Source organism: Xiphophorus hellerii, chromosome 16 (genome assembly GCF_003331165.1).
Source record: "Xiphophorus hellerii strain 12219 chromosome 16, Xiphophorus_hellerii-4.1, whole genome shotgun sequence".
Lineage (NCBI taxonomy): Eukaryota > Metazoa > Chordata > Actinopteri > Cyprinodontiformes > Poeciliidae > Xiphophorus > Xiphophorus hellerii.
In genome coordinates, this window is record NC_045687.1 from 9,186,809 (window position 1) to 9,328,946 (window position 142,138).

A 142,138-nucleotide genomic window follows, 5' to 3' on the forward strand; every position below is an offset into this window, starting at 1 on the left:
CAACCCCTCTCACTGGAAACTTGACTTTGGCACTTTCACTTATTGTTGAATCAAACGAGAAGTGAAATACCGTGTTCGATGGTTACTGTAATTTAACTAAATCTTGTGCTTTTTGTTTTTTTAGTTCCATTCGCAATCAAATTGTGTAAAACCAGCATGCAAAAACTCTCATAGAATGCTCACCTCTGTTATTTTTTCTATAATTAATAAAAGTGTGACCATACCACGACCCCGCCAACAGATGGAGCTATTCACCACGATTGGAAAATGACTGGTCTCATCAGTAATAGGTAGAAATAATTAGTTTGCAAAATTCTCCCTGGGCTACACAAGTCATTTTCCAAGAAAAAGAAAAAAAAAGTTTATATACAGTGTCGTTATGCATAGTGACAAGAAATCCTACAGGGGAGCTCAATAATGCATGAGTGATATAAAAAAACAAATACATGTAAAGGGATGCAGGAGGCATGTCAGAGCTTGTGCATTTACAGGCTTTCTCTCTGTCCTGTTTGAGAAAATACGGAAAGACATTGTCAGTGATTCTTCCCTTTAATAGAGGACTTGTCAGTTTATGGTAATGGAAGGTCTCAATCTTCCCTGGCAATCACTCCAAACCCCCATGTGTCCTCTGAGGAATATCCTGTAGCTACTCACAGTGTTGAAGCCCAAACCTTCCACCCCCTCACTCCTGCACCTCGCAGTCGCCCTATTCAGCACCCTGGAGAGCTGCTGCAGGTACTCAGCTGTCCTTTGTGACTTGGCTGATGAATGGCGGGAATTGTGTAGGGGAGATGTGAAAAATGATGAGAGGGTATATAGTTGGGGAGAAGAAGAAAAGATAACCTTGCATGACAGAGGCTTGGCTCGAGCTGAGCAAGGACAGGCGTCTCTGGGATATATGTTTATGAGTGGAATAGCACTAAGAGCTGCATCAGGGCTAACAGTCTGGACCGCAGATGCCGCTGATGAAAATAAATGAAGCTCATACTCTCAATCTCCTCCCAGCATAGGCACGCTTCCATCACAATACCAAAACTCATCTTTCTTCATCTTCTTCTCACATTCAGCCAATCTATAATCTACAGCACAAATTTTATGCATGATTTATACAATATAAGAATACTATATGTAGAGCACATACAATGCATACCAGAAAATCACAGTCAACACTAATGTTTTCATAATGAATTCACTTAAACGACATGCTGTGTTTTTGAATGAGACTGAAGCATCATTGCCGTGCTGAAAACAAGGGCGAGCTAACGCCTGCTTCTCTCTCTGTCCACACCTTCCTCGCTTGCTTTCTTGCCTCTGTTCATCGAAGGCTTTCAAATCCTAGATCGGCACTATTGTTCGAGTGCCCAGCCCCCACGGCAGTGAGAGCCCCACCACCTCCACCACCATCACCATCACTGCTGTGTAGCCGAAGAACAAAAGAGTGAGTGTCAGACACCACCCACTAGATCTCTTTCACACCAGAGCCCCCACCTCAGTTCCAGATGGGGTTGCCTTTTTTTCAGGGCTTCTCTCAACCCCAAGAGTCTTCCAAAATGGAGCCCCCCTCCTCCCCCTCGGAGTCCACGTCTCAGCTGCCCGTCATCCACCTGCTCCTCCGCCACGCGCCCGTGGCCAGGGCACGTCCCCTCGCTATTCTGTCCCACCAGGGAGTCCTGTTAAAATCCATTGACCATTTTTTTTCATTATTACCAAGAAGATGTAAAATTTAACAGGCAAACTTACGCTTTGTTGGTACAGTTGTACATAAAAAATATAATACATTGTTGTTGTTTTTTTTCAGTTTGAAATTATCATATTAAAATGTTCCTATTTTAGGTCAGCTGGGATCACCAATATTATTTATATTTCACAAATTGCTTCAAAATAAAGAATACATATTTTTAGTATTTGGCATATTTACCTTTTGAACCATGCGAGGTGTCAGATGTTTTAGGTATTCTTCCACAGGCTTTTGACAATTTGCTTTCACCTTAGCCAGTTCCTCCTTAAAGAAAAGGTATAACTGTCTCACATATGCACATCTTTCTATAGAACTCCTCTCAGAGCATTGTGATAGCCACTCCAAAACAATGATTTTGTTGTTCTTAAGCCACTTTATAATTTAGCTGTATGTTTTGCACCATTGTACATGTGGAAGTCACATTTGTGTCCAAGTTTTAACTTTCTGGAGGATGTCTGTGTGATGTCGCTTCAATATTTCCACATAGTTTGCCTTCCTAATGATGCCATGTAATTTATGAAGTGCACCAGTCCCTCCTGCAGCAAAACAACCACATACTACGAGTGTGACCATGGTCCTTGTGGTCAAACACTCAATTTTTATTTCCTCAGGCCATAGGATCACAATGTAAGTCTTTAGCCCTGAATGCATGCATCTAAATGTTAATATAGCATTTAATATTGCTTTTGAAGTAATGGCATCTTCCTCACTGAGTGGCCCTATTCACATTGGCTCAATGTGAATAGGGCTATATTCAATATTCACACCAAAACAAACTCTTATGATGTCAAGATTCTTGTTGTGTCACTCTCAAACCTGGGAGAGCAAATCAAAATGATTTTGGTAAGCCTCACACTTTTAACGGAACAGTTAGAAAAAAAAAGGATATGTGCATTTTATGCCGTTCACGTAAAGATCTGCCTTCAACTGTAGAAAAGAAAATCTATTAAAAGAATAAATTGCGAACGCAAAATAATGCTCACACTAATCTCCATTCCAAATTAGTGTCCTACAACACTGGGAAGGCAGATGCTCATTTGTTTAATTTTCTAAAAGCATCAACATGCGTCTTTTTTAGGAGAATATTTGCTCCAACCTCCACCCAGTGTCTTGACCTTTCCCCTCCAGGGACGGGGAGCGTGCCTAAGCAACAGGGCACATCTGCTACAAGACAGCTGTTAAGCCTCCTAATGATGATCCAACAGTCGGGGTTGGAATGAGACTTTAAAGTAATCGTTGCTGAATCACTCACCCTACTTTCCTTGAAATACACCAGAAGACAAGCCAGCCCTCTTGGTAGAAGCCAAACAGTTCATTTGGCTAATGTAGTTCTTTGTGTATTCACAAATAAACTAGAGTGAATCAGTAGAATGAACGTTGATTAGTATGAGCAGCCACAGTTTCTCCTCTGTCTCCATTACATCCATGGATATAAGATATGCTGTCACACACTGATCAAGATTTATGGTAATGGATCCTCCAGCTCTAGACGATACGTTGCACAAAATGCAGTGTTACTTGTACAATCACATTTGTTAAAATGTGCATGTACAGACGTTTACTTACACAGGCCTAATCTATTCTTAATTTGAAGTTTTCAGCATATATTTGTGTGCATTTTAATCACACTCTATCTCAAAATTGCACACAAAGGCTCAAATATATACTGTCTTTCTAACCTCGCAGCTATTTGGCTAAATGTCTTTAAGAGAGTTGGAATGAAACTTGTTGCTTGGAGCAGGTTCCAGGTCCAAGTTCCAAAATGTGACAATTTTTCTAAGCAGAAGTGACTTATTTTGCTTGATTAACTCCATGACATTGATCTGGCTTTTATTGATAATGTGTAAACATTTAATAGGGCTGAGGTCAGGGCTTTGAGGATGCCTAATGCAAGCCCTCAAAACTGATATTAATATCTTTTATAATCCATCATCCTGTTGGAACACCAAAAGGTCTCCGAGTTTCAACCATTTGACCAAAACTGTAACCCTCAGATGAAAGAAAATTGGTTAGGATCTTCAGGAACAACCTACAGACTCATGCGTAAAACACTCCCACACTGGAAAATGTTGGAGGACAAATGTGAATTTCCATCCTGAAGTGATGACAAAAAGTCAACAACTTTTATTATTTAGCACCTTGAAATTTGCGTCTTCCCACAAGAACAAGCAAAAAACTTTTAATAGCAAAGACTTTACGGTCAGAGAAGACAAAGATTAAGCTTTTTGGCCACAGTGACTCGATGATGGTTTATTTGGTGTTTTGAAATACTGAATGAAACACAGTAAAGATAGCCAGATTGTTTTTTGTTGTGTGAATGAACTTAAAAAGATAGGCTCTTATTACTTAAACAATTTATTTTCTGAAAACAAAATACATTGTCTTGTATCTTGAACAAATAGTTTTGACCTCAATACACAAACTTGTGTAAAGATACTAACTTGAAGTTTTATTGTTGATGTTGATTTCACAGATTCAGTTATGTTAAATTTACTTCACCACTGATTTGTTTTTCTCAATGTAAGGCACACAAAGCTAGAGCACTGTACCAACTGTGAAGCATCACACTGAAGGACTGATTCAGGTTTAGTGGTTCTGGTCTTTGAATATAGTCCCAAAGTGGAATACTAAAGACAACCTCCAAATTCTATAATTAGATGGGTTAAAACTTGGACACAACTGGATATTCCAATGGGGACAATGACCCAAAACACAAATCAAAACTAGTTTTGGAATATATACAACAGACTAACATCAAACTCCAAGAAAGACACTGACTCCAAAACTATTCAAAATGTGGCAACTGTTTAAAAATCAGGTAGGTCCATGCCAGGAAACCAAAACATTTAAATGAACCATTTCTGTGAAGAAAAGTGGTCAAACATCCAGTAGGAATTCTGCCTGGAACTGCCTGTTGATGGTTACAAAAGTATGTCATTTTGAGTGAGTGTGTGTATTTGAGGCCATATGCATATTTTAAGCCTGCGGGGATAAGACAACATTTTTATTAAATTCAAACTCAGGGACTTAATTTTTGCTTTAAAAAACATTGAATGATATTTTGTGTCTTTAGTCCATCCTGGACAAAGATTGATTCAAATACATCAATAATAGCCCAAGATTATTATACATACAGCTTACCAGCACTTCATATGCACATAACGAGTTTCTGCGTTCTTTGCCATATTGAGACTTTTTTTGATCTACAGGAAACAAATTAACCCCCTACAGCACATTACCTAGACCCCCACAATCCTGTCAAACCATCATCCTCTGATCCCTGAGGGTTTGAGCACCCAAATCAATTGAAAGAAAGAAGAAGAAGAAAAAAAAAAAGAGTGCACTGTGGTCCTCCTGCTACATCTGCCAGGGAGGAGAAGAAGGAGGGGCCTCACTTATGGGCCGTACAGGGGAACAATATCACTCCATCTGTCACAAACCGTTTCATCTCTGATGGAGTGAAATATAGCTTCCAGAGATATATTCTTCCATATCATCTATGTGTATTAGCTTACCAGTGCCCAAGTCTTTACCAATTCCCCGAAGCGTACACACAGAAGCTTTTTGTATCATATTACCTTCCTCCCACCAGCCAGCACTCTCCATCCAGCTCACAAATTACGCTTTTAAGCCAAGCAGCATGTTAAAAGAAATTGTTCCACTTTACACAGTGAGGCAGTTAATGAAAATGGAACTAAGGGGATGTGCAGGCAAACAAAAAACATTTTACATGTAAAAACTTCCAAAATGAAAGTACTAAAGCGGAAACCTGAAAGCGCAATAAATGCTAATGACGCCTGTGGAGAAAATATAAGGGGGAGGAGGGAGAAAAATGAGAAAGATGCAGTCTGGTAATAACCAAAATGCTCTTTCATATTCAAATGCTATAGCTGCTGTTCTTTGGAGGATGGGTGTGGCTGACTGATTCTTCTTGCCTCCTCAGCTGTCGCGGCTTTGTGACGTCTGTGATCCCATTTGCTCAATCAGGCCATGCTTTCGGGGAAAGTCCACATCGCTGCTTAATAACCACAAACTAAATAGCTCAGTAATCTAGAAAGCAGTCAGAAATCACAAAATGATCAGGCTGTTTACTTCAAGAAATCAATAAAAAAAAAAGAAAATCAGATTCCCAGGAGCGATGATGCCTCTTTCTCTCTCTCTCTCTCCCAGCAGCAGGTAAAGCTGCAATCTCAGTCATTCATATTTAATTCTCCTAGAGTTTCCGGGAAGACTAATGTGCTATTGATTTCAGGCCTCCTATTACTGGAGAGGGGAGGAGGGTGGAAAAGGCCATGACGGTAGAGAGCTGGACCACAGGGACTAAAAGCAAGAGAGTGAAAAGGGAGAGGAGGAAGGGTGAGTGAAGCAGGGAAGAAAATGGAAACAAACAGCTACAGCAGCGAGCTCTTCTATGAAACACTAAAATATTCCACACAGCAAGCCTGCATTATCTCTCTAACAATCTGCTTCACACTGTCAAATAAATACATAAACTTCCACATGAAAGAACAAGAAGGAAAATTGAGGCTGAGGCACAAAATGTGCCCCGTCTTATTTACTTTTCATTAAATCGAGGCAGTTACTCAGTGACTGGGGCCAAACCCAACAAAGCAAGATTACCTGTGCCTCCTTTGACTGCTTTTGTGTCCACATGTTTTGATAGAAAAGGAAGAGAGTAAAATAAGGAAAAGGGAAAAACAAAGAGAATGTCAAAGAGCCAAAGTGTGTTTAAGGTCTCTCCCTTGACACCAACTCAGACAGGACAAGATGAAAGATTAATAAGCATGGCTTTATATTTAAAAGGTTTACAATAAAAGGTGTTTTCAATGAAGGAGGTTTGCTCTGTTTAATCAAAACCCAGAACAACAAGATCATGTATACAGAAATGAACGAGAATGCCACCAAAGAAGAGGAAACAAATGACAAGATTGCCGATTTGTTTGCACGTCTTTTTGTTCAACATTGAATACATGCAAACAAAAACACCTAGCTTACGCGGAGAATTATCCAGCAGAATATCATACATAAATAAAAAAAAAATGACAAGAGCGTCTACTTCAGAGATTTCCTCCCACCAGCCTGTCTACTCTAATAATAGCCCAGAGACAATGAATCCAGACAGACAGAGGGAGAGAAGGAGACATAGAGACAGAGGAAAAAGTGCGAGTGAACCCATGAGGGAGATCACCAGAATATTGCCAAGTAAAACATAAAAGGGTTGAAATAGGCCAGATGCCACTGTCAACAAATTTCCCTTTAAGAAAAAAAAAACAAACAAAATAGGCTAATTTATTTTTGGATTCCTTCCTTGTTCGCTGCTGCTGCCACACAATAAAAACTCAGAGATGCCTTGAGCCAGGCCTGGTCGAGAGAGACCCTTGAATTAACCAGACCAGAGGCTGAATCATCTTTCCCATCCCCCAGATCCACTGTCACAGTGTCACTCGCTCACTCTGCTCGTCTCTCTCCCTCTCCCTTCTTCCCATGCGCGGACAAAGCCTCCACCTTACCGCAGGGCAATGGCAACAGGCAGTCATTTTGATGAAATAATAATGAGGAACAGGGAAGGAATTCTGATATTTTAGAGCTTTAGCAGGAATTTCTTTCCTACACATACTGAATATTGAGTTTCACCAAGTGGTATTTTAAAAAATATATATAGAATTTAATGACATAAATGTTTTCTCCTCTTTGTTTTATTTACAGTACATTTGAGATTGTCTGACAAACATCAATGTATATATTCTTTTTGTTTACATTTTATGTGACAGACCAACACAAACTACAGCATAATTGCTATGTGGAAGGAAAATCTAAAAAACAGTGGCACACATTTGTATTTGGATCCCCTGAGCCAATACTTTGTGGAAGAACTTTTTACTCCAAGCCTTTTGTTGTATGTCTCTGTGAGGTTTTACACATGCACAAAGCCTGCATGTTTGCTCATTCTCGGTCAAATTAGGTGGAGAGCATCTGTGAGCATCAGCTTTCAGGAGCTGCCATAGATTCTGAATTGGATCTAAGTCTGGACTTTGACTTAAATCAAAGTTCAGATGCTTTGATCTTAACCATTAGATTCTAACTCTGGTGATGATATAAGTGTCACTATCCTGAAGAAGCTGAATCTCGGTGTCAGTCTATAGGTCACTTCTGAAGAACCATTATGTTATTTTTATGTTTAGGTAAAGTGCACCCTTTGTTTTCCACAACATGTAACATTTTGATTAAAGAGACTTGATCAAATGTAGACGGACAATATTTACAAATTCACAGACTCTTAAAATCAGTTCATTGCGCTGGATTTCTTTTAAGGGGTATCAGAGTAAAGGGGGCTGAATGCAAATGCATGCTACTGTATTCAGATGTTTATTTCTGAAAAAGAAAATTACCTATCTACTGTTTTCCTTCCATGACAAAATTATGTCTTACTATGTGTTGGTTGATTACATATAATCCCAATGAAATATTTTTGAGATTAAAGGATTTTTGAGTTTATTCATTTTAAAATACTCTACTAATGTGCATTCCACAATATGCTAAAAGAAAAGGGCCACTTCTTCAAGATTCCTGACCACCATTACTAGAGAAACCCTCAACTACAAGAAGATAATCAGTAGACTAACACACAAAAAAAGCTTTTAAGCAAAACTAATGCTTGATCCATGATTCAGTGACATACAATAGACGCTTTAAATGCACTCTTACCCACATGGAGGATTCAGCTGCCATGCTACAAACAGGGGCTTTAATGAGAGGCCACAATTAAGCCCATTTATTCACATTAAGTGTGAACTGTAAGTGGAACTGCAGTCAGTTGACAGACCTGGTTGCTTTTGTGTGACAAGAGCCGCTTTCATTCAGCTCACAAAAAGGGAAAAAACACAAGCACCTAATGAGTGAATCTCTCCATCTCCTCACCGACAGCCAAGGATGCTGACAAGAACCACACACACGCACACAAGGGCACATACGTGTGTGCTTCCACACATGGACAACACACTTGTCCTCCCTCGCTAGCAAACTGACTCAAGGGCTCCAACGCATCCAAGGCTGAGTTGAGTCACTGCTTGTCAGAGAACGGTGGGGGCGGGGTTAAGACAGACTGACAGTGGGGCTCCATCTCTATCCTCTTATTAACGCTTAACGAGTGCTTTCCTCATGCAATATTCATCTTCACTAATATCATCCAAGCTCTGAGCCAAGCTTGCTACTTATGTAAGGCAATTATGTAAAATATCAGACAGAGCCTATGTTCAGAAGCTTGCTGGAAAAGAGCTGCAGGACAGTAAAATAAATGGACAGGCAGGAAAACCTTTGGAGGCCTGGACTGCGAGTTACTTGATTTCTCGCTCTTTATACACCAATATGGATCCTGGGATCAATTGAGGGCAAGTGGCCAGCATCAATAATGCAAACAATTTTCTTTTTACATTATTCTTCAAACCGAGAGACATCTGAGGATTCCTCAAGGTCACCTAAGAAGAGGAGAGGAAAGGGAAGACCTCAGCAGCCCTGTTCACGCCATCAAAATTGATAGATTGTACAAAATCAGTTCTGCAACGACAAAAAAGGGAAGATATCTCTCACTTCCTTACAGGAATGGAAGCTCTAAATGCACGCACAAATAAACAAACCTGCAGTAATTTATGCACACTTGCACCTCGCAACCCCCCGGGTCAAGGCCCTGTGGGGGTCTGCGCAAAAAATAGGTCATTTGTCACACATGATGTCCCGGGGCAGGGGATACATTATAGATGAGTCCAAACAGCATGTCTCAGCGAGCACTTACCATACAGTCAGGCACATGGGAGGGAACAGCAGGAGGTGTGCAGAGAGGAAAAAAGAGAGAGACAGAGAGAGAGAAGGGGCTGGGAACTCCTCTATGAGGGGACACTTTGAGAGTAATGCAAGTAGGGAAGCAAAAAAATAAATAAAATAAAATCACTGCTAATGTCTTTCTGTTAGAAAAGAGCCTTAGGATAACGGATCATTTGGCTTAACTGGATAAAAGCTAGAAATGTAGCCCTTTTCTCAACCTTTTTTGCTGTGTGGACAGTAATTAATTCAGGGGGTCTAATTCGGTATTCCCATGTCTGCACCTGACCCAGTGGCTAACCATCTGCGTTGCACGGGGAGAGGCCCAGAAATCGTCCACTCCTTGTTGTAGTAACGTAGTAAGGATGCAGCGCTTTGTCTCTGGCCACCACTCAAACCCAATTATTGCATATTTCTGCCTCTTTCTCCACCACTGCTGTCTGTGTAGTTATCAGCTAAGAATGAGCACTTGTGAATTGCTTTTATCTTGCCTGTTTGGGTGGAGATGTTTGCTGTCGTGTCATAAAGGCCCAAATGAAGACTGATACATAAAGGAAGGAGCTGTGCCAATGCAGGACTAAGTGCGAAATGTGCTGAAGGAGAAAGAAAGAAGAAAGTCCACTGCCTTTTGCTGCACCCATCTGTTCTGAAAGTGCAGGTGGAGTCCTATTCACTGCGCTCTGCATGTGTGTGTAGAGAGAGAGGGGGGGTGCTTGGGAGGGAGGGAAGGAAGGGCAGCGAGAAGGAGGGAGTGGAGAGATGGAAGAGGGGAGAGAGGGGGAGGACTCTTGGTGATCTCTCCTGAAGGGGATAATGGGAGAGGAGCGCATTGCAATGGCTGCCATGTAGTACCCTCCCTGCACAATTAGCCAATCAGCAGCGCGCTCTGCAAGCCAGGAGGACGCATAAAAGAAGAACATTGCAGCAGAGGCACAGAAGGAGACTGCGAGAGGAGCAAGGAATTACACATACACACATACACACACATAAAAAGCAGCAAAACCAGAACACCCTCCCCTGGACACACCCTGCTGAGGATCACTGTTTCTCTTTTTTTCCTGAACCATCGCCCACGCCACACGGAGAGAAGCTTTCTCCATCATCATCCTCCAGAAGAAAACTCCCTTTTTTTCCCTCATTTTCATCCTGTAGAGGACACCAACAATTTCGCAGAGCTGAGATCCTTTGGCGAAGACTGTATTTTTTTCCTTTTTTTCTTTTTTTTTCTTTTACTTTTTGCTCCTAATTGTACATAAAGGCCATATAATAATATAAAGGCCCAAGAGCGCAGAGAGAGAGAGACTTCCGCTTCAAGACCTGTGAAAAGAAGGACCTAGATTTCTTTCATTGTACGTCAAGAATGGTTACTGTACGTATGCCTCTATTTTTCTTATTTTAGAGAAAGGGGGGCGGGGGGGATGTTGCATCATTGGATCTTTTTGTGTAGTATTTGTTTTGGATGCGCACATGTGATGCAGCCATTGATAAATCAATTCAACACGAATTCTCTCGTTTATTTTCCACAACTCGGTCTCGTTTTCAGCAGCGCTCGCCGCTTGTGTCCACATGCCGACACACAGAGGAGCTTTGGGGTTGTCGTTTCTGTCCAGTTCACCATGCCGTATCATTCTGATGAGATTAACGATCGATACGGGCATTTAGCAGTCTCACGCTGTGTGATGCGCCACACCGGCCGCGCTCCAGCCTACAGACAGCCTCGGCGTTGGAGGAAAACATTATCCTGCCATTTTAGATAGCTCTGGCTTTTTTAAAAATTTTATTTCTTTTACAGTGTATGCTCACATCCCAAGCGTCGCATCTCCATTATGCGTTTACTTAACTGTCAAGAGTGAGCTTTGCATTCGACATTGTGCGTGATAGTAGTGATGGAGACGGAGGGGAAACGCAAGGATGCTCCGAGTTCAGAGGAGGAGGGGGGCGGGGGGCTTTCTTTGCCTGGTGCTGCACAAGGATGCTGGAGACGGGTTTGTGAGACAAAACATGATGCCTCGGAGGCTGAGGGCCCATCCAACAAGGCGAAGGAGGGAGGGGAAAAGGGTCGAGTCACTCTGAGATAGAGGGGGGTGGGGTTGAGGAGAAGAAGATTACGCATCCGTTGGTTCGCTTTGAATCAGACAAAGTCCAAAATTCCTCAGGGTTCTCGTAGCGATGCAACCGAGTAAATGGGCTGGAAACCTCCGAGGCTCTGACGGCACCACTAAGGCCGCGCCCGGACAACACCATTTTTTTCTTTTTTTAAATATATATATATATATATACATGTATATATATATAAATATAAAGCGCATTTCTCCAAGAACTATAGCGCTGCACACACAACAAGATGGCCATGTCTGTGCTGCGCTTATCGGATGAAAGGAGATGCGCTGATAAATTAGCCTGGCTGTGTGCGCCGACTGGCTGGATTGGGCGTGTCTCTGTTGTACCGGAGCATCAAACGAAGGCCTTGAAGCCTTAAACGACCTTTTCCGCTTTGCCTCTTGACATGATCCGGGGCTGAATGCACGAGGCTTATGTATGCAGACCGTTGAAGATTAAAACCATTTACATAGAATTAGAACAACGAATAATAATAAAGAGTAAATTTAGTCGGAGCACTGACAAAAAAAAAAACGTGTGTAAAAAAAAAGGATCAAAATAATTGAATAGCATGAGTCATATTTTACTTGTATAAAAAGCCTAGACAGTTTATTAGATGACTAATTTTAGTACACAAAATAAATAATTCACAACATAAAGGACGCACGCGTAAGACCCGGAACACACACACACACTCATAAACGAGTATTCTTACTCGATAAATTGTCTTTATATTAAACAATTTTTATATTTTCTCTTTGTTTGAGCCCCGTTGTTACTTCCAGTCCTATTTTATATATATATAGTGGCAGCATCTCTCCTCCACATGGTCCGCAGCCCCCCGTGCGTGTACCGCAGTGCCAAGCAAATAAAAGCGTTGAGTCAGACAACCTTTCCAAAGCACTTACACAATTCAAGGACAAGGACAGGCGAGGCCATCACTGTAAAGCGTTTCTTTGATCTTATAAGGTAAAAACTTCTCGCCCCATTCACTGGGCCTACATGGAGTAAAATACTGAAGATGTGAATCCTTTTAAATAATTTTTGATTTTTATTTATTTCTTTTTTTATTCGGTTTTATAGGTGAGAGCAAATAATGCAGAGTGAAAATATCAAAAAAGCGATAAATGCTATTATATAAGCAGAAATCTCCTTCTTCTAGGTCGGCATGTATTTACATATAAAAATGAATGACCTTTGTTCGTGTATTTCTTTTAAGCGTTTTAAATCCTTTGATAAACAGCATTTATTTTACCATAGCGAATCTATTTTTATTCATTATATTAATGAATTGTAAAAGAAGAGAACTATTTTTATTGTAGCACAATTAAATATAAGACTCTCAAATAAAAAAAATACAAACATTATATACAATATAGACTAAACATGCTTTTCCCATTGAGGATATTTGACATTTCTTTGGGTTTTTGACTTGGAGATGGCAACTGTAACGATCATTGTTCCCGGAGAGTCCTGCAGCCTCTGGCCTTGACACAAAGCGCCACTGTTTACATTAATATTCATAGTGCTGCCATAGCCCTCTGCGAGAGGGAGAAGAGGAGGAACGGGTGGCTCTTTTGTTTGGTCGTTTCAATACGTTTATTCAGCAAATAGGCGCTCTGGTTTATGAATGCCAGCAGAGCTCACCAGTCCTTTGATTTAAAGCAGGCGATGCACCGCAGAAACAGAGAAATCAGTCGATCCTTTACATTGTTTGAATAGGTTTGAAATATTCTTTTTACGGATCGGTGCTTAGAGATTTGAAATGAATAAAAAAAAATAAATTAAAAAATACATGAACAAAGTCGATTTTCTTTTGGTCGTTTCACGGCCATCTGTGTCTTCAAAAGAGCCTGTCCGAAAGCCACTCCCTTTTCAGCACGCTGGATAGCGCCCCGCATGATCCAAGGACTTGTGAGACAGATTTGTGTCCTGCAGCCTTTGACGCTGTCTGCTGCCATCTTATCAAAGCGGTCCATAACACCCAGGGATCTTTGCGATCTTTGAGAAATCTTTTATTTTGTCATCTGACTCTGTGGAGTCTCTGTTCGTGGCTGACAAGAGCTGTGACTCCGGTCGTCCTGTTGTGTTACATCTGCCACCATGATCCCTTAAGCTGCAGAGAATGTGGCTAATGCCCTTTGTTTGGGATAATCCTGTAATCTGTGTTATTTAGAAGGCTCATTTACACTTTACACTAGGATTCGGTTTTAGATTATGTCTTGCACACCTAAAATAATTTGTATACAAAGAAGAAGAGACTGCTGCTTAGGTTATGTTTTGATGAAACAAAATGGTTGGTCTAAATTATTTCCTAATGCTATATTATACACGTATTTTCTACTTCAGTCAGTTATTATATATGTTGACCTTAAGATAGCTAATGCTACAAGAAAATGTACATCTAGTTCCTGTGGAAATAAACACTAAAATCACATCATTTCATTGTAACACCCAATTTAAACTGCAACATGCAAACTTTGCGAGACACATGCTATTTCTCTGTATTATACATCCCCAAGTGTTCCAATGTATTTGGAGCAGAAATTATTTGAATGCATCAGAGGACAGAGATCACAAGACATACATTTACATTAAGTCTTGCAATGCTTCTTTGTTTTGTAATTTAATTGTGCACAGTGTAGGTGGTGTGTGTTTGGCCAAGGGAGGCAGGGCCTCTTGTTTGCGTGCATATCTGGGTTCATGTGTTTGGTGGTGGAGGCTGAGCTCTTGTTGCGTGCCAGTCTGGGACCGTGTGTGGGCGAAGCTGATGCACTCCATTAAATATTAAGGGAGGTCTCACAGAACCCCTAAAATAGAAATAAAAACAACAGGCAGCGGGGGTCCCAACGTGATGATAACAGCTGTGGTGTGCTGGAGACTTAAAATCAGGAATTATTTATCACGTTTTGTCCTTATCAGAGAGAAATAAAAAGTGAGCAGCAATGTATCTAAGAAATTGTTGGTGATCTTGTTTATTTTCTTGTTCAATATGTCAGAATTTATGATTGCACTACATGCCTACTAACATTAATTTAGCAATTCATGCTTTTATTTGCCTTTAAAGCAGGTTACTCCAAAGCTTTTGTTAGAATTATATACCATCTGCAATTAAAGCATAAATCTTTTAAATTTATTCTTGTGTTCATGCTATAGCCGTTGTTATTAAATGCTACTTTTAATTTATCTATTTATTTTGCTGCTTGTGTGTCTGACAGGCACCGTGGATTTATGAATTATATAACCTCACACTGTTTGCTGGAAATGCTTACTCTGCCTCTCTGAGGTTTTCCAGTTGGAGAGTCAAATTTGCCCTGAAAATGTCTTTTCCCCCCTCTTTGTTTTATACAGCTTTTGCTATTACTTGGGCAAATTTTTGCTTATTCTACTTCTGCTACCCCACAAAGTAATGCACTACTACTAGCATGAAAACAACAAAACAGTGTGTTTCCTTATAAATAATTAACAGGAGCCATATAATTTTAGGTATCTTTTTAGCTTCATCTCAAAATCTTTACATGACAGGCTGTTGTTCTATTTGCTGTTCAACCTTTGTACATGAAGGTGCATTTGATGTATTTTAGTTTTTACAATGTCTAAACTGTCACCATGCTGCTCTTTGTTTCTACAAAGACACACATTATCAGCATATGTACAACATACATCTAACCTGTGTGTCTGCTGCTAACAAGCTCAGACAAACAAACAGTTAAGTAAGGAAGTCTGTCAGCCGTTAGAAACACGGTCGTCTTTGAGGGGCTGTAACCAGGGCAACCTGTATCAAGGTGAGTCTCAAAACAAGGCAGATGGATGCTGAGATGAGGTAAAAATTTGTTTATTAGAAAAACCCATCAAACTTAACAAAAAACAAAACAGGAATTTGTTAAATTTTAGTACTTTATAAATTCCATACAGAGGGTGTGGAAACAGAAACAATAAAAGTAACAAAATGACAATCTAGAATAGAATATCAAGATAACTTTAATGAAGTCAATGAGGCACTCATAAGTCGTGAGTAATATGGTCTGTAAAAAATACATTTAAATTACATCTGCAGTATTTCTCCATCAAATTGGTCTTTCTTAGAATAACATTAGGGAATAATTTGTGGAAGTTGATAATTAACTCCTTTTATTGTTTGGTAGAATATTTTAATTCCCCATGAGATTCAGCGAGGGCTTATTTATCCCCTTTACCATAAACAAACAATAACAAATTAACAAGCTGCAACAAGTCAAATACAGAGTTTGAGGTAACTGTTTACAAAACAACCCAACAAGCATTAATATTTACTCAGATTGCATAATTGCGAGGAAGAATGGTACAAAAATGCAATAAAAAAAGTAAAAAATATCTTTGGGTGACGTAACAGGTGTGCTAACAAAGTCATAAAAATACTCCGTGATCAATAACTTTTTTAAAATAAAAAAATTAGGCAACTAAAAACTAACAATTAATTGTATCAAAATCTAGACTTCCATGTAGGCATGAGTGTAGACCTACACTAGTGTTTAAATTTAAAAAATCAAACAACAACACAAATAGTTTTAAATCAGCAGTAAACACAAATACATAAAAAAAATATGAAAATAGCTGGTGAGCTTTAAGCTGTAATAGAAAAATCTCTTCAACATTTTGCATTTTTATTCTCTAATTTTTCCCTTTTTTAATTTTTTTGTAAAAGTCTGCTTTTTTCCTGAATAATAATAAAGTACAGTTCAATTCAGTGTTATTAAACTCGGTATGAATAAACACACACACACACACACACACGCCTACACCACGCGCAAACATTTGCTGTGACTGTCTATGATATAATATACTATAATATTGATCTGGTCTCAAAGAGCTTGGTGCCGAGGGGGAGGAACTGGAGCAGGAAGTCTGTCTTTGTCGCCATTTTCTGGTATTCTGCATGGCTCTAATTAGGTGCATCAAAGCAACACAAAATACTCCACTATACACCATCTCTATGCTCACTTAAAAACTGGGAAATTAAAGGCCACAGAGTCCAAAGACAAAAACTGTTTAAAAAAAAGAAAGTATTTTAGCTAACCATGATATGCATTATTTATTGGAGCGCTAAATCCCTCCGACAGTTCCCTTGGTTTTGTGCCAGTCTGGTAGCCACCATTCTGACCATCCGTCCCTGTGTAATGATGTAATGATGTTTGACCCTGGAAGAGTAGGGGGGGGGGATGGGAGGAGTAAGGAAAAGGGACTGTGACATCTGCAGGACCAGAGGCAGGGAGAAGGAGAGCTGGAAAGATGGAGCAGAAGGGGGAAGGGAGGATGATAAATCAGACCTTGTCCACCTCCATTTTAGCAACGCTGATTCTTGACCTGCACTTGTGATGCTTAGAGAGTGAGCCGCCTCTGTGTGCTGTGCTATGCACAGCCTCTATTAGCATATGTATCACTGTAAGTTAAATAATGGATTCGAAGCATGTTTAAAGGTTTACTTTTGTCGAATCTCTTTGTGAATAATGAATCTAATTGCACCCTCTTCCTCAGCAGATAATCAGCACCATGGAAACGCAGGTGTCCAACGGTCCAAGCGGAACCAGTCTGCCCAACGGCCCAGTCATCAGCACAAATGGCTCCACAGATGACAGCAAAACCAACTTGATCGTCAACTATCTGCCTCAGAACATGACCCAGGAAGAATTCAAAAGTTTGTTTGGTAGCATTGGAGAGATCGAATCCTGCAAGCTAGTCAGAGATAAGATAACAGGTACAAAATTGACATGAGCTGAAAAAGTCACTCCATCTGGTTTTGAAAAAGCTCAACATTCCCTGTCATTCTGTCTTTTCCTGCAGGTCAGAGTTTGGGATATGGTTTTGTAAACTATGTGGATCCAAATGACGCAGACAAGGCTATCAACACACTAAATGGTCTCAAATTGCAGACTAAAACAATCAAGGTGGGCAAAACTCTATGCTTTGGGAAAAGAATCACTTCAAATTCATTTTGGATTCTTGACAACATTCCAGACAAAAAAAAGGAAGGAAGTGGAGATTTTGTCAAGGGGGTTGGTGAAAGAGGTGGCAACGGATGTCAAAGCAGGAGGGGAGCAAATACAGGGGCTCAAAAGGGGGTTGAGGAGGCAGAAGGGAGTGGTAGCATGAACAAAAGAAGAATGAGAAAGGGTGAAAGGAGAGGGAGAGAGTGGAGGTCAGAAATTAAGGGGCGGACAACATGCGGAGGGTTTTTGTGATGGAAATGCAATTAGGCAGTCTGACTGTGGCACACATGGGTCAGTGCAGGTTAGCCCATCTGTCTTCAATCTAGGCTAATTAGGGGGCTTCTTTGTCCCAAAATCAGATGACGGACAGAGAGGTGGTGGGGAGTAGGGGGGGGATCAAATTATTAATCTCTAATTTCATCCAATCTCAAACTTGATCGAAGTGGCCCAAAGGCTGAGGCAAACTGCAGGATCTACATCAGTGGAGAGCAGATGCTCTGACTCAACAATGAACTTTAGATCAAGTCATAGATAAACATACAGTAAGGAAATATCTAAGCAAAAAGCCAGTTATCTTCACAGTGACCATAACAATAATTTTTAAGAAGGAAAATGTCCACTCTTAGATATAAAACACAGTAGCTGGTGTCAGTATTCCAATCTTCTCCCGATTTTACAGAAAGCTTCAAAGAAAAGATCAAGGTGTGGGGGAAAGTGGGTGGAGGGGGGGAAATGATGGAGGGGTCGAGAGCAGAATGCCAATGACGGGATTAGAGGCCATATGGGCTTGAGGCACCATCTGTACTGTGGGAGCGTCAGCGAGAGGGTTAATTGTAGGGCAGCCTCTGCTCCCTGAACAGAGCAGCTCCCCCCGCGCCTCGTCCAGAACACCCTAATCACCACACAGCACAACCCTCCTGCTCGCACAGTCCCTCTGTGGACACAATAGATGCTGGTCCATTGTGCTGATTTATGAAATCAAAGCACCTGTATTCATCTGAAAGATAGCATATTGACCAATTAATAGAATAGTTTTAATAGTAAAACATGAGTGCAAAATGACTGTATGATTTTCATAGACGTCTGTAGATGTATTTAGAGAATAGTATATTTATAAGTTGGAAGAACTCTTTCCAGCCTTAAGGTGCATTCTCACTGTTTGCTCGGTTGGAGCGTTTCGCCCCCCCCCCCCTGGAGAATAGCAACAAAGAAAGGAGGCAGGACAGAGGGAGAACGGCTCAGCCTATCTCCAACAACACTCACACTGTCTCTCCATCACACACAAACACACCACTCCTAACAAAGCACTGGAGTGGACTATCTGTCACTCAACTGTTCATGTTTCCATAAACAGAATTTTAAAAAAAAGAGACAACAAGAAGTCAGCCTCTTACACAATCACTTAGATATTATTTTTTCATATCAGAAAACAGGCCACTGAAATAAGACTGAGAAGAACAGCCATGTGGGATACGAACAGATGCATCAAAAATGACGCTGTACTAATTAACTCACTGGAGAATTTGGGAAACTATATTGACTGAAGCCGATGTTTTTCAGTGCAAAGCAAAGAAGTCCCATGTGATTGTTAAGCAATGATTGGATTCAGCTGCAGTAATGGTTACGCAGCTGTTAAATAGTGTGTCTGTGATGAATCTGAAAGTCATGTTTTAAGGTAAATAAAGACACAACTTGGTCTGTAGAGAAGAGCAAGAATACGCGGGATTCTTACTTCAAACTACCATTTACATTGTAATTTAAAGGTTATTTACATTACTTAACATGAATATTCGCACTCCTTGAACTTTGTAATATTATTAAAACAAACTGCAACAAATGTTTGAGGTCTTCTATGGGATGGCCAACACTAAGTTCAGCATTTTTGTGAAAGTGAAAGGATTGTTGGGCATAACGGTATGTGTAACAACATTTTCTGTTTGTAAGATAAGAGTAAAACTGAACTTTTTGGCCAACAAGTGCAATGTTAGTTGTAGAGGAAAACTAACTCTCTAAACAATGAAGCATAGTGGTGGGAGCATGATGCTGTTGGGATGATGCTGTGGGTTAGATGGACAAAGGTTCACTTACCTTCAGGAGCAGCCAGAACTACAATTGACGGATTTACATCAAATCATATTCACGTGTTAAAATTGTTCCGTCAAAGTTCAAACCTAAATTTATTTACATAATCCATTTGGTCTACTGTAAATAAAATAATTTTGTGAGTAATATGTATTTTTTTCCTTCCACTTCACATTGTTTCAGTACCTTGTGTTCGGCCTGTTGGTCTAAATTCCAATTAAATAAATCAAACTGTCTGTAAAAGTATTTAAGATGTGTGAATACTTTTACAAGGAACTGTATCTGTGATTCAACAGATCATTCAATCTGTTTTAGGTATCATATGCCAGGCCAAGTTCAGCCTCCATCCGTGATGCCAACCTTTATGTGAGCGGACTCCCCAAAACCATGAGCCAGAAAGACATGGAGCAGCTGTTCTCCCAGTATGGTCGCATCATCACGTCCCGCATCCTTGTGGACCAAGTTACAGGTAAGGCCTTTTAATAAAACTGATCACCTCAAGCCAAGCAGACACACCAACACCAAGGTAGTCACGCCAATCCTCTGTATTTTGCTTTCGGAGCAGGCATATCACGGGGAGTGGGCTTCATCCGGTTTGACAAGCGAAATGAAGCAGAGGAGGCCATCAAAGGACTGAACGGGCAGAAGCCTTTGGGTGCCGCTGAGCCAATCACAGTCAAGTTTGCCAACAACCCAAGCCAGAAAACAGGCCAGGCCTTACTGACTCAGCTGTACCAAACTGCTGCCCGTCGCTACACGGGACCCCTGCACCACCAGACTCAACGTTTCAGGTATTGAACCGTCACCAACCCCGCCCTGAACTCCACCCCACCCCAAAATAAGTACCTCATTTATCGTTCTATTGTTGCTTTAAAAAAAAAATTTCATTTCAACAGCAAGTTTTTGAGCTCAATTAAAAGTGAGTCATTGTAAAGTTGAAAGAGATGGAAGATCTTTACAGTTTCTTTATTTTTATGCATCACCTGTACCACAAAATGGCTAAGAGATGAAGCTGGAGGTTGTAATCGTCAGTGAAAATATGCAAAAATTAAGACATGTAAACTGTTTAAAGAAAACAAAATCCTTTTGATTATAAAAGCTATAATTAATTTTCTCCTTTAGGTAACTATTTCTTATTTGGAAACATGGTATTTTTCCCTCTTCTTTCTCCCTCTCCTCCTCCTCACACCTTTTCTCTGACTTTCTTTTAAACTGCAGTGTGATCCCTTCACTTGGAAAGGGACCAGATCCAAATAGCAGCTCAAACACAATGTAAGAAACTAGATTTTTCCAAGTACAAATAGAATCAAGTTAAATACATTATGGTTTGCATACTGCTTATAAGTCATAGACCTTGCAAAAAAAAATCAAAACTATCGGGTAAGGTTGTATTTATGTGGATAATTGTGCTAAATGACAAAAAGCAAAAAGAATCGCTCAAAATAAAAGCATTGTGGGATCTTTCCTTCTTTTGTCACTAGAAGCAAATTTGCCTATGTTTATACATTAAAGCTAATAAAAGATATTGTAACTTATAAATAATAATAAATACCAGCAGGACTATATGTCACATCATAGATTTGTTGCTGGATGATATGAGACTGCGTTGAAGTGAAGGATGCCCTCTGCAGGCCAGCTGATGAAGACGCAACACATTAACCATAAAAAGCCCACCACTCCCATTCCTTGTAGATCTCATAACTAACCTCTGCATCCCCTTCACTCTCCCTCTTGCGTTGCAGACTCGACAATTTACTAAACGCCAGCTACGGAGTCAAGAGGTAAATGCCAAAAGGTGTCCTTTCAAAAGCATTCATGCCAAAATAAAACCTTCAAACAAAGTGCCCGGAATACCACATGCTGCTTTAATCTCAAAAGAAGTTTTATATGGCCATAATTCTTAATGCCCACAGCCCATTTATCCATTCTACCGAATAAGCACTATCTGTAGCTTTCTAACAGCGGGGTATTCTGGCATGGCTTTGTTTAACCTTTTCGTTCCTTTTGTTTATTTGAATCAATATGAATAATTTCTATGTATTTATTTCTGAACTAACATTGTTGGTTTCAGTTGCTTTAATGTCCCCTTTTTTTCACCAGCATGGACATACCAGATTCCGTTTGCGTCTCTTCTGTTTGCTCCAGTTTTTTGTATGATTTGATTCCAGTTTGCTTTTCATCCCTCTCTAGGTTTCTGTGTTTTGTTCAATGCTGTGATTTCAGTTGAACATCGTGATCCATGTGTTTTAATTCTTCCAGAGGCTCTGGTCAGCAGAGGAAAAAATAAATGCACATTGTGTGGGTGTCTTGTCTCAGGGCACGCAGTGTCATTATGTATAAAAGCAGGCAGTTTGGAGCCACTGTGGTGCCCACACATATTTATCCACTTACTGTACAGCAGAGAGAGGATGGAGATGGGAATCCTCAAATGTGACAGATACCTAGCTATTAGAAGATAATGTAAAGCAATGAATGCTATGTGGAACTTCAGAATGACACCCATGGTAGTTCTCCTCCTCTCTTTCCCAGATTCTCCCCCATCACCATTGACAGCATGACCAGTCTGGCCGGTGTCAACCTAACCGGTCCCACCGGAGCCGGCTGGTGCATCTTCGTCTACAACCTGTCGCCCGAGGCAGACGAGAGCGTCCTGTGGCAGCTCTTTGGGCCTTTCGGCGCTGTTACCAATGTCAAAGTCATCCGTGACTTCACCACCAACAAATGCAAGGGCTTCGGCTTCGTCACGATGACCAACTACGACGAAGCCGCCATGGCTATCGCCAGTCTAAATGGCTACCGCCTGGGCGATCGCGTGCTGCAGGTTTCCTTCAAAACCAGCAAGCAGCACAAGGCCTGAAGCAGACGCTGCCGGTGTCAGCTGGTTGAACCTGTAGGGGGTCCTACCTGAGCCTCCCTGCGTCATCACTCTACATGGGCCTGGACTGAGTCTCTCTGTCTTTCTCTCTCTGACATGCTCGCACACAAACTCATAAACACATACATACACACACACACACACACACGTGCAGAGGCACAGAACACATGCACACACACACCATACAGACATTCTCAAGCGTAGATAAGTCAGAGTTTCAAACAAACACACTAGTGGAGTTCTTTCTTTTCTCTTTACACAACTTGCTAGTCTTTCCCTGTATTTGCCTGGATTGAATTAGAAAGGGGTGCGTAGCTGGTGGGGGCTTTCTGAAAGGGAGGGGGGCAAGGGGGAAGAGCTTTCTATTTAGGAGACAGTCTAACGAATGTGACAGAGAATGTGTACTGAGTGCTTTGATTGAATTCAGGCAAATAATGACAACTGATGAACAAAATTATCAAAAAAAAAAAAAAATGTGCAATTTACCTAAACTCTTACCCCACCATCTCTCCCATTATCCTGCTGGAGGGGATGTAGTCACTTTTTTTACACTTGGGCATTTTGAATCAGTGATTTTTTTAGATCAAAGAAAATGAAACTAAAAACAGTGTTCTCTTATATACGTCTATTAAAATATTACTATATATTCAATATTTAAGGTGGTTATAATAGCCGAGTATGTAAGCATTTTCTAGAAACTTTGACTACTGTTTCCTGACCTGCGTTAGGTGGTGCCTCGCTTTAAGGCATTTTTCTCTTATATATCAGAGCTTGTCAGCTCAGACCCAACATGATTTAGCTCAACGGTCAATGAAAAGAGCAGTTCAAAGGCCATCACTTCTATCCACACAGACTCACGAGAAATATCACAATAGAACAGTTAACGTATCACAAAAAACACAGTTCAGTAATAGGAAGATTTACACATATTTAGTCCTCTGAAGCTGTTTTTTTTTCTTTCTTTTTTTCACTTGATCTCATCCACGCGATGGATTGAATTCAGGCAGACCGTCTGTGAACTTAGAGCAGAGCAGCAGCGCTCCCATGGTGACGACGTTCATTAGTAATTCTCTGCTGGGCGAGAGAGTGATGAGTGTGAGGGGAAAAACTGTTTCATCATCACACAGCTGCGACAAAAATACTGGTGTTTTTACACTTTGGCTGACTTGCAAAAGAAGCTTTATTGCATCAAAAGTTGTTTTATTTCTGCAATGCCTTTCTATCAGCCCTTTGCCGTCAGAAGAAAATTGCAAAAACAGTCACTGACAGGCAGGTTTATTTCAATACAGCTGAATGTTTCTGCTTTTAAACGGCATAGTTGGAAGAAAAACTTGAACATGTTTGAAATAGTACATCTGTAATAATAAAGGCAGGCCCGCAAAGAAGCAAAAATGTGAAATTCACTAGTATTAGTCCTCAGTTCCTTAAAGATAAATGCTACTTTTCTGTAGATTAAACTGGATCTATAATGTCCAATATTGTGTAGATTTTACTGCTGATAACTGATTGCAGTCATATCTGAACATATATCCATTAAGCAGAAAGATTACTCTCTATTTTACCTTTTTAGTCTGGAAAAAGCTGTACGTTTTTCTTTAAGGCCATTGTTTTCTTCAAAAATCTTCCTGGTAACTTTGAACGTTCAAACATGGCAAAACATCAACCTTCCAAATAAGTGTCATAGTTACCTTTTTGATCACAAAGAAAGCATTTAACAAGTTTCTCACGATCAGTTTGGTGCAACAACAAAAATAGCTGGTGATTAAAATATCCCCAACCCAGAAGCATAGGGATTATTTATGGCACCCTTGATGAAACAATAAGGCCCAACCCGTCTAGTGGAAGTGTCTGCTGCAGCCCAGATTTTTGATGTACCATGTGGAGAGCGAGTGTCTTTTAATATCAAGACACAGGCGCATGATGATACGTTAAATAAGGTCAGCTATCCAAGTCATTTTTGTTTTTCTAAGTGACGCTGTGTTAGCCAAAGAGGACAGTCTCTTTGAAAAGGATTACATTAGAGATAATCTATTTTTATACATACAAAGGAACAAGACCTTGTGCTGAATTTTTACAGATTCTTAAGCTTGGAAAAAATTGGGACATTGCGTGGCTTCGTTTGAAACCCTCTGATCTTCACAGACAAAGAGGGAAGAAGCAGCGTGGTGTATGGGTGGGGATTTGGGGAAGGGGCGAAGGACAGCATATCTCACACAAACTTAACCGCGTCTGGAGAAAAACAAACCCGGCAAATGCGAATCGAACCCAAACGAAGACACATTTCGACAGCCAGGGTATAACCTGACAGACACATCTGTATTTTAGAGTGTTCAGAAGCACTCAGCATCTCTAGTCTTGAAATTTTGTACAGTGTTGCTTCAAAAATGGAAGTTCTTTGACCTGAAAATCCCAGACAGAGCTGCAGTGAGACTGGCTCTCTGCCCAGCTGTAAAACCGAAGAAGCTGCTTGCAGATTGATAATAAAAAAGATTCAAAAAGTGCTGGTGATTCACACTGAAAATCCTTACGATGAGATAGATTTGAGTTTTGCCAAAGAATTGCTTTGCAAGTCAGTACTAAGAAGGACAAACTAACTATAATATCCCCTTCATAATTGCTGTAAAAATCTATGTTATTTGTTGAGCAAGGACCCTCGACAATTTGAGTTAGAATTACTTTTGAGCATATATTGTAAGTTGCGCATATCGATTTCCATTTCTGAATTTAAAAAAAAACACCATACCAAATGCTAAAATCAACTACATTTGCACACCTATCATGCAGTATAAAAAAGGCATATATATATAAAAAAGGGATGACTCAACTCACCATGTGACCGAGGCAAAAAAACAAAATACATCCACATATTTCCCCTGACATTCAAATCACCCGTTGCATCTTTATCTTTTAATATATTGCCAATACTTTTTGCTGACATTTTTTTTGATCTGACTCATACTGTTTCTCCCCCGCAAATGCTGATTGCTGTCGTCCACAGCTAATCACAGAAAGGTCTAATCTAGCTCATTTGGTTCTTGCAAGTGATAGCACAGCCAGTTTGAGCATGTGGTGAGTCCAGCGACAGACATTATAGCAAGAAAACAGGCCACATTGAACTGCAGCCATGAAAAAGTCCAAATATGACCTCCCACACCCGGTCCGTATGGAGACCTACACCTGATGTACGGCAGAGAGCCGAGGACCATGGCAGGAAACAGTACTACACTGCTTGAGCAACAACAATAATCATTTTAAAAAGACAAAAAAACTTTCCTATGGAACAGTAAGTGCAATGTGCTTTGTTTTTATATTGACTGAGAACAAATGATATATATTTTTTAAAAAAGAAAAAGAAACGTCACACTGAAAAGGTTTGAGGAATAGCAAAAGGAGCGACTGTTCAGGCGAAAGCGATTAAATCGAACAGACTCGTTACCAAATCAGAAAAAAAATGAGAGAATGAGAGCTCTCATCTCCAAATTGTTACACGATCACTTCCTCAGTCCCTATTTTGTGCTCTGTCCACGCAAGCTCAAACTGCATATTTGGCTGACTTTAGTAGAGCTTTTTTCAATGACTTGGAAAGGAATATCATCTAACAGAACATCAGTTTTAGCCCACGTCAATTTCAAATATCATTTTCCTGTGATTTCTTGATTTCATTTACATATCAGGACTCACTTGTTAACTTAGTGTATTTGTGTTGTTGATGTTGCCATAGAGAACACACATGGGTCGAAGATTACGTTTTGGTTGCATCGATTGGGTACAGTTTGTTATTTTTCTTCCATTTTATTAGTTGCAGTTTTTACAGTGTATGCAGATTTTAGACTTAGTTAGATTTCTTTTGTTTCAATCAAACTGTGTTCAATTGTGTTTGTAAAGTCTGTGGTAGCTTTTGTTGCAACATAAAAATAATTTAAACTGAAAAAATTCAAAATAGCGCCAACAAACTTGTATTATTTGGGCGACTTTAAGCTTGTAGTTTTAACTTATTGTTAACTTAAAAACTATTTATTATGATTATTATTATTGCCTCGTATAAAGTATGTTTTGTGTATATTTATGGTTTATTTCATTATATTTGCAAGTTTAAAAGATTTTAAGTTTGCCAAAATTGTGGTTACACCATTTTGTTTCTTAAAAAGGGGGACAAATAGAAAAACAGCTTTAGAAGTACAATTTGGAAACGTTCTCCATAGTCAAAGAATGCACTGCTATATTTAACTAATTGAAGTGTATAAACATACATGCTGTGTGCTAGATGTTATGCCTTTACTGCCTGTGTTCTGTTTGTCTTGTTAAATGAAAATCTTTTAATTATTTAACCTAATCACAGTCTTGTTTTTTCCAACCACTGAGCCCCTGAGAGATGAAGGCGCCCCCCTTTTGTGAGGCTTCGGCTCTCTTCAGGGGGAGAGATTTGTTTGATTTTCTCAAAAGATGCTTTCCTGTTTCGCTGATGGGCTGAATTTATCAAAAATCTATTAAAGCCTCTGAATCTGTCAAATAAACGTATCACTGAGGCCATTTTTTATCAATTTGTGCTATTCAGAGTCACAAACTTAGTCAAGAACTCTGGGGAAAATATCACAGAGCTCCAACAAGCTACAGGAAGGTTTTCTTTGGAGGGTCTAGAGTTGCAAAGGAATGAGTGGTCCTTCTGTTTCTCAACTGTATTTTGTGTCTATTTATTTAGAAGAGGGGACGCAGTAACTTAGTGATGTTTTTCTTACCTTTTCCTGGAATGGTAGAACAAATCAAAAACGATCAAATAGTTCTGTTGACACCAACGTCAGCAGAAACAAAAAATAAAAAATAAAAAAACTACAAAAAAAAAAAACCTACAAAATCTCATACTTCCAAACATGACCAAATGAACAATGTCAAATTTAAACAAAGATAAAAAATAAACCTTTCAGTTTAGACTAGGATATTTATTACTGGGATTTCAGCTGAAGACGCTTGAAGACTTTTTCATGGAATTGTTTAATTATTTGTACTTTACATGCCAGAAAAAAAAAATAAAATGAAAGTTACAAATAAAAGTGTTGCAGGGGTTTTTCTTTTCCATTGTCAGAACAAAAGCAAGAACTTCATTACACCAGCCTGTACTAAGAACACCAATAGGAAGATTATTATTTTTATATGCTTACAGAACTGAATGAACAAACTATTGATAAAATAAATTATGTGGATTTGAATCAGTGTTTTTCAGCACAATTCACTTCTAACTTTTAAAGAGGTTAAAAGAAACATGTTTCATTGAAAATTTTTCTTGATGTTCTTAATGTGCCAAACATATGCTGTGAAAGAGCAATTGTCTGCTTAGAGACTCCAGATTTTTTTTTATCTCACTAAGCTTTTTCAGACAAACACATATTAATATCAAACAAAGAGGACTTGAGTAAAGGCAGAATGCAGTTTTCTAATAATTTTATTCATCAAAAGGGGGGGAAAAAAACTACCCAAACCAACCTGGCTCCATGTAAAGACATGATTCTCCACCTGCTAAATAGGGAGTGTTAACTTTCATGTTGAGCCATTTCAACATCATGGTTTTCAAATGGCCGGTTGTGCCAGAATTTATTAATAAAACCCATTAACAAGCTGTTAAAACATTAATAAATAGCTGTCTCTCCAGTCAATAAGTACTTCTTAAAATGAAATATTAAACGTCTTTTCACATTTATGAAATTTAGACACTACTTTTATTTGACTGATACAATATTATTTAAGGACACAAACTTCTTTTTTTTTTATGGTTTTCTTTATGTGATCACATTAAAAGCCGCATGGCAAGCCGGATTTGGCCCAAAGCCTTGAGTATGACAAGTGCTAAATCATGAATCTATCCACAGCTGTACCCAGGCCCTGTCTGACAACATGAAGTAGGCTAATCAATTCTCAAAATGCAACACATCATGGCTAGATCAAAAGTACCGTAACTTAAAACCAAATAAAATTAAGATATTGACGTCTATCAGTCTAGAAAAGGTTTCAAAGCCATTTCTCAAGTTAAAGCCAATATCCATGAATGAAGACAGAATGAGAGCACAACACCTTATCCAGGAGATCACAGAAGAATAAACAACATACGTCTCAAAGGGGGTGTTATATAAAACGTTATTCCTTCAGCAGAAACATGCTTGGAGAGTTGCTTTGACTCTTTCATGCATGTTTGAGAAATTCTCACAAATCCAGCCAACTTTCCACTTCAGAAACAATCCTTCCCCCTCGCTTTCCCCACTCAGCACCTCCAGACTAGCAGCAGCAGCAATCAGTAAAACACCTGATGGTACTTTGTGTCTATTGATCTTATCATACAAACTACTTCTCAGTCCAAAGACATAGACGTAATGGAAAAGCCTTTTTGTTTTAACGAGCTGAAGGTGGCGAGGAGAAAAAAGCTTCTTAAAGAGACAGAGATGTTAAATATCTTTTAAAAGTTATGTTTGTCATATACAGTATTTTTATAACTGAAAGTAACATAATTACTTGATTGTGGTATAAATTGGCACAATATGCCTGGAAAATAAATAAGTTTTGTGTATATCAACATGTGACATGTTCATTTTAAATAGTAAATTCATGAAGTTAGTAAAATAATACCGCCTCTTTAATGATTCAACAGGCTGTGCAAAAACTGCATCTCAAATGAAAAAAAAAAAAAAAAACAGTACTGATCTTGATAAGGCTATTTAGATTCTGTGCAAACTATAGCTTAATTATGTAAATTAGAACTTAAATTAATATCTGGATTTCATTTCTGATTAATCAGATTCAGTTAATGACAGATGTAAACTCAAGACAAGGCTTTAATGAAAGGTGTAGAAGCTGATAATTAAGGATGTACTGTACATAAATCTGCTAACCACATTACTAACAATAATTTGTTTTTAAGATGAATTATACAGCACAGGTGTCACTTTCGGAGGTGGAAGACGTTTATTGGTCTCATTTTTTCCAATCACAGAAACCTGGCACTCTTGCACAATAATTCACATTATCACATATTCTTTATAAACCTACAAAATAACAGCAGGTGTACATGAACTTTATACCTGTATTTTGAACTTATTAGCAGGCAAATTAATCAAATGTAGGTAAAGTTTATGGAAATCATACAACAGAAGAGATTTATTGGTTGAGAGAATTACAACCAGGGGGAGATGTGGTTAAAACAACTTTATTTGATAAAAGTGGAATGACAATACATCTGACTTAAAAAACTAATGTGAGCACACCTTGCAGGAGTGGAAGATAAGATGTGTTGATCACAATAATTTCACTTCTCCTTGGAATTTCCGTAACTATTACAAAGAACGCAGACAGAGGCGGAACAGCAAGCAGACTGGAAACATTTCTGCTGCAATGACTGTGGTCCCTTCACAGTGTTCTGCAAGACAGAAGACAACAACTTTTGGCAAAAGTAGTGACTTTGTTAGGTACAACTTCATCCTTTGGTATTTGACTTTGAAGAACAAAGTTTAAATGAATGTATCTTTGAAATTAAGCAAACCAAATAAAAAATAAATTCAGATACAAGAAAAAAAATATGTGGCTATCGTGCAACCTTACAGTGTATTACTTTATCAGATCAAAGTACATATACTTCTCTTGATATATAATATTAAAACTAAAGATAATTGTTGCCAGTAAAGAACACAGAAACCATTGTATCACAACTGATAATATTTCTTTGGGCTTTAATGTAATCCCTCGCCATATATAAAATTGGTAGCTTCTTATGCTCTAAGATCCACTAGTTTAAATAATCTAGGACTTAAAAATGTGACCACTACAACAACTTGCATGATTATATGTAGCAATCAATAAGGCATCCACAACCACTGGAAATATAAAATACTTACAGCTAATGAGCTTCTAGAGCTCCTCATGGTCAGGATGTCCTGAATCAGAGCTTGTGGGGTCCTGGCAGATAGCAGGGCTGGTGAACTCCATGAGATATTCACAGCGACTCGGCTCTGATGTGGATGTCACAATCGTTTCCTTTCCACATGTTAACTTAACCTAATATTGTACAAAGGCTGTTACTTTTAGTTTTGATTATTGAAAAAAAAAACACAGAGATTGTCAAATGCTGCCTCAGACTTACAGTGGTGGATCTGTTGGGGCCTTGCCAACACCCGGTTCCATGTTCGTACTTCATCACAGAGTAGATGTTATCCTCAGGACCTGCCCATTTACCCCATGTTCTGTGTGAAAGAAACAGAACATATTGGATAAAACAAGTAAATCAACTTTAACAACAAACATGCAAACCACAAATTTCCATCCTCACCCTAAATTAGTCTCTGATCCACCAAATTTGGGTTTCTGTGACACTCTGTTAAAGGGACAAAGTCTGTAGACATACCTGTGAGAAAAAGATATGTAGTCATTCAGAGATTAATCCATTACATTTGGAAAACATTTTAAAAAGAGTAAGTATGCACTTACTCGCCAGTGGTCAGTTCATAACACTGGCTGTAGAGGTAAGCAAACTCAGAACTGGGTCCAAAGTCAAAAGAGATTTCCTTCTCAAGGTTCCTGTAAACAAACCAACTCCAGGTTTTAGTTTGCAACCCCCAACACATTACACATTACATTACAAAAGCCCCAGTAATGGGTGGGTGAACAGGAATTTTGATGAGAAAAATTAACAATATTGGCTAAGAAGGCCTTTTTATATTTAAACATACCTGATCTGATCTTCCACCTCCCGCAGAGCTTTCTCTGCCTCATTGAACTCATCCCTGGCTTTCTGAGCGGCTGAAATTAAAACAGACGATTACACTGAATTTAGCAACACATAAAAAGTTAAATTAATCAGATGTGAGAGACCACCGATGCATGTAAAAGTTTCCAAACATCAATTCTCCAGGACTTTTGAGATCCAAGTTTTAAGGTCTTGAAGACCAAGCATAAATCCTAATTAGGAAAGTTTTACCACAACAAATCACTAGTCACTGCAGGACTGCTGGGTTGCAAACACGTACCATCAATGAGAGTCTGTGTTTCTTGCTCATAGGGTGGCATAGCGCCCTCTTCATCATCGTCCTTTTTGTCATCAGTTCGCGACGTTGGAGGGGCCTGAAACCAAACCAAATTGAAGTGATGAATTACCCAAACCTGAGATTTGCCAAGTTTAAGTTTCACTGAGAATCAAAAAGTTTACCTTATAGTCTCCTTCATCCATATCTTCATCATCTTCATCCATATCTTCATCATCTTCTTCCTCCGGGATGTCCTCATCAGGGTAGTTTTCAGAGTCATTGTCAGAGGATGTATCTCGGATTTCCTCTTGTGCAGTTTCCCCTGGTGGAGGGACGTCTGCAGTGGACTGATCCCAACAGATAAACATTTAGCTGCAGCAGCAATGTTTTATGAATCTCTATTAACAACCACGATTTTGAATTTTCTCACCTCAGAAACATATTTTTCTTTAATGTTATTCCAGACAGTCTCAAATGCTACTGTGTCCACTTTGTCCACTCCACCTAACAAACCCTATAAAGTTATAAAAAACAATACATATTCACCAGCTCTTGTAATACTTGAGTTTAAGTTTGGTGTAGCAATACTGTTCTAGAAGAAATAGCCAGAGTTGTACCTGAGCTTCTGCTTCTGTGAATGATGCATCAGAATCTGGATCAAGCTCAGAATGGGACTGAAGTTCAGCCACTGACACGCTAAAAAAAGAAAAAGGAACATTAATTTACAAAAAAAATAATTCAACAATCTGCCAAGACCTACAGGTATGACATTTAATCATTTTATTAAAACCTGGATATCATATCCAAAAGGGTGGGTTGGTTAAAAAATTATGCATGTAATAAAGAGAAATATTACAAAACAAGTTAAAGCAACACTAAATACGAGCATATAGTTTGGGTACTTTTCCAAATTTATATGGATGTAATCTTCGTCTCCAAATAATGTTTTCATTTCTTACAACTGCTGAACATTTTGCAGCGTAAGAGATACTCACAAGCTATCGTCATCATCATCCAGTTCAAGAAACACGTCGGCCATCCTAGCCTTGTCTTTCTCCATACGAATGACAGCTTTTTGTTCTGAAATAAAAGCCAAATTTACATTTGTCTCATCTGTGATTCTGTTTGCCACAATCTAGATGTTGTGAGGAAGAACAGATTGAACATTGAAAGAGAAGCAGAGGTTTCAAAGGGGTTACATGCTTTACAGACACCAGGTGGCGTTAATCTTAATTTACCTTCCCAAGCCTTCAGATGGCGCTCTTTAGCTTCTTTCTCTGGTTGCTCTGCAGTCTCCTTAACTGTTCTCAGTGCTTCAACCTTTGCTTCCAGATCTTTCTTGCTGTTCTGGACATCTCCAAGTTTACTCTGTTGGACCAAAATGAAATGGCAAATTCAGCCCAAATAAAATCTGAATCAAGGATTGTACTTTACAGCTTCAAATATTCACTTTACCTAAAAAATTACATTTTAAGAAAACATTTCTCAACTAGGCCTGGGTTCATTACTGTAAGAGCAGAACTTGTAAAAACAAAACAAACAAAAAAAAGAAAACAAGATTAGGAATGAAAGCTACACTTTCCCAAACTCCATATTAATCCTGTATTCTATTGTTTGCACAAATGTTGCATGGATTACATAAAACCAATCCATAAAATTATTTAACAGAATATACAATATTAATCCTGCACAGACTAAATTCAGAGCTTGTTTTTCTCTCCAAACCTTCTTGTCCTCTAGACCCTGTTTGGCCTCCTGGATAAGCTGTTTTTTAAACATAAAGCCTTCTTTTGCGATTTCTGCTATCTTCTCCAGTTCTTCCTTCTCTTTGCGACCCAATTCCCTGAAAAACACACATGTAATGTCAAACATAACACCAAGACATTTTCATTTGTCAATTCTAAGTAACGTCTTGTAACCATAGAATATACACACCTGCAGGTGTTTTGACAGTCAATACCACTGTTGTACTCATCGGTAGTGTCACAGCAATCTAAAGGGAAAATGCAAGTGTTAAGAAGCTATTAAATATTTTTCTAAAGGTGTATTTGAAACTGGACAAAATGCATACCACATATTCCATCATTGACGCGGGAGGAAGGGATGAAGGCTGGTCTAAAACCCGCATTAGTGCAGTGAAAGTTGCCATTGGGGCAAGCAGCAGTACCTGGGAGGGATAAACACCTTGAGTCAAAATCATTGTACTTTAAAATCACAACTGGATAATTCTCCAGGAAGGAGGATTTACACACCTGGCTCATCAGAACCATCCACACAGTCACAGTAGTCGTCATTTACTCTGTCAAAGGGAATAGTACGGGATCCATCCAGACATGTAAAAGGTTTGTCTTCTTCATAAAACTGGCGTTCTGTTGTTCATTGAAACACACAGCAAAGAGCTCAAACCTCCCCCAAATCAAAATGATCTGATTGAATTACTGTTTAATTCATCATAGTTCAGGTTAAGAATGCTTACTTGACAGGGGGACACCGCGGGGACGTTGAACCTCCGCAGACATGGCTCCGCCGAACAGAACCAGCAGCACGAAGTGACCGAACATTACCATGGTCAACCTCTGTATTAATGACCCAACAGTGCCTATAGAAACACACATACACACAATTTGCATAATAGTAAAATTTGCAGCTTTAACTCCTGAGGAGTAAAACCATGTATTGGCAGAAGCTAGAGGTTCGTAGCTGCTAGCTTGATAGCATTGATAAAACAATGCTAACTAGCAAATTGTGCTAATGGCTTTGATAAACGGCGAACAATAAATAGCAAATTCAAAATAAAATCTGAGGAGTGACCATTATATAAACTTAAATACCTGAAGTGTGAACAAGGTAGCAAAATAGAAAGGAAGAAAATGTATTTTTATCGGTGCCAATGCCTAATCATTATCTGGAATAACCTACTTCCGCATAGAGGTACCCACCCTTCTTTTCCTCCCTTCTGTCGTTTTGCAATGTCATTGGACAAGAAATTCTCTTCTTTTGTGATTTGGTGTAGAGAAGGAAATCCGTGACACGTGAAGACGACATTGTTCAACTTTTGATTGGCGGACAGCAAGAGGACGACATTTCATTGTAGCGAAGATTCTGAACTCTGTCAGCAATGGGTCGCAGTTATAGACATATAGACATATTTTTGCAATGCAAAAATATGTCTATGCATTGCACGTGATCATTGTCATGTCATTACCACTGGAGTATACCTTCCAGTTTCCTGTTGTGATTGGCGGAGAGCTGGAGAAACGTCACACTTGTCTTGAGGCGAAGCTGTGCAGCCATCTCATGCCAGCTTAGCTTTTTTTTTTTTTACTGTTCTTAACACATTTACATGGAAGGTTAAAGCTGAGAAGCCAAATATATCAATTTTAAATGTAAACTTTAAAGCAATTTTAAATATAGGCTACATTTTCTGAATGGTTTTGAGTTTAAGTTTCCTCTGAACTTATTTATAGATTTAGTTTTATGCTTTCATGTACATTCTTGTTTTTTATTTAATTTTAGTTATTTAATTTATGTTCTATTAAGGGGTATATTTAATTACTCACAATGTCTCACAAATGTTATATTACTAAGGGGTATATTTCTATTTGCTAATATTTAAAACTGGATGGGAATAGTTTCTCAACAAATAAGCAATTTTGCCCTGGGGAAGTATATTCTAATCTATTCCTTTAAATTTTCCTTCTCCTAGAAATAAACAATTGTACTTGTTCTGCCAATAGATGTAGATCATCTCTAGGAACTAATGATTTGCAATGAACGAGTTTCTGTCCTTGTATTTAGTTAAACTTTTATATGAACATCGAAAGCAGTCAGTCTGAAAGATGATGTATATCTAAAAGCATATTCCATTGTGAAATGCAACACAATGTTGTGATCATATTCATATTTTTAAGGCCTACAAAAAATAGCTCCTAGAAATAAGTACGGTAGTTTTGTATTTGGTTCAACAGAACTCTGTTATGTTATTTTTTATAATATTAAAGCAGTTTCGAAACCAACTTTCTAACACCTTGACATCGACCTGTTACTGGTACTTCTTGATACCGGTAACAGGCCCATCATGCGTAACTATGTAAAGGAGTTAAAGATTACATTAATTAACTTCAAAGGAGAATGTGGGTACTATATTTGTTTCAATATAAAAATCTTGCTTTATTTGTATTTTAACACACTTTACAGTACCGAACAGTAAAATTAAAAGAAAAATATACTGATATACTATTGTACTATTTTATATATATAGATGTCGCTTATTAAATGCATTTATTCACAAAAATGACACCTTGGTTCTGTCAGGAGGAAAAAACTTTCATAAAAATAATATAATAAAAAATAACTTGGACACATTTTACACATTACAGCAAGTTCATTTACAAATATTACAATCATTTCATGTTTTTTTTCCCTATCTCCCTTTAAACAAGCTCTGTTACTAATGACAAACACGTGAATTAAAGCCCAGAGAATTTCTCTCAAAGGGAGTCAGTCTGTGATAACATTACCTGACAGGAACACCAATGGGAACCAGATAAATAGGCCACCATGGGACGGACATTTAGGCTATCAGGCTAGATAGTGCTTAAAGTTACTAAGAAACAAAGGGAGTGTAAGTGCTCGAAATGACCAAGTCAAATAAGGACACATGTTGTGACTTTCAGTAAAAAAAACACAATAATAATAATAACAATAATAATAATAATAATAATAATAATCTCATAGACTCTTTTAAGGGGACGTCTAATTTATTTTACAGTGCATCTCAACCGCTGGATATTGTGGGTTTGGGATTTTTGCCCAGATGGATACACAGACTGCATACTACCTGAACCCGACTTGTTTTACCTTGAAACCTGATGAAATAAAGTGCTGGCACAAATTTATTTGATTTTAACAATAAGTGTGCACTATTAAAAGTTATGACAAAATGTTACCCACATGTGAGGAAATATAGTATTTGAGAATGACAAGGTGACGAGGTGACTTGTGGTGTCTCAGTGGTTATTTGTCAATCATTATAATTCGGATAAAATTTTATTTTACAATACATTATTACATTATATACAAGAGTGGTAATGATTATAGCTATATATCATCAGCATGTGATTCATTTTCCAGACCATCCACCTGAATGATATAAAAATAAACTGTACACAAGCTGTTAAAAGAAAACACTTTCCCATGTTTTCTTTTCATCATTTAAAAAGAATGGCAGCAATCAATCAATTGAATAATTTCCTTAATAAGAAACAATTGCTACAGTATCGTGTTTGTATGGCAATTAAATATTACTGTTTTTATAGCTTATGACAGAACAAGAAGCCACAAAAACAAAGGAATATGTTTAAAGTAAAAGGCCAGTGCATATGGGATATATATATTTTTTATATTTAAGTAACTGTGATAGTAATCCTGAATTCCCATTTTCACCACATGAAAAGCCTGCATGGTAGCCTCACAGCTCAACCAAATACACAGGCTTCTGTTGCACCAATCTGTGGCAACTTCACATGAGCTCAGTTACTGACCTGCAGAAACTCGCCCTTACCTTTAACTTAATGTTCGATTTACCCTGTGAGAAAGCAAATGCTCAAACAACCTGGCACAGTTTGGCTGTTCTGATCAGATCCTGGACACTTGATGCGAAGATGCCAATGAGCGGACGACAACATGAGCGACGACATCTTTTAACATCTTGCGGTATTTTACTGTTACTGACTCACTCATAATTTCGTAATCTCATCTCTAATGTCTCCAGGAAGCTATAGGATGCAATCTTATTTTTTTGTTTGTTTTTTTAAAAAACAGCACATTCTTTTAGTTGATCCGAGCACAGCCATGACAAAAATAACTGGCAGCAGTGATTCCCACTTCCCCTCCAAAATGCAAAATACATTGTTTCACACCAGCACAGAAATAAGTATACAGATGTCATATAAATATACTAGGATATCTGAATTATGTCTTTAAATCTACATACTTATAGGTATGTATCCTGCATCTGACATTAAGGCAAAAACCATCAAACATAGAAAGGATGATTCGGGACTGCCAGACCTTTTCCCTGACATTCTGCCTCCCTGATTTCCTTCAATTCAACTCGTCCACTGAAGCTTGTCTTCCTTAACTTTGGTGAGAATCGCTATGTATGAGGAGACTAAAAATACAAAAGAATGAAGACAGCAAATGAACTTCTGTTCTGCTGATGAAACTTTCTCTCCCTTTATAACATATTCAGCAAAATTTCAAATATAAAATAGGCAAAAACGTATATGCTTCAAAGCATCACATGGCTTATTCTCTGAAAGTTTAGAAAATAATAATAATAAAATCAGTCTAATAGGAAATAAATATATAAGCTGGAAAGAGTCCAGTGGTGGTAGTGGTGGTGTTAGTGATTGCGCTGCATCTAAAGTTCTGAGTTGTCATAACACCAGAAGAGCAACTAAAGGAAGACTTACAGCTGAAAACAAGTCACCACAGAAACTTGTACGTGTGAGTTACACACCACAATACCATGAACAGTAAAGAGAGATCTTGAACAAGAGACAATCAAAAATGATTCCAAAAATCAGACTCTCCTGTTCCACAATGCATTGCTTCACCACAGCCTCAGTCAGGAAGCTGATGTTTCACAAAGGCACAGAGCCATCTTACACCAGTAGCACTCTCCTTGTAAAGGGAAAAAGGATACGGGGCTTCTCGGGCCCCTTCAACGCAGCATCTTCCTTTTCTTCGCTTCCACGTTACGCTCTTTTCTTTCTCCAACTCTGCGGACGTATTTTTTTTTAAGCTTTATTTCCGACAGAAATGGAAAAAAAAGTCACTGAAGCTTCTCTGAAGAGAGTAGTTTCTATTGAGATTCTAAAAGACATGAATTACTAATACTGACTTGACACGACTTAATAAACCAATAAGGAATGGCTTTTTCCAAAGAGATTCATCACTGATCAATGTCCCTTGTGTAAATGCACACATACAAACATACAGTCAAGTGTATGTAGGTGCCTGTGTAAGTCTATGTGTCTTTTTAAAAATCAATAGGTGTACGTATGAAATGCAATGATACTGCATGGCTTGCTGCATGCATGTATGCACATTGCATTGTTGTACTCTACACGACTTACTTTCAATTGTGTTTTTTGTGGATATTTTTGTGTGATTTCATGTGTGTTTATTTATGCGCATTCTAGTCACCAGAGTGCTACACTGTCTTCCATTGCCCATCAATAATGGCCTTCTAGATTCCCATTAGTCTTAAGTTCCTAGTGAAATTAGTCCTAGAACTTGTTATCACTCCAAATCTACAGTTGCTGTGTAATTAGCTTCTCTTTGAGCGATTTTGAATGTATTCCCTTTTTGAAAAATATACTTAAAGGTCTGTATTGTCATTGCAGTCATATTTGTTCTTTGTTTGGCCATTTAAAGAATCAACAACATAATGTGTGCAAGATAGGAGGGAGATACAGGAGCAGACCTCATGTATCTTCAGCTTGAGAAGAAGAATCTTCCTCTTCTTCTACAGGACTTGTGTCATAAAGTCTTTCCTTTTGTGGCTCCTCACCTAACCGAGGTTTCAGCTCTTCCTCTCCTTCCTCTTCCTCCATTGCCACTTCATCCTCTTCCTCTATTATGTCCTCATTCTTCTCCTCTGACATCAGATCTTCCTTGTCCTCATTGTCATCATCCTTGTCTATGTCACTGCAGTCTTCTGCCACATGGTTTGGTGTGGTTTTGTCGTCCTCGTGTCCCTGCTCATTCTGAGAGCTCTCTTCCAGGGTGAGCTCAAACTGAAATTTGTCAATGCATTTGTTTAGCTCCTTTTCCTGACACACAGGAGGTGGCGATGGGCTTTGCGGGATAGTGCTCTGGTACCAGTCCCTGTTGTCCTCTAGGGTGTCCAAGATCTCCTGGGCGTCGGGATGCACAAGGTCTCCCCACGTCTCCCATAGTGGATGAACAATGTAGTCAATGAAGCCCACCTACATCCAGAAGAAAAGAAAAAAAAACAGTATAACACTGACTCGACTCAAGCAAGCGCAACCTTACTCCCGGCATTAAAAATGTAGGCGGGCGACTGCTGCGATCAGAGCTAATAGATCAGCCTCTGCTCTGTGGTTATCATCCCACCTGCAGCATTAACAGCAATCCAGCTGTTCGCCATCCATACAACTGTGTTCTACTGTTAGTTATTTACCTGACTTTTTTCCACAGATGCGGTGTGTTTGTCGCACATGGGACTGATCTCCATGCCTCGCTCCCTTTCCTTGTCTCCCTGCCTGAAGAACTCCTCCATGATTCTCTCAGTCCATTGCCGATACACATGCAGAGGCTTTGTGGGATTGCTCAGGTCTGCACAGTGCACCATGTTCCTCAGTACCTGTGTGAAAGTCACACACACATCACTCACTCTTATACAGTACTGGATAAAAGCATTTGCAGATTTGCTTCTGTTACGACTGGAGTAAATACAAAATACAGTTTGCAAATGATGATTTCAGTTAGAGAACAAAGTTTCTATTTCCATTTAAACAAGTGTAATTTTGAAGCATTCAACGGATTTTACTCAAAGGTTAATGGGATCAAAATGCTTCTTAAGTAACGATGAAAAACATTTTTCAAATATTTAGCTTTTTCCCACCATTAATCTCACAAGTCATCACAATTAGATCTTTGAAAACATATCTGGTTATTTTTTATTTTTTAATAAAAAATAACAAAAAAACAGTTCCTCCATTGATCAATTAGCTTCACCCAGACACCCAACCGTCCCCTCCTGTCCTTAGGGTGGGTTGTTCACCCTGATCAGGTTACCAGGACACAGTACAGTACCAAGACACACGTGACAACCACCCACATACTCATTCTTAAGAGCAACTTAGAGATCCCAGTTAAGCTAACTATCTTGCAGAAAGACCCAAGAGATACACAGGTGTAACAACAGAAAATGTTTTCAAATTTTGAATCCTTTCTGCAATTTAAATGATTTGGAATAACAGGGCAAAATTTTTAAAAAGACAGTTGACATATTCCAATCATCTTTTGTACTTTTAGAAAAATTGGGAAATTAGTCTTTCATTCCACACAACTCACAATATTAGTTTTGGTTCTTATTTTTGATTACACTTGACCAAAAATAATAATACTTAATCAATAAGAAAGATCCGTTGTTAAAAAATGACTTCTGTGTGATTTTATATTTTATGATTACAATTATTTTGTGTGGCAGCTGCTCACTTCCACACAATTTTCAAAAGATTATTTTCTCTGACAATGGCAAGATGAACCAATGCACTTGATCCTTTACAGCAATACTGAAAGCCAGATGCATAAAACACACATTAGCATAAAAAAGTACCTGTATTCTGTCGGTGTAGTGGTCGAGCATCAGAACTCCAGAACTCGTCACTTTCTTGGTTTCCACCATCGTCTTGAGGTCTGCCAGCAAACTCATGTGTTTGGACATGTCTGTAGCCAAAACCTGGTAACAAACAGTATATATTATGGAAGTGTGTGGAAAAAATCCTAAAGAATAATATGACAAGTGAGAAAAGTTTTCTTTGTGATAGTTTATCAGATACCTACCATATCAATCACAAGTTTCCTCAGGCTCTGTCTTTGCCTTTTGGTGAGGTTCTGGAAGATGTCACAGTTCTCCTCATGGAGCAGCTTAAACCCCACAGCCAGGTGGTGGTTCTCCAAAACAGACTCATCGTTATACATCAGGGCTAGTTCTGAGTCTGAGGATGCAACAAATATAGTGAATGAACGTGTTGGTTCAACAATAAAAGACACCCCTGTTTCAAAAATGATATAAATACTATTATTTATTCTAGAATCCTAAGAATTAAGGTATTGTTAATATTAATAACACAGCTTCCAATAAGTGAAATAACAACAAAGCCACAGTAAGTGCAGGGCTTTGGTTGCTGTTGTTTATGGTTTAATAGTAATAACATCGCATGTAAAATAAATTATGAATGTTAAATATAATTTTTATTTTACATACTTGATCTATATTTCGCATACTTGCTCTCATTCTGACTCACTTGTGTTTATGAGGAATTGGTTGGACACTCCTGGATGGTCTACATCATGAATGGCGGCAGCAAATAAAGCTGCTAATATCTCCAGGTCTGTGAATACGGCCTGTCAGGGAGAAATAACAAGAGGAACAACGGTCACGTCAGTCAAGTGGTATGTTTATGTTTGGTAGGGTTGATGTTCTAACTGTGATCCTCACATCTAGAGCTGGTGTGGATAGCAGTACATGGGTGGACTGGGTGACATCAGCAGCATGAAGGCTGTTGTGGTAGGCGACATTGGCGTGATAGTGGTCCTCCAGGGTCATCACGTAAGTGACAAAAGTATCCACAGGGATCCTAAAAGTTTTTAACAGATCTCTTTCCTACAGCAGAGGGAGACAATGAGGGGCATATTTACAGTATAAATCCCAAAATGGGAAAAGATAACAAAGTTAAGTTTTAGTCTCATCTGTCCAGATAAGCTCCCTCCATATGTTTACTGGGTCTCCAATACGGCTTGTGGCAAACTGCAAGCATGACTTCTCTTGGTATTTAGGTCCACTAGGTGATTTTTTAACTCAACAAGACATTTTTCCCATGTTATAGGTGAAAAGGTCTGCCAATAGTGCAATTACTTTTTCATTAATATCAATTTAAGTTATTTGAAAGTTAGTTAAGATTTATTTTAACTGTATTAAAATAGCTGCACTAGAAACTAGACAAAAAATACTTGGTAAGATTTTGTGACTTTGCACTGTATTGTCATGGTGCATTAGTGTGCTAACATTTGCTAATATTCTGCTGCTGATACTGAAATTCAATAAGGAATATTCTATTCTATTCTATTCTATTCTATTCTATTCTATTCTAGTTAATCACATATAAAGACAATGAAGTGCAATGTGAAATCTGGAAATGTTCAAATGACATGAATACTTTATCAAGGCAGTGTTGGTTCCCAAGTCAGAAAAAAAAAGAGTTTCTCATATAACAGTTTATTTATTTATGTCGCCTACAGTCACTTGGCAGCTAAGCCAACAGTAAGTGTAAGTAAAATAAAGCCACAAAACAAACAAAAGTACGCTCAGTTTAATAAAAAAATATATATTAATTTTGGTGACTAATTCATTGTTTAGGTTTGTTTGTCATTTTCTTCTCACCTGGAAGATGGCAAACATGATGCAGCTTAGGGGTCGATTATTGGAGAACTCTGCCACACGAAAGATATTAAGGCCCCACTTGTTCAAGTCGTCCAGTTCCTGAGGGTGCAACAGACAGCTTTAACAATCATACAGACATCAATTCTGTGTTAATAAATAGCAAAAATACTATGTGTTTAATGGAATAAATGGTAACTGCTGGATAGCATGGTATTTTTGGTAAATATGATGAGAGATTTGTTTGCTTAGAAACTGATTTCTGCTTTTGTGCTATCTCCAGCAGGCCTGATTTCTTGTGTTGCGCGTCAGTTCTTTTACCCTGGCTAAAGCTTCCTCGTGCTCTGTCTTCACGCCAAACCGAGGCAAGGTGGAGTTGGAAAGGCTGGAACTGTGCGTGAGCTTCTTCACACCGCTGATGTGACACATGGGCTTTTCTCTTTCCCTCAGAGTGGGAGATGGGATTTCCACTTCATTTTGTTTATCTGAAAATAAATCACAAGACAAAGTTTTACCGGACAACCCAAGCTTTGTTAAATTTAATAACAAGCAGATGTTGTGTTTGTTGTACCTAAAAAGGTGGTGGAGATGTATTCTGACACTTGGTTCCCTGAGCGACTCATCTCTGACAAATGGGACAGCTCCCTGTTCAACATCCTCTTGAACTGAGGGGAGAATGAGTTTATAGATTTAGTATAAGCACGAGTTTCTGGTGATGAAGATTGCTGGACACTTTAACACTGTGTTCAAGATTGAATCTGCAGAAATACGCCCGAAAAATGCACCAATACAAATAAAATTATCACACTAATGTATTATGAGGCGAGAAAATCCATTATGAATCATCCGTCCTCCTTTCTCTCAGTTGAGAACAGGCTGTTCAACACACCAGCTTGAGTGATGTGTTGCAGTTATGAGACATTTTTATACATATTGTTCTCTGTGCATCTGCAGTGTCAGACACAGTCTGCAGGTCCCAGACACAAATGTGAGCACACACAGAGAAGCAAATGCTCTTCTTGAATGTTCTTCCCAATTTTATGTAATGCTTTATTTCTGGACACAAACACTTCGCCCAACAAGAGGTGTAATGGTCCCAGATCAAACGAGTCTTGAGAGGGCATGATGTGATTCGGACAGACCCCAGTCTGCGTCCTACTGACTGATCTTTCACACATAACAATCTCCATGGCAACCAGAGCAGTTGCCTTAGCAACTGCCTCCTCACAGTCAGTCCTTCAGCTTGATGTGAGAGCGGTGGCTGTTTGGGTGACAATCCGAGGGAGTCTGCAGGTGTCTCTGACCTTTACCAAGGTCAACGTTCTCTCCTCTTCGTCTCCTTCTATCCAGATCTCCCTGCTGTCTATTTGCATTCCTACCTACCTTCTAAGAAAACTAAAGCTCTGTTCTTGCTCTCCAACCTTTAAATGTTTCCTCTGTCTCAAGTTCATCTTTGCCTTGTTGGCATTTTGAAAACATGTTTCATGTTTCCAAGCTTTCTTTTTTCTTCACACTTTCTCACATGTTCTATACAGTCTGCAGCTCATCACAAGCAAATAGCTTGCATAACAGAAAGCCTCAGTTGCCTGGAAAGCTGTAGCCCAGTGGCACACTTAGGCAACAGGCTCAGGCCAAGCCTCCCCACCCACCACCTACCCTTTCAGTCTCCCTGTTCTTTCGTTCCCTAATGCTGTAATGCTGAGTCACCACTGCCAGTCGACACTTCTACAGTGCCAGTCCAAGTGCCAGGACAAATAACACTTCCTCTGACACTGACTAATGAGGCAAACATGCAAATAGTGTTCAGATATAACTGTGGCCACACACACATGCGCACCTGCATATGTGAAGGGTTACCCTCTCTTACAGTCACAACATGTGCACAATGGGACTCTGAACTGAGACCGGTTAACCGTAGTTCAAATAAAACACAAAGTAGTAAAAGGGAATCCTTTTAAGCTAATTCACTGACACAGTAAAGGCCAAAGAGACTCTGTGAGTAGCACTAGGACAGGATACTACACCAGATCAAAATCTGACATGATCAAAGTGAATAATTTGTTACATTTGTTTGAAAAAAAACTTCAGATAAGAAATGTGATCGTTTTTGAGAAAAAAGCTCTTTCACATTTGTGTTGACAGCAACCTCACACAACCAGGAAGGAGTGAGATGGATGCAAGATATGTCGAATAGAATTTGCAAATTTGTGATAAAGCTGAAATAATTATATATCATAATGTACAAGCTTAATTTTTAAATTATTTCTTCTCTTAGTAGACAGAGCCTTACATGTGGTGTAGAGGTACAAAGACAAACTGGATTATGTTTTTACACCAGTTGTGCAGAAACAATGAAAAAGATCTTCCATCTCATCCTCTGTGAATTCAAGTATGTATTATGTACAAGAACATACAAATATATAAGGTTTTTACAGTGTCACTACCAGGCCTTTAAAAGTTCCCCAAATGAATGGCATGTTAAGAAACCCATGTTTGTTGTTTTACTTTCTTGTTACATAAAACTGCAAGTTGCACTGTTGAGTCAAGCAAACATGCTAGAATAAAGTTAGTTAAGTACATAACAGTAGAGCATAAAGTGCCCACAGCCTCCACCCAACACTGAAACTCCCAGACTTTGTTTACACTCTGGCTCGTTTAGCATTACCCTACCTGGTCCCACCAACCGATGAGCCAGGGCCTAGAGCAGGTCTCGCAGAACAGGTCCACCAATGGCGTCCTGCGTTCAGCCGTTGTCCCACTTCCCTCCCTCACACCTCCATCAGCTGCACCAAGATCCAGCTCTGCCCCTGACCTCCCCTGCAGAGGACTGTAGCTGGAGGAACGAGGCAGCCTGTAGCCCCCTGGTACAGGTGAGGGGCACTGAGATGGTGCCGGGTCGATGGCCTCTACCACACCCATGTTGAGAGAACCAGGGGGTTTGGGCCTATGGCACAGGTATGAGGTGTGGTAGTGAATTGGGCCAGGGGCACTGCGGGTGCCCCAGTGGCATGAGGGCGTTGTCAGGGTCCGTGGGGAGAGGCCACAGCCAGTCAAACCGGGACACTCCAGAGTGGCGTCTACCCCAAGATGGGGAATGGGGAAGGGGTGGAGGGTAGGGGCAGCCTGTGCAGATTTTCCTTGTCTACATCCAGTTCTCCAAAGCAGGGTACCCAGTCAGTCCTGAGTCAGGCTCCAGGCTCAGTGTGCTCCAGAGATGAGGATCCCCCAGATGGGCAGACCAGGAGCCCCCCCTGGATCTGACTGCAGTGGAGACTACATCTTATCCCATTTTCTGAGCAGGCTGACCCAAATCTATAGTCACCGCAGGATAAAAGGTAGATGAGTGCTGAATGAGTAAGGACGGAGCGAAAGAGAGGGGAATGCGAGACCTTCTGAAGGACACAGAGAGGAGTTGATGGAGAAGATGTGTTTATTTGAGAAGGATGTAAACAAAAAGCAACACCACAAGAGCTGATCCTCTCGACAAACAGTAATGAAAAGAGTTAGATGGCAGAGACAAGGAAAACAGGGAGAGTGATGTTTGTGGTCTCGAATAACGGAGGTGAAGGGAACTTGGATGGCAACTGAAGCATCGGGAAGGAGAGGGATGCAGATGATGGCAAGAGGAAAACAAGAACACAGTGAATGAGACAGAGACAGAGACAGACTGGAAGAAACAGAGAGGGACGCGAGCAGGCAGGCCTCTAAGCATACGATCCCGTGGAAGAATCCCACCAAAACAGTGGTCTGGAAAAACAGTCTCCTTTTCCTTGCGTCGCCTGCCCCTCCCAAACGGTACAGATCCAAAGGCCCAGCCCAGTACTACCGGTGCAACAGCCCGTCTGAGTCGCCTCTCTCCAAACCTCAACTGCACACTGCTTGTGCACGGGCAATCAGCTCGCCTCCCGATAGCAGCGCAACCCAGTCCAATGCTCCAAGTCAGTCCATGCCTCAGCTGCCCCAAAATGCCAGAGGTCTAATCCTGCTGCTTTAGCTTGCCATTCGTCCTCCTGTGCTCTCTGCCTCTTTCGCCATTTCCCTGGATGCTGTAGACAGCACTCGCAAGCTAATCAGGCAGTGGCTGCAGGCGCGTGCATGCGTGTATGCGTGTGTGTGTGTTTCTGCAGCTGCCTCCCTGTTGGAGGGTGAGTGCGCATGTGCGACACGACAGCATGTACGTCTGTCAAATATGTGTGTGAGCGAGGGTGTTAGTAAGAGTGAGAGACAGAGAGCCAACGTTCATGTATGCACCTTCATGTTGGCATGGCGTTAAGGATTTGTGCTGCTCCTTTCTGCAGAATCACTAAAATGTTTTCACAAAGACTGTGTCCCCAGAGGCATTGTACATTGTACATCCGCGGGCAAATCATATAAGTTACGCCCATCTGTTCTTTTTCTTTTTCAGCTCTTTCATTGCAAGCCGGATTGAAGGTGGCGAATAAAACCTTTTATTTATTAATGATGACACAGAAGATGAGGACAATTTCTGGGATAAAACCGTTTCTGACACTGTCTCTTTAAGATAGAGCACTGTTAAGGGAGAATTACCTCTCTGTCATTGGTTCTTGCCTAAACCACATGTCTTGTGGTCAGAGCGGGAAGCCAATGAGTAAAAGGGAAGGGCAGACCCTGCTGCCGTTAGATAGCAACCAAGGTTACAGCGGAGACATCAGCATCAGGACCACTCTTCCCCCTCCTTCTCATGTCCTCCTCACCCACAGACCGTCACATCATTTCTCTCTCTCGCTCCCTCTATGTCCCTGTGCCCCTGCAAATACAACTGCATGCATCCTTTAGAAGCTGCTCTAAATTCTCACATTCATGTGAGCGTACAAATTGAAAAGGCAACACTCTGACATCTGGTGCAACATATTTGCATGTCTTGCTTTTAAACAACAAATGTGTAATATCACAAACCATAAATAACATGTATTATTTATTGATAAGTCATTGCAGGACTGCAAATAAACTCAGGGAGGATTGTGGTTCTCTTGGATCTACATGTTGTTTCATTCTTGCATGATTTCTTTTAACAGTGAAGAACATTTTTCCTAAGCAGTGTTTCATAATTATGTGCCAAGTTTACGTATACTTTGTTACCTATCAGACATATCCCAGGTATGTCAGATAGGATATTCTTAAGGTGGTGCTTATGTGTGCCCCCCTTTGACACAAATGGGTAACACCTCATTTGGACCATATATAAAAATGTCACTAGCTATTACATCTTACTAAGCAATTGTTGGTGGGTATGTTTGTGTGTCAATACCTTGTTTGAAGCCATCTCACTGACTGAGCGGTGGGTCTGAATGGTCTCCAGCTGGTCCAGACACCAGTCCAGCTCCTCCAGGGTCTCCCGAGCCATCTGCTGGTAAGTCTCCTCTGGGAGAGAAAGGCACACAGACTCTCTCAGAAATCATTTAAACCAACATATGGAGAAAAGCGTGGAAAGAATAGCAAAACTGATGGTCTGAAATTGTTTTTTTTTGTTGTTGTTTAATTCTTATAGTCATTTGGAAATTAGGAGCTAGTAGGCCGCCTCTGATTTACTGAGTGGTTTTACAAATCTATTTTAAAGAAATTCATGCAAATCTCCTATTGCTCAAAGTGAAACATGTTTGTAAATATATTTAATATTTACTTAAACTTTAAGCTTATTAATTTAATAAGCTTATGGCATAATTTAAGATGTTATTTGAGAAGCTCTTCATTAACTAAAGTTCTCTGATTTAATATGTGTGACTTTAAAAAACAAACAATTGCATTGCTGAATTTTGATGAAATTGAGTTATTTAGTAATATGAGTTGTCCCATGTACAGTTCAAACAATTGCAGACACTCATCATGGGTAGACATTTTATAATAATTCCAAAATGTTATTAATTTTTTTGTTTTCTTCCAGGATTGAAGGATAATACAACATGCAATTTGAATTAACTTAAAAGGAAGAATTAGATGTATAAGTTTGAACTTGTTATCTATCTGTAGTCTATTCAGGCTCAGAATTATACACATAGAATCAAATTTATATATATCCATGTTTTAATATATATTTGCTTGCATCACATATATATGAATGTATATACATACACATTTAGTTATTTGATCACAAGGACAAGTATACATAAAAAGGTCAAAGTAAGGCAGCGAAAGGTGCTTCACCACCAGGTGAACTGGTGCATTGGGTGAGGAATAATGTAGCAGGAGGGATATCTCCTAATTCTTTATCTTAAGTTCAAACTAAGGCAATCTCAAAAACACAACACCAAAATATATTCAAAAGAAGGGGATAGATTTGGAATAAATAAAGCAGATTACTTTCAAGCACCAAAGCACCCAGCCATATTGAAAATGTGTGAATTGTACCAAAAATGTGGTTCCAGAGTGAGGCAACTGAAACATGGACAGCCTTGAATGTCCCAACATGAAAATGATCCCAAACACACATCAAATCTGGTTTTGAAATAAAGTAGACTAATAGTAAGATTCAGAAAATGCTCCAAAATCAACCCTGTTGATGTATATGTTTAAATGTCTGTGCCAGCCGACCTGTTTGAATAAAATCAACCAAATCTGCCAAGACAGGTGGTCAATCAATCAATCAATCAATCAATCAATCAATCAATCAATCAATCAATCAATCAATCAATCAATCAATCAATCAATCAATCAATCAATCAATTACTTTATTTTGGTAAATTGTCCACATTAAACACAAGAAACAACAAAAGAAAAGAAAAAAAATAATAATAAACCAAAAAAAAAACAAAAAACAACAATAAACAAACCCACAGTTTACCAAAAAAGGAATAGGCCGAAGGAAAGCTTATTCTTGTCTACCCATAATTGTGAACAATTACTCACAACTATGTAAAACCCCTCTAAAATTGAAAGGACACGCTGGTTAAAAGGGCCAGAGCCTGCAAGGTCTCAGGTACAGAGAGGGATAATGAACAAATTGAAGGCAATTTAGAACAATTATAGACACCCTCTCCATGACCTCTTTGAGCATCAGAGGAGAGGTCGCAACAGCCGGCTTCTCTCCGAGCACTGAGACACATTACATGTTTCAGGAGGTCCTTTGTCCAGACAGCAATAAGGCTATTTAATTCCTCATCTTAATCTAGGTGTATACATAACTTTACATCATTAGATCTTAGTGTGCAATGTGCACTTGTAAACATGTATAATAAACATTTACTTGGAGAGATTAACTAATTGACTAATTAATTCATGGTAATGTGATTTTAAGCTAAATTTTGTTTGCTATTTTAACTTTTTAAAACTTTAAAAAAATTATTTTCTATGTTCCTTAGGCTTTATAGTACTATGGATGTAGTGTGTGCATTTTTTATGATGAGCTGCTTTGGAATTTTCCTTTGGGGGAAAAATGCAGCTTAAATAAATCAGTAATACAAAAAAATAAAAATAAAATAAAATAAAATGGCACGTTTACACAAAGTAACACTTGAAGGTGAAAGTTTTACGGTATATAATTATTTTGGCAGCCATTTGCATGGTTTTAAAATGTACTTTCAATGTAAGACAATCTAACACACTGTAAAAACTCATTTTGAAAGAAGAAAAGCAAATGGATGACAACAAAAATACTGAAAAACAGTCTTTACCTGTGTATTGTCAGGCTTTTAAACTCATGTCTTTTAACTGTTTATTAAAGTCGGAATGAATGTTTTGCCGTTGTTTATTACAAGAAATCACTGTATGTTTTTAAAAATGTATTTATTTTTATTTATATTTCTCCAGCCCTTGTTTTAGCTACAATGTAAAAACGCTCAGAATAGGGATTTTAGTTTAAATTAATTCAGTTTGACACAGACAAAAAGATAAAAAAATAAATAAAAGTATATGAAACAGTATCCCTCAGTTTCTGTCTGCTCAGTGATGGCAGACAGAGTTTGTATGACTTTTTTTTTTTTTTTGTCTTTTGGAGTGTGAAGCCTTAGTGTGTTATTAAAAGAAAACTCCTTGGACTATACATTTTAATTAGCTGACAGCATACCAGAGAGAGTAGCTTGGGGAACAGTGGGTTGGCTTGTCACTGGTGACCTCCTGTGGACGAACACATAATGATATGAGAGGATGAATAAAACACTGCTGCCCCCTTGTGGCGCAAAAATACACTACTATCAGCATTACAGTATCAGGCAACAAAAGGCTTTGTTCAGACAATAGTAGATAGATATATTTGTTTTGATATCTTTAATCTTAAGATATTTATGGCAAATAGATATGGTACATCATAGCGTTTATGTGTATTTTTAAAGTGCAATAAATCCATCCAAAAACAAAGCCTGACTCTCACTTTCATTCTTTCATGACTTCGTTCTTTGAGAGGCCTTCTCACTGTGCAGCACTGTGTAATTATAGACGCTGATGATTCTGTGCTGCATTGCTTTATATATCATATTGACGTGGTGCTAAAAGCCTGCCAGCTCGAGCTCCTTCTGTCTACTGCATTACAAGGGAGAATAATTTTAGCATTATTGACCGTCTCCATCGTCTGGGCAAAGAGTCAGGGACATACATCTGAGGCATAAAGCTCCGTGCACTCAGCCCTCAGTCAGTTGGCTGGAAAAATGCCAAATGATGCCGATTAAATTTTCCCTGAGCATTGTCTGAGACTCATAAACCAGTTAATCACGACGGTTAGAATGTTTTCCACACGGGGGCAAGGAAATGGAGATATTTGCATATGCACAACTACACAATAAGCAGGCAGTCGTGATGAGCACAAGTGTGGGGAAGGGGTGTTCGACAGCATGATACTGACTTGTTAGTGGGTGTTGTGACATTGGCGAGGATGGTGAAGTTGCTTCTTACAGTTCGTAGGCTGGCCAACACCTGGGGGATGGATGGACAGCGTAGGAGGAAAAGAAGGAAGGAGAAGAGGGGAGGGAAGGAGCAGAATTGAGAGGAGGGGATAAGTTCACTGTTCTGTTTTTCCACCTGCTTTTGCAATACTGCAGAAAATGAGCGGTATGTAAAAGCATGATAAACAAATACAAGCAAACATACCTGAGCAAAAGGGGTGACAATCATGTCTTCGGCGTGCCTGGCAGAAAAAAAGGGGAGTAGAGAATGAGATGAATGTGAGTTTGGGTCGCTGTGGGGCTCAGTGTTAATGTTTGTGCATAGGTACAGCTTATAGAATATATATGTATGCATATTTTTTTTATTTAACTTTTAATTCAACACATATATCATATATTGAAACATTACACAAAATTAAGTGTGGGCCTGTTAAAAAGTGTATCAATGTACTGTGAAGTATGTGCAATGAATATTTTATCGGAGCTCTTTTTGCGTGAATCACTGCATCAGTGTGTGATCAGCCTGTGGCTTTGCTGAAGTATTAAGGAAGCCCAAGTGGCACTGATGGTGTCCTTCCACTCATCTGTATTTTTGGGTGAGGTGTCTCTTGCCTTCTTCTTGTCAAAACAGTACAGGTTCTCTGTGTGGTTTAAGTCAGACCCAAATTGCTGGCCAATCGAAAAGAGTGATATCATGTCTACTGAGGCAGATATTGGTATTTTTGGTTGTGTGTTGCTGGAAAATGATATTAGAGAGTATTTCTTGTCAGCAAATGGATGCATGGGATGCTCTAAAACTTCCTGGTACACTGTGCTGATGTTGGATTTGATAAAACATAATGGACCATAATGGTTCATTATGTTTTATGTTGATAAAACATAATGAACATCATGGCATGGCTCCGTAAATCGATTATGGAAAATTCCCACTGGACCTTTAACCACTTGGATTCTGTGCCTCTTCACGCCTCATTCAGAATTTTGGTTTCCAAAAGAAAATGAAAATCGACTTTCATTTTAAGGGAGGAATTTGAACCATTCTATAGCAATCCAGTTCCTTTTCGTTTTAGTACAGCTGATGTGCTTCTTATAGTTTCTTTGATCCAATAGCTTAATGCAGGGGAAATGACAGCTGCGGCAAATGTCCTCTGTGGTGGCTCTAGCCACAGTCTGCCTTGTGAATCTTTCTTCTTGAAGGAGCTTTGCTGCAAAATCCTGGTATCGTATCTTTTATTTCCACACTTTTTCCTTCCACACATCTTTCTTTAGCAATGACCATTTGTAGGTAAGTTTCCTTTTGGAGGGACAACTGTCCAGTCAGCAGTCTTTCCCATGATTATATAGTTCATAATATAACATAAAATAACATAAATTTGCAGAGAAACTGAATTTAAGCTTTTCTTTAGCAGTAAGCCCTGCTTGAAACACTCCTTAATTTGCGATAGTTTTTGGACAAAAAAAAAAGAGCAAAATAATTATAATTTTCTGGTTAATTTAATGTTTGGAAAGTTAAAACAGTTGTTGTGTTGTATGAGATCATTTCAAACTACCGTTTGTGTGTACATATACACCCAGGAATGGTTTTGCCCTTACCCCTCACTGTTGATGGAGGAGTTGCGGGACATGGTTTTGGGAGATGTGTCGTAGTCTGAGTCCGAGCGGTACAGGAAGGACTCTCTCCGCTGGCTCTGGGGGAAAGAAGGGTGAAGCACCAACCCAGGACTCGCCTGCGAATCCATGGGACTGCGGCCTGGTGATGGGCCATTTTCTGAATCGAAGCTGATGGAAGAAAAGAAGGAAAAGTTAGTTTTACATCTGATGTAAATAAGAATAATAATAAAAGTTGTGGTTTTGCAACCACTTTTTATCTCTCAGCGATAGTAAATAGTGTTTGGGGAACCCTGAATGCCCATGCAGCAACACTGCAGCCGGCAGTGTTTGTCGTCTTCTTAGAGGGAATATTACAGGCAGGAGATGAGACCTGAGATATCATTGCGAGTCTGCACTAACGTGGAATTGGCAGATTGCCACAGGGCTGCTCTGACAATTACACATTACTGACAAGTCATTTTTCAGTAGGAATCACGTTAGTCAGCAAACCGAGCAATAATAACTGCCATTTCTCTGTAGCTGGAGCTGTTTCTAGGAGGATGTGAATGATTGGGAGTTTGATGAGGGTAGAGATCTGTTTCAGAGGTCTGAGGATAAAGTGAATGATTGAGAATACTTGCACAAATTCAAGGTTCTCTGTGGAACCTTTGACCTTCTGTCTTCCTCTGACTGGAATGCCAGTTTGTTTATCCCAAGTATGCATGAGTGGATCCACATGAATGCATTGTGGATGACGTATTCTAGCGTCTAATCCATGACAACATGCTATTCCACAAAAGAGTTCTGCATTGAATTTTAATAGAAGCTCTCCTCAGTGTTTGGAACAAGAAAAACATCAGTTCCAGAGAATACAAAACATTTAGAGCTTTCAAAGGCAGTTCTTTCTTCCTCTTTTAGTTTGGGAGCAAAAAGATAGCGACCGTGCCCAATTACAGTAAAGCTCAAATGCAAGAGGAACTCCACACTTTTTCAATTACGTGTCTCTTTTACCCTGAAACCAGGCCTCAGCAGAATCCCTCAGACCATTTTTCTTTTCAGAAATCAAAAGATTGGATCTTGCAGCTCTGAAATAAACTCGGTGTCCACAGAGCAGCACAGCATAGATTGAAATCACTTTATCTGACAGAATGTATAACATTTCTTTTTCTGCATATAGAATTCAACATAAGCTAAAACAAATTTGTTACAGTCACTTTTATTTTGTCTCAATGTTGTACGGACAAAGGTTAACACTTCGTTGTGTTGCTGGGCTGCTTCCACATTCCTTTTATAAGAGTGAAACTAATCTACTCACTTCACCTAAATGTGTGGAGCTTTTAAAGCAAATAAGGCCTTGAGCGCCTCTCAGTTTGATTTCTAAAAACAGAGCTTGATATTTTTAGAATTCATACTTGTAAATTGGCCAATTAGGAGCCACTCCTTCCCCCTACAGGGCTCCATAAACGTGGTAACAGATCAAGTTATCATTAAACAACTTTTCCCCTGTAATGAAAAACACATCAAAAGTGTCTGCCGGGGGAAGCTCTCTAAGCTACATAAGCTAATCCTCCTTTTTATTTGTTTCTGTCTGAAGTCTGAGAGTATTTTTTTTAATCAGACTTAAGCATTCTGAATTAAAAATTAAATCTAAAATATTCACATTGCACTGCTGTTTGCATAATTTCGAGCCAAACTAAAGCAGAAGATCACAAAGATCAGCGAACCTATCACCTACTTTCATGTAAAATAAATAAATAAGTAATAATAATTTTGAAAAAAAAACTGGGGCACATTAAATATAAGTGCCTTGGTGAACTGTACCTGCATATACAATGAGACGAGCGTCTGCGCTCCTGAATGCTGCGGTTCAGTTTCAAGCGACGAAACAGAGCGGACCCCGCATGTCCGCGTGATTGATCATCTGGCGACACAGGTGAGGTGAGGATTGAGGGGGCATGAGGTGGACCCTCGGGACTCTCCCACAACCGCAGCTGTCGCATGAGCTTCCTCTGACTCATCTCTGCCAGCTCTGGCCCTGCCGGGGCTGACCATCTAAAGAAAACTCCCCCAACCCTCCACTTACAACGGGCTGTCTCACTCCCTGTATGGCTGCCTCTCTCCCACGCATCCACTTTTTCACTGCGCACACGCGTATCAGGCAGACATGACTGCAGCACCAGTTGTACGTGCTGCAAACCGTCCTCAGTCCACAGCCGGATTCAACAATAAGGGCCAATCCTCCCCTCAGTCATTTTCTGCCATGCGTGTAGTACCGGAGGAGGCAAAGTTCATCAACATGCATATCCCTTCTCTGTGATCCTCAGGCCCAGTAAATTTGGATCTCTGCGTCTCACATCCACAGTTTTGCTCCCAGTTTTTTCCTTAATCCTTTTCCTGTGCAGGTTGTTTTAAGGTCCAAAGGAGAGGAGATTTTGATATTTCACACCAGAGCAACTCACTGACTCCCAGCACTCCTGTATACTGGAACCGGACCTTCTTCCTATGAATTATCCAGTCTGCTGCGGGTTTTCATCCTCAAAACTCCCCAAACGCTCCAAAAACAACCTGAGATAATGTGTTCATTTTCTGAACAAGCCAGCCCTTTTTGCCCTCTCTTGTGTTTTAGTTTCTCTCCTCCCCCCACTGCCCTATCGCAAAGCATGTGCTCTGACTATGCTTATCTCACAGCTGACAGTTCCTCTGCAGCAACAGGAAGGCTGATCAGTGAGAAAAACAGACCACAGGCGCTAGAACAGAGAAGCATGCGAAGCCTGTGTAACGAGGATTTGAAGTGAATATACAAACAACCTAAAAGGAGGGGTGGGGGGAAATTCAGGGGGAAAATGGGTTGACTCATACCCCAGTGTAAATGTTTACATGCCCCGCCAAAGAGCGTGCAAGGTTTGTCCCCAAAACATTTTTTGTATTTTGACATGAACAGCCTTGTTCACCTAAGGCATTTTATTTGGCCTGTAGATGAGAACAGACTGTCTGGCTCCTAAATGTTCTCAATTTGCAGCATTTAGACCTGGAAATAGCATTCACCACAAGTAATGTACCGATTATATCGTAGCCATAAGTGGTTAAAACTCTCAAGCTGGGACTAATGAACTCATACAGTGCTGTGAAAAGTGTTTGAAAGAATGCAACATACATGCAGTTTTCATATCACTCGTGTTTGGGGAAAAGCAGTCATGTTCCTGTGTAGGCTACAGGTTAGCATTGAGTCTAACGGCTGGGTGGGCCGACTGCAAGAACTGCCATCATGTTTTTGCTTTAGAGAAACAGAATGAGCCTTCGACATTACTGTGGAGGAGTTTTGATTCGATCCACTTTGCAAGATTGTCTTAATTTTGCAACAGTGGAGGATTGTCAAGCCGGAACAACCTTTTCAAGGTCACAGCAAACTCTTCATTTGAGGTTTATTTTCGCTTCTCAGACATTCAACTGCTGACTTGCGCTGGATTGATGACCAACAGGCCGAAAGCTGTTGATCAGCCTCAGAAATAGCTGGGCTACCCCTTTTAGACTGAAAGATGTCAGAAAATTTTGTCTTTTATATTTGTTATGATCATATTATATTTTAACCATTTCTGACCTACTTTATGTTATCAGACAGGTTCTAAAGTTTAAGTCATTTCTTGATTCTTACAGCTGTTAATTAGCTGTGGTTCGGAAAAACTTACTAATAAGCATGTAAATTACTGCTAAGTAATTATTTAATGGAGTGAGAAATAATGTTTTTACATAGAGATTGATTAGTTTGGATAGTTTTTTTCTCCTTTATTAAACGAAATCATGATCTGAAAATAGTTTTTGTTCCTAAGAAAGTAATCATGGGCTGATATGACAACAATTTCTGATGATCTGAAACATTTCGGTGTGAGAATAACAGAAAATACTTTTTCAGAGCTCTGTATATTGCGCTGTATACCACCTCCCCCCCAAAAAATTCTTAAAAGAACCCAAACATTTTGCTTCAACGGTACTAAAAAAAAGGTTACAGCTGCTACATGTGAGGTTTTACTTCCTGCTCACTTTCAGTACAGCCTCTTGAGATGTAATTTATTGCTTTCATAAAAGCAGGCATTGATTAATACCTCTGTAGCAACCTGATTAACCCCAGAAGCCGGTAGGATGGCATTTTGAAACAACATGTTGGGGAATGAGGCAATTTCCTCTGAGAACAAAAAAGTGGCAGGTTGCGCAAGAAATAATGGGTAAGTTTAGTGTAGAAATGATTCACGCTTCTGAAGAATATTTCCAACTCAGCACACTGTAGTTACTTTCTGACAATTAAACCTTTTTATGTGAAGTTACAGATTAGTTGTTAGAAATATAAGACATTTTCATGTAGGTTTAGAGGTTAGTAGTGTTCCAAAAAGATTTAAGTCCAATAGAAAAGTCAATTTAAACTCTTCCTGGCATCTAATTACCGTCCATCATGGAGGAAAACTCCATCCAAACATCACTCTTATTTTGTTTTTGGTTGCAGCGCTAACCTTTTGCTTTGTGTTTAGAATACAGATAAGACATTTTAAAGTGTGCCCGTGTTTGCTTTTTCTGTTGTTGTTGTTTTTTTTTGTAGCTGCTCACATCTTCATATACTCTGCACAAACCACATGAGAGCACAAATGAGATGTCTTGTGAGAAACCTTTCTCCAGCAAAAAAAAAAGAAAAATAAAAAATAAAACCTGCTGCATGAATTCTACCTCTCAGCAAGCATCTTAAAGCGTGAGCACAGTAAGAAACACAGTGAAGATAAGATGCCTTGTCAAGCTGTTCCTCCTCTCCTCCTGCCTTGCACATTCAAGAGTTTACCCTTTCTTTTTAGTCTTTTTTCTCTTAGTGAGGGTAACTACCGTTTGCTTATATGACACACTGGGGATTGATGATAGAGCTCGTCTTGGAAAGTCACACACAAAAAGGGCCTTACACAAAGTCTGATTGAACAATGTCTTTCAATGACAGACTAAAAAATGTCAAGAATTCTGATTCACTTGACAGTTACTATTGTAATCTCTGGAGAGCTGATGAAGAGACAATTATTCTATCTGCTGCTAAATACAGAGTCCCCGCTCAATGTTAACTCATGAAACCTCTGAAAGTGACTCATCCACACCCCTGTATGCACACACACACACAGAAATACTGTAGCAAAAACACTCCTCACTGTTTCTCATATAGGTGCACCCACAACTCTTCAGCTTTAATGCATGAACTCACATACACAGTGCTTTGCAGAAGAATTTTTCTCTTTCCTTTTTTTTTTTTTTGAGGTTTTCAACATTTTGTCAAATCTACAGATGTCAAATAAATCTAGAAAAAGGAAAAAAGTAATAAAGAAGCCCATTTTGCAGAGTTTTTGTCCAATTGCTTTGTGATGAAGCAGTGGCGGTTTCTGATATGGACCACATGGGCAGCTGCTCAGAGAGGCATGAGCACCAGATAATAAAAAACTGCTTATCTGTCAGTTGTCCCCAGAACAAGTGTACTAGCAATTTTTTGCATGTCTCATCAATGGAAGTTGTGCGGAGAAGGCATCTCCTATTTTCTGCTGAATATAAGAAAAAAATAGAGTATGTTGCATGCTTTTTGCAGGATTCCACTGCATTGTGGTTTGATCTAAGTCATCCTTTGTAACTCCGGCAGTTAGTCTATGGCAGACAGGGACTTTTTGGTTGCAACCCCTAATCTCTAAAACAGTGCATTCAGTGATCTGTTGCATTGTTTACAATTTGTTTGAATAGTACTCTTGAGAAATTTTCTTTGTTTTAAAATATTCTTTATAAAACACTAAAGTAAAACATGATTTAACAGATTCTTCCACCTGAACTTTTAAGCTTCTCTCGAGTCGCTATGGGCCTCTTGGGTGTTTCTTTGATTACTGCTCCTCTTGTCAAGAACTTTTTATGTTTTTTTGGAAACAAATGTTGAAAACCATGTATCGTTTTACTTTTGCCTCACATCCACTAGTTTTTGTTTGTGTATTACACGCAATTTCAACAAAATGGATCGTAGTTTGTGGTTATTACAAAAGTAAGCATACAAAAGTTGGCGAATGCCTTTGCAAGGAGCATGCACTCCCCATTCGCTGGCTTCATCATGTGAGTGTATCGCTGTGGACAATCATATGATAATCAGAGGTTTCAGAGGGACTGGGGATTTGTGCCAATAGACTGACTCCTTGTGGAAGATAACAAACTGTCTCCGTCTGGTTGCAGAGGAACACATTAAAGCTGCCGTCTCCCATGTTGCCATGCTACCTGAAAGGCATCTCTGACGCACGCCAGAGACAGCTTTGTGATAATGGATAATATGGCTTCTTTTGCATGACTGAGAAACGCAGCCGCTGACTCGGAAAATGTAAAGTTCATTTGCCGTGCGTGCTCCAACGGTGTTACATCACGGCGCATTATATCTTGGCTGAGGGTGCGTTCTGTGCAGGTTAGAATTTGGTGTGATTATTAAATTACCCCCGTGCGTCTTCTCACACAGAGTTCTTGTATGCAGAATAAGCCGGGAAAAATTGGACTGTGCAGCAGCAGCGGCGGCAGCAGCAACAGCAGCAACAGCAGCGGCGGCTCATTTAGTCTCCTCTCAGCACACATTTCTGCAACAAAAGACGGAGCCTGATTTTATGTCATTAATACAGCAGGCTTCAAAGGGCTTTGGAGCCCTGAGTCAATACAGCGATTAGTTTAATTAAACTATTAAGTCTATATGAGAGTGTAGAGCAGATTTACATACATCCCCTCCACTGACCCTCTCTTGCCATTGATTATTCATTAACTACCATCACTGAAAAGCCCCTGGCGAGGGCAGGGCTGCCAGATCAGCTAATTCCCAACAGTCTGGCTGGTGTCAGCTCCTCTATCTCTGCCTCTCACTGTTCCCTGCTAATGATCAGGTTCCTCTGAAGGGATGAGCCAGTCCTCATTCATTTAAACTACATATAAGAAAGAAATGAATAAGTTCTGGTCTCCCCCCCCCGCCACCCCTCACCAGCCTTCATTCTTCTCAGTTCACTAAGTCAATGATTAACCTGCCTGAGTCCATCCCGTGGTCTTTCCCCACAGGACATACACACATAATCCATAGTCTCAGTGCAGAATGACAGTTGTTTCCTTCCCCTGCTTCCCACACTGCCAAGCAAGCACAGATGCTTATTTCCACGTGCAATTTCAGCCCCCACCCACCCATGAGCGGTGCCTCACCCTGGCATTTAGCACCTGGCTGATTGCTACCACTGTGGGGGAGGCAGTGAGGGCAGGAGGACAGGGAAGAGGAGGGAGGACTTGCAAATTGGGAAAGTGCGCTCCTTTTATAGGTTGACCATATAATCACGGTCAACCTGTACTCTGTTGCCAAGCTCGAGTCATCCTCACGACTTTTAAGTACATTAGCATTTTTAAAAAAAAAATCATTATTATGAAGCACTCTCAGCCAGGGGAACGATTCAGGGCACCACTCCAGCAACGGACACATCTCAAATGACACGTCCAGATCGGGCTCACCATGTCCACTTGCCTCAGCTTGCCCTTTGTGCTTCTTGGGCACACACAGGAGACGCAGCCACGCTCGAGCCTGCTTACAATTTAATGCCGACATTTACAGTAGGATGCACAAGGAGCAGGCGCTCTGAGGGGAATGCTGGCGCCTCTCCGCATGAGTAAAGAGAGGGGCATCTGGCCACTAAAGCCACACGGAGAGTGGAGGAAATAATCCTTTGACATGCATGGGGAAAAGGAAAAACACAGGACAAAAGAGCGGAAGTAAACAGTCGGAGGGAGTCCCGGGAAGACTGCTAATGAGACTTTGATAAGTTGGTCAGCAGCTGCTCTAAAATCCCAGAATTTATTGGAATCTATTAATATTTTATCATCTTTCAAGAAATCTCTTGCTCCGAAAAATAAAATAAAAAAAACCATCTCTTAATAACCATGAATTTGACTCTTGTGGCTTATTTTGCTCCTGTTGCTGAATGCTCATTATGATAATCAAGCTATTGCATTAAGATCCTTTTAGCAATTCTTCCCAGCACACGGTTGCATGAATGAGACTGGGTGGACAAAAAGCACAAAAATCCACTTTTGTCTTATCAGTCAACAGAATATTTGTCTCATCAGTCAACAGAATATTTTCCCTTAAGTCTTCATTAATATGTTTTTGGCAAATGTAAGAATAGACTCTGTGTTCTTTTTGTTCAGTAATGATTTCCCCATCTGAGCTCTCCCTTGGATGCCGTTTTGTTGAGTCTCTTTCTTGTTGTAGAATCATGAAAAGTGGTGTTATCTGAGGAGGGTGAAGCTTGCAGTTCTGTAGTTTGTTTGTTTTTTTACCTCCTGGATGAGTTGTTGATGTTCTCTTATAGTAATTGTGGTTGGCACACCTCTCCTGGGAAGGTTTACCTCTGTTTCCAGGTTTTCTCCATACGTGCATAATGTTAAACTCTTTGAAACTCGAGGGTTCGGAATCAGTTTCATCCTTTTTCCAAATACTTCTCTGTGAGCATTGTGTGGAAGAGAGAAAGACTCTTCCTTCACCCAGTTGGATGAAAAGCGCCAGTCTTTGATGAGTCACACGTACTTTCTCAGATAATAAATGAAAACGATGCTAACCCTGATGAAAATTCACATCCACTTCAGCCCCGGCCCCCACGCTCCCCAATGTCGCAAAGAGATCCACCTACTGGAAAACTAGACTGTGTGAACAATCTAATCTTAAAGAAAAGAAAACCTCAAAGATGAATGAACTTGCAGATGTTTATTCCGCTCTTGTCTGATAATGTAGTTAATGTAAACAAGTCAGTGTTTTCCCAGCGTCACAGCCCTGACCTGATTCCACCCTCCCTTGTGTGTGCCCCCCCCCCCTAGTTGTCCCACCCATGGCCTCTCCCACTCGTCCAGCCCCTCGCTGTGCTCCGTCCAGATCACAGAGCGACAGATTACAGCAGATTATCCTGCCCACAGGATAACCAACCTAGCTTTCGGCCTGCCAAACAGAGCCGGGCACAGACTGTGAAAGTGCAAAACACATGCCTTTCAGGAAGAGCACGGAGGGATTGGCTGCTATCATACACCTGGCAAATGCCACAGGAAAGGGATTTAGTTCATGAGATACACCGGACGGGGTAATGAGCCTTGATTCTGCATAGCAGCAGGACCTGCACACACTGAAAGCACAGCAATGCCTCTTTAAAGAGCATGGTAATAAATAAATTCCACCAGGATTCCTGGTGGCTCACTCACATTGCTTTTAGCAATGTGTTTTTACTCACTCAAGGAATCTGGGCCTAGCTGGGGTTTTTTTGTCTTCTACTCTGTCTTCCTCAAAACCCACCGGAGGCGTCCGTCACTTCACATCACCAGGAGTTCAGATCTCTGAACTCCTGGAAGCTTTCAGGAGTCTCTCCTCGGGTGCAGACCGACATGCTCTGTCAATGCCTGCTTCACAGGCTGCTCAACTTTCAGCTCTGTTGAGTTGTACCATGGTGACACGACCTACTCTGTGACTCAAAGGTGATGAGTGTTAACATGTAAACGAAAACAATGAAGTCCAAAAAATGTAGATGATTTATTTCCATTCCGGTGTTTTGCTAGGGTTATTTGTGCAGGAACTACAAGGTTTCTAGGCATAATAATTTGGAGCTTTTAAGGATTTATCAAAGTCTTCTTTTTTCAAAGGTGGAATGATTATACAACAAACAACTTCTATGAGTTTTAAAACTGTGATTAGATGTACAAGGTTTTGGTTATGCAAATGCATTCCTTTTATTGACTTTGACAAGCTTCTGGGATAAATCTGGATGGATATTTAACTATTTCTCATTACAAACAGTGCAGCTCATTTCACTCGACTGGTTTGCTGGAACAGCTCAGAAATGCACAATAAAGCTGCAGTCGTGACTTAGGGGAAATCATTTTGGAAGCTTAATGTTAGTCTGTTTTACCCATCTGTAAACAACTTTTATATATGTTTGGGCATATCAGAACCCCCAATATGTCCAAGCTTTAATCAGCCCAACTGTTGATTTGAGGTGAATTTAATGAGCTTCATTACCCCACCCAATTTGTGCAATGCACCAGTTCCTCTGCAACTCACTTTTCATCCTGTTTCTGGTTTAGTGGCTAGAAACATGGAATGCAACATTTGTAGCCCACGTCTAATATCAATCTCTGTGTGTTGGCTCTTCTAGAATGGATTTCTTTTAACAATTATCTCAAGGCTACGGGTTCTCCCTGTTCCTTTGGAACATTTTTCAACCACACATCTTGCTTCCATTTTATTTTCTGCTATTATGCTATGATACAGAACTCTGTGAACAACCAAATTCTTCAGCAATGACCTTTTGTAACTTACCCTCCTTGCAGAGGGTGTCAGTGACTGTCTTCTGGACATTTGTCAAGTCAGCACTCCTCCCTATGATTGTGCAGAGTACTGACCCAGAGTGAGAAATTGTTTAAAGGATCAGGAAACCTTTGGAGGTGTTTTGAGTTAATAAGCTGATTAGGCTATGACACCATGAGTTTCCAATAATGACATTTTTCAAAGTAGTTTAGTTTTCTGGGATACAGAATTTTGGGCTTTCATTTTCTATAAGCTATAATCGTCAAAATTACAGAACAAAATGCCTTGGAATATACCACTATATGTGTGACGATTCCATATGATATAAGAGTCTCACTTTTTAAGATAAGTGGCAAGAAATATTTTACTATTTTACAACTTTTATTCATTCTATTTTTTTAGATGTACCTACGTGTCTGTATGTCTCTCTCTCTCTGTATATATATATATATATATATATATAGTATATTGACAAGACTTTATTGAAAACTGACATACATTATAATAGACTTCACCAGTAGGGCACATTCGAGATTAAATTTCAGTTCTTACATAACGAGCATAAAAATAATTTGTGGTGGAGGATTGATGACTGCTTACACAACACGTACAAACTTATTAAGTCGCATCTGTTTACATAACAGGAAGTGAAAACTGATTGGGCTTCTTGAGAGAGTGTCGCATTTCTCACTGGAATATTTTAACAACCTCCGGAGTTTAGTTCCCAGTGGTATGGGTAAAAGAGACGGCCAGTATGACTGCTGGTGTTCCAGCATCTTCCAGTTATATAAGGGTGAGCCTTAGTGATTTCCAAATACTGTAATGTCCTTGAAGTTTGGGTCAGATAGTTGAAACTTGGACCCAATTATGTATTTTAACAGGGCCCCACTAACGCCCTAATACTTGACGACATTGGGAATTCGGTTATTAAACTTAAAGATCAACTCTGCACAGAAAACTAACCAATTTAAATAAACTCTGCCAAAATGAGTGGTCAAATATCCAGCTAAAGTTTGTTGAGGAAAATGCTAATGAGATGTGCAACTGACCAAGTGAAGTCTGTGTGTGTAATTATAATCCACGATAATCTTAGGCTTATTTCATGCTCCTAATGAGTGTATGTAAACTCACAGCAAGTGTAGGAAGTGTTTTAAGACGTCAAAGTAGCCATCATGCAATATTTTGGTCATAAATCCTCGCTATGCTGAGCTTGAAAAGCAGTCATCCTCGCTCATCACTCATCACGTGGCCTCTTTGCCTCCAGGCTGTCATCGGGAAATAAAACACATGTTCAATTAGGCTGAGGTCAGAGGAGTCGCTTCAGGTGTCAGCGCAGTTTAACTGTTTAGAAATCAAACAATTTCCGCCTCAGTCTGAGCATCAAAGATTGTTTCAATGCAACCTCCTAAAATTGGGGGGCCCTCCTTTTTTCTTTTCAAGGAACACTGAGCATTCTGAGGTCTCTCTAAAAACCCTCAAAGCTGGAATCTACCTCTTTAAAAATTCACCGCCTGTACTCCCTGCCAGCTATTTTGCTGTTGTCTGCTGCATATATTATACAGTGGGGGGCAACAGGGTCGGCCTAGATTGACAGAATGGTTATTTCCTTTCTCTGTCTCTCTCTTTTTATATATGGGTCTGTCCTCTATTCGTGTTTTTCTCCTTCTCTCTCTTTTCTCACTGGTTTCTCTCAAAAAATGATTCATTACAGCTTAGTAAAAGTACAAGCAGCAGCAGCAGAAACACTTTTTTTCCTATTCCCAAGTCACTCTTCAAATATTTTTATTACTCCACTGAGATCTGCAGCCTTCTATATGTAAATGTAACCCTCCCCACCCTGCGATCCCAGAGGTTGTTGAGTGTGAAATGTAAGTATTTTAGAGTCGTGACTCCCAAACCCCAGTTTTTGTTTTTTTTTCTTAACCAGTGTTCCAGTTTCAAAATAGCAGGGTAAGAGAACCAGTAGAGCAAGTCGTATAATGGGCATTGTTCCACCTTGCTGGTTGGTTTTAGTTACACACGCTGCACTTTATTTCTCCTCCACTTGAGACGGAAGCTGAGCTAAACAGATGGATCAACTGAACCATCCGCAGAAATGACAGATGGAGAGATGTAATCAATAGGTGCTCTGTTTGGTTTCCTGCTACTCACTTCCAGATAAATTAGGAGCGAAGAGACAAAAACTCTTCAAGGGGGAGAGCAACCGTGCTATAACAGCGAGAGCAATCTTATCATATTGATTCACTTTTGATGCTTAATGGAGTTTCTCTGCGAGGAAATGCAAGCAGTGGGAGGTTTTATGGAAGGAAGCAACACGGATCAGAAAGATTAAAGGAGGTGCAATGAACTAGATTTTAATTGAAGTGACCAGATTTCTTAAAAAGTCAAGGGGTGTGCTGACAAACTCCAATTAGTGCAACGCTGTGATGTTGAGGCGATGAGGACAGACACGAGCAGTAGGGAAGTGCGGGGAGCGGGGAAAGCACGGGCATCTCAGCCAGAATCCATAAACCTGGCTCGCCGTGCATTTGCCCCACCAGTCCTCCCCAACCAGCCCACACGAGGGGCAGTATTTTTAGCACATCACCCGTAACTGACTCTCTGCAGGCTGGAGCTGCTGGTCTTTTTATTTTATTCCAGATGGGAGAGAGAGGAAGAAAAAGAAAAGAAAGAGAGAGGTGTGAGTCATCGGGAGCTACCTTTATGTCACTGTGGCACTGTTCCTTCCTCTCCACCATCAGACTGTGAATTTAATCCTGTTTTCACTTAGTCTGCTATCTATCTATCTATGAAAATGTATTTTCTCTCTTATGGATTTCTTGATCATGTTTCAGATAATTAGAAAATAATATTCAAATACAAAAAGTAATTTTCAGATATTAACTTGATTTTTTTTTTTTTTTTTTTGAGGAGGAAACCCTCTTTAATCCAATCTGCACCAATACGAGAAAGTAAAAGCCTAAAACTCTTTGCCTTAGCTGACAATGAGTCTTTCATATTTACGTGAAGGAATGTTGCCCCTCTCTTCTGTGTGTGAATTGCTTTGATTCAGCCCCATTTGAGAGCTGTTAAACACGATGGGCCTTTTTTAAGGTCATCCCACAGCATCTCAGTAGGATTTAAATCCGGACCATGCCAAATCGCTCTCAATCACTCTCCTGCTGCATAATGCAAGTGCAGATGAGCTTAAGCCGACCTTCAGGGTTTTCTGGAAGAGATCTGAATTCCTGGTTCTACCAGTTACAGCAGGTCATCCAGTTTCAAACCATCAACATTATTGCCAACACGTTTGACTGAAATAATGTAACTGGACACGCACTATCCAAGAAGTTCTACTCTTGTCTCATCAGTCTACAGAGCTTCATATGTTGCATTGGTTTCCATATGATCTCCTAGATGAGACCTGTAGGTAGGTTGGCATCTTTGTTCTGGTACCAATTTTCAATATTTTTTTGATTTGTGGATAATGATTCTCACTTGCTGGACTTTTGATCTATTTTTCTTTTGTTTCTGATTTCTTTAGACCTGGGCATGATTTGTTGTTTCTTTTAGATCCATTTAAGTTATTTTTTTTTTTATTCTACGGATCTAATCAGACTTGGATGAGGCTTGTGCAATCACATTCATACACAGGTTACTTTGGATACCTGTTAGTTTACCCATGTCTGAGACAAATATTTTGTCTGATGACCTGGAAAGACTAAAACTGTAAAATGTGAAAACAAAGTCCTTTTTTTTTTGTGGGGGGTGGTTTGGAAGCGTAAACTCTGTTTTGAATTTCATGAGACAAAAATTTCCATATCATTTCTACAATTTCACATTCTGTCATATTGAATTCAATCTAGATATGAACTGCAGCCTAATAAGCAGCCCTGGCATCCCATTCATCATAGTCGTTTCTCCAGAACAAAGGCGATTTGCTGAATATTACCCCCGAATGATAGATAATTACGGATATAATGTGATGCAAAAATAAATGCAGGGCGCGGTGCAGCCGAGCGTGAAAGTGCTCAAGGTCGATTTGAACACATGTGATGTGGACCATTTAGCTTCACGCTCTGAATCGTACCGTAACGCGTTGATGTTGTGCCTGAACACAAGGCTGAGCAATTTCTTCCTGCTTATCTGTTTTGCACATTGTTCCTTATTTTAGGTGTTCAACATCTTGCTGTGAGCTTCTTCTTTTCCTTTTTTAAGCATTAAATATAAAGTCACACCTCCCTCTTTTTTGGACACTTTGAGGGTACCTCTGACAGAGATGAGCTGAGAGGACAACACTGACAGCTTTACACTTTTAAAGTTGACTTGCCAGCATGTTAGCCGCTTTCCTGTCCACTATTTGATCTGTTTTCAGGCCTGTTATGTTCTCAGCTAACCCCTCAGGGAATTACATGGCTCTTTAGAGGAATTATGTGGCTCCACTGTGTCCACCAGCAGGCCGTGTCTTTTGGCAGATAAACGATGTGAAGAAGCCTAAAATCTAACAGCTTTAGGATAAAACAAGAGGGGGAAAAAAAAGATTTTGGGTTGAACTCCATAGTCCACCCTTTAGGCCTGAGGGGATCCACAGATTTGAATGATAATTTAATTGTCATGTGACAGCTGTCACAGTCATTATATCCATTTTTAAATAACAGCATTAAGAATCTAAAGGCATGCTAGCAGCTCTGTTACGACGCGCACCAGTGCTTTGAATTAAACATGAATGTCACAGTGCATCATGTTTTTTACGGTCACCACATTACTTGAGATGAAGCTTACAAACATTTAGTGCTAATAAAATTCAAACTGGAAAAATGTTATGATGGTTGTGTTAAAAAAAAAAGTATGATAACCAACTAAAAGTCTGACTTCACTACTGGTGGACACAAAAAAAACCTAAGCATCCTTTGTGGTAACAAAGCAACTAGACACATGTCGAATTTCTTGCAGCATCTGAACACATTCTGACTTCAGCAAAATTCCCAAGCTATAACTGAAGTTTATGTTGATAATATCAGAGTTATATAGGTGGAATTTCCCCTTAGAAAAAGTTATTTCTCTTTGGGCCAAATGCTTCAATTATGCATAAAACATGCTTACAGTTTTTCTTGTTATTTTTAAAGGAAGAACATTTATATCCTCCGTCAATGGAACCATTGACAGAGATGGCTAGAGGTTACAATCTCACATCAACAGAATAAAAAAATACATCTACAGTGTTTGCTTTTATTCACCTTCAGTTGTCTGAGATAGATGTGTCTAAAAATGACTGATCAAGACCAGGAGAACTTTTCTTTTGCAACTCTACAAAATGAACAAGTATTAATAGATCATTCAGATTCTCTGGCAGAAAATAAGTGCCATTTTAGGTTTCCGAAGTCTGTTGAAGATAACAGCCAAGAAAGGCCATACTCCAACTGTACATCTGTGTTTATCTCCTGATCCTCTCAGTAGAATACGAATGATCCAATAAAGGCTTCGCCCATCAGACATAGCACAGCAGAGGATAATCTTTGTCTTGGTATTGATGCTCATTTAACTGTTGTCACCTCAGCTGTAATTTTGAATGCTTTCTGTTTTGACTCCGCAGGCAAAGTTGTTCTGGACTTATAAAGTCAACTGCCTCAGTTCCATGATTCCTTCATTGAATGAGTTTGTTCCTCTGGTTATAATTTCAGAAATGAGAACAGAAAATTAAACAGATTTCATCTTCTCAAATTTACAGATGACTTGCTAGAGTTCTGACCGAGCTGGTATGTGCACATTTCTGCTTTAGTGCACATTTTAATTTGCAAGTCTGCAGCAGGATCAAACATGTTTACATCTATGCATGCATTATTTTCTCATTAATGTGCATTGTGATATCCAAAATGAGTGTCTAGAGCGAGTATGTTCTACTTGATATAAAGCACTATGCATAAATTGTGCTGGGGGGGATTAAAGTCAATTCAGTTACATAGATGATGAGGCGGATTTCACTCAGTTACTCAGATTTTTATTAAAAACAGATTATGTTGCCAATGGTGGTAAAACATTATAAAGCAAATTGTAACAGCCTTAAAGTTTCTCATCCTGTCTTCTGGTGAGGAGATCAATTTAAAACTGAGATTAAATTTTGATGGAACTCAGTGGAGGAAGGAGATTCAATATAAAGAAGGGTTCTGTTGGAGCCTGAGAAAAGAAAGTGGTAAAAACATAAGCGCTATGGGGAAAGATTAATCTGAAGGTCAAATTTAGCAAAAGCTTTAAAGAGTTACATAATGGAAATAATATGTTATGTCAATCTGATCAAAATAGGAAGTAAGAGTTTTGATTGGTATTTTAAAATTACTTAAACACATGCTGATATAAACACTTTTTTGTGTCCAGTTTCAGTGCATGTTTCATTGCTAGTGCTTCTCCTGCTGTCATACATTTAGCCCCACCATAAGCATGTGACTTTTCTCTTTTCTTCAGCTCACAAATCGGTAAACAGGTTTTTATGTCTCAGGACTGAAGAGCTGATTTTTTTGTCTAATGATTTCGAAATATGTTGTTTATCATGATCTTGTTTACCAAGGCAGATGGCCACTGACTTCCAGACTTCGATTCAATGACATCACATACTCTGACTAAGTTCACAGGGAAGAGAAACAGGCCCACAGGATTGCACATCTTCCACCACACTTAACAGTAAGTGTCCAGAGCAACGTGAAGAGCTCAGTGTTGACCAAAGCACAATTACATTGCAATAAAAAGAAGCATCCGAGAATAGGAAACTTCTCCTGTTTACATTATAAATGTAGGGCAGAAACAGCTTATCATCGACCCCAAACAAAATGTTTGGCATGTTGCCTAATGGTTGTTCTGGAAACGTGGTGATGTCAAGATGCCACTCTTTGTTGCAGTTTTTTAACAGTGAACTGTTGACATTGTTTTTACCACACTTACCATGTTTCTAGTGACAAAAGAAAAACTTGGCTTATCATCCTGCCTGTTGGCCAGCAGATAAGACAAATCAGCCAACGTGTCACATCATATTTATACCCCAGGGAAACAAAAAGTCATGAATTACTAATCAGAAATTACTTTAAATGTAATCAACTTAAAAGTGTAAAGTGGGGTATGAATGCTAAAAAGCGCTTTGACTACATTTATTTTAAAGATTCTCCTTTAAAATAAATGCGTCTCCACAAATATATATATGGTATATATCTATATTTCAGTGTAAGACATTGCTGCTGAAATGGAAGAGTAGTTTTTCAAAACGTGTTTTCCAGCAATCCCAATAAATCTGTCCATATTTATATTATCAACACTTAAAAAAAAACAGTATAGCATACTTTACAGCAAAAAAAAACAACTTATTTTTTCTTTAAGCTGAATTATTTGTCTTGTTATTTTGTTTTGCATTAATTTATTCATAAAGTGTACCCGGAAAAGATTAAGCAATTAGACAAAATGAACTGCATTTGACTGCTCTTATAATGCTAATAAAAAATGATAATAGGCACTACTTGGGACAGTCATTTTAGTTAGAGAACAATAAGGAAATGAGCATGATTATCCTGGATAGCAATGAGATTGCATTAGTAGGAAAAAGGCAGGCTTGTCAGTAGAGATTCATTTATGGTAAAACTGCCTCGGGGCCATTGCCTTAAAGCGGAGCTTGTCTGATGAGTCAATCTGTCTGTCATTTTAATGCCATGCTGCTCCCTGCCCTCTTGTGCCTCGTTTGCATTCGCTCTCTTTTTAAAGCACAAGAACTTTGATTACCCTCATTTGGTTGCTTTGTTTTTCCGTTTTCACTTTATGTGACAAACAAAACTTTTGCTATTTTTTTTTTGCTTATGTTTTGTCTCATAGAGACCTAAACAGAGTTCAGGTCCACTAATCATTCTCTTATTGACCGGTTGCCGAATTCAGACTGAATAAAAAACCGAAAGCCATAAAAAAGCTGTAAGTGATGAAAATTTTCCTGTCATCTTCTTGGTGGCTTTAAATTCGAAGATAGATTGTGCTGCTGTTTTTCTCCATCCCCTTTTTCACCTGTCCACGCTGTTATGATAGTGCACTGTTTGCTGCTAATGGGAACAGAAGTGGGAGATTAGTGACTTGCAGTATATTTATCAGCAGAGAATTGACTGAACATGGGGAGCCATGTTCCCCATAACTGATGGCGGTATGATGGAGGAAGACGCTGAGACTTGGTAATGAACCCTGCTTGTGATAGAAATAGCAGTCAGAGTCGAGCAGACCGTCTGAAAATGTCAGACTTTCGGAATATGGGCTGCGAGAGTCGGCAGTATGTCTAAACAGAATGCACGTCTCCCACTCTGCGTGTCCCCAGACACTTTTTCGTCTCACAAAAGGAAGCATTCACCCAAACACATGCTCACGCACAGGCATCCACAATTAATTGTGCCAAAGCGACTCGCCGTCTGCCTTTATACGAATGCAGCGCGCAAGCCTTTCGTACTGCGGTTGGCTTTTGTTTTTCCACTGGCAGATAGAAAGAGAGAAAAAGAGAGAGGGAGAGAGGAAAAATGGCTGTAAAAAGACAAGAAGCGAAGAGATTTAATTTCGAGTCAAAGGTAGACGCTTCATGAAGCTCCTGCATGGTGACAAACACTTTACCATGATGATGAGCGCCTCTTTATGTGCCATGCCCTACAGGGTGCAAGACGAGTCTTGCCCATTATCACTCATCTCTCAGTTGTGCCTTTATCTGCCTTCCCATATTAACACATCCTCCCAAACCAACACAACATACATGCCTGAGCAAAAGGCTCCTCCATGAACTCAGTTTAGCTTGCAGAGGCAGCAGCCACAATCAATATCTTCAATATACATACTGGAATATGGAATAGAAACTGAAATCAAGCTCAATAAAACAGTGCAAGCTGAGGCTGGTTTGGTTTAATCTCATTACATTGAGAGCTCCGGGCTTCTCTCCTCCTATTTATAGCACCCTGGGAGAGAGGAAGGCCGATGTTGATGTACACAGCACCGCTGGTTTGTGCAACTGTGGCCATGAGTGGCAATGAGTGTGACCAATTGCAGACAGATATTGCATGAAATTTTATCTGACAAAACACACAATTGTCAGTCATCTGTGAAAAGAGGCATCTTCATTTTCTGTCCTTGAAACACACGTGTGCTCCTGCCTCTTTTTTTTTCCCACCTTATCTCCACTCTCTTTATCCTAACAGCCTCTCTATGGATTCGGTTTCTCTCATCCCACCTGTTTGAGGAAGTCTGCCAGTTAAAGCTGATAATATTGACTTTATCTGAGCAGGGGTGTCCTCTTCCTCCAAGAAATAACTAGTTTGGATTCCGCTGGAGACCTGTCTTTGCGTTTGGAGTTTGTTGCCGGAAACAGGAGCTCGGGTTTTGGGACGTTGCAAATTTTGGCTGGGTACCATCTCTGCTGTGAATTGCATGAGAAAGCTTTCGGGATCTTCTGAGAAAACAAGGAAAAAACAAAAAATAAGAAGCTCTGGAGAGAAAAAATGCACAGAGAGAGGAGTCCGTTCTGATCTCCGTTAAGGAAGCGTCACGCAACAAAACCCCCAATCCACACAAGTAATCATACAATAAGCCCTTGAATCACAAATAAACACACAAAGAGAAACCCAAGGCCTCATTTGTCCTAATTACTCCGACTTTGTTGGAGGTAACACACATCTCCCATTTGGCTAAAGCATCTTTCAGAAATCCCATCCAGACATGGTAAACTGTATAATGAAGGAAATTATTAAAGGACAGCGTTTTACCTCAAACTAAAGGAGACGAAGCCTCTTCAAAATGTCAAAAAAGTCAGACTGGAGAGAAGCGTGACACAAAAATACCACCCTGGACCTTTGAGGCATGTTTTTCTCCTCTTTCTGCCCTCCAACAGTCTGCACATTTCCCCTTAATGTGTGAACATGAACATGACCTACAAGAAATGTTTTGGCAGGTTGCATAGCTCACACTTGACTTAGCAGAGGTCAGGACATGGAACAGCGGCTCTTTTAAAAACACAGGAAACCGAGGTATGCACAATTTTCCAGCCAAACACACATACAGCTCCCACAGACTTTAACTACGTGTTTTAGATGTACATTATGCAGCACACTGCAAAACATATGCATAGCCCACCAAGCTTTGACACAATACAACCAGAGATGGGAATGTAATTGATTAGGATTTTATGTGATTTGCATTAAAAAGAGTTGATCAGATTGTTCTTTTTGTCCTTCATGATGTGAACAAACAGCATCATGAAGAAAAAGGAACACAACGTTTCAGAGAGCACTTTTCAATCCATCCAGTGTTCTGGGTGAACACTGCACTTCACCTGGAACACACCTCACCTCACTGTGAAACATGGTGGTGGCAGCATCATGCTCTGATGATACTTTTTTTTCCAGTAGGGGCACGGAAGTTGATTGGAGGATGATTGTAGAGAAATTCCGTGGCACTACTGGAAGAGGTGTTGTAAGAGGACTCTGTTGTTTTTGATTTGTTTTGTTTATTTTTATGTTTTGAAAATGTAATAATTCTAACTAAGAAGCTCCATCTACATGGAAAATTAATCAAAGACGCAACATCTTCTGCTTTGCCCTAGCCTTTAAACACAATTCTTCATGAAGGAAAAAAGTTAGAGTGGTTGTACTTTTACAATTTAACCTGATTTTAATGGCTTCTGTGAGCAGGTTTTTAAAAATATATAACACTTTTAAGTGAAAAGAAAATAGAGATTCTCTGCTAAAATATCATCATATGTATTTTTTATTGCTTACACCACATGAATGATATAAAAATATAGACACAAAGCATCTATACAAGCCTGACTTCTCTGTTCTGCATGGCACAGCGTTTAGCTTCTGTTTCTTTCTGTGAATTTCAAAACAGTCTTCTTTCCTTCAAGAGATTCAGAGAGCAATCAGCATTCACCGCCTGATTTGTTTTGTCTATTTTCTAAATTAGCACACTATGAAATATTCATTGGCACATTTAGGGAGCTCTCATGCTGAAACTGTTTGAATTATCAGCATGTAAGCTCAAATAAAAACACTTTCAGCGAGTTGTACAACATCAGCAGTGGGTAAAACAAACTTCTTTTTTTTTTGTCCTCTAACCCTGCCTGGGTCACACTCTCAATCTGTCAGCGGTGTTAATGATGCACTGAGAAAAAAACATATTGAGCGTGAACAATGCAAAAAGGACAATCTGATCAAAGCTTCTTTTTTTTTTTGTCAGAAACGTTGGAGAAGGCCACGATGAACACAGTAAAACCATCTGTCCGGTTACTCCAAACAGGAAAGACTCCCTTTTAAAGCTGTCCAGTGAGGCTGACTGTGCCAGGAATATTGGGCAAGAAAAGTCTCCACAGGCGGGAGATCTGCCTGATACCTGAGATGAGACGTTGGCTTCAGTCGTCTTAAAGCGAGTCTCTCGGCACGAAGCGTGGTCTCCAGGTGCACGCCTTCATGTCACCCAGCTCTGATTTGTTGTGAGTTTTCCGATGAGCTGCTCTGCACTTCCCCTCGCCGGTCACACAACGGTTCGGACACGACGCGCCGCCACACAGCCTTACATTTGTTCTCTCTGCACTGTCGTGTGCACGCTTCAGTGACACGCAGCTGACAGAGGGATTGTCAGTTTCAGTCATTTAGACAGATCTTCACTCAGACAGCAGCCTAAAGTGCATTTCAGAAGGGGTTGCCCTCCCCTTGTGGCATCACTCTGTGTCCCAGGATCAGAAAAAAAAGTCATTTCTTGCTACCACTAAAACAGAACGCCGCTGTTTCTGAGAAATTTCGTCCACTAGACACACAGCAGCTGTGTCACTGTGCAGTTTTTAATTTAGCCATGTATTTGCTCGGAGCCAAAAAAAAAAAACCTCCCATATTCTGAAACTGCACATTTTGACATTTAAATCATTTTTCAGCACTGAGGACCTCTATCTTGGTTTCAAGAGGGCAATTTGATTTCACTCAAAAGCTGTTTTTTTCTTTTCCTTCTCAGCTCTTCTTTGCCAATGGGGCGAAAGAATAAATTACTGTTACTGTAGCTAAAAAGGTTTATTTTCTGACATAAGAAGAATAAATCCAATGAGAAAGTGATTTGAAATTGGGTTTAAAGGAGGTTTGTTTTTACACTTCAGAGCAAATGGAAAAAAAAAAATCTTTTTTTTTTCTCGATCAAACAGTCTTCTCTTTGATGTCTAGGTCTGTTTGAACTCCATTTTTTTTATGTCAGCTGATTTCCAGCCACATAAAGACAGTGTTTGTTCCCAATATGATCCTTAGCGCAAGAGATATGTAAATATGTTTGATTTAATCAAAAAATTTCTTCACTTTAGTGTAAAGATTTTCTATCAGATTTTACTTCAGGAATGGTATGTGTGTTTTAGCAATTCTAATGTTGTAAGCCCAATTTTTAAAATGAAAAATTAATATGTTGTGAAGATCCACATTTATGTCAGAAAAAATAGTGCTGGTTTTTGGGTTACGGTTTATGTTTAGGACTAAGGTGTGGATTAAGTTTAGGTTTGTTTTATGGTTAGCCATGTACAGGTTATGGTTAGCTTTAGGGTAATGGTCAGGGTTAGGATGTAGAAAACAATGACAAAGGAATGGAACTCAATGCAAAGTCCTCATGAAGACAGAAAGATGAAATATGTGTGTGGTGGGGTCGTTGCAAGCCACAAAGGATGTCAAAGGATAATAGAGAGAGTGTGGGATGAAATGATAGATGTATGATAGTGCGCTAAATGCCGCTGTAAGCAATAAGAAGACTATCAGAAACAATCTCAGAGGCAGCGGGGAACCAAAGAGAAGTAGGGGCAAAGATGAAGGGAGGAAAAGAAGCTGTAAAGGAAAAAAAACAAAGATGGAATCAACATCTCCCATTTAGAGTGAGGTAAGAATCTAAGGCTATTGTCTGAATGGACAAAAACCAGATTTGAACAATATCAGAGAAGAGGGGGGGGGATTAGCTTCAGGCTTATCAAAATCACTACGCTATCTTGAATGAAACAGGGGAAAGTGGAGCATAATAAAGACAGAAAGTTCAATGAAGGGGAATTAATGGACATGAATCCAGAATGAGAAGGGACTAAGGACTTGTTTGAAATAAAATGAAAGCAGACAAGCTCCATCGAATGGGGGAGATAATGGTAGCAGCATGCAGGTTGACTGGTTGTGCCTCATGCTGCAGCTCTCTTTTGTCTGCTCCCACTGGGATCGCTGCCCAGTCACCACTTGTGAAAAACAAAAAACAAATAAATAAATATTGGCCAATCACTACTTTAATGCAATTTGGTGTGAAGGTAATTAAAATGCACAGATGTCGATATTTCCGCTGGGTTCACACAACCGGCTGAATGTGCAAAACCAGCGGCCCGAGTGTCAGCGAGAGGCTGTACGCATAAGAAGGTTTTCACACACAAGAAAGAGACCTCGGGTGAAGGCTGCACGCTCTGCCCTGGAGCACACACACACACACACGCACACGCACGCACACGCACACACCTGCGTGGTGTCATCCCTGTGTTAACACAAAAGGGATTTCAAGGGAAGGTTTTCCTGGGATCTGCCTGAGCCCGGCCAGTAGCGAGTGGCGTTCCAGCACACGCACCGCCTCCAGATACTAATTAGCTCCGAGAGTAAAGAGAAAGCATGATGTATTCACAAAGGAGCACAATCTGTAGCTTAAACAGATGGTTTCTGCACACAAATGAGATAAGAGGTCCATTACTTAGTGCTATTAAAACACATTACTAGGAGGAACACCCTCAGAGTGGGGACTTCTTATTATTTCTAGGAATGTAAACGTATGATTAACTTCGAGATACAGCTGTTAGGTAATTAGCTGAAGCTGTACCTCATTATGATCGAAATTATTGTGGCGGCCAGCCGGTCAGCTGAGCAAGAAACAGAAAGAAACAAACAAAAAAAGCAGCTCTGGGTTATAAATCTGAGCTGGATTTGTAGCTTATGGGATACAAAATCTTGTTAAGATAGCCTGAGGTGATTGGTGGAGAAAAGCTTTGGTCTGAAATTGCTACAGACAACTGAACAGAAATCCAGCACTGCTGCAATTCAACTCAATGAAGACTTCCCTTCTTTTCGGCACATCTATTTCACTTTATAGCTCCGCCGCTCCTGATGTAAATCCAGTGGGTTCTTCTTCATATTGACACACTTTGTTGTTGCTTTTTTTCAGTAGCAGGGTTAAGACAAAAACCCACGGCAGCAGATTTGTATGATGACCTGCTGCTCTGTCTTTGTCAGCACGTTATTTAGGTGTTAAAGCTTCCCAAAGCTCATAGAGGGGATGGGACCTGATGACTGATGCGCTCATATCTGCTTCCCCTTATGAAAGAGCTGATGAGACGGTTGAACAAAAGGCATCGGGGATGTAAGGAGGAGGCAAACTGATTCTCTCGGGGGAAGTTGATTGCCACTAAGACTGCCATTTTGTAGGCTATTACATAGGCACAGAAATAGATGAGTGAAAACAACTGGAAAGACGGATTCTTTAAAGAGGTATGCGAAACGGCACGCAGATTCTCTCATCCCCAGACTCATGAGAGTTAAGATCAGTTTGTTTTCGAGGGGATTCTGTCACAGCTGCACATCTCAATCTGTTTCTCGCTGAACCTTGTGTGAGGCTTTCCCTCCAGCAGCTCTCAGGATCATTGATCTTTGGAGCTGCAAGGCGAGGTCTTGACCATCCCTCCTCTGATTGAACAGTGTGCTTCTCTGAGACACCGAGGTCGCGCTCCGGGTCAGGCAGTTCTCGACAAAACCAAGGACCAATCATTCCCCCTCCCCTCTCTGCTCCATGAAAATACTCAGTGTTCCTTGGCTGATTAGACGTTATATATATAAAGAGAAAACATGTTTGGGGCCAGATAAAAGCACTGAAATCCTAAAGCATGGGTCAGAAGTTTACAAAGCGTAACTAGGTTTTAGCCATTTTTTCAAGATGATTATACAACATAAACGCAAATGACCAAAACAAAAAAATGGGGAACACATCTGTAGTAATTATGTTTTTTGTTCTCTAATCTGGTAAAAACTATACATACTGACTTGAACATAAAGACGTACCCCTAATAATATCATGTAGCTATGGACAAGGTCCTGGTACAGTAGGTGGTCCTGATGACTATTGGAGCTCTCAGCAGAACTACTTTCCTCCAACAAACCTGGTATTTCAGGTTAGTCCACAAATTTCTAGTGGGGTTGGAAAGATTTATCTACTCTAAAATCAGTTTTGATGTCTGTTTGGTATAATTTCTGGAATGCCGAACCACATCCAGGTTTCGGTCAGATAGAAGTTGATTTGACATTAAATCCTACCGTGCTGCCAGCACAGAAGAATTTTAAACAAACCCTCTGTGTGATGCTACCATCACCATGTTTGACAGCTTTTACAGCTTATAAGGTTCATCTTGACTCATTCTAGCATTCTTCAGACACTGTGCCCTCTGGCCATAGAGGTTTCAGCAGAGTTTAACGATGTTGATTTTGGAGCAGGCACTTCTTTTTTGGCTGGTACCCACTCATTCCACTTGGATTGTAAAGTTGATTTACCATAGAGAGTAACACAGGTGTTCCAGTAGGTTCCAATTTGACAGGTTTGGGCCTTGAACTAGTCAACTTCAACCTGAAAGGGTGATGGGTTGGTTTCAACCTATCAGTTGAAACCAATCGATTTAAATTAACATGATACAATGTCAGTAACATAGCAGGATGTTACTGATGGGTAAACAACATGTGGTTGAGGTAAAATCTGATAAAATGTAACCACATATTGGTACGCATATTTGTCTGAGCATGAATAATTTTGATGTGCGGATTAAAGAATTCAAACTTGTGCAATCTGTTACTGCTATTTATTTATTCTGTGTGGGGGTGTGTGTGTGTGTGTGGGCGGGCGTGGGTGTGTGTGTGTGAAAATCACAGAAAATTTACACAATCATTCAAGTCTAGAAAGATATATTCAATGCCTCCTTAGAAGTTCAAAATTAATGTGGCATTAATGCCCATAATGGCTGTATGTAAACCTGTTCTGAATTATTTAAAGATATGCTATGACAGACTGATTTTTACTGACTGATGTTTTCTGAAGCTTCAATCTCAGAAGCTGACTTTGAGATTTCGTACAGGTCATCCTTGTTGGTCTGCTGCTAAGTTCACATTTCTATCCCTTCTGCTCATGTAAATAAGCATATGCAGGGGTTTTTCAGTTTATACAGGCTGATCTGTATTCCATAGGCCAGATTTAACCTAGCAGAGCCAACGGCTCAAAACACAGAGCTGCTGCATCAACATGGATTTCATGAAGGATGGTGAAAACAAAGCCAGGATGAGGCATCTCCTCAAAGCATTCCTCATCCTGAAGTAATCATAGAGGAGGAATTCATTGTCCCTGTAATATAGAAGAATGACAGTAATAACACAACAGAAATCCCTCTGATCTCCCATTGTTATGAGAAGAGATAATGTCAGGTTTAATGGCAACCATATGGACTACAGGTCAGGCATCAACCTGTGCACATCCCACACATATGCCTCCACGCACACACACACACAGACACTCACTCAGCAAGCCTCATTTCACCACTACTCTGGACACGCAACATTTATCTGGCAACCGTGGCCGCTCTGTGCCTTCCTGACCAGTGTGTATCGCAAAACACACCATAAATTGCACACTACACCTCATGCGCTACGATGCACCGACGTGAACATGAACAGTTGGAGCCAGCATGGTGAGCACAAAGAGCTGGAACCAAATTATTTCCAACTCTCTCTTGCTCTCTTTCTCTCTCACCGCCCACATGGGGAGAGGGGCAGGCTGAGTAAGTCCCAATGCACTAAAAATTGGACCGCCTCAGCGCGTGTCCTGGGGTCTGAAACACATATCCGGCTTTCCTCTAGTCAGCTGGACTTGTTCCCTGTACTCCCTGGGGCCCGCTGGGCTGTCCGTCTGTGTCATTAAATTAATGACAGTAGTAAAAGAAAAATACGCATAACTGCCTGATCCACCTTTTCATCATCATTCATGTCAACTTCTATGTATTTGAAAGAACCACAGAAGACTGACTTAAAACTGATAATTCAGCACAGGCCTTGGCCGTCCTCAGATAATCTCATAAAAATGCAGTCATTTAACTGCAAACTTACCTCATATTGAATAGATTGTGCATTTTACTGCACTAAAAAGAAGCAGCTAAGAAAAGAAAAAAGAAAAAAACAACCCTGCTATCTTCAAGGCAAACAGCAAATTGTTCAGTAAGGACAAAGTGGTTGTATTGCTTCAAGATTCACTTAATGAAAAGACTTGAATCTAATTTTATTGCTTAACATGCTTCATATAATTCAATTCAAAAGTGGCTTGGCCAGGATGTATGCAGGTAGGCATATGTAGTACAATTCTTCTGTCTGTTTGGGCTTCGTATCTGTCCGCAGTGTCAGCCTGAGCCCTCTGGTTGATGCAATGAATATCTCACTGTCATGTCTGATCAAAGAGCAGCCATGTGGCCCAGATTAGATGTTGTCTGAAACCATCTGTGTTGACAGTGTGGTGGTGACACATGTCCAGGTAGCGCTGCATAATTGCCACTCATCTCATTACAATCACTGCCCTACTTATTTATTTATTTATTTACTTATTTTGACCCTCTCGGCAGGTCAGAGGTCAGAGCATTTCCCATATTCAGGTTCTGCCATGCGCTGCTGTGCTTGGGTACCAACAGCCCAGCCCCCCACCCCCACCCCCACCTCCTGCCACCGTAAAGGCCTGGAGCGCAGACGCACATCGTGTTACTCTTCCCAGGGGTACATGTAGTATGTGGACTGCAAAACTGTTACTGGTATTTACAGATGCTGATTCCGCGAAACGAGTGGGCGGCCTGCTTTTTTTTTTTTTCCCCTTTTCAGGCGCATATTTGACACAATATGCCCAAGGACGCATAACGCACCGAAAGCCCACGCCTCCAGGTAGAAAGCCCCGGCATATGGGTTAACCCTTCACATGCACCGCGTTATTACGCACTCATTAAAATGCCCTACTCCCCACCCCACCATCACCCTCCCTTCCCCCGTTTACGCATACGCCTTGTGGGCTGCCATGGGCTATTATTGAGATGGTTGGGATGCGCACTGCTCCCTCCTCGCCTACCGTTTATTCCCGATACAGTTTCCGATGGATGTGTTTGTGGTCCCGTGGAAGGAGGACGGCCAGGACATCCGAGACTTCTTCAGTCCCGGTCGGTCACTCGTATCCACGGCGTCTGAGCGCTCCATGTGCCGGTGGTGGTGCCGGTCGGTGTCGGAGTATCCCCGGTGTTTGATTTTAATCGGGGTCCGGGGCTGTCTCCAAAGATGCTGTGGAGGTTTCAGAGTCGCCTGTCCCTCCCGAGGAACCGGGAGCGACAGCGAAAGGCTCTTCTTCGAACATGGTGGTGGTTCCATCATTGTGCAAAAAAATAAAATATAATACACTAATATAAATTTTGTTTTTTTTACTTATTGACTAAATTATATGGCTGTAATCGCGCGTTTGAAGCAAAAAGCGAATCATTTCATGTCCCTCTCTGCCACTTGATCTCTGAGCGAACAAATCAAAGTGACCAAGTCCAGCACAGCCCAGATCTGAACCTTGTTTTCTGAATAACATCAAAAACTGTCACAGTGATAACCTGTCAGGCCATCCAGAAAGCCATTAATCTCATTGTTTTCGGCGGTGGACAGTTTCAGTTTATCCCAGAATCTCCTTTCGACCGTGATCCTCACTAGTCTGGGGTTTTGGTGATGAGACACCGGTCCTGCTGTGTCTCCTGAAGTTTGACGCCTCATCGCCCATGGCGCACAGCCGGATGGCAGTGTTTATTTTGGAGAATATATTGCTTTTTATCAGCCTCTTATTGCAAAGACACAAAGAACGCTGGCGCTGGCTCCTCTCCCTGCGTGTTGCGCTATTATTGCTGTGCGTGTGTCTCTCCGCGGAGCTAAAATCTCCAAGCCAATTTCAAAAAGTACTTCATCTATCACGATTCGTGTGGAGCTACGGCATCCCTGTGCGCAAACTGGAGCGCAGAGGTCTCCAGTATTCCCTCCACAGAGATGACCAATCCGATAATCTAAAACTGGACTCTAATACCCACTCTTCAAAAAATAAAAAAATCAGGATGGTGCGAAGAATTGTCCAAAACCCAGATGCGATCTTTTGTTCTTTGCGGTCCAGATTTTTAAACATTCAGGTGCTAAGTCCAATTGTGACACAAAAAAAGACGCAAACTGATAGTTGCTGAGCTTCAGTCATCCTTCTCAGTGTGGACCATTATCTCCCCATCCTCATATTTGCTGGAGTTCGACGACAAACATTGGCTTCATCACAGCGCGCCCTCTCCCTCTCTCTCCCTCGCTCTCTCTGTGGTGGATGGGTGGTTGTTCCTCTTTGCGCGCATCCGTTATGCCCCATGTCCGTTCACTGCGCATTTTCCTAACGCAAAACAAACTAATTGGGCAAACAGTGTGAGGGGTTTTGTCGCATTGTGCCTAAATTTAATAAGTACAGCCATTTGTATGATGTTATCAACGCCTTGCAAAAGCACTCATAGTCTTGAAACATTTTTTTCCCTTATTTTGTTACTTTACAACCACAAACGTCAATGTATTTCTTTGGTATTTTATTATATAAAATACAATCATATAAAATACCAAAGAAATATATTGACGTTTGTGGTTGAATGGGCCAACACGAAGCAGTGCATATCTGCAGTTTTCAAGCAATTCTTTTACAATTGGGAACTCTTAAACATCCATCATATTTGTTGTCATCTTAATGACTGATACTGGACACAAACACGATAAACCCTCCATTGTGGTTCTGTCTGTATGAGTCATATTTATATTATTTTATATTAGCCTGACTATCAAATTCCCTGCAACACACAGTATGATGCTGCCATCACCATGTTTTACTGTGAGAATGTGGTGCTCAACAGATGCATGGAGGTGATGGAGTTTAATTTTGGGATCTGACCAGAGCAAATACCTTCACATGCTTGTGGCAAACAACAAACGGGACTTCCTTTGGCCTTTTTTCCCCCAACAATGCCTCTTCCATAAAGGGGAAGTTTATGCACTGCTAAATTTACAGTCAGTCGATTCTCCCTCATGAGCTGCGTACATCTGTTGCTCCTCCAGAGGTACCACGGGGCTCTTCTTACGCAACTTGTTGGTTTATTGGATGACTGGATGAGTTAAGCCTGCTTTAAACTTTCCCAGAACTTTATCCACTGAATATAAATTGCATACTGTTGGACTCTCGGTAACTTCTTGAGGCAACTTGTGGCACTGGGTTTTAACTATGGGTATAGTAAGTAATATAAATGTAAGTCATATTTTTTATGTTTTTTTGCAGTAAGTCATTTGAAAACATATATCTCTCCATGTTGGTCTGTCACTCAATTACAAAATTGATACAGAAATACATTGTTACATTGTGGTAAAATGTGTAGCTTTATGGATATTTTTGATATGCACCATATGTCAATTCTGCCAACTATTGCCATATTCATACTTAGATTGGCAACAAGTAGCTGACCCCAGTGCTCATTAAAGTACCTGGCTTGTTGGGCAGATTCTCTTGTCTAAAAAAGGGCCATTTCCATTTAGGCCAAATTAATTTTAAGGACATTTATGAGTAACAATTTCTCATCATTGTTCTCCAATTGTGTATATTAAATTACAGAAATTCAAACCTATCTTCTGATAAGCTAATGCTTCAGTGATAAAAGTGCCACTTTTGCGAATAATGTTCTTATTCCCGAAAGCCGGATTACACGGATTATCCTCTTTTTTGCTTCAGTACATTTACTGTAATGAAGTAACTGAAATTACTGAGCTATCTTGTCACTTTTAGGTCAGATACAGATTGGAGTTTAAGGAAAACAGCATAAGAATTCATTTTACCTCCACAGACATAATTTCAGTTTAGCTGTCAAACTTTCCTCAAACATTGGGATTTTCCATAAAAAAAAATAGGAGATTTACTTATGACAGCAAGTGAGATAGAAGTCTAATCTTTTAGGTTGCATAAAAGCGAAGACACATCCTTGCCTCCTTAAAATATTTCCTGTCTGTGATTTGTTGGACTCATTGCACAGCTCTGGACTTGACCTAAAATAATCTTCAGATTCAAATAGAAGGCTTGGATGGGGCTGCAGGGAAACAGGCCATCCGAAATGCTCTACTTATTGCCATTGCTGACCCTAAAACAGATAAGACATAGACAGAAGTCACACACTGAAACTAACAACCAGAAACCTCTGGATGTTTCTGCTCCTCGTTCCAATCTGCTAATCCCGATTCCTGACAGCTCAAAAGGGAAGATTTGGTAGCAAAATTAGCTTTAATGCTTAAAAATAATAACTCCACGTATTCGTTTGAGAATGTTGATTTCCAATAAGAGAGAACACATCTGACAGTACGGGGTAGGGTTCTGAATGGAGAGTTGTGTTCTGCTCACAGCTTCGGCGCTCAATCTGCACCATTCTGTACTGTAACTAGAAAAATGCTGCTATTGGGAGGCAGCGTCAGGATGAATAACCTGCAAGTCCACCTTCTCCTCAGGGGCTACTGAAAGCATTCCCTCATTTCTACCAAAAGGTGCTGCCTCAAGCGTCAAAGATTTCTATTAAGCATAAATGTTTAAACAACAAGTTTTTTTTGTTATTTTGTCCCAGAAACACCAGAATATTGCTGGAATACTAACAAGCCTGGCTGCAAGATTTTGAATAAAATATGAAAAAATAAAAAATCTGATAAAGAGGCAAATATCTATTCCATTCAACTTGTAAAACAGGACCCTAATCTTTCTTTAAAAAGCATTTGGTTGGAGCTGCCTGGAGCTAATCTATGATGCCCCTTTAATATTTCTATCCGTGGACCTCCCTGACCTTTGCTCTCTGTTTGCTACTCTGACTTGCAAAAGTGCTTCAAAAAGTGCTATCAGGTTTGGGATTTCCACAGCTTTCTTTAGCTGAACTCAGATTTTCAGATTTACTTCTGCCACAATTATCATTCAACTTCACATCTTTAATTTTCTTCTGCAGCAGACATTTTTTATTACTTATGCCACGCTCAACCCTCCTCCATCCCTTCTCCACCTCCACTCTTCAGGCTCGCATCCTTTACCGACCTCCACCACCAGTGTCGGGTCCCGGGAGATGACATTCCTAACCTACATTGGGAATGCTCATCCGAGCTTATTGCAATTCACAGCTCGATGTCCTCAGCCGGGACCCGAGCGCCAAAGAACTTTAAATTCATGCATGTCAACAAACCTTTTTAATCGCTGTTTTTTCCATCTGAGTCTCTCCAGATTGAATTGAGGTATGTCTTGAACTCAAGGTGATACAGGAAGAAATTCATTTTCATCTTCAGTTTTCTGACAGAAGTTTGTTTATGATTTAAAACTCTTCATGTCACTCCATTAACAAAATGTCTTGAAGGGGAGTAACTTGAGCATATGCACTATGGGTAGTGTGTTCTTTTGGTGATGTGTGGCTTTAGTTTAGTTTAGTTTAGTTTAGTTTATCCACAATTAGGTGTTGCTGTTCTTAGTCGTTCATGCATCACATGATTGTCCAATTTTAGAAATGTCAGTTTTGTTATATTTCTTCTCAAATTTTGGATAAATGTCTTAACTGGGCCATGACAGACACATAATGTTTAGCTTTTTTTGTAGCCAGCTCCTGACTGATACCTTTGTATGACCATTTCTAACTTTTCTAAAAACTATTTCTTTAGCCAAAAAACGCCAATGAACACATTTTATTGTGTTTTATTTGTTTTTCTTTTGAAGCACTTCATGACAATCTACAACAGTTTGTAGTGTTGTATGTTTACTTGTTTATCTGTATTTTTTGTTTTACACCATATTTGTAACCTAGCCTTACTTTTGTGTGTTCATGTTTCTGTCCTTCCAGTCATTTCCCAGCTACTGGAGGCAGATTACTGGATATCCTATTGGTTGCTGCAGGTTTCTTTCTGATAAAACGGGAGTTTTTTCCTTCTGATACTGTTGCCTAAGACACAGCGTGAGGCGAAATCAATCAAAGTAAAAATTTTATGCACTCTATTGACTTCCTTATCTGCAAAATGCATAAAATGGCCTTTCATATTTCCTAATTTACCAAATCTGATGTATTGAATTGCGTTGGCTCATAATGGGATTGATTTGGGCTGGGTTTGTTTTTTTTTCATATGTTTTAGCTGAACTTGTCCAATAGCACCCTGAGATGGCTTGCGGCTTTAATTGGCACAGAACGTAAAACAAAATTCAATCAAACTCGTATGTTTTGTGTTATTGAGAGAAGCAAACGCATTACCATAAGAAATGCAGCCTCACTGTGTTATAGACTTCTAGTCTGGATTCTGTCTATACTGTAATTACCGCCTTTCGAAGCAGGCTGACTCTGTAAGGAGCTGCTTCCCTCTGTCTCTTCTCCTGTCTGGCTTGGCTCAAATTAAGACGTTACTCCACTTGTATTTCACTTGAATGTCAGTTAGAAAAAAAAACCCCACACACTTCCATTCTGCTTTACTTGCTTCACGTGAGGAAATATTGCTTTGAGCTAAGGTATTAAACTTGAATCCAATACACAGCAGGAAAACATCCATGACCAGAACGAATGGGATGAAAAATGAGCACAGAAATGTTGCTGAAATGTAGCTAAAAGAATCGAGCTGCTTCTGATGAAGTAGTGGAACGTTTTTGTAGACAATGAAATCAGTTTGAAAAGTGGATCGCATTTACTCCACTCTTAGATTTTATCATTCAGGGATGTTTTAGGAGTGAATGGAGTTCTTGCAAAGCTCGCCTTGCTTTAGTCACGTTCCACACATTGACAACACTTCTGATGTTTCTGAATCCGGAAACATATATTATATATTTGTAAAGAAAGTTGAACTCTTAATTAGTCTGTAAAAGTGTGGTTGCAGGATCTGAGCTATAGAAGCTTGAGGGAGAACACAGTGATGCAGAAGAGCATTAATCATTTTGTCAGAGTCTTTAAAGGGCCAGAGGAGGCCTAATATTAGATATTTGTCTCAGCTCAAGACACTCTGCTCCTTCTTGTTGCATTTTTGTAACTGGCTAAAAATGTCAAGCTGTTCGGAGAAATCTGCGAATGATGCTAATTCATCTTAGCTCTCAAACACTCTTGATGTTTATGTATGTACAATGCACAGGTCAAATATGTTCAGCCTTGCTCTGAATTTATGGCTTTGAGGGAAATGTGCGTGTTAAAGACTGCCAGAAACTGAGACCGTGGGATGGTTCACAATAGGGATTTTAGAGAATGGAGCATATCATTCAGCCAAGCTCTCTTCGGGCTTCACATGTCAACCCTCAAACTCCACATAATTTAAAAGCCTCTGAGCCACAAATAAAAAAAAATAAAAAAAATGTACCCTAGATTTCAAGTCTAGCATGCGTAACGTCTTCAGTCTGGTCCATACGTGCCATCTTCATTTAAGATTCGATGCACTTTATATCTCTGCTTAGCCAGCGAATAAATCAGCAAATTAATGTTTGTTTTGATTGAGGGCAGCTTGACAAACACTCAAGAATGTTTTCTTGAGAGAAGACTGCCAGTTATAGTGCATAAAGTTTATATTTAGAAAGCTGGAATGTGATGCAGGAAGAATGGCAGACAGATATTTTTATACACTGAATGAAAAAAACAGTATATATATATATTTTTTTTTCTTTTCACTCCCTGAGATTAAATCAGACTAAAATTTTCTGATTTTTGTATTCCCTTAATGCAAGAATAGTACAGAGTGTACGTTTCACCTTAAATTTCAGAACTTTGCATTTTTCCTCAAGCCTTAGACGATGTTGATACAGTGTATTTGTATCTGATGTTAGCTGTGTGTGAAATTATTTATGTTTCAATTTGCTGAAATAAGCCTAACAAAAGCTTAATTTTTTGCTTGGCAATTTAAAAGTAAAAAGATTGCAATTTTTCTTTAAGCTGAGTTTGATTGCCCTGCAAACAGTTCTATTCTGAAGAATTGTTTCCACACCATTAAACAACTAAATTAATTCTTTCATCAGAGACAAAAATAAGGACTCCAAACTCCTGAAGTATTGGATTTTAAGTTCTTGCATAGCAACTGTGCTTGCACTTTATCTTGAATAATAGTCTTTCTTTTACAATTGAAGGTCATGTAATGAAAACCTCACAACAAACTCAACCCAATAAAAAAAAAAAAAAAAAAAGAAAGAAAGCGTACAGACTGTGATGTGCTTTCAGCTCCATTTAGGTCAATTTCAGACCTTTCAGAAACATCCCCAGCAGCTTAACTGTTTACACTTCAACATAAAGTGCAATCCAAATGAAAAGAAGTCACAGAAACAAAAACGCTGCCAGACCATTAGCATTATTTTTAATGTTCCCTGAATGAATAAAATGCTAATAATGAAAGCGGAAAGGATGGTCGACGAAATGACCGCAGTGCAGATTGGATCTCTTCTCTGCGGTGTGTGTCTGTATGTGGGGGGGGGGGGGGGGGGGGGGGGGAGAAAGGCTTCAGTGCCTGAATCAGCTGTGCACTTCATTTAGCGAGTATCTGATTTATTATGACCACCCTCATCAAATGGCTCTCTATGTTATACATTCATTTTGTGAGGAATAATTGAAATGCCAAGCAGTCTGACTTGAGGGAACAGATGGCTGTGCAGTCTCTGGAAAAAGAAAGAAAAAACACCAGGTTTTATGCATACTCCCCAGTTTGATTTTAATGTTAGTTGGGCGGTATATGCACCTCCCAACTAATCTGACCTGCAGGGAAGCCTCCTTTCTTTTTCTGTTTTTTTTTAAGCAATTTACAAGAAGGCCAGGAGCTGTGAGTGTCCGACAGGAAGATGGTCATTGGCCTCGGGGCTTTGTTGAAGTCTAATCAGCGGACAGCAGGGAATGTCGAGAAATAGATCCGCTCTTTGCCAGCGGAGAGCCATGAAATATTAGTCCTCACCTCTTTCCTGACAGTGAGCAATAGTCCTATGGCTGATGTGTGTGCGACTCCATGTGTGTGTGTCCAACTTTGCGTTTACTCATTTGCTAAAGATGACAAAAACGGAACAGGCAAGACTTTGTGTTTTATTTATATTAAGTGACGAAACGACTCCAAGAGTACTTCAGTCTTGTTGCACGGACTCGCACTAATTACAGGCAACTTCTGGAGCAGAGCTGGAGAAAAAAAATCCTTAAGATTTTCAGCTCAATTAAGATGGCAAACTGAAGAGGTGAGTGTTTTTCTTGCTTTTCTCCAAACCGATGAGCTCTCCCTGGAATGTCTGCATAGCTGAAGGCAGCGGAGGCAAAGAGTTAATGTTGCAACAAAGAAAGCAAGGCACTTTAGGGACACACTGGGCACCACTGAGACCTCAAATGACGTGATAAATAGATTTCCGAGCAAATAAACCTTCTCTTAATGGCATTGTGGAGCCATAACGGCAAACTGGACACGGGAGTCAATGTCAGAATGACCACAGGGTCATGTTTTTCTCAGATGGTCTTTCATGCTTTTAATGACTTCTAACTGTTTGAGGGAGGGGAAATAAACGTATTTTGAAATTAAATTCATCTGTATGCAATACATTGACACTGTGATATTTAATTTATGCAAAGTAAATCTACAATGTGTCAAAGAAAGCCTAATTTAATTGATCTGTTGTTTTTTTCATTTGATGGCTAATGTAACAAAAGAGTTTTTTAATGGTCTTTGACAGAGAAAATATGAAAGAAAATAAAGATATGAAGTGCAGAATCTGAAAACAGTTCAGCATTTTACCAGCTTGAGGCAGAAAGTTGTGTGACAGACGGTTCTGTTTGTCTAAAGGCTCTAGAGCACAGGTGTCGATCTCCAGTCCTGGAGGGCCACTGCCCTGCAACGTTTAGATGTGCCTCTGCTGCACCACACCTGAATAGAATAATTAAGTCATTAGCAAGGCTTTGGAGAACTGATCTACACAAGAAGGAGGTAATTAAGCCATTTCATTCCAGTGTTTTGTAACTGTGGCACATGTGAAAACTGCAGGACAGGGGCCGTCGAGGACTGGAGTTTGACATCCCTGCTCTAGAGGATGTGAGTAGTCTGAAACCATTCAGAGCCCCGGCCCCTCCAGCTAGAAAACACATCCACTCCAATGACCCTTTTAGCTCCCCTCACTATCCTCCCCAGGAACTTCTATCATTTTCTTTAAAAACAGATCCTTGATTGAAATGGTGGGTTAAATCTGTACATATTGACTGGGTTTTTTTGTTTTTTTTGTACATCTAAAACATAAAGAAATCTCTCTGTGTTGCCTCTTCATGTTCCTTGGGTTCTGTCTGGTATTCACAATAAAGTGAAGTGTAAATGTACTCTCTAACTGACAGTCCTGAAATAGAGACAGTCGTGGTCAAAATAGCAGAGAAGAAAAATCACTAATGGCATTGGAAGAATATGAGGAATGGACAAAGCCCTGCAAGATAAAAGTGGTCCATTAATGTTGAACTAAGCTGTTCGGGCCAGAGTTTATGAATTAGTAAGAAAGGAAGACGAGGAAGATAATTTTTTTAAAGAAAGAGACTGGAATTAGTTAGCTTTCTGACAGATTAAAGCCAGATTCATGTGATTTTCACACTCCCTGCCACTATATATGTTAAAACAGATGCATAATAACTACTGTGCTCATTAAGAAGTAAAAAAAAAGATAGGTGACATTTCTTTTTTCTTTTTAATAATCAAGTGCCCTATTTTACCACGTCATCCCTGCACCGGAGACGTCTTTTTTAAAAACGTATCTTTATTTTATTTATTTTTTATTATTTCCACATCACGAGAAGTGGCTATCCGATTTTGCATCGCCCCGTATAATATACAGTCCCACTGAGGATTGAGTGGAAAAAGATGAAAATGAAGAGTGTAACAATACCCAAGCTTATTTCAGGGGTGGGTGAGGAGGGATGTGTTGGGGCTGGGGATTTAAATCCCCACGAGTTTCTAATCTTGTTTGGGTCCATGAGCACAAGCTCGGTTCAAACTGAAAGGCTCTCTCCCTGCTCTGCAGACAAGTGGCTTTCTCCTGGTCTACCAAGATGTTCCTCTATTTTATAGACTGTTTGTCACAGGGGGGGAGTGGGCTGTTTTCTATGACTAATCCAGCTATAAACAGCTCTTCTGACATACCTTATTTGGCTCTGCTTTGTTGCTGTTCCATCAAAAATAAAGCTGAAATAAATCATTACACGTGTGAATTCCCTCTGTTTTTACATGCAGATTACAACGTGTACGTCTAAATAGATTTCAACGTGTCGCCATGAAGTGAACAGCATTTACAGAGCTCTGGGAGATTTATTATCTATTATTTTTATGTTTGTCATCCGTGGTAAAACGGTGCTGCAGTAATTTGTCTTCAGAGCTCTGCGTTTCAGAGTGTGTTTGGAAAGAAATATATAAAAAAAAAAAACAGGTTTCAGCAGCATTCACCAGCAACTGTGCAGGGTAACTGTGTGGGAGGAAAAATGAAAGGCAGAAATCTAAATGTGTCTGACACAGCGTCCACCAAGCCTCGGCGGATCCCTCTGAGAACTCTGGGTAGACAGGCTGCAGGTATGCGAAACACAATTCAGAGGTGCTAGAAGCATTAAAAATAAATATTACAGAAAGAAAATCAAGCCAGAGGCGGCGAGAAGCACATTAACGTAATGGCAGTCGCCTTGAAAGATTCCCTCATAATGTTTCTCGTTTCTGTTTGTCTCTTACGGATCAATGCTGAAAACAGAAGTTGAATGCCACAACGGACCCAAAGTGAGCCGTTTTTTTTTTTCTTCTGAGAAATGTCACGAACTCAAAAAAAATAAAGGGGAGTTGGGGGGGGAGTTTCATATGCTTTTAGCTGCAAGGGGCAATCTCCCTCAGCAGAGCTGCTCCTTGAGGATCAGCAGGACTACAAGAACAACAGCTAATCAAAGCGTCTCGTTCTGATGGCTGCAGAGAGGAAGAGGACTCCTGCCTCCTCGCACCTTCATCTGCTGGGCAAAGAGCTTCGGTCCACAATGGGGTGAGAACTCCCATCAATCAAACAAAACAATTGAAGCTTTTTATTTCTGCCTGATAAGATCTGCATTGACCTGCCATCACTGCCAGAGTATGCAGAAAATATTGGGCCTGTGAGAGCATGGGTGACATTTGAAGCAATTGCCTCACTTAGTTTTTTTTTCTTTTTTTCACCCCTCCCTTTCATATCTGAATGTCATCAGGCTGTCTAATCAGAGAATCGTGTTTAGCCTCTCTCTCATTTTGACAAGTTCAACTTCAGTTGTTTGTTGTTTTTTTTTTAAACAACCTGTTATCAGCCTCGGTGGCTGATTAGTGAGTTTGTTAAATAATTATCCTCTTTGCAGGAACCTGCTTAACATTCAGGCAGGTCACATTCACAGCAATGAAGCACTATTAGGATCTATTAGTACGAACCGAGACATGCGTTGCAAATTGAGTACACGGTAAAGGGACCTCACCACAGTGGCTGAATCAGATTTGATAATCGAGCATTAAGTCGTGTACTATTTCATTAACTAAGACAACAAAAAAGGTTGTGTAGTTCTAACTCTACTACTCTACAAATCTAAATTTGGGTGTGTTGTCTGTACAATTAAATTAGGATGGGGTGTAGTAAATCTCTTCACTCCATATCATAATAATTCAAAGGAAGTAAATATATCTTTTGTAAAAACGAAAAAATTAAAAAGGTTTTTAAAAATAAAGGAAAGTCATAAAAAACTAATTTTGACAAAAAATATTGATGCCAATGGATAATTAGCTGTCGCAGCCCTGATTGATCAGATGTAGCTCAGAAACAAAAATCATATGACGGTTACGCCTGAATGTACTAACTCCACACTAAACAGATAAAAAAAAAACCCACAACAATCAAAATGTGTATTTTCAATAATTCGTGGGCATCTACACAACCTGAAGGCGACACAAGCAGGAAAATTGCAGGATGAATAATACTTAACTGAAAAAACAAATCAGAAAAAACATTAACTGAAATATTTTCTACAGATTGTAGATTCTTTAAAATGCACCTTGGATTTGTGAAACCCATTTAAAATAAACAAAAACAGCAAAAGTTACTTAAAGAAATGCCAACCTAAAACGCTTCTAGAAATAGCAGCACATCTTTAAATGTCAACAGCAGCAAAAGAAGAAAAAACATGACAATAGGGCAGCAAAAGCTGTCAGTCCTCCACCATACACAGAGAGAAGAGGATCCAAGGGCAAGCAGTGGATCATGAGGCAAAGGATTTAATTTGGTGTGTTTGGATGTTGTGACTGGTGCCATTTTGCATTTGTAAGATGAGTCGGCCTCAGACCAGATCCAGAGCCACCCACAGCATGTCGGAGCACTCCTTTGGCTCTGAGAGAGGGAGACTGTCCACTGGAGAGTGGGCAGCTAAATGAAAACCATGCTGGGGTGTGTGTGTGTGTTTATTTTAGCATTTCTCTCCTTGTGAGACCCATTTTTCTAACAAATACTACACAGAGAGGACCCACTGCTCTTTATAGGGCCCAGAAGAAAAAGTGCTATTTTTGGGGTTAGTTATAAGACTAAAGGGTGACGCAAGTTGAGGCATTTACTGGTAATGCATAGATTTACGATAAGGGTTGGGGTTAGGCTACAGAAACAAATGAAAAATGAGCAGAAGTCCTCACAAAAGTCATTGTGATGATAGATATGTGTGTCTGTGTAAACAAACACTAAGCTCTTTTCTGTGCATTTACCATAAATGCTGAAATGATTAATAAAATAAAGCAGAAGCAGAACAAGACTGAGAAATGCTGCAGCATGTTGCTGTGCAAAGTTTTATCAAGAAAGATAAAGTGTCAAATCAAAATTTCTGTGAAAATCTATGCAGAGGAACCATCTGCCTTGTTATCGGTGCTAGTCAGTATATCATGATATGTTAGCGCCCGGACCTGGCAAATTGTACATCTGGAAAGGCACCATTAACATTCAAAGATATAAAACTAGCAAGAGGCGACATATGCTCCACGTTCTCTACAGATTAAAAACTTTAATTAATGGGGTTGACTTAACGGATCCAATCAAAATTTCACAAAATAGCCAAAGCAACCCAGCAGAATCAGGCGGGATTTGAATTCAGATACATTTTACAAAGAGTTTTGTTTCAGACATATTTATCAGAATTCCCTAAAATAAAGACTACAGGATGAAAATATGTCCAACTGCAAGACAAGAGAAATGACAATGTTGTGTACAAGAGAGTGTGTTTTGCTGTTCTGTTGGAACAAAGCACCAGTTTTTTTTCTTTTTTGGCTTCTCAAACTGAGTAGGAAGACTACAGATTTTTATTTTATTTTTTAAATATTTTAAGTAACAGTGTTCTGGTTTGGCAAAGCACTTTGAAAGTACAGGTTTTGAGTATTAAAATGTAAATTGTATATTTTAATGCTTAGTATAGCAGATGTTATTTGGCTCCATTGGAATGGTATGACAAAAATGTAACTAGATTAAACGAAAAATGCATTTTAAAATATATTAGATTTGAAGGACAAAACTTATCAGTATAAAGTTTGAAAAAGTCTTTGAACTGGACTGAAAAAGTCATTAAGTAAGAGATTTCCCAACTTTTGGACACATCGGGTCAAGTTTGTTTTGATCGTCAAATACCAAAGTCTGCTACCTTTAAAATGATCAGTCAAAGTGTAATTGATTTAAATAACATTTACTTGCGTATGTCACACTAACATACAGAGGCAATCATGGTGGTACAGATGAGGACACAGCAGTGGAACCAAATAATTTGTAAAATCGGCTGATGAACGCACAGTAAAAAGCTGCATCTCTTGGTCCATACACAACATGAACAGTCTACTGTGGTGCCACTCTTCAAAACGTCATTTTTCAAACGTACCGGGAGCACGACAACCGAAACACGAAGCAGAAAAATTCATTCAAAAATAAAACAAAATAAAATAAAAAAATGTAAAAAGCACCTGACCACAGGTAGGAATAAAGAAATTACATTCAGGACTCTAAAAATAAATCAAGCTTCAACTATTTACACAGCAAACAACACAGAAATAGAAAATGTAGATGGAAACCAACAGAGTAGGATGATTACTACAGAAAACGTTAAGGCTCAAGTATAGCTGCATTTATAGCAGAAGTAAGAGGTAATGGGTTTTCACAATCAAACTGTCAACCATAAATTAAATAAAAAAGACAGTTATGTTTTAGACTAATCAGTGATTAGTTTCTATTAGCATGTCCCCCGACTGAATGAAAACAAACACAGGCTGCCTCCAATATTTAAGGCTCATCAAGACAAGTTGTCCAACCTGATAGCAGAAAACGTTTCCATCTACAGTTGGCCCAGTCAGTAAACTATACCAACAAGTAAGAAAATAAAATAAAATATCCTGCCCTTCCCCAAAGAAAACTAATGATTTGTGGAGAGATGAGTACGAAACTATCGTTTAGAAGTGAGAAGAGGTTACGACAGTGACCTGTGCCCTCCCAGGTGGACAAGCAGTGCTGAAAACAGATTCTGGAAACCAGAAGAACAATGTGAGAGACCTCAGGAAAAAAAAAAAGAAAAAAAATAAGAAAAAATAGAGAGAGAGAAACAGCCCCAGACTCACAGCTGTTTCATAATACATCAGACATACACAACTCATCATTGGTGGATGGAAAGCTGCATGTTGAGCAAAGAAAAACCTGCCTGGAACCAGTTTTACAGTAAAATACAAAACCATGTAGTAGAAAGAAAAAATATTGAACTTTTTACATTTTTAAAGGCAATTTCAAAAAAATGCCTGAGATAAAGCTCATTTTTTAATACTTTGCATGTCCCTTTGGAAAGTGTGAACAGTACAACAGCCAAATATTCAAGAAGCAGCGCTGTAAACTGGCCAAAACAATCTGTAGCTACTAGCACATCACACTTCATGCAAGAACAACAAAAAAAAACATTTGCTTCTTGTTTTTTTTCCCCCTCAGTGTACAAGTTATACACAAAATAAAAGAATTTAAAAGTTAATTTACAAAATGGTAAATAAAAACACACTTACATGGAGCAGAGAAGAACAAAAAAACCCACACACCATACAGAGTTCCCACTGTCCAGACAACAAGCTGCGCTCGCCAGCGCCCTCCGGGGGTCACTCTGAGGAGCAAACAGATCCGAGGACAACCCGGGGTGAGGGGGCTTTGCATCCTTTACAAGGAGATCCCGCTTTGTTCCAAATGTAAAAATGGCTCAACATACAATACTCAGAATATACGCTTTCGCTTCAGGTAGGAGTCCGCGTAATGGCCGCCAAGGCCTTGGGAATGCTGGCCCACATAGCCTCCCTCTGGGCTTGGCTCCGGAGATGGGATCAGGCGGGAAAAAACGCGCTTCTGGCTGCTCATTGGGGTCTAGAAATAACAGAGGAAAATGGTAAATAACAGCTTTTTATAAAACCAACACCTGTAAAGAAAAAAGGGTTTGAGGCAATCTGCTAATTACCTTCATAACATTCCCTAGGCCTGGAGAGTAGGGGGCGCTGTGGGTTACTGGAGGCATTCCCACAGCCTGTAGACAAAAACGAGCATTTCTCACTTACCCTCACACTGCAATGTTAATCATTAAACACTGGCATCCTGTTATTAGCCTCCTTCTTCACATCCAGGCACTGACAGGTGAGCAATACTTCAAACAGAAACTGATCGGGTTTTGCTGGTTACCTTGTTGAGGTGGGTGGCAGGCAGGTTGCCATTGCTGCTGGCTTCTGGTCCTGAGCTGAAGTACGAGGAGAGGGGTGGGCTGCTTGGACAAGCGTAGTGGGAAAAGTGCTCACTGTAGTCGGGTTGATGGGAAAACTGAAGAAATTCCAACAAAAAATTATAAGAAAAACTGATGAATGTACTAAATTCACTTTTGATGAATGGGGATAAAAAAATGCCTTGGATAATGTTGAAACAGCTGAACACACAGACACACACACACACACACTACCTGCTGACCAAATCCTGCCAATGCTCCAACGTCGAGGTTCTCCTGCTGTTCGTACAAGTAGGCCAGGGTATCCTGAGGAGAAGCAGCAGATGGGCATCAGACCAAATTACATCATATAGACCCATAATTGAGCAGCAATGTGCAGAAAGAACCACAAGTGTCCAAACGACATCTATTCATGTCAAACTCAACCGACGGGGCAGGAAGAGGTGATCACCTGCTGTAGAGGAGGAGGATACTCGGGGCTGTATGAGTCCTGGTAACGCAGGTTGTAGTTGGGCTGCATGTTGTGATGCGTGTGCTGGTTAGACACGTTTAGTGTTGGCCGCTTCCTGTAGGGGTGAGACCTGCTGCTCGCTGCTGCAGCGAAGGGAAACATGAGCTGAACGTGTCTGGCTGACTGCTTGCCTTGCACATGAACAGATTTAAATGGAAAAAATATATATATACACGTATATATATATGGCATCTCACCTGAAGGATAAACATTGGCATTGAGAAAGGCGCTCTGAGGAAGGTTCATCTCTTTAGGAAGATCCCCTAGCATCGATACCTACCAGTGAAGAGAAGGATTTTTGTTCAATTCTCATCCAATCAGATGATAATTGAACAAAAAATATATACATCTACTTTGAAACATACTCCTTGTGCTGTGAGACCATCTGCCCCCATCATGCCACCCATCAGGGGTAAGGAAATGCCTGGTAGGGAGCAAGAGGGAGTCTGAGGGAAGCTGCACGCTGATGTGGGGGAATCCTGCTCCCTCATTAGGCCTCTGCCAAGAGACCCTGGCTTCAGAGAGGGCACAGCCTCCGTCTGCAGAGCCAGACCTGGGACCATGCCGCCTGCAGCAATCCAAACAGATCGATCCCAATGAAGAGCTATTGGGATACATGCTAGCAAAAAGTTCTTAGTTTTGTAAAACTGCATTTGGTAGAAGAGATTTCCTCCTTTAGAAAACAAAATAACTGGAAATAAATCCCATTAATTACTTTTTCACCCCCATACTTATCCAGAACTGGAAAATATTCCTATTTTCCAGTTCTGGAAATTTTACAGTTCAGGCTTGGTAAGGCTCACCTTACCTAGCCTGAACTGGTACCAATGAAGCACACTGGATTGTGTTCCATTGAATGCTCCGAGTTCACAATATCATTTTCTAACCCAAGTCTCTTTAACAAAAATTAAAGAGACTTAATTTCTGTTAAAGAGAAAAGATAAAAGGAGCACAACTTTTATCCATGTTGTGCTCCTTGGTCTTAATGATGTTCACCAGGAATCTCTAATGAACTGCTGAGCACAATTGGTTGCACAGATGTTAACTTTGTCACATCAGCTTAAAGAAGGTCCCAAGAACAAACAAAGAAAATCCCTCTACATCACAGTTATGCCCTTCTTTGTTGTTCCATCACAAGATCACAGTAAAATGCATTCAAGAAAAAGGCTGAAAGGGTACAAATACATTTAAGACTCAAGCTACTCAGCATTGTTCTGCTATGGAATGCTAATTGCTAAAGTGTGATTAGAACTGATTAATCAGAATATTTCAGCATTGGCAAACGCTAGAAGTGTGATGCATGATTAAGAGGATACAGATGTTTATAATCAGATGAAAAGCAAAAACATGTCATTAGTCGCTCAAGGAGCTCCGGCTGGAAGTGAAAGATGCCAAACCTTGAGGGAGCTCTCCAAGCAGATGGACTCCCTGCTGGACGGGCAGAGCAGCCAGAGGATTGTCCCCGATGAGTCCTGCCTGCTGGCCAAAGGACAGACCAGCGTTACCACAGGGTCATCCAACATGGCTGCAGTACTCAGAGAAAAACTGCAGATGCACAGCAACACACTAAAACCAGCATTTAAGTTCACTCACCAACTTCTCCCTCAAATATCAGCGTTTGACAATCCAGGCGTATAATAGAGAAGCACACCCACAGAATCACTCAGAAAACCCTCACTCTTCCTGAGAGAGCTTACCGACCACAACAACTGTCCCTTTTTACCTAAAAAACGGCTGGAACCCATCAAGCTTCAGCCTCCACCTCACACACCATCACTCACACAAAACACAACAGGGATTTTTTTTTTCTTTACTGTGCAGCACCTGAGCCCAGAGAAGATGATTTCCCAGAAAGGCTTGCTAATGGCACAGAGGAGCAGAACAGAGAGGAGGAGGAGGGGTGAAGATGAATCAAACAGAAGATGAAGGATCAGGAGGAGAGATAGCATCAGGGCGGAGGCCAAAAGGTAAGGGTACCTGCTGGGCCTTAGCCTGGTTCTGAAGGAGCAGCTGCAGCAGGGCCGCCGACAGGGCGGGGTTGGGCAGCAGTGGGATGGCAGGGGCCGCTCCGAGGAGACCTGCAAATAAACACCATCAATAAACTGAAAATTAACCGATAAAGAGCTCAGGAGGAGGACTGCTTACCCTGTTTGTGTCCCTGTGACAAAGTGTTGAGCAGCATCTTGAGAGTAGCAGGGTTATTAAGACCGGTGAAGAGCTGCATGGCTGTGGGGTCAGGGAGGAGACCTTTACCCCTGTTCACAGCCTTGTAGGTAGGAACGAGAAGAAAAACCATCAGTAAATAAACAAACCAGAAAAAAAATAAATAAATAAATAAAAAAACACTGGTGTGAGCATTTGTCATACATTGTGAAAATCTCTTATAAGAATTTTGATTTATTGTTTATCATGATCAATTTCAGTTATTGATGTCAAGTAAAATAAAACTGACAGTATGATCAGAAATTTTATTTTTGAAATTTTCTCCAAACGTATCAATAAAATGCTCTTAAGTTGCTTTTTATATTAACAACATTTTATATTTTTACAATTATAGCATTTTATATATTTTTTTTTTATTTTATCTACAACTACTACTCAGTGGTAGTTGTTACTGTGTCTTGTCTCTATGCTGCAACTGCGAAGTAATTTCCCTGCTGGGATGAATAAAGTACTTCTATTCTATTCTAAATCAGTAGATTTGAAAATATTAGATTAAATGCACTTGCTGCATTCAACTTGGTGAAATAAATCAAACTTGTTTTTTAAATAAGCAGCATCCTGAAGCCCATTTCAGATGAGAATGTTTTTCAAGAATATTTGTGATGCTATGAATGCTGTGCCATGCAGTCACAATCCTGCAAAATTACCTAAAGATAAACACTTTTTTTTTTTTTAAAATAGTCTTTATCATCACTATAGTACTGCAAGATATTGCGATAAAATTCTAAGTCCATATCACTGATTCCTACAACTGACCATGTGGCCACTGTACACAAATTTTCCCTTAGTACCATTGTCTGGGCAGCGATCAGTGCAGCCAGCATGCTTCTTCCAGGAGGGCCGGGGGCACAGAAGGACACCCTGATGTGCGTCCCGCCCAGCAGCCGGCCGTCTCCGAGTCGCTGCGCCTCCTCAGTCATCTCCGCAGTGGCGAACTCCAGCACGGCGAAACGCCGGAAACTCCCATCTTGCCCCTGAGCCAACTACGGAGAGAAGGTCCAAAGGTAAAACCAACCTGGAGATCTACATATGGACTAATTATTTTGTGCCATTTATTGAACTGAATGGCAGCTCAAACGCACAACAGATTCATTTGAACTGGTTCTTCATTATATCTTGAAAATCAGTCACATATAATCAGAGATGTGGCTGATTTATTACATTCACCTGAGTTTTGTTAAATTTTTTGTAAGTTTTATATATATAAAAAAAATTGTTTATTTTGTTATTAATATTCATTTTCATCTATAAATTTCAAAATTTCCACATAACTACATTTTGGTACAGCTAATGATGTCATTTTTTTCTTATTTGAGTAAAATTTTTGGGAACCCTACCAACTTGCACATATAAATCATACTTTTACACATATACTTCTGTTAAGCTTTGAATTTATGTTTCCACCATTTTGTGATGAATTAAGAAAGAGAAAATCATACTGAAGGACACCAGCTGATCCATTTGGTCTTTACCAGCAAATTCTGCCCTATCGCTATAGAAACCCAGGAACCACATAAAAACTAGGGTAACAGTGAAAGATGCTAAAGACCAAGCATAAAGAAAAACTTTAGAACAAATTAAAAGAATCCCAATACCCTCAAGGTCAACTTGTCATAAGCATAGCCTTTTTCACCAAGTTTCAAAAACATATCACCTGACCTTAACCTGAATAAAACAAATATAATAAAATCACAAGCATTTTTTGAAAATCTGTTCATTATTGTTGCTGAGGGAAAAGGAGGAATAATTGAATTTATTATCTTGACAAGCAGCAGAGTGTTGGTGCGTGCTGAACCTGACCTGGCAGAAAACAGGAGAATGGGTGTCGGCCAAAGCGTTTCGGAGATCCTGGGCAGTCAGGAGGTTTGGGGGCAGCCGGTCCACACACAGACACTTGGAGTGCAGCTGCGGGTATGTGAGCGAGCCCACTTCGGTCCAGTGGACGTAGAGCATGCGGGAGCCCAGCTGCTTCCCCAGCAGCTCCGACTTCGCTCGGGCCGCCGAGTCCTTCTTCATGTACTCCACGAAGCCGTAGCCCTTCGAGTGACCAGTAGAGGCGCTGTACACCAGGAAGCAGCGCTCCAGGTTGCCGAAAGGTCGCACCAGCTCCTCAAACTGCTGCTGGGTGAAGGCCCGGGGCAGGTTGGCGATGCACAGCAGGGTGTCGGTTGGCTGCAGCTGCACGGAGATCTCCCTTTCCCGTAGCATAATCTGGTGGAACTCCTTGATGGCGCACTGGGCCTGTTCACCGTTGAGGAGCGTCACAAATGCTGGGAGAGATGGTGGGGAGAAAAGAAAAAAACAATACAAACTTGGAATGATGTGAAAACCAAATAAAACTTGTAAAAATCAGAAATAAAAACAAAGACTAAGCTTTTCAAACAGATTCAAGCTGTGAACCCCGCTGTTGACACTGTTTTCTCTTAAGCTTGTCAGATAAAAGACGACGCTGATGGCAAAATGGCAGACGACACTGTCTCTTCTGCCAGAGCAACCTTACTGCTCTCAGCGAGACTACCAGCGGGCTCAGTGTCGCTGACAGCCACATCAGGACTTGAAAAGTTGTAGTTTTGTTGACCTTCACTTTATCCAAAGTGACAGACTTCTGATATTGTGAAGATAAAAAATTTAACAGCCCTGCAACAGCTTGGCAGTTTCAGTGCAGTCACTATTTTCACCACTGCTATTCATTTTTCCCAGTATTATTATTATCGTCAACCTTGTGGAGACATGGCTTTGCGACTGCAAAAAAAGTAAAAAGCAAGCATCTTTCAGGAGCTTCCGTTTTATCAAATTTCCTATTCCTGGTTAGGGATGCAGCTCACACAGACACTGATAATGCAGCTTTAGTTGAATTTATGACAAAGCAGTGGGAAAATCGTGACAAAGGGAGTTTATGGCTGCCATAATGATGAATTACTGGAACACACTGGGCATTTTAACCAAGGTTTTTATGTTCAAGTCGTTTGTTTCTGAAGCCATTTCCCTCTGTGCCTTACTAGTTGTGATGCTCACCTTTAATACTGCAGTCAAACTTTTTTTTACACAGAGCACAATATAAACCTAAAGGCTGCTGTACATATAAAACTAGACTTTTTTTTTAAACAATCTAAACACCTCAGTGTGTAGAGGAAGGCAGTTAAATGTTTCTAAGGATAAGATTTGGACACTTCAATTTTTTAGAGGCACTGTTTAAAAGCCCATCTAGGGACAAATGCTGCAAATTAGCTGTTGCTATTGCACTATGACGCAAACATGGGACTGCTGTTTTGTTCAGTTTGTCTATGTGTGTCTGTCCCCATCAAATAAACGTAATAATAATAACAATAGCAGTTCTACTGTTTTGGAAATAAAGAGACACATTTAGTAATTTGATTTTGACACAAAAACGTCCTCTAGATCTGTGGTTCTAGAGAAGAAGTGTTACTGTTGGTAAGACACATTCCCTGAGAGCAGTTTGTGTGCGTCATGTGAAGGTAGAATTTTTAGTAGTTCATTTAGAAACATAGCCTTAGGTTTATGTATTCAGCCCAGGTAAATTGTATTATTAAATGTGTGAGGACATGCTTTTTTAGCAAAGCTTGCATCCACAACTTTGACGCTTATAATTTCATAACCTGAATGCTTTATTAATCAAAGAGGGACGTTACTGTCTTACAAATGCTCAGTCCAAATGTGCATCTGAAAAATTAAATATGACAAACAATACATGCGAGAGGAAAAAAAGATGCTCCTAAAACATTAAAACATAAAGGCAACATAGCTAAAACATTAGGAAAAACAGTTTTGAGCAATTGAAATTATTTTAACCTATGAACATTTGTAGGTTTTCTGTAAGTTGCTTCTAAGTAAATTTACCATCAAACACTTCAAGATATTGCAAACAAACTATGATCTGCTGCACTACAGCAAACAGATAAACATGAATGGATTATACTAGCTTTTGATATTACTTTGAGGGGTTTAGTCACCAAAATAATAAGTTAAACCAACCTGTGCCCTTGTATTTGTCAACAAAGCAGTACTTTAAATCGTAGTTTCCCAACAGCTCATGGACCTCCTGTGAATAAACATTTACAGAAAATAAAGAAACATTAGAAAAAAGTTGTCTTCAATAACAAAACTTTACAAAAATGAAACCTCAGTTCTTTTTTTCTGTGAGAAGGATGCAGGCTGTGATACATGGGTTAAAGTGCTGAAATTGAAATTTTGAGCCTGACAATTAACTCTTTCACGTCCACAGTTAAACTAGAGCACCTGTGGAGAGAAAGGGGAGTGGAAGGGCAACTGCCTCATTGTTGAGGCAGAAATTCTGCATTGCTTTTGCTCATTCACAAACAAATACTGACACTCTCTAGCATTTTCTGACTCGTTTTGTCTCTACGCCTTCCACCTTTTGTTACAGGACCCTCACATCTCGAACTCCCTGTGCTCCCCCCCACTGCCTGTGGACAATGGTACTGCCCGCAGGCCTACAGCTCCCCACGAGTCAGGCACGTTCCAAACTAAAAATAGATTTTAAAAAGTACAAAACATCAATGAGAGACCAAGACTGCTACGTGAAACAAGTAACTTCCGTCCTGATTAAACACCTGTTGCAACTTGTCTTGTTAATTTGACCTGGGAAACCCCAAATATCAAAAGTTGCTAAGTTGGTGAAACAGGCCACAGATGACCACTATTGCCCAAACAGCTATCTTATCACCGGGCATTTGAGATAAATTGCAGTCCTCTCAGACATGTCACGGTGTATATGACCCAATTACACTTTCAGAATAAATTTGATACTTTTTGGTCACAAGTAAACAGTCGCAGACTAAGCCTACACATCACGTCAGCAAAAGTTAAAAGGCAGGGTTAAAAGGTTAGCAGGCTAACATTCGTAGCATGATAGGCATATTGGAGCTAGGATAACGTTTAGCCAAACTGCTCATTTAAACATGCAAAATTTCACATTTACCTGATTAGTAACATCCGGTGGTAAATTTTTTATAATTATTTTCCTACGGTTGTAAAACTCCCGACGTGTTCTCTCCAAGCGGCTCTCAATATCTTCAGGGCTCAGTGGTATCAAATCCTCATCGACCCTTCGTTGACATTCTGGGCCCGATGTGGCGTCTTCTTCCACCGAAGCGAATTCGGGGTAACGGTGACGGTCACCGGACATAAAGTTTTCTTTATCCGTAGCGAGGTCGTGATTTGAGCTAAATGGTCGAGAGACAAATGTGGGCCCGCTGTCTGCGCCTTCATCTGTGCCTGAGGTGGTACTAAGAGACACGGCAGCCGCCATAGCCGGAGTTCGGTGGAGGTTTAATCGGGCTTGAAACTCGGTCAGATTTTGAGCAGTTTAAACAATACACACATGGATCCAGCGCCGCTTCTCATTGGACGAGCGGGAAACGCATTCTCCATGACTACGACGCAACGTGCCGTGGGGGCGGGGCGACGCTTCCGACTAGCATATCCACCTGTTATGTATAGAAGTTAGTTACATACTATGTATAGTATGTCTACTATAAAGTATGTCCTCTAAACTTCAAAAATTTATTCCTTTTGAATAAATTGCTGTATTAGTGTAGGGTGGCATGGAGATGATCAGGTTTAACTAGTTGGACTGGATAAGTGTCAGTCACGGATATCCATACTTCTATTCTTCCTAGTCAAAACGATTTTTTTTTCAGATGTTCAGGGGGGTTTGGTCTTATTCACAAATTTTGATGAATGTTTTTGATAGCGTATCCTACTTTTCCTAGCATTTATGTCTCTTTTCTTGTCCCTGTATGTCTAGTAAATTGCTCCTTTTTATGATCATTGTAAAAATCTTACCAGGAGACGTCACTTTTCAATTAACTAAATAAAGACTAATAACTAATTCCTTTTCATATTTTTTTTAATTATGTCATTTTAAATGCATATTAAAATAATAATCTCTCCAGCCTTTTACTACATACTTTATCTTGTTTCTTTGTGTATTTGTTTGTTGATTCTATACCTTTTTTTTTTTTTCAAAAGTTTGAAGAAAACCATGAAAATAAATTGTTTGTGGCTCATGGCAGGTGGATGAACCAACAGACATTCACAAACGACAACAAAAATCCTTCAATTAGTGGCTGAGAGTTCAGAAAGCTCCCACTGTTTCACCTCACAGGGTCATACTGACCTGTTCCACAGCAGGAGAACCAGGTTAAAGCTACAGAGAAAAGTTTTTACTTTTTCCATTGTTTGAGACTGCAACTGGTTGCATTGAAAATAAATACCGCAATGAAATGGTGAAAAAGAGGAATGAGAGATATCCTGTTTTTAACATAGAATATTATGTTTTCTTAAGGTTGTACTGTTGGGAAAGTACTACTGCAAGTGCATTTTCCCTCACAGTTATCCAAATACTGATTGTAATGGGATATCAATCCCTGAAAAGCAATGTAGAAGAAATCTGAAACCTCTTTTCATTTTAGAACAATAGTACTAAATACTTCACACAAAGAAATGGCACTAAGGAAAAATCATGTACCTGCAGGGGGCATTGCAGTCCAGAAAAGACGTATTAAGGTGCTAAAATCATGCAGTAAAGTCTTAATTTGAAGGAACGGATGTTTATTTACCACAGTATTAGTAAAATAATGCCTGGTATCCCTTCAGTTTTGTTTCTTCAGTGACACCAGAGCTATACTCTTTTGCTTAGTAACAAACCTGCATAATTCTTTCTGTCCACATGTTTTTCAAATAAGAAAGTGAGTGACTAACTGCGCACATATTTTTCTGTACCATGTGACATTGTAATAAACCAAATACCCTGTAGAGCATTTGGCTGCCTCTGAATGGTTCTTCGTTAATCTGCTCCCTGTCTTGTGACTTACAACAGTGTAATGTAAAATTGTAATGTAATTTAGTACAACAGTCACAGTTAATATATTTCAGCTTTAATAAAAGCAAAGATTGAAAAGGATTTACTTGATTCCTAGTTATTTTTACAAAATAGCATGCAAAATTAACAAACACTTAAACATGTACAGAGAATAAAATGAAACACAGAAATATCAACTTCCTGATGAATGAAAGCCTGTATAGCTACAAGATATTTATTTTAACCACTCAAAGCCTCCACTTTTAACATGATGCTTAACTATGTGACAAAATACTGTTCTGTGTCACCTTACCTACAGACATCAGAGCATATGTGTGTACTTTACATTTTTAAACATAGGAAGACATCGTTATAAATAGATGAATCAAGAACTATACACTTTAAGTGAGAAATATGGCTACACTTTGAGCATCACCAACTAATCTGATGGATCTTCACTGACTCCACTCAGCAAATCTGAGACATGGGACTGAACGACCAGTCAAGCATTTTTCGTGCTGACTCGAACTTTTCGCTGAGGTTTCTGAACGTAGGCCGATTATCAGGATTTGCATCCCAACACTGATCCATCAACAACTTCACCTGGGAAGGAGAAAATAAAGAAGATCCTGAACCACTCAACCAAATGCTGTATTTTTAAAACACATAATTGTTATATTTTTGTACTCAAAGGCATATATTTGGTTTTATGAGACCAAGTAATACAAAATGCAGGGATATTTTAATCATCAAAGAGCACAGGACAAAGCACAGAATTAGCAAATATGTAAAAAAACATAATTTTGTACACTGCAAAACACAACATCTTAAAAAGTATTTTTGGTCTAGTTTTTAGTGCAAATATCTCTTTGAAATAAGACGAAGCTAACTTAAAAGTAACTTTTTAGCTAGATGTATAGGCTTGTTTTCAAGTAAATAGTTCCATAATGAATCGTGATGAAAAAGTACTTGTTCCATTTACAGATTATTTCACTTGCAATTCAATTTTCTTGTGTTATGAGTTAATTTATCTGCCAATGGAACAAGTACTTTTCATCAATATTAAGGAATTATTTACTTAAAACAAGACACCATAGCTAGTTTGTCTTATCTCAAGTGTACTAAAGTATTTGCACTAGAAACTAGACTAAAATTACTTAGCAAGATTTTGTGTTTTTGCAGAATAAAAGTTACCTACCACAGCTTTAAGTGATAATAATAACCTTAATACTGGGTGAACTAGTGTTGTGAGTTTGCTAGAAAGTATAACATGAAGTATTATAACAGCTCATAATAATGTTTTTTAACAAAACTGTGTTAATATTAATGACTTTGAAAAACTAACACTGTTGCACCCTTAATAATATTTATTCATTAGTGGTTATTTATTGTTACCTCATGTGGGCAATCCCTGGGACAAGGCAACCTTTGATTTCTCTCCAGCAGCTTTATGAGTTTCACCACATTCATGTGTTCTTCCTTATCTTCTGACATTTCAATGAACTTCTACAAAACACACACAGGAAAAAAGACATTCTTTTCAGACTCAGAATGCAATGTTTTCTGGCTGTTCTTGTATTTTGTTTGAGCTCTGAGTCCGTTCACAACATACAGCTGGAGGACTCTGGCGATGGTCACAGCGCGTCAGGATCTCATACAGTGTAACTCCAAACGACCAGACGTCAGAGGCAAATGAGAATTTGAGCTCCTTCAAGCACTCGATGGCATACCTGCAAAGTGCAAAGCATGCAAATGTAAGTGCTAAAAACACACAAAGTATCACTTTGATATGGTGCATAAACTGACCAGTAGACAGGACTGTCTCCGTCCTCACGAACGCGATAGTAGATTTCTCCTTCTGGGATGTACTTTGTTAGGCCGAAGTCTCCAATCTTTACAACATTTTTGTTTTCCACCAAAACATTTCGAGCAGCAAGATCTCGATGCACATAGCGCTTTGAATGCAAGTAGTCCATCCCCTGGAAAAGAGTTTGGAAAAACGCTGTGATACTAAATGTTTTGTCAGCATACATCCCATTTCCCAAAAAACATATGAAACAGCAACACCAAAAAACACTTCAATCTCAAACTAAAATGTGTTTCATTACGATTTTTTGTCATAGACCAAAAAAGTAGTGTAAAATTGTGAATAGGAAGGAAAAGGAAGCATGCTTTTCAGATTAATTTCTTTAAAATCTGACAACTGCAAAGTGCCCAATGTGAACACATCGTATAATCCATTTTGTAAAATTATACTTCCAGGTTTTTTTTAGTGAGTATGTCTCTACCAGTTTGACACATCTACAAGTTGAATTGTCCATTTGGATCTAAACCATTCTATTTTGGCCCTGGCTGTATGCTAATGTTAGAAGGTGATCACTGCTCCAGTCTAAAGTCTTTTGCAGCCTCCAACAGGTTTTCTTCCTATCCTTTAGCTCTACCCACCCCTCCATCACCTCTGATCAGCTTTCTTGTCCCTCCTGAAGAGAAGGCTCCCCATAGCATGATGCTACCATTACCATGTTTTACTGTGAGGACGATGTATTCAGGGGGCTGTACATAGTTAGTTTTATTGCACATAAAGCATAAGAACACTTTTTTACACATGATTGCCTTGTTCCATTACATGGGAGCATTATTTTTAAGGTTTCCTCAGATTTGTAGAGCTCATACTAGAACTAAGGATCTTTGCATCTCCTGTAGAGGAAAGGCGTATGCAAACTCTGTAGAGAAATTTGTTCTTTCTCCCAGGTGTGCAAGGAAAAAATTACACCATAGCTTGCTTTTTTTTTTTAAAGGATGCATCCTTTTACTTCCAAATCACAATTATGCAACTTTGTGTTACTCTATCTGATAAAACTCTGGTCAAATACATCATGAGAAAACATGAAAAAAGCTTAAGAGGTATAAATACTTTTCCAAAGCACTGTAAACTATAGTACAAGCACTAAATATTCAACCGCTGAAACTCACCTGACAGATCTGCTGAGCAAACATGAGGCACTGGGTTGAACTGGTTTTATTTTTAGGAAGATACTCTCGCAGACTCCCCAGAGGAACATATTCCATTATGAGCTGGACCTCTTGTCGTCCTGTGAGTGCACGATGCAGCAGTGTTCTTATCTTGCCATTTTATTACATTCAACATGATGACCTGAACTAATGCTCAGCAGGCTGAGAGCTGAAAGCTTAAAATATTGCCATTCAACAAAAGCTGTGGTGTGCTTAGTATAGATTTTCAATTACTGAATGCAAATCGAAATCTCCCGTTAACAGGGAACTGTCGAGCTGAACAAATATATTTAAAGTGGACAGATGATGTCTTAAAGCTTACCGGCTTCAGTGCATAAGCCCTTGTACTTCACGATGTTGGAATGATAGAGAGACTTCAGGATTTCAATTTCCTTCATCCAGCTCTGAGATGCATTTCCGTTCTCTTGCTTCAACGATTTTACTGCCACAAACTCTCCTGTCCCATCGCTGGACGGATCATACTGGTACAGAGTGACTTTTCCAAAATGGCCCTGCAGACAGAGCAATGAGAATAATTACTTTCTTAACACATGGGAACAGAAAAGTGTTGCTTCTGGAGCTCACCTCTCCTAAGTCTCTCATCTTCCTCAGGTAGCGCTTTTGAAACACACTGGGGTCCATGGGTGGGAGAGTGTCAACCGGGGATATATCAGGATCTGCATGGATAAAATAAACTCTTTTAGGTAATTGCACAATAACATATCAAACCAAACTTCAAAAGTAAGGTGTGCAGGCTAGTACTGACTCATCTGGATGAGTTTTGTGAGTTCTCTGAGGATAGTTTGAAATGTAGGTCTCTCATTTGGCTCATATGTCAAACACATGCTGATGAACCTGGCCAATTCCTCGGAGGATGGGTTTGCCAGACGGCCCTTCGTCTGGTAAAAACGCTCTTTCTGTCGGGGAACAGAGGATGGTGAAAAAGGACAACATACAGAACTCTAGAAAGTTAGCGAAGCTGAAGTTTAAAGTTTCAGCATGCACTTACCTCAGGCAATGTGCAGCTGCTCATTGGAAGATTAGCGTTGTTGAAGATTTCAAGCAGTGTGACGCCAAAACTCCACTGATCTACAGTACTCTCAATAGGAGCGCCACTGTCAATGCACTCTGGAGCGACCCAGGGTATCCGATCCAAACGTTCTGCAACATGGAAAAGAAGTCATGATAAAGCTCCACATGAAAAGTGATCCTGGACAGACTGGCGACTTGTCCAGGGTGTACCCTGCCTCTCGCCTGGAATGTTAGCTGGAGATAGGCACCAGGACCCCTTCCCACCCCTCTAGGGACAAGGGTGTTAGAAAATGGATGGATGGATGGATGGATGGATGGATGGATGGATGGATGAAAAGTGATCAACATTAATCTTGATCTATTACTTAAGGAATATGACAATATTTGCAAATATTTTTGCTTTGTAATTCTGGGTCAAACATGCGTGTTTACCACATAGTACGGTAGTTGAAAACACACTACTAGGTTTGGTGTTTTTTTTTGACAACAGCCTTAAATACCACAGAGTAATGATAGCAAGACAACAGGAAGCAGAACACAGGAAGTGGTGTAGTCAAACGTTCCGGTTTCCTTAATCTGACTGAAGTGACTGAAGCACTTCAAAGTTAGAAAACATTTGTCATTGGTTATGTTCAGTCTTTTACCAAATAATACCTTCTCGTGAGAGGACATTCAGCGCAATTCCAGGATCACTCAGCTTGACGAAAGGAGAAGTTCCAGGTTCCAAACCTCCCCGTGCAACCAGAACATTCTTGGCACAAACATTTCCATGAACAAGTCGTTTTGTCTCCTAGTGTAAAAAAAAGGTACAAGTCTTCACTTTTTATCCACAGTTTCTTATTTTTTTGTCTGATTTGTTTGATTTAAAGTCAGTTTAGACATATATTTTTTAAAATAACAGGCAAATTACACTCTACATGTAAGGATATATGAACGGAGGAAACACACAATTTGCATAAATGATTTTAAAATGTTAGAGAGAATATTTCAACATTTCTTGTCTGAACACAGCTACTAAAGTTCAGTTAGACAGGTTCAGTCTCTTATTCTGTGCCCCAGTTTGCTTGTGCAAGACTACTTACATATCAGTAATAATTAAAGTTACACAAACACACAGTTAGACCAACAGAAAGGTGTTTGAACTCACGAGATAATTGAGAGCCCTTGCAAGCTGCAGGGATACAACGAATTTCCACTGAGCTGTGATGGAATTTTGTTCTCTGCGGAGAAAAACATCAAGTGGGCCGCACTCCAGGTATTCCTCCACCAGGATGTCTGTTCAGGAAAATACACGTAGAACAAGTCTAGCTTGTTATGATGCAACAAAAATGCAAACAAAGTCAAATTATCTTTAAAATAGAATAGACTGAGTGCAACTTTGCATTTACTGTGGTGTTGGATTTAAAGATTTGACTATAGAGGCACAACAGGGACACAAATGAGGAAGTCATTAAAAGAAGAACTGAGCACAGAACTGTGGTTGCCCTTACTTTCAGATCCTTTGACAGACACACCGTGCACAAACACCAGGTGACTGTGAGATACCTGGCTCATGAGGCTTGCTGTTTCAAAAAAGGCCTAAGACAGAAAAGAGAACAGTAGCTTAAAACACAGGCTCAAAAAACACTTGATGCATGTATGTAAAATCGCATGGCTTACTAGAGCAATATCTTTATGGCTTTCCTCTAAGATTTTGAGGACCACTCTGATGCCTTTGTTTTGGGAGAAGTTGTTGTTAAACCCATTGTCTGTTTCTCGCAACATTAACTGTCCTGAGTAAATGTTAGTTCTTGTGCCGCGGCCCAAATGTTGTTCCTGAGGGTGAACACAAAAGCATGTCTGATCAGAAAAACAACAGGGAATGTACAGCCTGCCTTAATATGCATGTGGAAAAAGTATGGTCACCTGTTTTATCTCTTTGTCTTTGATCTGGTGAAAGCGAAGCTCTGTCAGGTTCAGGGGCAAGCAGTCAGAATAGCTGCGTTGGTCAATTCCTTGCCTCTTCACCAGCAGATTGGATATTTCTGCGAGGCAAAAACCACATCGTCACATTCCTTCCTGGAGACATGGTGTCGGTGGTATGATATACAGAACAACATTTCTGTACATCTAAATTACAAACCTGCTTGTCTCGGTAAGCAGCATTTCCTGACAGTAAAGTTGTCCGACCCGGACTTGAGCACATAGGTTTTGAGGTTATCTGTGAGCTCCTTCACACTGGAGAACTCTTTATCCCAGCCTTCCATGCAGAACACCGAGCCCTTCTGCTGGATGCGAAACTGCTTGTGGCTTGGTTTTGAACCATTCTGTTTAAAAAAAAATAAAAAAGGTGTAAATACCGAATCTGAAAATTATGAGCCTCGCTGCACTGCAATAATTCCCAGAGACGAGCGTGGGTGTTGACTTACCTCATTTCTGTTTAGTACAGCAAGGATGATGCGATGATAGTCGAGGGCACTCCAGCGGACGAGGAAGGCTCCCTCCTCTCCTGCCTCCCTTTTCAGCTTGTGTAACACAAAGTCCTCACTGCAAGCATACCGCATGATATAACCCTGTCTTTATAACCTGTTTGTGACTGACTATGCAAGGATTAGAGTAGAAAACTCACTGCATAGGTCCGTGCAACATATTTGCTTCACTCAACACCACCCTGGGGGGAGCCACTTCATGACAAAGATAGTGGTGGGCGTCTGCAGTCAGCCGATAGTATCCATCTAGCAGGGAGATGAAGGCACGGGCCTCCTGGCTGGAGTTCATCTGTACCTCCTACATATACACACAGAAACACCATTGGCTTGCAAACTACGCTTCCACCTGGAGACAAAAGTTTAAAACCTAACAGAAAGCCCAAAGCAAAAAGCAACCCCAGAGCACTTAGTCACACACTTATAAAACAAATGGAGCACCTCTGGTAAAGATTCCTAAACAGCAAAGTAGCTGACACACTTTTGTAATTTATGCGTTACTTTTTTAAAAATGGATTATTTAAATCTACAATGAAGATCTTTGTCTTTCTGTTTCTCTGAGGTATAAATACTATGTGATCCCTTCTTCAAAATGGCAAAGACAAGAAAGCATGCCGTCCAGTAGGATGTGAATTGATCTTCATAAATAGGATGATGGCAATAGAGAAAACTGCTCACTTAAACATGGGTTATTCATAAACAATTTGTTTTCATTCACCTTTTACATGGTGAGAGACAAGCATCTCTCACCATGTAAAATGAGTAATAATTGTGGAGTAAAAATAAATAGTTTTATTTACCTTTAACTAAATATGACATACAAAATTGTACCTTTCAGCTTTTTGCATGTTTCCACCTGTATCTTGACAGTTTGTCTTTGGTTACTACAAGCTACTACTAAGATTAAGATTTTTTGGATATGTCATAAAATAAAGGATGAATATGTGGACAACCACCTGATCTCAACTATTTGGTAAAATGAAGACTATTATACTGTAGGCCTCTTTCTCCTCCAGTGGTCTTTGGAATCGTTTTAAAGTTAATGGCATCATCAATTCTTCACATTTTCAGTGTGAGATTGGAGCTACTGCATTAAGGTGGACATTTTAAGGTTTTTTTTTTTTTTTACAGATCCATACCATGTGTGGAAATACTATTGAGTGGTGTTTGTACCACACAATGAACTCCCCCTTTTAAAAAGCCAAATAATCTGCCAAGATGATTAACAAGTGTAAACTAAATCAACATTAGTGATGCATCGCATGCACATACTGACTGCATTAGTAGAAGGCACATGGAAGGATAAAAAGTACTCTCACCATGCAGTGACTTTTCTGAGTGGTAATGCACACATTAGCTTCTGTAATGGCGATGTGAATTATTTCGCGGAAATCACAGAAGAAGGTCCATTTATCAGGAGGATTTGACGTGGACTGTTTTGGTGTTTTCTGATTCACATAGCTGCCCCTGTGGTAAGAGTTTTCCTCTGCCTAGAGCCAGAAAGCAAGAAAAACGTGAATACAGAGCGTGAAACGTCCACATAATAGAAAGAACATGTCACAGAATTTGAATGTTAAATCATTTAGTATGCGGACAAACCTTTTGAGTTTTCAACATTCTCCACTGAATCCCCTTAGTGCCAGACACCATAATTTCATGGGTGAACGGCGCTGTGAAGCCCTTCTTTGAATCACCATTGCTTTCGTTGTTGGAGTAGGAGACGTTTTCATCCCCGTCCTCCGTCAGCTGCAGGCGAGTTACAGAGAAAGTCTCTGTTCCGAAACTTGGAACCAAGTTTTCAAGGGTGGAAATGTACTTATACATGATTTCATGGGCTCCCAGCTGCCCCTTATCTACAGTGTGCTGCTGGAAGGTCTGCACAAATTCAGTAAACACACGGCGGATCCTGATTTTAGTCAGAAAGTTGTCTCTGGAAATGTTCTCCGCAAATGTTCTTGGAATGCAGTTCTGGAAGCTGAAGGTAAAAACAGAGTCAAATAATGGCATACATGTATCACAGCAGCACTAACCCTTTAAAACATTTCTATTATTAGAACAATTAAATAGGAGCAAAGCATTGTGTAACAATTACCCAATTTTTCCAGCAACTTCCTGCAAGTTCAACCCCTTTTGCATTGCGAGGTGTGACAGGTGGAGTACAGCCATGCCCAAGCTCTCGTTTTTGAAACGATTGTTTTCCTCATCAGACTTTGGCTCTTCCACATTATTCACAAATTCATGCTTGGCCTACATTGGAGACAGAAGAAGCAGAGATTGTGTCACTTGCTTAAAGAAAATAAGCAGCGTACACTCAACAGAAGCAGGTGTATGTCACATACCTGGGCAAACAGATACTCCAAAGATGTAATGTCAAGAAGAGGGGAACCTGCATTGTTATCTGTCCCAGATTTGAGGGTGTGGCGGGACACAGTTGGCTCCTTTTCATTGAGTCCGTGCCAATTGCGAAAGTAAAACCTGGACATAAACAAAACAGGCCGCTTACATTAATACCCTTGCTGTGTTCAAGCAGTAATTCATGCAAAGTGTTATGCAAATGCAGACTAACCTCATACAGTAGTGAACCAATTCACTGGAGTTCTCATCTGGACTGAAAACATGGTTTGGATTGTACCAGTATTTTGTTTTGGGGTTGTACAACGCGAATAAGACATGGCACAGTGGTGTTATCCCTATGGGGAGAGACCATGAGGTTACACCCATAATAAAATAATAAAGAATATCCTCCATTTTGGTGTTTGAGGTCAGCTGTCACTCTCACCTACAGCTTTTGCAGCTGAGATGCACAGGTCCTCTGCTGTGACATCTCCACTGGTATGAGACAGATACCTCTCCCCACCTTTAGTCCAGAAAAGGTAGACGTGGATGCCATGAGACTGAGGGGCCTCATTTGGACCTGGGATCTTTCCCGGCTTGAAACAACCCGATTTTCTAGGCATGTTGGACACGATCACTGGAAGAAAGACAAGATAAAATGGTTAGTGACTCATCTGCAGTCACGTAGACATAGGTTCTGTACAGACTCAGGAAGTAAGGGGGAATTGTGATACCTATAAATTAGTAAGCTCTATATACCTACTCTAATATTATGATTATTAAACTCATAGCTTGAAAACGGAAACAAAACGACCAAATAACTTTAGTAAAACGATCTGGTTATGCTTTTTTTAAGGCCTTCCGGGATTACAACTTGTCAAACTTACAATTCACACCACAAATACAGCCTTAAAGGGAAATACGCCACAATATTATTATAAAAATAACTAGGGTATATAATAAGGGCAAGTCACAGAGCAACCAAAAGCGCGAACTCATTAAAATTCATCCGGTGTCATAACAAGGAAATACATTAGCCTACATGTTTATAAACATCGTTGTGGCTGAAATTTATCCGTTCACTTCAGAAACGTGGAGAAATATAACCGTTAACGTCGAGCTCGTTCAGAATGCGTTATTTTAGAAGAAGCGCGGCGTCATGAGCTGTCGGTTCACCTGCATTGTTTACGGAGCGTTATTTCCCCTTCACCACTTTCTGTCTCTGTTTCTTGCGAACTGTGAGTTGCGACAGGACGCTGCTTCCCGAAAACAACGTGACCACTCCCTCCTCCGGCTGCTTTAGTGGGCAGGTCCCTTCATGCTCTTAGCCTTCACGACGCTCGGTTACACAAGGAAAGACCCTAAAATCACTGAGTAGGAGGCAATTTCGTACAAATTTATTTGAATATTTAGCTATAAATCTGTTTATTCATTATTATTGTTTTAAAACCTAAGTTATTACATAATAATAATTCTGTAATTAAATACTAATTTAAAGTGTCATTTGATATGAGACGTATTGCATATTAATATAACTTTTTACTCTGTAAATACCACTATAAACAAATGCTAATACTGCTACAAATACACTCTCTAATAACTATTACCTAAAAAGTCTAACAAAAACACATTAATGACGTAGAGGGATAAAGAACTATGACTATGTTGTAAAAAAAAATAAAAATACAATGCTTTCCGTATTTGGGATCTCTCTTTTAATAACATGCAAGGGAAATTTAATTTGAAATTACTCATCCTAATCATCTGTGGGAGAAACTAGATGGTTTTTTGCTTTGAGTACATCCTTATACATTTCCATACCTACATTTTGTACCTCATCTTAAACACTTCAAACAGACCATTCCTCCTGACAAAAACTCAACCAGCTCCAGAAAGCGTCCCATTAAGCACCAACCGTTTCAGTTAAGCTTCCAGTTTGTACACCTTTTTGTTTATGCTGTCTGTCATCCATGCAGTTCATCGCCCACCTATTGTGAAACCCTAACAGCACTCTAAGATTATGATGCAGTATTATGTTACTTGGCAGAAGCTAATTACATTGTACAGGTGTTAGTCAGGTTTTCCCATTCAGTCCGTATAAACAACTTACCTCCTCACCCCGACACTACCGGAGGAAAACAGCCCACATTTTCCACGAGGATTCGTTTTATTTAGTCGCTTACAGTAAAATCAATCAATGTTTTTTATGACTAAGCCAACATAAACATAAGAGTGTTTTGAGCCATTAGCTACAACATGCAAATGTCCGAGTAGTCTAGTTGTCAAAACAAAAGCATGAGTACGAGTTGAGAACCCATTCACAGTGCCACATGATCTGATAAAGGCCAATGACAGGTCTTTGGACTGAATGAACTCTTGCTCCATCTTTTCAACTATTCTCAAGACGTTGGGGGAAAAAAGAGTAAACCTTGAGAAGCACACGTTTAGATTTTGGCTACATTGAGCAGAGGCATAAGCAAAAACATCGTGAAAACACTGGCTGTAATTCTATTTGAGGCCAAGAAGAGTCATCAATTTATTTGTTGCATGACCATATTTTTCTGTAGATGAAACGTCTTTTACCCTACTACACTACTACAAGATGCCCTTCTCTCTTCCTTTTAACTTCCATTTTAAGTGTATTTTCAAATTACAAAGCATACACTGACACAAAGTCTTAGATAAGTGGACACAGTTTAACGTTTAGTCCAAGAAGGTAGTAGAAAATGTCAAATTATGTGTATAAGCTAAAACAAAACTCTTGCACTAAAAAAAAAACTGTCCCAAAAAAAGCACAGAAAAGTCTGCACTCTACATCGGCAGAAAGAAAGCAGACATGTTGGATGATACTTGGACAAGCGTGTACAAATAAATGAAGGGACACAGCTTCAGTGACGACTTTTAGCACAATCAACGTTTTCATGTCCAGGTGGGGTCACTGATACCCCCAGGTTGTGTTGGTACGTGAACATTCTTCCCATATATCTCAGCAAAACATTTTCAAAGAAGTTATTTCATTCATCTGCGAACTAATCGTACACATAATGGGAGTTGCAATACAGTGGGTGAGCATATTTGCAAAAACAAAACCCAAAAAGGAAAACAAATCAGTTGGGCCAATCTGGTCATTCCTTCTTTGTTTCTTCTTGCTCCTGTTTCACCTCTTCATAGGTGGGTTCCTCATCTTTTCCTTCCAGATCCACCTTGGCATTAGGGACCCAGAGCCCAGAGTCGATGCATCTCTTCATGTGATGTTTTGCCTCCTACAATTATGTGAATGTAAACCAGAGCTTGTCAAAATGCAAACCTAATTCTCAGAAAGACAACTGATTAAAAATAAAATAACTTACCGTTGGGTCCATTTTGCTGATGACGTCTTGTAACATTTGGATGTCTTTTTCATCGAAGCAGTTCTGCATTTCCTGCAATTGTCAACATGCCGTACAAAACTCAAGAATTTCCTCCAAAAAGCAAATACCAACAAGACCAATAGGGTCGCTGGTGAATGGTGAACTTACAGCTGGCAGAGATTCATAGACTTCAACGGGATCGAGTCCACCGGGTCCCAGGCGCTTCTGTCGTTCTTCTTCTTCCAGTTCCTTCATGGCCTTCTCTATGCGGATCTTTGCCCTTCCTCTAACTCGCTCCTTGAATGACTCGAGCTCGTCATTAAATGCATCCTGGTACTGCTGATCGGCCGTCTGATTAAATGCATATAGTACAAAAACTGGGTTTTAAGGTTTTCCAGCACACTTATTATCAGGGATTTTGACTGAATCTTTGAAAAGAATACAGGAACTTAATCAGTTTTGTTCAAAAACTAGAGGAGTTAAACTGCACACCGATGTTCAAAAGTCTTGTTTCTGCGTTTGTTTGTTTCATATTTGTTTCCCAAAGAGCCAGACATCCCAGAAATCTTTTTAAGTGAACATTTTGAAAGTTTGCTCTTTAGCCATTAGATGTTTCGTCACATCTAATTAGTTAATTGTTGATAATTAACCATTTTCAGATAAATGGAATCATCTTAAGGTTGACACATTGCTCCAATGCTGAAGACACATATTTTAGATATCTATAGCAGCACATTGATTTGTTTTAAGTTTGACTTCTTTATACTTTGAAGTCAGTAGTGTAATTTTTTTTCAAGGTGTTGAGAGAGTAGTGAAATATCCATAAATAATATATAAAATATAGGTCAGCCATAAAAAATATTGATATCAATATCGACCCAAATTTTCATATCAGGGTATCCCTAATTCAGTCTTTCTCCTAATATGTGAAAGACTGAAAATGAGCGATGAAGAAATCCGAAATTTAAAGAATAAACTGAAAAACCTTCATGAAACATAAAGACATATTCTAAATGCAGAAAACCCAAACATTAGTGGGTTTGCAATTGTTCTTTGTGTAAAAGAATTATCACTTTTCAGTGACAGTATCTTCTGGTTAGCATTTAATGTGCAGCTTTAAATGATCAGTGTTTTTTTGGTTAAACAAAACCGCCTACTTACCTTGATCTTGGAAAAAAATTGACGGAAGCAGCCACGGGGGTCCACTTTCAAGCTTTTTGCCAATTCAAGTATGAACTGCATCACTATAGTCTGATGAGCCACTTGCTCCATCAGTGCATGTTTCTACAAAAGAAGAATTCACACTTGGAAAAGAGTCATGTAGAGATAAAAAGGGAAAACAGCTTGAGGGAAATAAGGAAGGGCATTACTGAATGACACCCTAAATAACATCTTATTTATATTTAAATCACTGCTATTATTGAATTGAGAGTAAAACACAATTCAATAATAGCAATGTGGACAAGTAAAGAAAAAGAAAAATGCTTACCTCTTCCACTTCAAGATCAATGCACATGATGACAAGATAATTGGCAGTTTCTTCGCATACAAGATAAGGATTGTCAGAGAGGTACTTCTGGCTGTCGTCCCAACGCCGCAACATCCCTAAATTAGGCAGTGACAAATAAACATCTCTACTTCCAAACTGTAACAAGGAATACATTTATGCAGACAAAACGACTTGATGGTTGTCAGTGGCCCTTACCGAAATGTTTGATCTGCTTCTCATACTTCTCCACAAAGGTTTTATGCTTTTGCTCCTTCTCCTCTTCAGTTTCTTGTCCAACCTCAGCTTTGACATTAACGATACTCTGTCAACGGTGCAAAGAAAAATAAAAAAACATGTCAACAGTAGCACTTGTCACTGTTTGAACAGCTGGAAGTTAAAGATACTATCCATAATCTATATTTATTCAAGTCAGTGGTGCAAGTATTAGTGCACAAATAACGTCTAGAACATCCTTTATCTCACATATCACTCCTTTAAACTAAAAATATTCCTACTGTTAAAGATATCCAGGGTTGCATGGTCTTACTGAAGGGAGTTGACTCAGAGTCAGCTGTTTTTTTTGGTCAATGGGGTGTTTAGAAACAAAGACAGGAGAGGCTAAAAGTAGATGTAAGAAGCTAATTAAAAGCAAAGTGTATTTTCAATAAATCTGGTTTTCGTTCAGGCTGTTGCAACATAGCATTAGATTTTGGTAGTTGCTGGCTGCTTAGCTCCTTTGCTGTCTTGTGCTTTGCAGTTTGGACCATTTCACACTCGTCTTTCCAGCGTACAAAAAGGAGTCGCCTGCCATTCGGCGTCATCTTGACAGACCGAGGGAACATTTTGGTAAATTGTCAAAGGAGGAAACTGACCTGGAGATCAATTTCAGCAGACAACAGAAAAGCTAAAATATGAGAAATGTTGGCAGCCTTTCAGAACATATCAAGTTAAGGTAAAAATTGACATTCTCTAGGAAGGACAGAGAGTCTCCTATTCATAGTTAGCAACACTGATTGCATCAATCTTTAATGTAAAATGTTAAAGACAGTAAAAGCGTAAACTCAAAATTATTCTGTCTATGTTTGACAAAAAGTGTGCCAATGCCTCCGCTCCTGAAACAATGATTAATAAGCATTCCTTAAAGGAGGGGCAGAGAGAAATATTTTGAATGCTGTATGACAGTTCTTAAAGTAAAATTAAATTAGCGAAAATCACCATTTCAAAGATCCACATGACCTGGACATTGAAAATAGGTCAAAAATCACAGATCAGTGCTGTTGTACCAAGAAAAAGTACAAAAATCATGTTTTGTTATAAAGACAAACTACATAAATGTTAATATCATCTATTAATACACTGATATTATGAATGTCTTTTTTTTAGAATATAAAGGAAACACTGAAAAATAAAAATCAACTAGAATCATGCTAAATTTTGAGCAGCACAATAAATTGATTCTGTATTAAAAACAGAGACCAATTTAAGGAAGACACACTATTGTTTGCAAGCACTTGTACCACTTGACAACTACCAGTTCAAAGGATATAACGACAGTTTTACTAAGTAAATTGTTAGAGTGTTCAGATTTTTTAAACATTGAAGATAAAATAAACCCATAAAACATCAGATTGTGGGAAATTGCTGCTGAAAATCACGTGTTGCTTAAAGTAGCATGACTGATCTGTGTCACCTTGCTGAAACCATCTCTGCTGAGCGTGTCCACATTCCAGGGCATCTTCTTCTCCTCTCTTCTGTGTTCATCCATCTTCTTCGACCAGTCTCGTTCCTCTTTCTTTAATTTCTTCTCCTCCGCCTGGACTTTGTTCAGCTCTGTTTTGGCATCATCCGACGAGGCGACGCTCAGCTCCTGCAGTTTCTTCTGCGTCTCTGCCAGCTTACGCCGACACTCCATTAGACTCTTGTTGATTTCTTCACCTTTATTCTGAAACTCTCCCATTCTCTCCACACGAGCCTGAAAGTCATAAATAAAAGTTTTATGTTCATCCAGCAGAGTCACCTATTTTCATAGAGTTGCAACTCAACCAATATAGGCTAAATACTTAAGCCTGGTTGAAATAAGTAACGGTGATTTGTTAGGAGCAAGACAACAAACAGAATGTATGTGCAGTCTGGCCAGACAAGTAAGATTATCAACATTAATATCTTAACTACTTGAGGCCAAGTTGAGTTTAAACTGTACCTGGTGTCTCCATCTAAAGAGGCTCGGTGTGTCGATGTTAGGGTGGGTATCATCTTCATCATCTGAGACCTCAATGTGGTCCCACACGCTGTAGTCTATCCTGGACATCCTACCAGCTACAACACGAAGCTAACCAAGTTAGCCACCTACAAGTCGGATAAGTTGGAAGGTTAAACAAACTTGACTAGAAAATGTAATTCCGCAGCAAAAAATCTCGATGTGGAGGCACGTCTCAGTAATGTGAGTTAGCTGAAACAAACTGTTTTTTTTTTTCCCAGAGCAATCACAGTTGGACCTCCCTAGCGACTACTAGCTAGATGCAGCTACAGAATTCTAGAAAGAATCGCTCCTGCAAGTTTCCGCTCTACGTCATCACGTCGGCCGTCAGATGCACGTAAGGTATGGCGTCGCAGAGCAGAACATATTTGGAACAAAATGCCGTACGGTTTGTTGGTAAATCTTAAATATTGTCTCTAGAAATAAAAAGGTAGAGACACGATTGTGGGTTTTTTTGTAATTATTTTGTCAAAAAACGGTAAAAACAAAAAAACTTGCGGCAGAGCTTTTAGAGTTGCAGAAAGATTTTAGGTCGTTTACAAAAGATGAGCACATAAAACAAGTTTTAGTTAATCATAATTTGCTTTTAACTTATTATTGTTTAAGTTAAAACAGATATTCTTTGTTATAAAGCCGTACCAAAACTGTTTTCAATACATTATTTAAAAATGGCATTTAGTTTAACTATCCAGTTCTTAAATAGAATATAATAAAAATGAAATAATTATAATGAATAAACAGACATAAGCCTATTTTAAAGACAGTTATTGCAGAATTGCAATAAACTGATTCTAGATTAACATTATAGATGAACATTATTAGAGGTTCGGCATCTAATAATGTGTGCAACATAAATATCTCTATTGAAAACATAAATGAAACATAAACTATAGAAAAACTAAAAGGAGGATGCACAGTTGACATTTCTTACAAACAAAATTAAACAAAAAAAATCTCATAATATAACTATTATATACCTTTTTAAGTCAAAAAGAAAATAAAGGAGCTAGGCTTTTAAATATATATTTGGAATTACCCTTTCAACATTTGTTGCGAGTAATACATTTTGTGTTCCTATTCAAACTTCAGAATGTTTTTTAGGAAACGAAACAAAATGTTTATTTTCCTGTATGAGTGCAGTGTTAGTTTCTATTTCAATTTCTAAGTTCAAAAGGATACAGACACACTGACAAGATATGGAACAAAATATTTATCTTAAAATTTAAAGTGTGGAAATGCACATGTTTTAATATGTCCAATACATATGTATTTTTTCAATTACACAAGAGTTTGTCAGGTAATAAAAGTACAAATTTAATAATGGTAAACATATATAGAAAATATAAATAAAGGTTTCATACCTTCTATATTTGAACTTTAATTCCAATTAGTTAAATTAGTTGAGGGGGTTAGCCCCATAATGTGGGTATAAAACAAATAACTTCAAATTATAAATACAGTAAGAAGACTAGAAGGTACTTTGTCAAACTATTTTTGTTTTGTTTACAAATGAACACGATTTACAAGGCCCCAAAAAATAATCCCCCCATATCTTCCTTAGAATTTTTTTTGAAAATGCTGCAGAAATTCCAAAATCCTAACAATAAAGTAGGGATATGAAGGTCTTGGGTCTTTCTGCATGGTCTTTCGTGTATTTGCTGGTTCTCTCTGGGTACTCCAGCTTCCTCCCACAGTACAATAAACATAACTGTTAGGTTATTCAGTCTGTCTACATTTACATCGGGTATAAGTGTGCGCATGTGTGTCTCTTTGTTGCCCAGTGACGGACTGGCTGTCTGTCCAGATTGAATAAACTGCTGGAGCTAACCACCAGCAAGAACAAGGGAGACACTTGATGAAAGGATTCCTTCTGTTTGCATCACCTTGTTTGAGGTCTGGAACAAAGCAGAAATTGTGGTATTAATAAAATACAAAACACAAAATCTCTAAAGACAATTCAAAAAATTTGCTCAATAAGTTGTCAGTTCAAAAAGATTTATTAAAACCTTAATAGATTCACTGATATATTTCACCTGTTTATTTTTGTTAATATTAAGGATTATGGCTGATGAAAATCTGAAAACCATTTAGGTAGAAAGCTTGAATATTACCAGAGATGAATAAAAGGCGTTGTTAAGACAGTCAGGAAGAAGACTGCTGATAGTTATCTGTTGGTAGATAGACACTAGCACCCTCCCCCAGTTTCTTTAAGCAATTCTTTATGGAAAAAAGAGATTGGTCTAATGTAATATTAATATTCCAATGTTCTGAGGTTAACTAAGGCGTACCTCTACTGGTATAGAGAATATTGATGAAAAACCCCTATGAGAGTAGCGAAGTTTTTTTTTTTTCCAAGTCTGTCTAACTTGTTTATTTCTGACACGCACAAGCTCGCCCCTGAACAACTTGAACGAGTGTTAACAAAATGGCAGAAGTATGAGTAATGTCACAGGAAGGTGTCACGATTAAACCTCACAGCTCGTCATGGTGTAGTTTTATGAAATGTCAAGTCTAAATATCTACACTGAGAAAGGTTTGCCTAAAGTTAAACGTTTATTATACTTCTCATTAGTGGCCTTTCTAAATGACAGCATGCTTCAGAATGACACAGACCTGCTATATTGTTGTAGTGGAGCTGTCTACCACTACGGAACGGAGAACGGGTGATTTATGTTTCGTTCTTGTTTTCAGTCGGTTTGGAGTCCTTAAAACCGGAGCAGCAGGTCGAGTTTCCCCTGTGGACTTCACAGCACCGCCGCATGTTTCGGATCACCTCCTCGCACATACTCTCCATGTACTTATTAGCTGCAGGATGTGGAAGGAGTTAGTCAGATATCCTCATAGGCTTAAGGCTAAAACAACATCTGAAGCACCTTGTAAACACTTCTGGATGGCGCATGCCTGCTTTTGACACGGATCTTTCTGTGGCATTTCTGAAAATGAGTCGAAGACGCATTTTATAACATGTTATATTTCAAGAACATGGTAATGGACTCAAAGTGACTCTCACCTCTGTAGATAACATTGAGGCTAACCGCTACGTCTTACCTCTACACTGTTTTGGTCATGTGACACATCGACAGCGAGTCGTCACTTTAAAAAATAAATAAAGGGCGACATCTTGTGGAGGGAGGCAGGATGACATATAGAACCTTTAAATAAAAGAGCCTAAACATTTCAAAAATCTTGTAAACTTTTAGGCAAATATGTGTGCATGACAAAACCTTTATAATTTAAAGCTGTACACTTAAATTACCTATATGAGCTAAAATGACCACTATACTAATAGCTCATATAACTTAATAAACAAATTATTGTTTTTGTTACAGTAAGAAGCAGAACATCTTTAAAAGACATGTGCCTCAGTAACCAATTTTAAAGTGAATTATCACTTTACCACAGCAGATATCTAAAATTAGACAATCACTGTACTGATTAGTCATCTAAAACATAGTGAGGGTCAGACAGGCTGAAAATGAAACAGAAACGATGAACAAATGTGATTATATTAGAAGGCATTACATCATTTCATGTACTGCTGGACTTTATTGCTTAACAAAACCCAAGACTGACATTAGTAATCTAACAAAAACAAAAGGCATCATCATCAGTAAGTGAAGCAGTTAGTAAAAACCTTATTTTTATTGATAACAATAAGAAAATCAAACCAAGAAACAGCTCGTATTTACAGCAATTCCCTGCTGCTATTCATTTTAGTGCCAATAGTGGGTGTGTGTCTGAAATGTTCCATAAATTCATTAAATTAGTAGGTAAATAACACTATCATAAATATTTACTATACAACAAACATCACATGTAAATTTTAAAATGTGAAATCTACCCTAAATCATATATATATATATATATATATATATATATATATATATATATATATATATATATATATATATATATATATATATACACCGCTCAAAAAAATAAAGGGAACACTTAAACAGGTGTTTAACACTTAAAGTGTTCCCTTTATTTTTTTGAGCAGTATATATATAAATGACAGTTACCAAACATAACATTTTCTCTATGGTATCTAACTCTGGAGGGTAACATGATCCTCATCAACATCTGCTGAATCATAAATGTGTCATAGTGTCATAATTTCCATCTTCAATGCAACAACAGTTAAATCAGTTCAGATGAATTTTCCCTGTGAGTCAGACAGCGCGCCAACTGATCCGTTGTAAAATAGCAGGCTTCAAACACCTGAGCAAAAGCAAAAGGAGATTTCAGGGTTAGGATGCAGAGCTTGGAACATTTTAATAACCGCAGCAACATGTAAATCTTCCCTTTACCTTTGATCTTTTCTTTGATAATGAACTGCTTGCTCTTTTTTTCCAGCGTGTTTGAGGCAGTGCATGTGTAAGTGCCTGGGAGCAGCGAGGAGGAAGTAATAACAGCTTCTGCTTTCATTTTCTCTTCTGTGGGATGGATGGACTGCCAGCTATATACAGGCCCAGGGTTTCCCATGGCTGTGCAGTTTAAGATGACTTCAGCTCCTGCTGTAAAGTCTAACACCTCTGTTTCAGGACTTAGAAATGTTGGGGGAACTAAAAGGGAAAAGAAAAAATAGCGGTGTTTAATTTTCAGCATGTATGCACATTGCTGTGTAAAAGTGTTCATAGAACTTGAACTTTTTCCATTTTTTCACATTTCAGTCCAAAAAGGTAGGATATTTAATTGTAAATCGCATGATAGACCAACACAAAGTGAATGCTGAGCAGAAGAAAACGATAGAGTGTTCAAAAATCTTTACAAATAAAAATCTGAAAAGGCACAAGTCCATAGCACAAGTGTCCACATTGGCTCTTAAAAGCTTTGGGTAAAATGATGAAGATATAACTAGTACATATAAATACAGATAATATAACAAATAAAGGTTTAAAAAGCTTTGAAAGTTTTACATGAAATATTTGCTCTGAATTTCCACAACAGACTGACAAAGTGCAAGTAATATTCATCATCCGTTTATATCTGTTATATTTTTCACAAATATCGCCATCCACTTGGAATAAAAATGTATCCATTCTTTTTTGGCAAGTGTTCTATTCTTTTATCGATTTTAACAGCTAAAAGTAGAAATGAAGTGGTTGTTTATTTGTTTTTGTTTGTTCTTTAAATAACAACCCATTTCTAAAGTTGTAGAAATGTAAAGTTGTCACTATTCATTGTTAAAGGAAGTTGACAAACTCATGAAAGAATGGCCAAGTCAAAGTTCAGACCTAAATCCTGGTGAGATTCTAAGTTCATAGATCCTATTATGTTACATTTTCTTTTGAGTTCACATCTGTGCTCTACCTTGTGTTGGTCTATAAAGTTTTTTATACATATACATACATAACATAACTCACAGTATACGGACACAGCGAGGGGCTCTGAGGCCAGAGTGGGAGGCGGCTGCGGTCCCTCTGGTCCAAGGTCCAGCTCCGCAACACACTTATACTCTGCATCGTTTTCTGCTTTTGTTGGCGTGATGACGAGGATAGAGGACACTTGTACGGGGGAAGAAGATGTGAGGTCAGAGAAGGAGTGCTGATAGACCTCAGTCTGACCTCGGTACCACCTCAGTGTGAGGTACTGAACAGGAGCTATATTCTGAACCTCACAGAGCAGCTGGTACTCTTTTCCTTCCACCATGGGGCCAGTGTGGTTCGCCTGCCTGATGGAAATGCTGTCTGGAGTTTCTAGGTAAATAACACACATATTTCTAGTCAGGAAAATAAGTTAATTTAAGTTGCAACCATATGCTAATGTCAAGAGCTGACTCACTGTAAAGAACAAGGTTGAGTTTCTCCTCACACTGTCTCGGAGCTGTGAAAAAAACCCCATAGCAGATGGGCTCCTCTATCCACTCAATAAGGCTGTCTACCTTCCACTGGACAGACCGGTCCTCCTGCGTGTGCACCGCACCGATGGCCGACTCCCAGCCCAGGACACGAACTGGGCGTGTGGCTTCACAGCTGACCGTCACCGACTCCCCGAAGCCCACCACAACCCTGGATGGCTTGAGAATAAGGGAGCAACCTTCTCCTGACACTGGAGGAGACAGCGTCAGTTGCCAGTAAGCGATATTGTGTCATGAAAAAGAATCTACCCCCTTACAGATTTTATGCTTTTGATTTCTTTTTCACACCTAATTGTCTCAGGTATAAACAAATACTCAATTCATTTTAATGGGTAATGCAGTAGGACAGTGACCCACTGTCCTACTGTGGATCATCAAATCATCAAGTTTACACCTAAATACCACACAAAAACAAGGATTTGGAGTGGTGTAGTCCAGGGGTGTCAAACTCCAGTCCTCAAGGGCCGCTGTCCTGCAACTTTTAGATGTGCCTCTGCTGCACCACACCTGAATGGATTAATTAGGTCATTAGCAAGGCTCTGGAGAACTTATCTACACAAGGAGGAGGTGATAAAGCCATTTCATTTCAGTGTTTTGTACCTGTGGCACATCTAAAAACTGCAGGACAGCTGCCCTTGAGGACTGGAGTTTGACACCTGTGGTCACTAGACCACATTTAAATTTTATTGAAATGTTCTTTTTTATCTCAAAGAACCTTCCAAAGTTGGTAAATTAAAACAAATTCACTAAGATATGTGGACCAGAATTTCTCCAGAGTATTTACAACTCTCATTTCAAGTTACTGCAAATGCTTGATGGCATGTGGTGCTGCTAACGGTGGGACCAGAAAGGCGGATTAACTTTTTCACATAGGGTCAAGTTTGCTTGAATACCTTTTTCCCTTACAAAAACAGTCATTTAAAAAGTAAATTTTTCCAGGTTTGATCATCTTGTTAGACCTTATGAAACGTCTATGTTAAAAACAGAAGAAATCTGTAAGAGGAAATAATTTCACCACACTGGTAATGAAAACTACCATTCCACGGAGAGTCTAAAATAATGGGTTTAATCATAATTTTAACACAAATTAGCTTTTGTCTAAGTTTTTCACTTTTTTTTTTTTTTTAACATTCACTAATCCCACCATAAACTTGATGCGTCCGACTGTTAGTCCTAACTTTTTCATTTGCATCACCTTTACATCAACATTTCTGTCCTGTACATCATCTATATGCAAAACAATTGAGAATAAACATGTAGTCCACAACTTCTTACCTTTATAAAACATGCAAAGTACGAGTATCCAAATAAGAAAGTTGTTTCCCATGGTACTGTTTCTTCTTTTTTTTTTTAAGTTGTCGTCGACTGACAGAAAATTCCAACTTGAACCACCCTGGCAACTCTGCAGGGAACTATGTTGGAAGAAAGCAGAGATCCCTCCCAGCTGACTTTACAGATGGGAGGGGGTAAAACAGGGGAAAAGTAAAGGGGAAGAGTGGGAAAGTTAACACAGCCCATTATTTCTTTCATATTGAATTAAAAGCTTTGAAATACATCAGTAGATGTGCAACAGGAATACCTGACCCACCGGACACTTACAGCTAGGACACTTACAGGGACAATTTGCTATTTCAACTGCACTCACAAAACAAATGAAGTCATAAAATATTTTAGCGCTTATTTTAGGTCTCATAAAAAGCTGTTTATAATAGCTTGTTTTCAGTTCCTCTTGCACGCTTGTTTGAGCCTGCCTCAGGCCTTCATGCTTTGTTAAGTCCCAGCAGGCAGGAGAGCTGGTCTGCTGCAGCATATGAGTTTGTAAGACTCACACTGTGACCAGAATGTTGCACAGCATATCGGCTCTCAGTGTAACTGTGGTGCAAGAGAGCAAAAAAACCCAAAAAAACAGATGATTTTTAATGTATGCGTGGAGAGGACAGCTGGGAAACTTTACACCTTACAGTGTGCATTCTCACATCACTTGCAGCTTTAAATATGCCCCACCAAGTCCCCAGGATAAACATTTCTATTGTAAAATCTTTATCATTTAACTCTTTGTCTTGATGTGCTTTAGCCCATCTGCTAGGTTGCTATGGCAGCACAAGAGAAACATAAACAAACAGTTGACCTACTTTTCACCTAGGTTTCTGTTGGAAATGACAAGAGAATAACTCAAAGGACACAGTTTAAGGACAAAAATAATAATAAAAAAGTATTGTTTTTTATAGGATAACACATTCCCCTCTTTACATTCACTATGTTAGGATCTAATTAGTATGGCTTAGTGCTGTACGGCTGCCTGAAAGAAGCAGAGAAAAGGGTTCGAGGGACTGACAAAGGGGGGGCAAGGAAACACAGACGCTGTTTTGACTTTGCCTCAATCAGTATTCCGCTTAAGGAGGTCACTGAAACAGAAATTGGCTCAGTTATATGTTAACCTTTAGTTTTACAGATAATTTAAAATAGGACTAATTTATACTTGTTTTTTCTGTTTTATATTATTTTAATGTTTGCTTACTTGTACAAAGCCAATAAGGAAGCAAAAATGCAGAAATAAGTCCAACCCTGTCTGCGAGAAACATTTTCTTATTATTTGAGAATTTACATGTACTTGAGAAATCTGTCTCTTTCAATTTTTTCACAATTACAGAAGACAGCTAAAGCATTAGTTTAACCCAAAATTTAAGTAAAAATTTAAGCTTGAACCCCCTCCCCCCCCAAAAAATCTATTAATTCAACATCTTAAACAAGGTGGTTAGTGCCTCTTGCTCATTAAAGTTACCACAGAGTCATTAAATACTTTCCATCAGAAATATAACAGGAAACTAGAAAATTTCTGAAGAGATTTAACCGGGGCTTGCCAAAGCGTGCCCGTCGGTTTGGGCCCGGCGTTGTCATGCTAGAAATTAGCATCGATGCTAAAGAACGCTGCAATGTAATCAATAGCATGTGGAGAATCACAAGAACGTTAAGTAAGGTGGACGTGCACCATTCAGTATGATTTAAAAATTTGTCAAGGCTTTTATTTTGGAAGTTTTGTTAAACTTCATTTCAAAGGGCCAAACTAATCCCATGTCTAATAGTCATTGGGTTAAATTAGTTATATAATGCTCAAAACACAAGTAGTTGATTTAAAAATATTAAAGGCTTTTATTTTGAAATTTTTGTTAAGCTTCATTTCAATGCGCCAATCTAATCCTATGTGTATCAGTGCTTTGGATAAAAACGTCACATAATGCCCAAAAGAGCAAATACCTGATCTAAAAATTGTCAAGGCTTTTAATTTGAAATTTTCAGTATGCTTCATTTGAAAGGGCCAAACTAATACCATGTATAACAGATTTTTCCCATTGACTTATAATGGGGTTTTTTTCGTAGTTTTTTGCGAATTATGTCGCCACGTTAAGCCCAAATCCCACCAAAAGTAATAGCTCCAATGGCGTGAATTTTCTGCACGTTTTGATACCTCATTTGTAGGTGTGCACGCAGCGGTATGAGCCGCATTAACGGTTACGGAAGAAAAATAAAGATTAAAGAGACTCTTTGTTGGGTGTAGAGTAATAGGTTCCCGCCATTGCTTTGCATGGCAGGCCCCAATAAACTCACAGGTTTACACAGGAAATATGTTTATCAGATGTAAAACAGCTTTCAACAGATAACAGATTAATTTTAACACTAAAGCTTGAGTACCAGTGCATCAGCAAAAAATAAAATAAAATAAAAAAGCTATAATAAACTCTAGGTTCTGGCTATCCTTTGGTAAAAGGAAATATTTTATTCCGCTTCAGAAATGCTACACTACCTGCAAGGAGTAAGAAAAACAAGCAAACCAGTGGTATTGTGAAGATAATTCATTTTCCTGTAGGAAAGAGGAAATTTTATTACACTCTTGTTGTCACCACACCGAATCAGACTTGCAACATAAAAATTGATCTGTGTTTGATAAAACAGTCTATTTTGTAGGGCTCTATTACCATTATGTCCAATGAGGTTGAAATACAGTATTTGGTTGTTTCACCCGCAGCATTAGAGGCTACACATCTGTAGACTCCAGGAACACTAAAACCCAAAGTAAATGGGTTAGAAGCTGAGCTATACAACACATCAAAATATAGCATGCATTAGATAGCCACAATCCAGCCAGCTTGCACGTTTTTTAAATAGTACATATATTAAAAGAGTTTATATTCATGCCTAGTGAGGCATCCTCCCAGATGGGAGGTTGTATTGAAGCACATGACTGGTAGATGCTGCCTGCAGATAATCATAAAAAACATAGCCCACTATGGTGTGTTGATGTGAATTTTGTAAATTGAAACTCAAAGTGTCAAGAACCAAACATTTTTCTGCTTACAAGAATCAACTATTAGAGCAAGTTGTCAAACAAACTGAACATAAGACCCTTTATATAAATAAAAAAACCAAAACATATTTTACTTATTAACTAAGATAGTGTCCTGATAATTCTGGAAAATGTGATTCTACAAACTAGAATTTTGGAAAAATTGCAAAACACATTTTACTTTAATTATTTTTTTAAAATCTGTACCTCCTCAGCAATAAATTAAGCACACCATATTCTAATCATTGAAAATTGTACCCTAATATTTTTTATGTATATCTGTACCAAAGTTATGCCACTCTTGAATTATGGCCTCGCAACACACAAAATCACAAATGGCTTCCAGGCCATAATTTGGACAGCTGTGCTTTACTGTGTATATTCTCATATTCCTTGCAGCTATAAATATGCCCCAGCAAGTCTCCAGGATAAACATACTGAAAGTATGAAAGATTTTATCTTTCAACTCATCTGCTAGGTTGTTATAGCAACACAAGAAAAAAAAAATACAAACAGTTGACTTACTTTTTTATTGTTGGAAATGGCAAGGGAAAACTGTTTGAAGGCAGAAATGATTTTTAAAAAAAGTTTTATTTTATCAGGGGAAGAGAGGAGATTCTTTACATTCACAGTGATGTCAGGATCTAAACAATAGATGGCAGTGATTTTTAATGTAAGGCTGTCTGACAGAGGCAATGGACTGAACATTTGCTAAATCTATGTTCTGATTAATGATGTTCACAACACAAAAGAGCGATGCCACAATATTTTAACCTCTTAACTTAGTGGAAGTAAAACGACACTGATGTAAAAAAAAAAAAAACAACAACAACAACAATTGCTAATTAGAGTTAGATTTTGTCATAAATGAACAATTTCAAAAACAGTTTTGTGCTTTAAACAAATTGATTTTATACACAAATTATTTTACATTAGAACCATTTCAGTATGTAGCACCTACAAAGGGTATCACAGAAAGTATATTGTTTTGTAAGTTTACTCAGTGCAAGATAAACACTTTATTGGCATACCTCAACTGGCAGGTATTCATAGAACAACAGCTGAGACTGAAAGTTATTTTGGTGATAATTTCCTGATTCTCAAGAAATAGTCGCAGAGCCCCTGCAAGCAAATGTCCTGACTTATTCATTTTGATCTAAATGACTAATTTTGTTAGTAATTCCCTTAGGCGTTGTTTAATGGTTATTCCAAAGCAGAAGTATTATTGCACAAAAACAGATACAATATACTACAAATATTTTAAGACATTTTAAAGGAACCAACAAGCCCAGTTGTTATACAAAAGCATAGAATGAAATCTCATACAATCTAATCATATAGATAAATACATTTCAGTTGCAAACATTTGATTTGACCATGCTTCACATGGAAATTCCACACATAAATGCTCTAACGTTTTAATCTTTTCCTCCACACAAAGAAATAATGAGATAATGTAACTTTGAGTTAAGCTTATGTTTTCAGGGGCTTAACTAAACGTTTTAATAGATATAGTTTTGGTTCTTTTTTTTAATATAGTCTGTTTTTCCTCAAGATTTAAATGCAGCATGTCTCATAGCCCAATCTTGTAAACCAATAATTTTCTAACTTCCCCAAAACCCATTATAAGAAAGATAAACTTACTGTCTCTGCACAGGCAAGAAAACCCTTAGCCTACCCAGGAACAAGATTACAATGGAAAAAATACAGAGGCGCGTCATTGTTGTTCTTGCACAAAGCAAAGATAAAAAGTTGATGATGTTGTCTATTATCGGACACCTTGCCAGGTGGTGGCACTATTTGCCTGGAAAATACGTAATACTGACACTTTAAAAGCAGTAGAATGTTATGGGATTTATTTAAACCCATGTCATTCTACTTGGTGATGAACATTGATTCTTCCACTTAAGTGGCTGCAGTGGGTCTGAACTTGTTTTGGAAAGAACTGGGTTGCTGAGAGCCAAGTCAGAGTCATGTAATTTCCTCATAGATGTGTCATCCAGTTAATGCTTAGCTTCCCTAAGTTTCATTCTGATTGTCTGTGAAGAATCATAGTACATGCATTCCATTGCAACCCCCCCCCCCCCCCCCCCGGAAACAAATGATGACTAAGCATCTCAACCTGGAAAGACTCACACTGAGAAAAAGTAGCTATTTGATAGTTTATTGGACAAATAATAATCATTGGCGCTCAGACCCCGGTAGAAGATCTGGCGCTGGTAACAGCCGTCAGAGACGATGAGCCGCTGTGGATGAAGATTAGAGACGTCTTCCCTCCCAAGGCCCGGACACTGGAGGGACACCTCGTTAGGTTTATTCTTCAAATGAACTTTGAAAAGATCAGAAGGACACAAATGCTTGTCTTTTGCAAAAGGGGAGAAGAGTGTCAGACTTAGCTGTTCTTAGCAGGCTTCCTCCAACGAGAGCTTCCAGACCTTAAATATTTATTCTCTTCAGAGCATAGATGTGTCTTCACAGTGATAATTCAACAGCACAGGCAAGTACAGGAAATGCATTCCATATATGGCAACTGCAAGGACATGTATTTTGCACAGGATATTTCAGTTCTCTTATGTTGTCACAGCTTCAGAAGCGCCTGCGCCTGAAGTCTGGAAACTTCTTTAACAGAAAAACACATTTTGCAGGAGTACAAAAACACAGCAGATATAACAGGAAACAAATGGTACAATAAAGCTATAGTATCAACATTTCCATCACACCTCATTTTTATTTGTATAACTGAAAGGGCCAGAATGTTAAATTGGAAGTATTTTGAAGAGCCACAAAATTTTATTTATTTATTTATTTTTGCAAAAATTGTGAAAACACATTTATTTTAATGTTTACATCAACAAAAAACTGTAGAATATCCTAATCAGTGAGAATTGTACCCCGACACATTTGTATCTGCACCAATCAAATGATTTTGCAAACTAAAGTTATGTCATTCTTGAACTATGGTTGAGCGGCACATAAAATCATACAGAGTGCCTCTAATGGGCCCCGCGCCGCAATTTGGACGCCTGCAGACTACTTGTGTGTATTCTCACATTACTCATAGCTTTAAATATGCCCCAACAAGTTCGCAGGATAAATATTCTGATAGTAAAGCTTTTATCTTTGAACTCCATCAGTGGGGAAGCCCACTTGGCAGGTTGTTATAGCAACACAGAAAATACAAAAACAATTGACTCCCTTTTTCAGCTAAGTCTGTTGGAAATGACAGAAGAAAAATAAGTCAGTTTTAAGACAATAGTAATGATAATAGAAAAGCTTTATTGTACCAGTTGAAAACAGAACTACACAAACCCCTCTATGTTATCCTGACATTTGACTCAGTGCTTAATTATATAAGGCAGATAGAGCGAGGTAAGGACTGACAAAGTGGAGAAAGGAAACATTTGTTGAATCTGTTCTACTTGAAGCTATTCACAAGTGACGACAAAATATTTCAACCTTTTAATTTAGTTGATGTAAAAGAACACTGATAAAAACCAAACTGTTTTAATTACCGTAACTTAGATTTCACAAAAAAATATTTTTCTTTTATCGGTTTGTTGTTTCATAATAAAACATGTTAGTATATAATAGGATATTGCATGGTTTGCAGGTTTACTCAGTGCAAAATATTATCAAGGCGCAACACAGCAAACATCAAAATGAAAAACGTAAATCGCAGAACCTCACAATTTGTACATGTTCCAAAAATGAATAAAAACAATTACACTGCATGGAGTTGTGCTGAGTAACATTACTGGAGATTTGTTAGATAGCGTCCAAACAAAATTTACAAATAAAAACAAAGAAGAAATCCTTAAATTTGACCCACTACACTTAAATGAAAATACATAAATTTAACAAGTCAAGGCTAAAATATAATACAATAAACATCCAACTTGGAAATTCTCAGATTTTTGATGAAAGGTTACACAAGTTTCGCTCTAAAATGAGTCTGAAATCATAGATTAACAACCACAATCATGTCCAAATCAAAGAGAAGACAGTTGGTTTGGTTGGAGCTGGAAAAAAAAGAAGAGAAAAACAACAAACAAAAAAAAAACTAAGCTGCACCTCAGCCACACACATTTTGAACCAATCAGGTTCCTTCTACAAATTTTGCACTCTTCTCAGCGGGTGAAGATAATTTAATCTGGTTGTTTCCCAGAGATGGTTTTACAGCATAGGCTAGATATTTTTTACAGAATTGAGGATGGGGCTTTGTGAAAGTCATATTAAAAAGTTAATCTTAGCTTGCTTTATCCATTTTCAAACCATCTTTTAGTCAGGGCTTGAGTTAAAAAAAACAACCTCTGTGCTTGTGATAGGGATGAAATCGTAACATATTGTTGCATGTTCATTAAAAATGGTCTTTGAAAAGTGCAAACAATTGCTTTTAACAGCACAACAAGCAAGCAAACTTCAAGTAACAATGTTATAATGTATTTGAACAAAAACAAAAAAGGGGAAGTGCCTATGCCGTGAACGGCAGCCTCACAGAAACTCAAAAAGCCACACATTCATTAATTGACATTTAAGTCAATTAATTAGCAAAAAATGTAGGACAGTCAATATGATAAGCTAAAGGAAGAAGTTACCCAGAGCTGGTCCAAAAGAGGTTGTTGCAGATGAGTGAAAGATACTATATGTTCCAAATTGTGCTTTAACGTGTTCAGAAAATTGGGCTGGAGAATTATAGATACTAAAGTTTCTAGTGAAACTGCAAGGTGCATGAAAAGGGATAAAGACCTGGTGAGGTGAAAATTCCACCAACACTTGAAAAGTTGAGAAAACTTTATTAGCAGGTTGAGACATTTCAGCTTGCGACATCATGATGGGTAAACTTGTTTCCTCAGTATTTCCTCGAAATAGCAACTTCCTCGATGCTGGAGCTTCAACTTAGAGCACTTTACCACTTTACAATCTTCACAGAATATTTTCATAAAAGCTAACATTTTAATAGTAATAGAAGGTGTTTGACTTTTGGGAGATGAAAAAAGTACTGTGCTTTTAGCTTTGGCTCAGTGTTGGAAGCATGCAACACCTTTTTATACCAGCGAACATGACAACATGCATCTGAGAACCAGTCTTGTGTCAAATGGGCAGTAATGCAACACAAAAAGCCAAAGTAACACTTTAACACAATATGGCTATTGCAACCTGAAATACAAATGGGTTAATTGAAAAGAAAAACTGATCCCAGAGAAGACTTTGAATGTCCATAATTTCCTGAAGTAAGTTTGCCACAATTCTGTACTAAGCTTGTGATTGTGGAGCTTTATTAAAGTTAAGAAACACAGTTAAACCCTTAGTGCAACCAGAAAAGGAAGTTTGTTTCTACAGTCATAATAACTTGGCAATCTTAAAAGCAGAAGACAAATTCAGCATTTCTAAAACTACAGAGCCAAGCATGTACAAACAGACCCTGAACATGCACCAAAAATAAAAGCACTCAGTTCTAAAATGAACTAATGTTTCACCAAGGACAAAATCTTACAGTAAAGTCATCCAACATTAAATTATGCAAAAGTCAGATTTCTTTTGAACTGGAGGGAGGAGGTTAATAGATATTTCTTGGGATAGTACACAATCCATTTCTTGTCACAAAAATGGCACCAATGATGATGATCACAGCTCCCAGAGTCAGAAATACTCCCAACAGGACTGCCATGGTGGTATAATTCCCTGTGGGAGATGAGAATTTTTGTTATATTCTCACTCTGGACAGACCTTCTGGTCTTGCAAAAGAATAATGTCTTTGTCTATGATAAGCTACACATCCCAAAATAAGGATTACAGCAAAGAGTACATGAAGCCCCAGCAGTGGTCTCCAGTTAATAGAGAACAGTAGCATGGAGGGTTATTGACAAACAGTATGCAGAAGGAAAAGATAGTCCAAGATTGCTGGAGTGATGTGATTACCTTCAGGTTTGTCGAGATGGAAATATTTGGTTCTTTCACCAGCAGCATTAGAGGCTACACATTTGTAGACTACTGGAGTCCTAAATTCCAAAGTAAAAATCGACCCAGTAGCATTTTGCCCCTGCATCCCCTTTAGTGTAGAGTCTGCAGAGTTCCACTTGTAAACTGGAGTAGGGTTTCCTGTAGCCGTGCAGTTCAAAGATATTTTTGTACCAACAACATTTTCCAGGGTCTCATTTTTAGGCTCAGTGAAAGTTGGTGGATCTGATGACGAGCATTAAATTATGTAGAGAGAAGGAAAAAGAGGAATTAAAAATACAGACAGACTGACATTTAGCTGCAAAAATGACTCCTTTTGATGAACAGACAAAGAGAATATACCTGAGTGAAGTTGGCCCCCCCACCTTCTTCAAATCAGACAAAATTGGTGTCAAACGTTTGTGCAGGAAAAAATTTTCGTTTGTGCAGCTATCATTTTAAAGATATAAAGAAATGTTTCTAGAGGTCATCAAAGGTCAACCAGGCCCCCCACCTTCCTCAAATCAGACGAAATGGGTGTCAATTAACTCAACTACGCTTGTGCTGGTTTGTGCAAAATGTGTGACACAAATCTTGTCTGATTTCATAAAAGTGGGGGGGCTGGTTGACCTTTTGACCTTTAACCTTTCATTAGTATCTTCAAAGGCAAAGCAGCACAAACGACAATTTTTGCTGCAAAAACCAGCACAAACGTAGTTGAGTTAATTGACACCTATTTCGTCTGATTTGAGGAAGACCTCTAGAAACATTTCTTTATATCTTTAAAATGATAGCGGCACAAACGAAAATTTTTGCTGCACAAACGTAGCACAGATGTTTGACACCAATTTGATCTGATTTGAAGAAGGTGGGGGGGGGGCAACTTCACTCAGGTAGAGAATATTTAAACTTACAGTAAACTGTTAATTCATGCAACTCTGATCGCATCGGCTGAGGACTTTGTTCTGCTGGTAAGTCTAGCTTTGCTTCACACCAGACCTTCTTTCCGTTATCCTCTGCAACAATGTCTACTGTTGCTTCAACAGACTTATTGACTGGACGTCGATCGGTACCTTCAAACTTCTGCTCATGGACCATTTCATCTCCTTTGTGCCAGGATATGACAAGCCTGTTTACTGGTGCAACATCAAAAACTGAGCACTGTAAGAGATGATATTTACTATCGACCATCAGAGTCGGAGGCTTTGGCATAAATACCTTCTTTGGCATTTCTACAACAAAAAGTGATACAGGAAAAAAGTAAATTAGAACATTAACAAGATTTTTTTTATCAATCTATATTAATATGAAAAGTATTACAGCACATTGGGTTATTTTAAAGCCTTATTCAAAATTGTATCAAATTAATATTTTTTCTCAAAATTCTACATGCAAATACCCCATTATGAACATGTACAAATTTTTAGTTTCTATTTATTAAAAATAGAAACCAAGAAATCACATTTATGCAAGTATTTACAGTCTTTACTAAATAATATGTTGATCCAGCTTTGACAACAACTGCAGCCTCAAGTCTTTTTGAATATAAGGCCACAAGTTTAGCTCACCCGTCCTTATGCAGTTTCACCCATTCTTCCTTATAGGTTTCCAGTTCAATCAAGTTTGACGTCTGCCAGGCATTTACAGATTTTTCCAGAGATGTTTAATCAGATTCAAGGCTGGACTCTGGCTTGGCCACACGACATTTACATTCGTTCTGAAGTCACTGTGAGATCTTTACAGTGTGCTTCACCTGAGTCTGAAGTCTAGATGACCCTGGAGCTGGTTTTCATCAAGTATGTCTCTGTGCATTGCTCAATTCATATTTCCCTCTATCCTGACTAGTCTGCCAGTTCTTGTTGCTGCAAAACATCCCCACAGATGATGCTGACACCAATATTCTTCATTGTAGGGATTGTACTGACCTAGTGGTGAGCTAAGCCTAGTTTCCTCCAAACATGATGCCTGGTATTCACACCAAAAGGTTCAAACTTGTTCTCATCAGACCACAGAATTTTGTTCTTCATGGCCTTAGAATCCTTCCATGTGCCTTTTATTAAGGAGTTGTTTTCTTCTGGACACCCTACCAGTATGTTCTTGGTTACCTTCCTGACTAATGTTGAGACGTTTACTCCAGACACGCACCATACATGCACGCACACACATCTACGGACACAAAGATTCTGCACAAAAGCCTTTTGTTTCATATGGAAACTTACTGTAGAAACGAAACTTAACTTTAGTTAGTGCCGAGCATCGGATGACCACTGGGAGGACCTTTAGTGACGTAACACATCAGCAGACCAGGAGGCGGACTTTAGGATATAAGCAATGTGTCTTCCGTGTTTGAGCAGATGCTGTATAATTTCGGTTATATTCACTCCACAACAAATTAGCCTGTGAGGGTAAGCGTCTCTCTTTTCTAGCGCTAAAAAAGAATAAAAAAAGTAAACTCTGATTATTCTGTGTTGGCTGATTTCCTGTTCGTGTGCTCACACGCTTTGGGTCCGTCGAGCTTAAATCACAACACTAACCAAGTCAAACTGTCATGATCTCTCAGTTTAGATGGCCGACTAGCTCAAGAAGAATCCCGATGGTTCCAAACATATTTCATTTATGAACGATGGAGGACACTGAGATTAAGACCATTAGGACCTTCAAAACAGCACACACCGCTATGCATCCTTCCCCAGACTTCTACTTCAAGACAATCCTGTCTCAGAGGTCTACATACAATTTCTTTGATACCATGCTTGGTATTTTTGATCTGACCTGCAGTGTCCACTGTAGGACTTTATATGGACAGCCGGTGTGCCTTTTCAGTCAACTGAATTTACTACAGGTGGTTTCTACATTTAAGTTGTAGAAACATCTCAAGGTGATCAGGATGATCATGAATTAAAATTTTCATGTTGAAGGCTTACGTAAATGTGATTTCTAAGTTTTCCATTTTTAATTAATTTATAAAACATTCAGCCTTTTTTCTACATTGTCATAATTGGGGTAAGAGATTAATTCATACAACTTCCCAGATTCATTGTGTATGCATTCATTGTATATACTGTATATATACAGTATGTACAGATATATATGAGCGTCTTACATAAGATTGTCA

General features: G+C 39.3%; 9 protein-coding genes across 29 annotated transcripts in view; 1 reads left to right on the forward strand and 8 right to left on the reverse strand.

Annotated features, from left to right (window-relative positions):
• Positions 1 to 10,372: 10,372 nt before the first annotated feature.
• Positions 10,373 to 27,457, forward strand: elavl3 (ELAV like neuron-specific RNA binding protein 3). 14 transcript variants are annotated; one of them, XM_032587375.1, is made up of 8 exons: positions 10,373 to 10,922; positions 17,168 to 17,387; positions 17,474 to 17,577; positions 20,017 to 20,170; positions 20,264 to 20,492; positions 20,920 to 20,973; positions 21,444 to 21,482; positions 22,210 to 27,457. In XM_032587375.1, exons 1-8 carry the CDS (start codon positions 10,914 to 10,916, stop codon positions 22,556 to 22,558), a joined length of 1,158 nt encoding a protein of 385 aa, XP_032443266.1. In that variant the 5' UTR covers positions 10,373 to 10,913; the 3' UTR covers positions 22,559 to 27,457. The 14 variants fall into 14 exon arrangements, with proteins under 14 accessions (XP_032443266.1, XP_032443271.1, XP_032443274.1 ...); XM_032587379.1 differs by having other exon boundaries at positions 10,374 to 10,922; positions 22,231 to 27,457; XM_032587377.1 differs by having other exon boundaries at positions 10,376 to 10,922; positions 17,171 to 17,387.
• Positions 27,458 to 29,501: 2,044 nt separating this feature from the next.
• On the reverse strand, positions 29,502 to 34,538 carry prkcsh (PRKCSH beta subunit of glucosidase II). Its single transcript, XM_032588334.1, has 18 exons — positions 34,407 to 34,538; positions 34,052 to 34,174; positions 33,828 to 33,944; positions 33,647 to 33,742; positions 33,511 to 33,568; positions 33,301 to 33,418; positions 32,814 to 32,943; positions 32,571 to 32,655; positions 32,193 to 32,271; positions 32,006 to 32,089; positions 31,758 to 31,922; positions 31,579 to 31,672; positions 31,282 to 31,351; positions 31,040 to 31,129; positions 30,882 to 30,956; positions 30,696 to 30,795; positions 30,451 to 30,610; positions 29,502 to 29,975 (listed from the first exon to the last, which is right to left on the reverse strand). Exons 2-17 carry the CDS (start codon positions 34,140 to 34,142, stop codon positions 30,464 to 30,466), a joined length of 1,599 nt encoding a protein of 532 aa, XP_032444225.1. The 5' UTR covers positions 34,143 to 34,174; positions 34,407 to 34,538; the 3' UTR covers positions 29,502 to 29,975; positions 30,451 to 30,463.
• Positions 34,539 to 35,833: 1,295 nt separating this feature from the next.
• pde4a (phosphodiesterase 4A, cAMP-specific) lies at positions 35,834 to 81,987 on the reverse strand. Of its 2 annotated transcripts, none has more exons than XM_032587584.1 (15): positions 81,692 to 81,987; positions 53,197 to 53,382; positions 51,809 to 51,845; positions 51,564 to 51,634; positions 50,793 to 50,842; positions 48,042 to 48,154; positions 43,344 to 43,437; positions 43,094 to 43,257; positions 42,776 to 42,874; positions 41,834 to 41,998; positions 41,640 to 41,739; positions 41,176 to 41,330; positions 40,949 to 41,071; positions 39,788 to 39,970; positions 35,834 to 39,572 (listed from the first exon to the last, which is right to left on the reverse strand). In XM_032587584.1, the coding sequence occupies exons 1-15, from the start codon at positions 81,985 to 81,987 to the stop codon at positions 39,069 to 39,071; spliced, it is 2,340 nt and encodes a 779-aa protein (XP_032443475.1). In that variant the 3' UTR covers positions 35,834 to 39,068. The 2 variants fall into 2 exon arrangements, with proteins under 2 accessions (XP_032443475.1, XP_032443476.1); XM_032587585.1 differs by lacking the exon at positions 81,692 to 81,987 and adding an exon at positions 55,015 to 55,815.
• A 13,316-nt stretch (positions 81,988 to 95,303) lies between these two features.
• raver1 (ribonucleoprotein, PTB-binding 1) lies at positions 95,304 to 105,453 on the reverse strand. 4 transcript variants are annotated; one of them, XM_032588658.1, is made up of 15 exons: positions 105,062 to 105,453; positions 104,095 to 104,161; positions 101,902 to 102,371; positions 100,893 to 101,084; positions 100,024 to 100,144; positions 99,856 to 99,956; positions 99,276 to 99,357; positions 98,244 to 98,446; positions 98,076 to 98,154; positions 97,819 to 97,961; positions 97,602 to 97,673; positions 97,331 to 97,465; positions 97,113 to 97,178; positions 96,870 to 97,021; positions 95,304 to 96,767 (listed from the first exon to the last, which is right to left on the reverse strand). In XM_032588658.1, exons 1-14 carry the CDS (start codon positions 105,389 to 105,391, stop codon positions 96,875 to 96,877), a joined length of 2,208 nt encoding a protein of 735 aa, XP_032444549.1. In that variant the 5' UTR covers positions 105,392 to 105,453; the 3' UTR covers positions 95,304 to 96,767; positions 96,870 to 96,874. The 4 variants fall into 4 exon arrangements, with proteins under 4 accessions (XP_032444549.1, XP_032444552.1, XP_032444550.1 ...); XM_032588661.1 differs by having other exon boundaries at positions 95,304 to 97,021; positions 99,276 to 99,354; XM_032588659.1 differs by having other exon boundaries at positions 95,304 to 97,021; positions 97,819 to 97,958.
• A 1,546-nt stretch (positions 105,454 to 106,999) lies between these two features.
• On the reverse strand, positions 107,000 to 117,085 carry tyk2 (tyrosine kinase 2). 2 transcript variants are annotated; one of them, XM_032587353.1, is made up of 24 exons: positions 116,965 to 117,085; positions 116,234 to 116,425; positions 116,021 to 116,144; positions 115,794 to 115,929; positions 115,547 to 115,701; positions 115,054 to 115,429; positions 114,774 to 114,944; positions 113,598 to 113,755; positions 113,398 to 113,515; positions 113,112 to 113,295; positions 112,895 to 113,013; positions 112,649 to 112,804; positions 112,480 to 112,567; positions 112,137 to 112,264; positions 111,644 to 111,779; positions 110,967 to 111,118; positions 110,724 to 110,874; positions 110,543 to 110,634; positions 110,280 to 110,469; positions 109,919 to 110,037; positions 108,752 to 108,924; positions 108,558 to 108,675; positions 108,341 to 108,451; positions 107,000 to 107,548 (listed from the first exon to the last, which is right to left on the reverse strand). In XM_032587353.1, exons 2-24 carry the CDS (start codon positions 116,409 to 116,411, stop codon positions 107,414 to 107,416), a joined length of 3,468 nt encoding a protein of 1,155 aa, XP_032443244.1. In that variant the 5' UTR covers positions 116,412 to 116,425; positions 116,965 to 117,085; the 3' UTR covers positions 107,000 to 107,413. The 2 variants fall into 2 exon arrangements, with proteins under 2 accessions (XP_032443244.1, XP_032443242.1); XM_032587351.1 differs by having other exon boundaries at positions 116,896 to 117,044.
• An 851-nt stretch (positions 117,086 to 117,936) lies between these two features.
• On the reverse strand, positions 117,937 to 123,152 carry cdc37 (cell division cycle 37 homolog (S. cerevisiae)). Its single transcript, XM_032587356.1, has 8 exons — positions 122,828 to 123,152; positions 122,318 to 122,599; positions 120,844 to 120,949; positions 120,628 to 120,743; positions 120,300 to 120,422; positions 119,307 to 119,489; positions 119,139 to 119,210; positions 117,937 to 119,051 (listed from the first exon to the last, which is right to left on the reverse strand). Exons 1-8 carry the CDS (start codon positions 122,933 to 122,935, stop codon positions 118,914 to 118,916), a joined length of 1,128 nt encoding a protein of 375 aa, XP_032443247.1. The 5' UTR covers positions 122,936 to 123,152; the 3' UTR covers positions 117,937 to 118,913.
• A 925-nt stretch (positions 123,153 to 124,077) lies between these two features.
• Positions 124,078 to 125,984, reverse strand: cmc4 (C-x(9)-C motif containing 4 homolog (S. cerevisiae)). Of its 3 annotated transcripts, none has more exons than XM_032587358.1 (4): positions 125,895 to 125,983; positions 125,758 to 125,817; positions 125,498 to 125,689; positions 124,078 to 124,779 (listed from the first exon to the last, which is right to left on the reverse strand). In XM_032587358.1, exons 2-3 carry the CDS (start codon positions 125,813 to 125,815, stop codon positions 125,553 to 125,555), a joined length of 195 nt encoding a protein of 64 aa, XP_032443249.1. In that variant the 5' UTR covers positions 125,816 to 125,817; positions 125,895 to 125,983; the 3' UTR covers positions 124,078 to 124,779; positions 125,498 to 125,552. The 3 variants fall into 3 exon arrangements, with proteins under 3 accessions (XP_032443249.1, XP_032443250.1, XP_032443252.1); XM_032587359.1 differs by having other exon boundaries at positions 125,933 to 125,951; XM_032587361.1 differs by lacking the exon at positions 124,078 to 124,779 and having other exon boundaries at positions 124,863 to 125,689; positions 125,895 to 125,984.
• Positions 125,985 to 127,048: 1,064 nt separating this feature from the next.
• LOC116735440 (intercellular adhesion molecule 1-like) lies at positions 127,049 to 130,168 on the reverse strand. Its single transcript, XM_032587357.1, has 5 exons — positions 130,020 to 130,168; positions 128,669 to 128,935; positions 128,251 to 128,583; positions 127,195 to 127,449; positions 127,049 to 127,105 (listed from the first exon to the last, which is right to left on the reverse strand). Exons 1-5 carry the CDS (start codon positions 130,069 to 130,071, stop codon positions 127,098 to 127,100), a joined length of 915 nt encoding a protein of 304 aa, XP_032443248.1. The 5' UTR covers positions 130,072 to 130,168; the 3' UTR covers positions 127,049 to 127,097.
• Positions 130,169 to 135,236: 5,068 nt separating this feature from the next.
• LOC116735438 (intercellular adhesion molecule 3) overlaps positions 135,237 to 142,138 on the reverse strand; it is a 9,730-nt gene continuing 2,828 nt past the window's right edge. The window contains exons 3-5 of the mRNA XM_032587355.1: positions 139,938 to 140,255; positions 139,006 to 139,269; positions 135,237 to 138,768 (exon numbers count right to left, since the gene is read on the reverse strand). Of these exons, the coding sequence (XP_032443246.1) occupies positions 138,644 to 138,768; positions 139,006 to 139,269; positions 139,938 to 140,255 (707 nt within the window). The 3' untranslated portion in view covers positions 135,237 to 138,643. The remainder of the gene's footprint in view (positions 138,769 to 139,005; positions 139,270 to 139,937; positions 140,256 to 142,138) is intronic.

Bases quoted from the DNA above. Each gene is read 5' to 3' on its own strand.
- elavl3 (XM_032587375.1), top strand. The intron at 17,578-20,016 runs GTGGGCAAAACT...AATCTGTTTTAG, and splicing joins TGCAGACTAAAACAATCAAG to GTATCATATGCCAGGCCAAG. The intron at 20,171-20,263 runs GTAAGGCCTTTT...TTGCTTTCGGAG, and splicing joins CCTTGTGGACCAAGTTACAG to CAGGCATATCACGGGGAGTG.
- prkcsh (XM_032588334.1), bottom strand. From the start codon at position 34,142: ATGGTAATGTTCGGTCACTTCGTGCTGCTGGTTCTGTTCGGCGGAGCC. The intron at 33,945-34,051 runs GTAAGCATTCTT...AATGAACAACAG, and splicing joins CCGCGGTGTCCCCCTGTCAA to AACGCCAGTTTTATGAAGAA. The intron at 30,796-30,881 runs GTGAGGATGGAA...TCTTTCACACAG, and splicing joins GGATCAGAGACTAATTTAGG to AACATGGGGTAAATGGGCAG.
- pde4a (XM_032587584.1), bottom strand. From the start codon at position 81,987: ATGATGGAACCACCACCATGTTCGAAGAAGAGCCTTTCGCTGTCGCTC. The intron at 43,438-48,041 runs GTATTGACACAC...TTCTCCCCTCAG, and splicing joins GTGAGATGGCTTCAAACAAG to TTCAAGAGGATGTTGAACAG. The intron at 43,258-43,343 runs GTACAACAAACA...ATTTATTTTCAG, and splicing joins CATCTCCACCACCTTTTTAG to ATAAACAAAATGAAGTGGAA.
- raver1 (XM_032588658.1), bottom strand. From the start codon at position 105,391: ATGGCGGCTGCCGTGTCTCTTAGTACCACCTCAGGCACAGATGAAGGC. The intron at 99,957-100,023 runs GTAAGCAGTCCT...GTTTATTTGCAG, and splicing joins GTCACAGGGACACAAACAGG to GTCTCCTCGGAGCGGCCCCT. The intron at 98,447-99,275 runs GTTTGGCATCTT...GGATTGCTGCAG, and splicing joins GCTTGGAGAGCTCCCTCAAG to GCGGCATGGTCCCAGGTCTG.
- tyk2 (XM_032587353.1), bottom strand. From the start codon at position 116,411: ATGCCTAGAAAATCGGGTTGTTTCAAGCCGGGAAAGATCCCAGGTCCA. The intron at 108,452-108,557 runs GTATGTTGTGAA...TGTGTTTTGTAG, and splicing joins ATCGCCAGAGTCCTCCAGCT to AAGTTCATTGAAATGTCAGA. The intron at 107,549-108,340 runs GTAACAATAAAT...TCTCCTTCCCAG, and splicing joins CCAGGGATTGCCCACATGAG to GTGAAGTTGTTGATGGATCA.
- cdc37 (XM_032587356.1), bottom strand. From the start codon at position 122,935: ATGTCCAGGATAGACTACAGCGTGTGGGACCACATTGAGGTCTCAGAT. The intron at 122,600-122,827 runs GTACAGTTTAAA...TATGACTTTCAG, and splicing joins TCTTTAGATGGAGACACCAG to GCTCGTGTGGAGAGAATGGG. The intron at 120,744-120,843 runs GTAAGGGCCACT...TGCCTAATTTAG, and splicing joins GAAGCAGATCAAACATTTCG to GGATGTTGCGGCGTTGGGAC.
- cmc4 (XM_032587358.1), bottom strand. From the start codon at position 125,815: ATGCCACAGAAAGATCCGTGTCAAAAGCAGGCATGCGCCATCCAGAAG. The intron at 125,690-125,757 runs GTGCTTCAGATG...CACATCCTGCAG, and splicing joins CATCCAGAAGTGTTTACAAG to CTAATAAGTACATGGAGAGT.
- LOC116735440 (XM_032587357.1), bottom strand. From the start codon at position 130,071: ATGGGAAACAACTTTCTTATTTGGATACTCGTACTTTGCATGTTTTAT. The intron at 128,936-130,019 runs GTAAGAAGTTGT...TGTCTCCTCCAG, and splicing joins ACTTTGCATGTTTTATAAAG to TGTCAGGAGAAGGTTGCTCC. The intron at 127,450-128,250 runs GTGAGTTATGTT...TTTCCCTTTTAG, and splicing joins CCTCGCTGTGTCCGTATACT to TTCCCCCAACATTTCTAAGT.